We start from the raw sequence: 144,179 nt of genomic DNA, 5'->3' as shown, positions 1-144,179 counted from the left end.
GACATCGACGGTGATAGCGAATCTACCATACTGGCCAAGAAGGCCTTGGTTCCCTACGGCAATGGATTTGAGCACCAGTCCTCCAGTCAAGTTTCCAATAGTACCCCTCCTCCTGTCGCAAGGATCCCACATCCACCCAGATCCCCACAGGCTGGACCTTCACATCTGGCAACTGAAAGGAAAAGGTTCCAATCCCTGGGGTGCTCCGACAAAGTGATCGCAACCCTGCTCAAAGCGAGAAGGCCATCCACGAACAACATATACGATAAAGTATGGAACAAGTTCAGGGCCTTCATGCTTGATAGAAACTGTGACCCAGGTTCCCCTTCGTCATCTCAAATTCTTGAGTTCTTACAGGCAGGCCTGGACCTAGGCCTTGCGTTAGGTACATTGAAGGTAAAGGTATCAGCGATCTCAGCAGCAACCAGTAAAAGATGGGCGGAGGATCCATTGTTAATCCAATTCTTTAAGGCCGTCAGGAAGATCAGACCACCAACCAAACAATCTTTTCCCACTTGGGACCTTACGGTCATCCTGGAGTCCTTAGCCAATCCACCCTTTGCCCCTTCGAACTCAGCATCGCTCTGGAATCTAACTTTAAAATGAGCCTTTCTGATAGCCATAACCTCCGGCAGACGGGTGTCAGAGCTCCAAGCTTTGGGAGCAGATCAGGATCACATTATATTTTACCCAGATAGAGTGGAACTCAGAACAGTACGAGGGTTCATTCCCAAGGTCGCTTTATCCTTGAGCATGTCAGAACCCTGGGCACTCCCAACATTTTCTGAACAGGACTCTGTCGCTCTTCATGAATTAGACATCACCTCCACTCTGAAATGCTATCTGCAAGCCACAGCTTCATTCCGGGCTTCCATCAGACTGTTCATAATTCCCTGGGGAAAATACAAAGGAAAGGAGGCATCAGCCAGAACGATCGCCTCATGGATCGTCAAACTCATCCACAAGGTGTACAGGACAAAGGGACTAGAGACCCCTTCGGCGGTCAGGGCGCACTCCACAAGAGCGGTTTCTGCCTCTTGGGCGGCAATAGCGAATGTGTCGATCGAAACTATTTGTCGGGCAGCGACCTGGTCGTCCCAACACACATTCCTGAAACATTACAGGGTGGACCCAGGAGCTCTCTCCTCAGTGGAGTTTGGCAGACAGGCAGTCACTTCGGCCTTCGCCTCTTCTAAATAATAAATTCTTTAATAAACCTCTAAGCATTATCCCACCCGTCTCAGCTAGTTATTTGTCACAGGTATGCTGCCATGGAGGCACCAGGAAAACAGAAAATTGTACCATACTTACCGTAATTTTCTTTTCCTGGTGCCTATTGTTGTGAATTCATTAAGAAAAAAATAATAATAATACATTAATATTTACTGTCAGAGAGCCTGGTAACATTTAAATCAGCAAACCAAAGGACCACTTTCCCCTCCCATCAGAGTTAGGTGACCAATTTATATGACCCCTTGAAAAGCTGGGCTGCGACAAACAAAAGTCTCAAGCTGACTCAGACTGGAGCCAAGATAACTTTTTAGTCAAGGAAAGTTTAAATAAATAAACTTATTGTATTAGAGAGTGAACAGATATCCTAAAGTCAACCTCAATATGGACTCAGATGCCAATGAGACAATGACTGAGATACGAAGTGAGATCTATCCAACAGGGCAAATAAGACACCTCCATTAGAAAAGTAAACAATGGGAATGTATCCTAAATGTTAAACGTTCGTTTTGAGACACTGTAAGGAAACATTGAAAAATTGTGTATATTTTTACATCATGAATATACGTATATTAGAAGCAGGGATATGATATCTTACTACAGTACAAATGTCTGAAAACATGGTGTGAGAGGAAGATACAAATCAGACATATTTCAAAAATACTTCAAGTGATTAAAACTGTATGTGATATTTGTGGGTCAACAAGGAGATATTGTGGTTTGGTACCTAGTGATCTGGGGAAATTTGTCATGGAGAGATTGTATATGAAAATGTGATCATAAGTAGAAGTGTTTTAGCAACAAATTAGTATTATGAAAAAACATATAATCATTATTAGAATTGTATAAGAATTTAACCTAGGTTTAGAACAAATATTGATTGGATACCGGAATTATACATGTATCCATATAGATAATTATTGTATGTGATTTGTTTGATATATATCTAACCTGTGTCCTTTCTAAACGGACTAAAGATTAACAGATATACATTGATATACATATATATCACCAATTTATGCAAGTGATTATTGAAATTTATGTTAAAGCGTATTTTATATTATGCCATAATTCGTGAACACTCAAAATATATTCGTTAGAACATATATAAATAACGAGCGCACATTACAGAAATAGAAAAATATTAACTTAAAGAAATAAAACACCAAACACAGGTGAGACACCTGGTGGTGGAAGGTGCTATTACCTTAAAATCACGAGACTCCCGGGAAAGCTAACCATTACATGTTGCCGGCCAATGAGGAGGGAACACATACCCTCTGGGCAGGACTTAGTAAAATTTTATGATCTTTTTGTTTAAGAGGATATTTAAGAACTAAAAAGATGAATGAAGGAAAAAAGAAAAAAAGCTCGGAGGAGAGCTGGGGGAGAGAGTCAGGGGGAAGCTTAGGGACCCCCCCCTGAGAAGGGACACTGGAAGACATGCCTGAATGCACATTTTTACATTCATGAAGATCCCTGCTCCTTGGAACTCGGAGGTCACACAAGTAATTCCTCTGTAAGAGAATCCATGTTGAAGCCACGGCAGCCATCTTAAAATTCCTGGTAACCAACACTCCACACTAATAGCCATATTGGAAATGGGTAAATATATGTTTATCATCTCTTCTATGTTCTCTTAAATATTGATTTTTTTGAATGTTCTATTATTGAAAATATTTCTCCCGAATCAATAACCGCCTTTTAGATTTTTCTCTAAATGTATTTTTCATTACAAATTTCTTTTTGCATAGATGCAAATTTTATTGACAAACAAATGTCTAATTTATTTCACATTGTTAACCACTTACTTACCTGCAGTATAGTAACGGTTGGACGTGTGAAATACAGACATTCTGTTTAATGGTCAATTATCAAAAGGTTATTGATTCTACCGAGAAATGAAATGGTGATAATTGTGTCCAAGGTACTACTAAGCCCAGTCTAAGGGTGTTTCTATTAATTGTCAAAATGATCAAGTAATGCAATCTGTATTTTAATATTTCATGTAAAGATTTGTTTTCTGTCAACCAATAAATGTAGCTATTTTGTATGATCACTCGTCTCCGTGAATAAGTTTCATATATATAGACTGTGTCATATAGACTGATTCTGTATCTTAAAAATATCTTCGTTAAAAATTACTTAGTAAATATTGTGCGGGAAAATGTCCTTAAAAGCACAATATATAAAAATGGAGGCACTGCGTGAGATAACGTCGATATTTTGTACAGGATCAATCATAGTTACGGTGGTGACAGAAATAATATTTTGCATGAAATTATTAATTATTAACTAAAAAAAAAAAAAAAAAAAAAAATATATATATATATATATATATATATATATATATATATATATATATATATATATATATTTTGCCAAGAAAAATGTCTGGTCAAAGTGAATTTTATGTTGATGGGGATTGTCAAGAATCAGCCCTTAGTGGTAATATGAGTACTCAGACAGAATGGATACAAGTGCAGGAAATGTTGGATATAATGTCAAAAATTAACATGATAAATCATGCCGAACAAAGTTTGTCTAACGAGACTGGTCTAGAAGTATGCATTGAAGGCCTTATAAACCACGCCCGTCAATCAATAAAAGACGTGTGGAGCGTGGAAGGTCAAAGCGTTGAACTCACAGACAGCTCATCTGAGACAAAGGAAATAGAAAGGCCTGATCACATGCATTTTGAATTAAGCACTAACCTGGTGTATATTTATAGTGAGTTTAAACGTCAATATAGCCAACTAGAGAGTGATATCTTAGAATCCCAGTCCCATTTAATAGAAGGGGAATGTGAGCTCACAAAAAAGCTAAAGGAGATTAAAGACAAGGCAGATTATTTTGATGAGTCTATAGTGAAGATGGTGAAATATGAAACAGAACAGTTACATAATGATGTAATAATGCTGGACGAATATCACCAATTAAATAAAGAGTATAAACAATTAAGAGAGAAGGAGGGGTTTTTACAGGAAACCTTAATTAAAACAGAACAGATGCAAAATAATGTAATGATAATGCTGGAAGAGTGTCACCAATCAAATAAAGAGTGTAAACAATTAAGAGAGAAGGAGATTTTTCTGCAGGAAAACGAGTCTCCTGACGAAAGTTGCAGAGTAATAGGCTGTGGAAATTTAAAAAGTTGCCAAGTAATAGGCTGTGGAAATTTAAAAGAAGAAACAAATCAGCTTAGGTCAGGACAGGAATCCCTAATTAAGCAACCAGAAGAATTAAAAGAACAAGGGAAGTGTATGCCCCAGGATAACGCTCAGATGCTTAACCCTGAAAGTATAGAGTCTGATAATACTCCAATATCTGTCTCTCAACCTAAAATTTGGAAGTTACATAATGAAAAAGAAGTAGAAAAAAAGAAACAATATTCTACCCCAAGCCATCTGTAGTGCAAAGGGGGGTAAAAATTGAACCACCACATGAAGGTATGCCTAATCAGTTTTCTTTGGGATCAGAGAAAAATACAGGCACCCCTAAACAGGACGCCTCAGAAATAATAAAATTTTTAAAAGATGCTGTCCCGGTGTTTAAGGAAGAGGGATCCATGCACATTATTGACCAAATTGAAATCTATGAAAATGCTTTATCAGTTTTAGGCCTAAATGATGACCAATCTAAGATTCATTTCTTACCGTGGGTATTTGAACCCAAACTACGTCCATTCTGCGAAGATGTAATAAGTCTGTGGGGTACTGCCTGGCAAATAATTAAAAACATCTGTCACCTAGGATTTATCCCACATAAAAATGTTAACGCAGCTAGAGTGGATATACACAATATCACATGTACCAGTGATCAAAGCCCCACCGAAGTTATGGCTGTGCTCAAAGGTGCTGTCCACTTAGCAGAAAAGGAGCCAAGTTATAATAAACTTGGGTTTGAACCCATGTTCTTCGAGGCCCCGCCTACCCACATAAAAGTGAATTTGGCGAAAGACTACAAAGGGGGGTGTTCACTGGAGTCTTTGGTAAAAGAGAGTAACAATTTGTACTCTATCCTACAAACTGGTGAAAACAATGCAAGGCCTGAAAGCCCTATAATGAAACTTGTGGATGAATTTTATGTATCTCCTCAATCATTACAGCCCAAAACCAAGAGAAAGAGATACGCTGATATAGTCAGAGAGATGCTACCGAGTCTCCCCAGCAGGCGACCAATGTCCCCACCCATCAGAAGGGGGGAGCAGAGACCACCCTTTAGAGGGGGAGTTCAAAGACCACCTCAGGAGTCTCATCCAAAAGATCCAGACCCGAGGTTTAGGAGAAACTATAGGGTATATCTCCAACGGGTCAGATTTAAAACTAAGGGTAGACACCCTCACCTTTACTGGTGTAATGGACTTCGGGGGCCTACACAGGTAAATAGGAAGAAATTACAGGGTAAGACACCCCAAAATCCCCAGAACAATAGGGAACAACTAAGGCCCAGACAACTATCCCAGAATCAAGACAATGTTTCTGATGGGGATATGTCTGATAAAACTGAGCCAGTAGTCCCCAGAAAGTACAGATCCCACGACCCAAATTCTGATCAGCCTGTAAGCAATACGGAAACCAAAATAGACAAATTTATGTTACACGGTTTCATTGCTATACGGAACGTAAATAACACTTCTTCAAGGGGCAAATGCTGTGGCCAGCCCAAGGGCCACAGAGCCTTTTAAGCGCCTATGTTAAAATAAATCAGAGGAATGCCCTGAATAAAGATATAGGAAGCAGAGGTTCTAACACCATGTTTTTCCCCAGGTTACAGTAATGAAGATCCTGAAATCCCTAACGAGGGATTGTGGTTGTTAGATATTAATGATTCTCCTATTTTTCAGTGGTCACTTCATTCCTCTGACATAAACAGGTCGCTCCAAACAGCCCAATTTCAAGAAGTCCCGAAGACGGTAATTCCAGAGGAAGACCGAATCCTAAAGACATAAATATCAGGAGGCCTAAATGGTTTGATATTTTGGTAAAAGATGAGGAGTCACCCGTATAAGGTAGTTTGATTGCCTCAAATGAGTTGTATTGACACCCCAAAGGGGGGAGATTTTATCTGTTTTATTCCTCCCAAGTAGAAGGTTGACTATGATGTCAAATATTTTGTTACTGACAGTAAGTGTCACATGTCAAACTGAAATGTTTTTAATTGTTATTATTCCAGAACCGCTACAATTAAGCTAAAAAAAAAAATGGTTCTGAAGAACATAAGTCAGTCAGAATTGTCTGGTATCCACAGATATTAATAAATGGCCTCATGATAATGAGCCCTGGAGCTTGGTCTCCCATAGCCAATGTGTCATACATTGTCTTGATTTCCAGAGTGTTTAGTTAAAGGACTGATAACATAATGGGAAAGAGGAGGGCTCTGAGTAAGCCCAGGATACCAGCTTGACACTGAGATCTCAAACACAGATCATGTTAAAAAAAAACTTATATATCTTTTCTCATGGAATCCATTTTCATTTACAGGACTAAGATGTCCATGAGCCGGTCAACAGAACCGAGAGTCCAACATGTATGAACATCCAGAGAAGGAACCGTATGGGGGATCCAGGGACACCACTGATGGCCAGTCTACATGGACGGAAACCACCAGGACGGCCAAGACTAAAGGTGCCCGGAATGATCCATTTCCCGCCAAACAACGAATGACGGCCCTGAGATGCACACATCGATCACAAACCCATTTGTTTTTCAAAGAATTACACCCATCTGCAGGTGTCTATACCTCTTCAATATATATCTCCACAATCCGGATCCATCTTCACAACTCAACTTACAAGGCCCGAGCGAAGCCGTATTTCTTCAACCTGTTGCATTGGTGAAGTCTTTCAAACGACTTCCGGCATTTGAACACTTCACAAGGGGGGCTTTGTTGTGAACTCATTAAGAAAAAAATAATAATAATACATTAATATTTACTGTCAGAGAGCCTGGTAACATTTAAATCAGCAAACCAAAGGACCACTTTCCCCTCCCATCAGAGTTAGGTGACCAATTTATATGACCCCTTGAAAAGCTGGGCTGCGACAAACAAAAGTCTCAAGCTGACTCAGACTGGAGCCACGATAACTTTTTAGTCAAGGAAAGTTTAAATAAATAAACTTATTGTATTAGAGAGTGAACAGATATCCTAAAGTCAACCTCAATATGGACTCAGATGCCAATGAGACAATGACTGAGATACGAAGTGAGATCTATCCAACAGGGCAAATAAGACACCTCCATTAGAAAAGTAAACAATGGGAATGTATCCTAAATGTTAAACGTTCGTTTTGAGACACTGTAAGGAAACATTGAAAAATTGTGTATATTTTTACATCATGAATATACGTATATTAGAAGCAGGGATATGATATCTTACTACAGTACAAATGTCTGAAAACATGGTGTGAGAGGAAGATACAAATCAGACATATTTCAAAAATACTTCAAGTGATTAAAACTGTATGTGATATTTGTGGGTCAACAAGGAGATATTGTGGTTTGGTACCTAGTGATCTGGGGAAATTTGTCTTGGAGAGATTGTATATGAAAATGTGATCATAAGTAGAAGTGTTTTAGCAACAAATTAGTATTATGAAAAAACATATAATCATTATTAGAATTGTATAAGAATTTAACCTAGGTTTAGAACAAATATTGATTGGATACCGGAATTATACATGTATCCATATAGATAATTATTGTATGTGATTTGTTTGATATATATCTAACCTGTGTCCTTTCTAAACGGACTAAAGATTAACAGATATACATTGATATACATATATATCACCAATTTATGCAAGTGATTATTGAAATTTATGTTAAAGCGTATTTTATATTATGCCATAATTCGTGAACACTCGAAATATATTCGTTAGAACATATATAAATAACGAGCGCACATTACAGAAATAGAAAAATATTAACTTAAAGAAATAAAACACCAAACACAGGTGAGACACCTGGTGGTGGAAGGTGCTATTACCTTAAAATCATGAGACTCCCGGGAAAGCTAACCATTACATGTTGCCGGCCAATGAGGAGGGAACACATACCCTCTGGGCAGGACTTAGTAAAATTTTATGATCTTTTTGTTTAAGAGGATATTTAAGAACTAAAAAGATGAATGAAGGAAAAAAGAAAAAAAGCTCGGAGGAGAGCTGGGGGGAGAGAGTCAGGGGGAAGCTTAGGGACCCCCCCTGAGAAGGGACACTGGAAGACATGCCTGAATACACATTTTTACATTCATGAAGATCCCTGCTCCTTGGAACTCGGAGGTCACACAAGTAATTCCTCTGTAAGAGAATCCATGTTGAAGCCACGGCAGCCATCTTAAAATTCCTGGTAACCAACACTCCACACTAATAGCCATATTGGAAATGGGTAAATATATGTTTATCATCTCTTCTATGTTCTCTTAAATATTGATTTTTTTGAATGTTCTATTATTGAAAATATTTCTCCCGAATCAATAACCGCCTTTTAGATTTTTCTCTAAATGTATTTTTCATTACAAATTTCTTTTTGCATAGATGCAAATTTTATTGACAAACAAATGTCTAATTTATTTCACATTGTTAACCACTTACTTACCTGCAGTATAGTAACGGTTGGACGTGTGAAATACAGACATTCTGTTTAATGGTCAATTATCAAAAGGTTATTGATTCTACCGAGAAATGAAATGGTGATAATTGTGTCCAAGGTACTACTACGCCCAGTCTAAGGGTGTTTCTATTAATTGTCAAAATGATCAAGTAATGCAATCTGTATTTTAATATTTCATGTAAAGATTTGTTTTCTGTCAACCAATAAATGTAGCTATTTTGTATGATCACTCGTCTCCGTGAATAAGTTTCATATATATAGACTGTGTCATATAGACTGATTCTGTATCTTAAAAATATCTTCGTTAAAAATTACTTAGTAAATATTGTGCGGGAAAATGTCCTTAAAAGCACAATACTATCCATGGCAGCATACATTCCCACCCTCGGTATTCTATATTAACGAGAATGCAGGGGCTGTACTAACCTTTTCTTTTATAATATTCACTAGTCCTGAGGGAGGAGCCAAGGCGGAGCTTGTCACAGGTATGCTGCCATGGATAGGCACCAGGAAAAGAAAATTACGGTAAGTATGGTACAATTTTCTGTTTTTCTGCCTTCTTGCAACATCCTCAATAAGCTCCCAAAACCCTTCTTTTCCTCTTATTCCTGTTTGCTGGAACAAGCAGAGCAAAATAGTTGGGGTCATGTGCAGTGCTCTATGCACATTACAAATCCAAGAGGAGAGGGTGGTTTTGTTTCTTCATACAGTGGGGCCATGGAGAATGAACGTAGTCACCCTTTAACCGCTTGCCGATTGGCTCATGCTAATATACATCGGCAGAAGGGCACGTACAGGCAAATTAACGTACCTGCATGTTGCCCTTTGAGAATCGGTTTGCAGGTGCGCCCACCGTGACCTCCGTGAGTGTGATCGCGGGTCCCACGGACTTGATATCCATGGGGATACCCGCGATCGTCTCACAGAGAGGAAGAACAGGGAAATGCTAATGTGAACAAGCATTTCCCTGTTCTGCCTAGTGACAGGACACTGATCACAGTTCCTTGTAATCGGGAGCAGTGATCAGTGTCATGTCACACATAGCTCCTACCCCCCACAGTTTGAATTACTCCCTGGGACACACTTAACCCCTACAGCACCACTAGTGGTTAACCCCTTCATTGCCAGTCACATTTACACCGTAATCAATGCATTTTTAATTGCACTGATCGCTGTATAAATGTGAATGGTCCCAAAATTTCACCAAAAGTGTCCGATCTGTCTGCCATAATGTCACAGTCATGATAAAAATCGCTGATCGCCACCATTACTAGTAAAAAAAAAAGATTAATAAAAATGCCATAAAACTATCCCTTATTTTGTAGACGCTATAACTTTTGCGCAAACCAATCACTAAATGCTTATTGCGATTTTTTTACCAAAAATATGTCGAAGAATATGTATTGGCCTAAACTGAGGAAAAAAACATTATATATTTTTTGGGGATATTTATTATAGTAAAAAGTAAAATGAATGCGTTTTTTTCAAAATTGTCACTATTTTTTTGTTTATAGCGCAAAAAATTAAAACTGCAGAGGTGATCAAATACCACCAAAAGAAAGCTCTATTTGTGGGAAATAAAGGACATCAATTTTGTTTGGGAGCCACATCATGTAACCGCGCAATTGTCAGTTAAATCAAAGCAGTGCGGAAATGTAAAAAGTGCTCTGGTCTTTGGGTAGCCAAATGGTGCGGGGCTTAAGTGGTTAACAGGAAGTCGAATCCCAGCAGCAAAAAAAAGGAGGTGGCTGAGAGCAACAGAAGGTACTTTTTTAAGCTAAAAATACATATTTGAATACATTTCTTTTTTAACTAGAGATCAGTTTTACTTAAAGTGGAGTTCCACACACATAGTTCTATATTTTTTTTCAAAGGCATTTGTTCTGCTGTTATTAATGTCATTGTCTAAACGATATTTTCAAGAAAACTGCCACTGTATCCCCCCCCCCCCCTTTTTTTTTAACTAACCTTTGTGTTTTCTTTCTCTAGCGCATCCATCTTGCTTAAGGGCACGTGACGCCCACTAGGATTCTTTTCCAGGATAAGGTGCTGTTGGCTACCCAGCATGCACCTCCCGATCTCTCGCATGCGCATTAATCACTTAAGGACCGTCTCTTTTTGAGACTTGTTGTTTACAAGTTAAAATTATTTTTTTGCTAGAAAATAACTTAGAATCCCCAAACATTATATATATATTTTTTCAGACACCCTAGAAAATAAAATGGTGGTCATTGCAATACTTTATCACACACCGTATTTGCGCAGCGGTTTTACAAGCACAATTTTTGGGGAAAAAATAAAAATTTTTGAGTTAAAAACTAAGACATCAGTAAAGTTAGCCCAATTTTTTTCTATATTGTGAAAGATAATGTTGTGTCGAGTAAATTGATATCCAACATGTCACGCTTCAAAATTGAGCTGCTCGTGGAATGGCGACAAACTTTGGCACCTAAAATCTCCATTGGCGACGTTTAAAAATTTCTACAGGTTACCAGTTTTGAGTTACAGAGGAGATCTGGTGCTAGAATTATTGCTCTTGTACTAACGATTGTAGCAATACCTCACATGTGTGGTTTGAACACCGTTTTCATATGCGAGTGCGACTTACGTATGCGTTCACTTCTGTGCAGGAGCTTGGCAGCTTGGCTGTGCTTTAAAAATGTCTTATTTATTTTATCTTTTATTTTTTATTTTTACACTGTCCTTTAAAAAAAAAAATTTGGATAATTTTTATTCCTATTACAGGGAATGTAAACATCCCTTGTAATAGAAAAGAAGCATGACAGGACCTCTTAAATGTGAAATCTGGGGTCAAAAAAGACCTCAGATCTTATATTTACACTAAAATGCAATAAAAAAAAATGTAATTTAAAAATAAAATTCCCCTTTAAGAGCATTGGACAGATGTCACATTTGATGTTCCTTCTGCCCTCCAATGCTATGGAGCGGGGGCCATCTTTCCCTCACTTGGCATCCAGGCAGTGAGGGGAGTGAACGTGATCACCTCCACCGCTACCGGTGGGTCACGGTAAAAGTGATCAGAGACCACTTTTAACTGAAAGGTAACCACACGCCGTTCCTGAAAATACTGAGGTTATGGCAGCTAGCTGCTGCCATAACCCCGGTATTTATCATCACAGTACCGATGTACAGGTACGTTATTTACGTGAAGTGATTAAACGCAACGCAATGCCGAGGGGCGGCCATGCCCACTGACTCCTAGGAACCACGACACACATCTCCCAGGAGCCAGCGCGTTGCAGAAAAATTACGTACATCGCCGCGGAGGGAGGAAGCAGGAAGAGATAAAGAAAGCCTTCAAAATAAGGAAAGAGAAAAGAAAAACGCCCAATGCTGTTTTTATGGTCAGTTCAGAAGCGATTAAAAAGTGGGTGGAACTCTGCTTTAAGGCATATATTTTAGTAATGGTACTGAATAGTAAATTATAAGAACAGTCATTTGTTGCTGAGGTATGCATAAAACTGCCAAGGTTGACACTGCATTAATACTTTCACAGTAGATTTGTTTTTTTCAGCTCCTCTTCTTAAACGCCATACTTGTCTTGTAAAGAGATTTGTTTGAGGCTCCAAGGAGGTTTGCCAATATTATAAAATTGACCACTAGATGGCAGTCTTTTCTTTCAAAGTACTTTAGCGTCATATTAAAAATTAAAAAGAGAAATGCAAAATAGAAGACATATACACAAAGGATTGCTCAGTAATGCAAATTCACAAACCCTCTTGTCCTCAATGTTCTCTTGGAAGCTGGGATACAGTATACGAGGCCAATCTCTATTAGAGAGTTTTCCCTCAAGTCTGCCTTTCTCATGGCCATCGTGTCAGCAAAAAGAATCTCTGAAATTGGAGCTCTTGGTTATAAAGAACTGTTCTTAATGTTCTTTCTAGATAGGGTGGTACTATCTAGGGAACTTGGGAAATCTTGGATTTCTCTGTGGTCTAAATCTTAAAGCTCCTCGGAAAAGCTGACAGACAAGAGAGTGTCTGGCCTGGGACACCCTGGGGAAGGTCGATAATGCTGACACCTGCACCCTGAGGGATCTATCCCATAAGGTAAGGTCTAAACGTGTATGCGTGGATAAAAATAAATAATAAATGCAGATGTGTTGATGTATAGAATGACTTATGAGGCTAGGGGTGCCCCCAAAAAGTTTAAGAAAGTATGGTTCTGATGGGTTGACTCCAGTGATACATTGGAGGAAGAGAGAGAATAGGTTGTTTGATTGCATAGATTTAATCCTTCTTGAACTTAGACAGAGGGAAGAAGGTCTCTTTCCAGTAGGAGCAGAGGTAGGCTATTTTCATTCTACCTAAAATGGCACTGAAGGCGGACATCCCTTGGGATGGGAGTCTTTTTCTTAGGAGTATTCAATTAGTTTTAGGTTTAAAAAAAAGGAAAGCGCATACCTGGGAAAATGGCTGGGTTGGAAACAGATTTGGTTTAGATATGCCATGGTTGATATGTACAATGTTACTATTCTTAATGCATCTTGGTTGTTTGTTTTTCTCTCCATTTTTATGGATGTAACCCATGTCGGATGTATTGTTTGTAAAATACTTATGTGCCACCATGATATTGTCTAACCTTAAGAGCACTTACATTCCCACTGTTGGGTGATAAAAGGCTTGTAGAAAGCAGAATGCTGCCAGAAGCTCCAGAATATTCAACATGATTCTATTAGAGGGAAACTCCATCTGCCCTGAAATATTTCTGGGCAGCAATGAGAGCCCCATTCTGTGTTGCTAGCATCCGTTGTGATTGTGACCCAGGCAATGGGGGCAATGGAGTTGAGATTTTTCCATTGCAGCTACTAGAGAAGACTCTACCCCATAGTTGAGGTTATGTAGATAACCTTTTCCCTGCTCCCGGGCTCTACTGTTGGAGAAAACCTTTCTGAAAGGTCTCTACTCTGCCTATTTCACCATAGAAGCATCAAGATGACTTGAGCTCTGTGCTCCAGCAGCTAGTCTCTGTCCCGAGGTAGGAGAAAAAGGTTGTCCAGGTAATGGTGCAGGCATATGCCCCTTTGTTCTGATCAGGAGCACCACCGCCAATATGACCTTTGAAAAAAATGTGAGGCAATGTTGAACGCCCCCAGGTGAACTGGAGAGGGATCTGACCAACCACAAACCGATGAAACTCTTCCGCTATGGGCACATGAAAGTAAGCGTCCTTCAGGTCTATGGACATGAGCCAGTCATCTGGCTGAATTGCTTGTTGAATTTAATTTTTTTTCCTTTTTGATGAACATGTTCAGATGTGCAAGGTCTATAACAGGCTTCCACAAGTCTTTTTTCTTAAGGACCATGCAGAGGGGCTAGTTGATGCCTTGAAACTTCTCTCATTTTGGAACTGGCACGGCAGCATCCGGCTTGACCAGTTAAATGTAAGATAGTGTTTGTTTCTTCTCCTCGCAGTGCGGCAGAGCTCTGGAAACAAACCTGAGATGAGGAGGGCTCCTGAACAACCAAGTGTGTCCTGAAGAGACTGTTTTGACAATTTAATAGTCCTAGACAGAGACCAGCTGCTGTGGTGAAATGGGCACAGTGGAGACCTTCCAGAAAGGTTTCTAGAAGAGGAGCGACAGTGTTGGGACCTAGAAGGGTCTCCATCTTCACGTGCCATGTGTTGTCGGTTAGACCTGGAAGGGCTAACAAGAACAAAGCAAAAAAAAGAAAAAGGGAATTAAGACATGGGGTGCCAAGACAAGCCAGGAAGGTAAAGGGTTAAAAACACCCACTCATACCTGCTGCACAAGGGCTGGCCACAAGGGGGTGGTCACACACTCATGGTGAGGATAGTTGGGATGCACCAGGACACAGAAAGCAGCGGGGGGGGGGGGGGGGGTTAAATGGCAATCACATACCTCGGCCAGAGAACCACAATGCCTGAAAATACTGTCCACAGGGAATTCCATTTGTAACAGCTTTAACAGCTGTTTAAATTCCCCTTCTGTGCTGATGTCTCTGTAACCGTAGTGCGCATGCACTAAGACCCACCTACGTGCATGCAAAACTGCTGCCATCTTGTTGGAACCGTACATGCGCAAAGCCAAGCCCTTATTTCAGACGAAGATGTGCTTCCCTACGCATCAATTGGCCACTTATCTAAAATTAACCTTTATTATAAATCATAAAAGGTATGTAAATGACCATAACAGGTATCCCTATAGGGTGAGGACAATGCCACTATACAGGTGCATCTTGAGAAATTTGAATATCATTAAAAAGTTCATTCATTTCAGTAATTCAATTAAAAAAAGTGAAACTTTTATCGAGATGTGTTACACATATATACATATATTATAAGCATTTATATTTTTTGATTTTTGATTTTTGTTATGATTATGGCTTACAGTTAGTAAAAACCCAAAATTCAGTATCTCAGAAAATTAGAATATTACATAAGACCAATAAAAAAAAAAAAGTATTTTGCGGCGTGGCATGGAGGCGATCAGCCAATGGCACTGCTGAGGTGTTATTGAAGCCCAGGTTGCTTTGATAGTAGCCTTTAGCTCGTCTGCATTGTTGGGTCTGGTGCCCTTCATCTTCCTCTTGACAATAACCCACAGATTCTCTATGGGGTTTGCATCTCCATAAAACTGGTCAGTAGAAAGAGCATGAAGTGCTCTAGAATTTTCCTTGTAGAGGGCTGTGCTGACTTTGAACTTGATAAAACAATTCTAGAGCACTTCATGCTTTTCTCTGCTTACCAGCTTTACAGAGATGCTTTTATTTTCCAACAGGACTTGGCACCTGCCCACCCTGCCAAAAGTACCAATGCCTGTTCTAGTGATCATGGTATCACTGTGTTTGATTGACCAGCAAACTTGCCTGACCTAAACCCCATAGAGAATCTCTGGGGTATTGTCAAGAGGAAGACGTTAAACACCAGACCCAACAATGCAGAAGAGCTGAAGGCTGCTATTAAAGCAACCTGGGCTTCCGTAACACCTCAGCAGTGCCACAAGCTGATCGCATCCATGACATACCGTATTGATGCAGTAATTCATGCAAAAGGAGCCCGACCAAGTATTGAGTGCATACTATACTGTAAATGGACATACTTTTCAGTAAGTCAACATTTTAGTATTAAAAAAAAATGTTATTGGTCTTATGTAATATTCTAGTTTTCTGAGATACTAAATTTGGGGCTCTCACTAGCTGTAAGTCAAAATTAAAAAAACGGAATGCTTGAAATATGTCACTCTGTGTGTAATGCATCTATATAAAATATATGAATTTCACTTTTTGAATTGAATTACTGAAATAAATTAACTTTTTGATGATATTCAAATTTTTTGAGAATCACTTGTATATGAACCAAAGTTCGACCTCTGTGGTAATATTGACATCTACCAAGTTAATTGGTGAAGTTTCTCTTGATATACACATATAGACAATATGAGGGTTATTACCGTATATACTCGAGTATAGGCCGACCCGAGTATAAGCCGAGGCCCCCAATTTACCCCAAAAAAACTGGGAAACTTATTGACTCGTGTATAAGCCGAGGGTGAGACATCCCTGTGTCCCGTCCATCCCTGTGTCCATTCCTGTGTCCCGTCCGTCCCTGTGTCCCGTCCGTCCCTGTGTCCCGTCCGTCCCTGTGTCCATCCCTGTGTCCCGTCCGTCCCTGTGTCCCGTCCGTCCCTGTGTCCATCCCTGTGTCCCGTCCGTCCCTGTGTCCCGTCCGTCCCTGTGTCCCGTCCGTCGCTGTGTCCCGTCCGTCGCTGTGTCCCGTCCGTCGCTGTGTCCCTGTGTCCCGTCCGTCGCTGTGCTGTGCTGTCCGTCCATCCCTGCCTACCTGTGCCAATCTGCAGCCTCTGTGTGCCACGCTCTCCTCCTGGCAGACGGCGGCCATTCCTCTGTTCAAAAGCCGCGCCTCCCTCTCTGTGATAGGCGGAACACTCAATTTCCCAGCAGTCAGTGTTCCGCCTATCACGGACATCCTCTCATCCTCGTCTATAGTATGAGAATGAGCGGATGTCCGTGATAGGCGGAACACTGACTGCTGGGAAATTGAGTGTTCCGCCTATCACAGAGAGGGAGGCGCGGCTTTTGAATAGTAGAATGGCCGCCGTCTGTCTGCTCGACACGCTGATCGGGCAGGCAGACGGCGATGACTCGAGTATAAGCCGAGGGGGGCACTTTCAGCCTCAAAAAAGAGGCTAAAAATCTCGGCTTATACTCGAGTATATACGGTATATCCCCTTTACATTCAATATAAAGGCTCCGGGTTTTTTAGAGGAGATGTAAATTCTAGGTCTACTCACCAACACCAAACGGTATAAAGAGATGGGGTATATCTGTCTCTCCTATCCATCTATTAGCCACATATAAGAATGAGATGAACAAAAAAAAGATAAAGTATGTCTTCTGCCCTATGAAAATATCTATCTCTCGGATATGTAATAAGGGTACACTCATCCATGTGGACACAAATCACCACTAATGGGCGAGCCCCATATATCACCATAACCACAAAAAAGCTTCTCTGATAACCCAGACTGCATTGACACAAGGCACATTTCAACCCACAAAAAATCAAAAAGTAAGGAGGAAAGAGTGTGTCAGGACACAAATGTGAACCTTAAAGAAAATAAAGTTGGAAGGTGCTCCCAAAATAAAATTACCCAAGCAAAACATGTTTCACTCTTCAAATAGAGCTTCATCAGAGGTAAGAAAGTCAAAGAAAAATAAAGAAAATGAGCAACGAAGAGTTATATGGTGAAAAGAAAATGATGTCTTTTGTTTGTGTTCCCTTTACTGTATTCATAACCTGACCATCTAAGATGGCCACCGCACATGCTCATTACTGAGGGGAATCCTATCACCATCTTGTGGATGAAAATCAGAACTACAAGCCAAACACTTAATATTGATTTCTCCTATCCTATATATCATTGTCCTGTACAGATATACAATTCCTTCTGAGCAAAAAGAGATCAAAAGTGAGTTTAGATTATTTTTCTTTCCTAAATACCAATATTAATATTAAACAAGGCTATTAGAAAATAAATTCAAAGATTTTTTAATCACGTATGAAAGGTAGAAATGTAAAGTCTTCATGAAGGCCAGATGGAGCTTGAGAATTAAGATGTAAGATCCATTTCGCTCCAGTTTCAATAGATGTTTATTCAGGTCACCTTTTCTTGGGCCCAACTTAAATTGTTCTATGGCCCACAATTTTAATACCTCAGATCTAACACCGTGCTTTTAATGGACATGGCTAGCAATTGGTCTGTCTCTTTTTTGTGCAATTTCATTTACATGCTCCAATACTCTGCGTCTAAATTGTAGAATTGTCTTTCCAACATACAAAATGGGCATCTCATAACATAAATTATTCCCTCTGTTGGATTGAGAGAATTGAAGAATTAAATTGAACAATGATTATATTTTGATAATTTCTCCGTTTTTGGGGTTCTCAAATTCAGTGCTAATATAGGGGCGTGCCTTACAATGTCACATCTATGGCTTCCTAATTTCTTTTTCAGGTGGCTATGTGGGAATCACTTTTGTTTTGGGCAGTTCCTAAATTACTATGCACTCGCATGTCTCTAAGATTACCACCTCTTCTATATGTGATCAGCTTTTAGATAGATCTTTGTCATTATGTAGCATGTCCCAATATTTTTTAATGATGTTGAAGATTTCACCAGATTGATTTGAGTATATAATAGGCATACCTGCGTTATCATCTGTCTTGCCTCGTTTTTGTCCAACTAAATTATCCTTAGGGACAGTGCTCACATTTTCATAAGGCTTTCTTAAATCACTGACATTATAACCATGTCTGCTTATTCATTTTGAAAGGCTACATCAGTAGAGCAGTTTCTTTTAGCTCTCATAAATTGCCCAATGGGAATACTTTTTTTAAGGCATGTAGGGTGTTGGCTCTCCCAATGTAGCAAATTATTGGTAGGTTTCCGGTAGATGGTTGTATTAATGGTACCATAATCACTTCTCCCAATCTTAAAGAGGAAGTAAAGGCACTTAAAAAAAAAAAAATGCAACCTGCAAGGCAAAGGAATAATCAGCTAGTATTCATAGAATACTAGCTCATTATGAATAACTTACCTGAGAACGAAGCCCCCGAAGTGGTCCTCCTTATTCATCTTCACCACTGCCATGTATCCCGGAGTGACTTCCGGGTCTCGCTGCTCCGGCGCTGTGATTCGTCTGAGCTGCACATGCACACGGGAGCTGACACGAGCGGCATATCGCCATGATCTGCGGCCTGCTCAGTGCGCCTGTCTTTTTGCAAATATCTCCTAAACCGTATAGGTTCAGGAGATATTTCTTGGACCTACAGGTAAGCCTTAATCTAGGCTTACCTGTAGGTCAAAGTGGTTTGTAAGGGTTTACACCCACTTTAAGATCCAGCAAGTTGATACTATCATGGTTAACCTTAATGGTGAAAAACATACCAATATCATTATTTAAACATGCTACAAATTCCTCAATTCTCTCCCCTTGTCCCTGCTAAAGGCAAAAAATATCATCAATGGGAGGGATCACCCCATGATCAACATATGCCCCTCTTAATAACACACTGTGTTGAGGCGAATAAAGTAAAATCCTTTGCTGCTCTGAAACAAGACCTGAGTTCTTCAAAATGTTTTACACACTGGACTTACTGTCAAATACATAACTACATCCACACCTCCACAGACAGGCTAGAGTTAACTAGACAGACCAACCCCTTTGAAAACATCTGTCACTCTGGAACACCAATAGAAAAATCCATCTCTCTAATGTACACCTGGCTACAAGGGGATAGAAGTGGGGAAATCCAGGGAGCACGAGTACAGTGGAAAAAAGCTTTTGATACAAACCTTACCTACAAACAATGGCAACAAGCCTCAATCTTTGCACATAAATGTTTCATTGGCACCAAGTTGCAAGAAATGTCCTATAAAGTACTTACACATTGGCACTCTACACCTGTTAAGGTATAAAAGTGGTACCCACTGTCCTCGGATTCCTGTTGGAGATGTGAGCAAGACAAAGGCACAATGCTTCACATGTGGTGGGACTGTCCCACGCTGAGGCCTTTCTGGAATAAGGTGTGTGAGCTGATTAAATCCACTACAGACACAAAAATCCCTCTTACACCTGTTTGCTGCATTCTGCATATCGCGGATTGCTCTAAAAAACGCTATAAAAAATCCTTGATGAGGCACCTACTGAATGCAGCAAAAATTCTGATTCCACAGCATTGGAAGTCGAAAGAAGTTCCCTCCATACCAGAATGGTTTAACTCGATAGTAGATATATACCATATGGAGGAAACGGTTGCCATTTCCAAGGAATCTATTGAAAGATTTAACAAAACCTGGTCTCCATGGGTGGTATTTCGGTATTCTGACCAATACATGCAACTTGACATGGGCTGAGGTCTTTATGGCCTAAGGTTTTTGGGACAATGCCTTGTACGACCTTTAGTAGATTAAAACACGGATTGATTATTCTTTAATGTAAGAGATAAATATCTGTCTATAAATTTGAGGGATGCTTCATCCATTACGCTGACAACAGGGTCGCTAGGCTCTCTCACCGAAGGACCCTGTACCCGTCACCCTCTCCTCCCTTACTGTTTCCCTTTTCACCTTTCCATCTTTTAACCCCCCGGTTTTATTTTTGTTTCCTAATACGCAGCTTGATACACTGACTCAGGCCCAAAATATATGACTACGATAACTTACTTTGTTAGACTGCTTTGCCTTGGTCTTATTAGAGCATAGTTCTCATTATCTAAGTATTGTTGTGTTATTACTGTTCCTTTCTCCTCCATCTTAAAATGCATGCAGCTGTAAACTAAATGTGCTGAATGATTATATCTGTGGATAATTTGTATTTGTAAGCTGCTTTCACAATAAAATACTATTGAAACTAAAAAATATCATCAATGAAGCGTACCCATAGCAAAATGTGTACAATAAATTGTTCAAACTCTTCTGTGAACACTATGGTACGCTTCCCCTAGCCAAGAAACAGATTTGCATTTGTTGGTGCACAGGATGAACCCATTTCAGTGCCTGCAGGAGGAACAGAGAGTGGTGGCCTGAAACACAGATGCGCTCAAGCCACCACGAGAGGCCAAAAACTAGCACCAGGGAAAAAAGGCAAAGGTAAACATAAACACATAAGTGGCTGCCATGTTGTATAAAGGAGGACATGTACATCACCATGGTAACGGCACTCATGCGACCCGCTTGGAGCAAGGAGACTGCTGCATCCGACCAGGGCATTATATGGCCACCCACTAATAGCAGGGCTTTCTGGCCAGGCTACCACTTACTCTCCTTGTGTTTGACATATGTGATTATAGGAATGGTCAAAAATCAGCACATTACTATAGGTTTATTCCTGCCTGCCCTTATGTGAAGATCAAAAGTGTGCTTATGAACAAGTGACCCAGATGACAACAGTAGGTTTTTTAAATGAAGGAAGTGATATAAATGTGAAGATTACTCCTGCCTTCCAAGGATTGTGGGTTCAATTGCAACCAGTGACATGCATGGAGTTTGTATGTTTTGTTTCTATCAATTTCTTGTTGGTTTGGTGTTTGGGGTTCTTTCCAGAATCCATGGTAGCTTAATCAGCTTACCCCCAAACAGGATGAATGTGTGTGACTGTTGCTGTAAGGTGAATAGTTCTATGAATGCAATAAAATTATGTGTAGTATAGTGGAGATAAATAAACAAAGGAAATAAATATGTTTTTCCTTACTGAATGAGCTATAGTTCTTTTAAACTTCAGATGTGTTTATATTATGTTGCTATTTAAAACACAGGTAGCATTAATGGATTTGTACAAGCTGAATTTTGGTTAAACTTTATATGAAACATGTAACACTGACAGGTAGTTAAAAAAAATCTGTGTAAAGTTTTATCTCTACAAAAATGCAAATATACAGTTATATCTACAACTCCTTTATTTTATTTTTTATTTTTTTTAGTTCATTTTAAATTAGCAATTGAGGAATTGGGGACAAATTCAGCTAGGAAGATCTTTGGGGCAGGTTGGGCTTATAGGTCCTAAAGTGCTGACAAGGAGTTATGTATCTGTGCATATCTGCAGATCTCAGAGTAAGGACTTGTGTACACAGGACTTAGACAGGCCATAGACAGTGCAAATTTCTGTCGGGGAAGCTATCCCCGCCGGGAGAAGACAGTAATTATTGCTAATGGCTATGGCACCCGCTAGCAATAATCGCAAGTGAATCTGGCAGGCTGGTTGTACCAAAGCTGATCGATCAATCAACTTTGTAAATTCAGCCTGCCCTCACACAGTTCAAATATCGGCCTGTTTCTGTTGAACTGGCCGAGATTCAAGCCATCTATAGCTGGCCGGCCTTAGGGATAGAAGCAAGTAGATGCAGGAAGCTCTGACATGTGTCTGAGATTTTTCTGGGTTGCTTTTGACTTGCCTTTGTTTGTTTCATAAAGGCATATTAGAAGCAAAAAAAAAAATGTTTACGAACACAGCCCTGAGGAAGAATGCAACTATCAAAGTGTTCACAGGGCTACATCCTGCATGTTTATTTGGTACAGCCAGTACTGGGAGGTTAGTAATTTTACCCCAGGCATCGTATTAAAAAAACACTGTTAGTACGTCTCTCCAAATGCATAGTAGAGTGCAGGAGAGTTGTTACAAAGCATTTATCTGTAGTACACTGTTAGGCTAAGACCATCCATACATTGTGTATTGGAATTCATAATTTAGAAGCATAGGAGAGGTAATGATGCAATTGAAGCTTCAAATTGGTCACAGGAGAATAGTTTAAATCTTGTATATGAAGCTGCAACATTGCCGATCAGGCAGAATATGGTGTCATGATAATGGGTCTTGCACATGAATGCTGACCAATCGCCAAAGGAACAATTGGTTTGGCAAGGTAAAAGCCTGGGCTGATTACTACTTTACTTCATTGTAATAAAAAAAATGGCCATTTTTACCTGGAACCAGTCTAATCACCTCAGTGCCGATCCTGACTTCCCTGGGGCCCTAAGCAAAATTTTTCTAAGGGGACCTCTACCTGACCCGTGATGCCATGAGCTATGTAAATGATTTGCCATTGCCACACAGTCACACCTGACACTTCAGTGCTCCCATAACAATCCTTCCTCCTTTAAACAAAACAAGCAAAGAATAAGTACAACAATATAGAACAGAATGAGGTTCAAACAAATAATATTTATTGAATAGAGTATTTTCTATAATACCCACCCCTTCACTGTCCATGACCTGCCCCTGGCCTCGCCCCCCCCCCCCCCCCCCACAATTCGTACAAAGTATGAGAGTCTGAGCGAAAGCATCCCCTCAAGGCCCTATTAGAGACTACAAAGGAGTATAATGGAACTCTGGTCCTCATTGGACCCCCTCCTTTTACTATGACTCTCACCCCTGTACATTACACACTCCTGACCCCTGCACCCTGTAAAAGTACATACTCTTGACACCTGCACCCAGTACATTACATACTCCTGACCCCTGTACATTACACACCCCTGAACCCTGTACATTACATTATCCTGACCCCTGCATCCTGTACATTATCCACTCCTGAGTCCTACACCCTGTACATTACACACCCCTGAACCCTCTACATTACATACTCTGGCACCCTGTAAATTACATACTCCTGAGCCCTGTACATTATGTTATGTAAGTTATTATTTAAGCATCAGAGTCTGCACAGAGGCCCTCCTTACATCAGAATCCACACAGAGGTCCCCCTTACATCAGAGTCCACACAGAGGTCCCCCTTACATCAGAGTTCACACAGAGGTCCCCCTTACATCAGAGTCCACACAGAGGTTCCCTTTACATCAGACTCCGCACAGAGGTTCCCCTTAAATCAGAGTCCACACAGAGGTCCCCCTTACATCAGAGTCCGCACAGAGGCCCCTCATTATATCAGAGTCCACACAGAGGTCCCCCTTACATCAGAGTTCACACAGAGATCCCCCTTACATCAGAATCCACACAGAGGTCCCCCTTACATCAGAGTCCACACAGAGGTCCCCCTTACATCAGAGTTCACACAGAGATCCCCCTTACATCAGAATCCACACAGAGGTCCCCCTTACATCACAGTCCACACAGAGGTTCCCCTTACATCAGACTCCGCACAGAGGTCCCCCTTACATCAGAGTCCACACAGAGGTTCCCCTTACATCAGACTCCGCACAGAGGTTCCCCTTAAATCAGAGTCCACACAGAGGTCCCCCTTACATCAGAGTCCACACAGAGGTTCCCCTTACATCAGACTCCGCACAGAGGTTCCCCTTACATCAGAGTCCACACAGAGGTCCCCCTTACATCAGAGTTCACACAGAGGTCCCCCTTACATCAGAGTCCACACAGAGGTTCCCTTTACATCAGACTCCGCACAGAGGTTCCCCTTAAATCAGAGTCCACACAGAGGTCCCCCTTACATCAGAGTCCGCACAGAGGCCCCTCATTATATCAGAGTCCACACAGAGGTCCCCCTTACATCAGAGTTCACACAGAGATCCCCCTTACATCAGAATCCACACAGAGGTCCCCCTTACATCAGAGTCCACACAGAGGTCCCCCTTACATCAGAGTTCACACAGAGATCCCCCTTACATCAGAATCCACACAGAGGTCCCCCTTACATCAGAATCCACACAGAGGTCCCCCTTACATCAGAGTCCACACAGAGGTCCCCCTTACATCAGAGTTCACACAGAGGAACCCCCTTACATCACAGTCCACACAGAGGTTCCCCTTACATCAGACTCCGCACAGAGGTCCCCCTTACATCAGAATCCACACAGAGGTCCCCCTTACATCAGAGTCCACACAGAGGTTCCCCTTACATCAGACTCCGCACAGAGGTTCCCCTTAAATCAGAGTCCACACAGAGGTCCCCCTTACATCAGAGTCCACACAGAGGTTCCCCTTACATCAGACTCCGCACAGAGGTTCCCCTTACATCAGAGTCCGCACAGAGGCCCTCCTTACACAGAGGCCCTCCTTACACAGAGGCCCCTCCTTACATCAGAGTCCGCACAGAGGGCCCCCTTACATCAGAGTCCACACAGAGGTCCCCCTTACATCGGAGTTCACACAGAGGTCCCCCTTACATCAGAGTCCACACAGAGGTTCCCTTTACATCAGACTCCGCACAGAGGTTCCCCTTAAATCAGAGTCCACACAGAGGTCCCCCTTACATCAGAGTCCGCACAGAGGCCCCTCATTATATCAGAGTCCACACAGAGGTCCCCCTTACATCAGAGTTCACACAGAGATCCCCCTTACATCAGAATCCACACAGAGGTCCCCCTTACATCAGAGTCCACACAGAGGTCCCCCTTACATCAGAGTTCACACAGAGATCCCCCTTACATCAGAATCCACACAGAGGTCCCCCTTACATCAGAATCCACACAGAGGTCCCCCTTACATCAGAGTCCACACAGAGGTCCCCCTTACATCAGAGTTCACACAGAGGAACCCCCTTACATCACAGTCCACACAGAGGTTCCCCTTACATCAGACTCCGCACAGAGGTCCCCCTTACATCAGAATCCACACAGAGGTCCCCCTTACATCAGAGTCCACACAGAGGTTCCCCTTACATCAGACTCCGCACAGAGGTTCCCCTTAAATCAGAGTCCACACAGAGGTCCCCCTTACATCAGAGTCCACACAGAGGTTCCCCTTACATCAGACTCCGCACAGAGGTTCCCCTTACATCAGAGTCCGCACAGAGGCCCTCCTTACACAGAGGCCCTCCTTACACAGAGGCCCCTCCTTACATCAGAGTCCGCACAGAGGGCCCCCTTACATTAAAGTCCACACAGAGGTCCCCCTTAAACCAGAATCTGCACAAAGCCCCCCCTTACATCAGAGTCTGCCTAGAATTTCCACTTACACTGTAACGGGGAGCTCTGTGAACTCTAATGTAAAGGGGAATCCTGATTTAAGGGGGGATCTGATGTAAAGGGTGTTCTGGGAACCTTGATTTAAGGGGGAATGCTGTGACTCTGGTGTAAAGGGGGTCTCTGCTCACCAAAGCCTGCCCCCCCTCCCCTCTCTTATCAAAGTCCACAGAGCACCCCTTAAAATCATTTTATACACTGGGAGGCAGGAGAGAGGTGAACTTACCCCAGGATGGAGGCTGAGGTGCAGATTGCCTGCAGCTTTTATTTTCTGGGTTCAAAAATGCCCGGCAAGTGTGGGTGGGGCAGACCCAGGAGGAGGAAGAGCTGATGAGCCCTATCTCTTCTCCCGTACAGAGGAGGGGATGTCATTGTCAGCGCCGGTGTGCTCTGAGGCTGAGCTGTGTGTGAGAGACACACAGCTCAGCCATGTAGCCATCTACCTTGGAGGAGACACAGGTCATGGCCGCACAGCAGGAGGTGAGCAGCGGCCGTGACCGGTGTAAACCCTGTCCAGGCAGCAATGTTTGTCCCTGGGCTGGAACCAGAGTTCTAGCAGGCATATTCCTACCGCTCCGCTGCAGCTCTGCAAACACAGAATTTGGAAGCGGCGGTCGGTGGCTTTGCATAGTGTCACTGGTCCTTCATTACCCAGACATGAGTGCAGCCTTTTTACAAAGTATGAGAGTGGCCCGGGGGGGGGGAGATGCCCAGTCCGCCCCCTGGTCTTGGGGGACCCCCCACAGCGGCAGGGTCCTACGCAGCTTGTGTAGTCAGCGTATAGGGCAGATCGGCTCTGAATCACCTATACTCCAGTAACTATGCAGGATCATTCACTCGTGCAAAATTTCTGTTGCTGTCTGATTTTGGCTCTCAAATGTGGTTGAATCATGCATGCACGTCCAGCAAACATGGTCTTTTCTTTAATAGCTTTTGAATTGAGAGTAATTTAAATATTTCCAATACAAAAAAAATTACATCCTCAGAATAACTTTAATTCAGATGGTGAAATGTGGTATATATTGTTTTAACCACAACAATGTTAAGATGTAAAATTAATTTATCTTAAAATAAGCAATATATTGTACATTTTTGTGACAAGTTTATGTATTTGGAAGTTGTAGAGTTGGATTTGAACAGGTCCTTGGATTGTAGGGATAGCATTCTCCAATAGTAAGTATATACACTGTACAATATATACCCATTACTAGGAGCTCCCACTGAAGATTCAAACATAAGATAATATACCTTGAGGACATTTATCAATTCGGTCCCACACATAGGTGTGCACAGAGGGTGTGCCAGTTGTGCCTGGGCACACCCTAATCCTTACCTGTGGTGCCAATTTCCCCTCTACTGCCCAGGCCTACTGCCTGTTGCCCCCCCCCCCCCACCTGCAGTGCTGCCGGCTACCCTCCCTCTCTTCTCCCCCCGGCTTCTGCGGGGGGGGGGGATGTTTCAGAATGGAGAGCAGGGGAAGAGGCTAGTCAATATGTCATTCACTGGCCCCTTCCTTTTCCAAATGAACACATGGAACACACATTCACTGCTTTCATTAATAAATTCATTCATAAACTGTGCTTACTTTGCTTCAATTTGTGAATGAACAGGAATCCCCTTAGCACAGAGCACTGTTCGTCCATTCACTGTCCAGTGCAGCTGAGGCTGCAGTGAAAGGCATGTGTGTTTGAGCTTTGGGGTGCACACCCTAATGCAATAGGCTGTGCAGACCTATGATCCCATGGTATGCAATGCTAAACAGGATCAGTGAAAGAGCTTATGAGACATATTTGCTGTAAGATTGCAGTTTGATACATGTATTCCTCCCTCTGCTGCACTAATGTAGCACTGTGGCAAGATAAAACCTGCCCTTGACCATTTTGTAAATGTGTATGTGTTTTTTTGTAAAAATCTGTTACAGACTGATCTGTCCCCGTTGGCTTCCCGGGATTTCAGACACAGGGGTCATAAATACACTGTTGCATGTAGTTTTCTAAATGATAGGCAGCCTGATTTGCAATAGATGTGTACCTACATTTCATGATAATTTGCTTGATAAATGTCCCACACATAGCCAGTCACATATTTTTAGACAGGCTTTATCAAAAGCTCTAATTCACAAATAATACACATAGGGTAGAAGGGTCTTCTTTACATAAAACAAACTAATATAGTCACTACTGAAGAGTGGAGTATTTGGGAGGATTATGTTTAATTGCAAAGGTAATTTGTATTGATCACTACAGTGTCATTTCACCAACATTTGCTTGCATAGTGACAACAACTGGTACAAAGTTACAGTCACCTGACTTTTAACATGTAACCCAGATTTGGGTGGTCTAAGACAGAGCAGCTGTATTACATAGCATAAATGAAGTTGAAACGTAATAATATTACTTGTAGAAGGTGAATGGGAGCGGAATTTGAACCACTGCCATTCATATAGAATTTGAATCTTTACACATACAATCTTTTACATACAATAAAATTTGACATATACTGTTTTGTTAAATAAAAAAATTAAACACTGCATAATATACAAAAACATGTACAACAGAGCAAACACTTTGCTTAAAACAGTTCATATTTAAAGAACCATAGACTGTCTTCTTTAGGCATTCTCAGAGACAGGCATATATATGGATTAGTTTACTTTAAAAATAGCTATGATAGGTTAGGGAAAGACAGCTGAGATTGTGTGTGAATTCCAATTTACAGTGTATTCAGTCTCATTATCTAAGACGTAGCCATATTGCCACCACCTCCATCTTATATGATCAGTGTGGCACTGATTATAACATTGATTAGGTGGAAGGCCCCATGATATTGTGCGGGATAGGAAAGGTGGAGAGGTGCATGCGGGGCATTCAGCTGAGCTGACAATATGAAACTGATACTATTTCTGCATGTCACACTGCAGAAGAAGCACTATGGAGGGGTCACTCTTTGCTGCCTCTTTAAACTCTTCCAAGGTTATTTGGTCATCTCTGTCCTTGTCCATCTTTTTGAAGATTTTATCAACTCTCTGTTGTGGAGTTAGGCCATCTTGATTCATGCGCATCATAATCACAGTACCCACCATCTTATAGATCGCCTAAAAGAGAAAACAAAGATAACCACTTTTTATTAAAGCTGGACTCAAGGCCAGTGTAAAAGATACAGCTATGTATTCAAAAATAAAGGGTTGCTTTTACAGTACTTCTAAATGCAACCTGGGCAAGTACCTTCCTTTGACTTGGTATCAGCCTCTTACCATTACCCATACAGCAGTACTCAAGACCAGAGGAGGGAAGAACTGCCCTTGGAGCTAGCGCATTAACAATGTGGATGGGAAAAGAGAACAGAGGGATCATCACATTAGACATCTGTGGCACCTTTATTGTCTGATCAACAGGCTGGAGTGGAGAGAACATCTGCCTTATATGTACTGTATTTTATCTATGTATTTACTGTAGCTGTATGCCTGCAATTTAGTTTGGTTACACTTTATATTAAAATAGCAGGAAAAAGGACTGTGAGCTGCACATGTTTTTGCAGTTAATTTGTTAGCTACATTTGTTTTGACAGTTGTACCATTAGGTCTGCTGGTTCTGGCCAACTCAGTAGATTGTTTTAAAAAGGGCCTGGATTTTTTCCTAAATGCACATAATATAACTGGATTCTACATTTAGAGGTAAAGTTGATTCAGGAAATATTAAATTGCCTGTTGGGGGATCAGGAATTAATTGTATTCTCCGCTAGAGCAAATTGGATCATCCTTTACTGTTTTTTTTGTGCTGTCCTCTAGATCAACTGTGGGTATATGATTGTATATATGGAGTTTTTTTTGAGTTTTTGTCTATGTTGGTTGAACTGGGTTGACTTTTGTCTATTTTCAATCAGATTAACTATGTAACTGCAGTACGTCATCAAATACACCCAAAATATCACTCTGAAAGGTTTACAGGGACATAATGACATAGGCACATTTCCACATATTTGGTGGACATGCCCATGGCGCACATTCTTTAGTGGAACACCTATAGTATGCATTTCAAAATTTCACTGAAGACCTAGCGGAAACATTACTAATTAATTAGGATGAGCTCAGGCATGTTCGCAACTCCACATGCCTAAGCCCACCAGGAAGCTGACACTCTACAACGCTAATCACAGGTAGTGAGACATTTCCTGATCTGTGCAGCCGCTGATCAGGAAATGTCTCACTGCCTGTGATTAGCGCTGTGTAGTGTCAGTTTCCTGGTGGGCATGGGCACGTGGAGTTGCAAACACGCCTGAACTCATCCTTACTCCTTATGCGACCAGAGTTAATCATGCACTGCCAGTATAAACTAATAACATTCATCAAGCAGGCTATACCAAAAGCATGGAAATCTTCTAACTTGGATCCAAAATAAATCAGGCCAAAAGTATTGTGGATGATGTCCAATAGTAGAAGTCCACCCTAACACTAAAATCTCAAAATCGACATGCACCCACAATCTCAGACTAACCTATCTAGCCCTGTAAAGAAGAAATCGCTATCCAAACTTCCTTTTTTTGAAGCCTTTCTGGTTCAGGGTCCTGCTGAGGTGCCAGCTGTGGCCTCACTGTAGAGGTGGGTGCAGAGTAGGCCGCAGACAACAGAAGCCCTATAGTAACTCTATGCGTGACACCACTTCCCATTCATTTCCAAGCCAATGTTGGCTGTCTCCTCTGCAATAGGTTTACAGTGAGAAGATCTGGGAGAGACATGCCAGGAGTGGATATAGAGCCAGAGGGAGATACTGTGATGTCGCTGGGTTCAGAGACAAGCTGCTGCAGCCAGGAGGGTTGTCAGAGCTTGCATAGGATTGACTGGGACCAGTAGTTCATCAAGTTACAGCTAGCACAGAAAGTACTCTTTTCATTGCTATTGGTTTACTACACCAAAGGAGACTGCAAACCCCTGCCAGCAAATGGCGAATCCTGAACTGTTAGGGTTTATTCAGAGTGGGGCCTAACCATGTGCTAGCTGTGTCAGGAATCAAGCATTGCAGTAGAGAAAGCAGCATTGACTCATAAGTGATGTGCTGGAGGAGTTTGGAGCTTTAGGCTGGGTTCAAACCATTGCCGGATCCGTCGCACAGCAGGAGTCCGGTGCATGCTGGTTCACCCCTTCAGGTCCGATTTCAGCCCAAATTTTGGGCTGAATTCAAACCTGAAATAGACCAAAAAAGCCACACGTTTTTCCAGCAAATCGCATCGGACTTGCTGCAGGAATATGTGAACCGGCTCCATAGAGAGCCAGTCACATTCTCCTGCTATGCGATTTGGATGCGGGGAAAGCCGCATCCAATTCGCATAGGTGTGAACCCAGCCTTAGAGACTGCAAGTACAGATTCCAACTATCTTCTTCATCAGTTTGAATTAATTTATCTGGACATCCCATGTTCCCTTTTTTCCATCCAAGTTAAATCCCTCAATAAACAACAAAAACAAGCTGATGGACTGTTCATTGTCTAGCAAAGTGTGACTGGAAGAGAATGCAGGGCTGAGCAGGGTGACAGGTGGAACTACTACACTCAGCGACCCCACGGGGGTACCGATACAGTGGACTTCTACTTTAATGCACTGGACTTTCCATATTCCTTGTATTTACAGTGCCTTGTGAAAGTATTCGGCCCCCTTGAACTTTTCAACCTTTTGCCACATTTCAGGCTTCAGACATAAAGATATAAAATTTTAATCTTTTGTGAAGAATCACCAACAAGTGGGACACAATTGTGAAGTGGAACGAAATCTATTGGATATTTTAAACTTTTTTAGCAAATAAAAAACTGAAAAGTGGTGCCTTTACTTTCAGTGCAGCAAACTCACTCCAGAAGTTCAGCAAGGATCTCTGAATGATCCAATGTTGTCCTAAATGACTGATGGTGATAAATAGAATCCACCTGTGTGTAATCAAGTCTCTGTATAAATGCACCTGCTCTGTGATAGTCTCAGGGTTCTGTTGAAAGCGCAGAGAGCATCATGAAGACCAAGGAACACACCAGGCAGGTCCGTAATACTGTTGTGGAGAAGTTTAAAGCCGGATTTGGATACAAAAAGATTTCCCAAGCTTTAAACATCCCAAGGAGCACTGTGCAAGCGATCATTTTGAAATGGAAGGAGTATCAGACCACTGCAAATATACCAAGACCTGGCCGTCCCTCTAAACTTTCAGCTCAGACAAGGAGAAGACTGATCAGAGATGCAGCCAAGAGGCCCATGATCACTCTGGATGAACTGCAGAGAACTACAGCTGAGGTGGGAGAGTCTGTCCATAGGACAACAATCAGTCGTACACTGCACAAATCTGGCCTTTATGGAAGAGTGGCAAGAAGAAAGCCATTTCTCAAAGATATCCATAAAAAGTCTTGTTTAAAGTTTAAAGTCCATCCCAATTTGGACCCCCAACAACTCAAGGCACTCAGATCTCTACAGAGACATCCAGATTTAATAGTGAAGCCATCCGATAAAGGTGGGAACATCGTTTTAATGACTAATGACCAATATAAGAACATGTGTATGACCATCTTGATAAACAATACTTGGTATCGTCCAATTGAACAATCAGTCACTATATCCTTCCATCAGGAACTCAGGGACCTTTGCACTGAGGCCCATTATCTTGGCCTCATTGACAAAGACACCCTTGAGTTCCTGATACCTAGATCTCCTATTGTTCCGACATTTTATGCCCTCCCGAAAACGCACAAAAACCTTGAATGCCCCCCAGGGAGACCCATTGTCTCTAGTAGGGGCTCTTTAACAGACAATGCTAGCAAACTTGTTGATGCATACTTAATGCCACATGTACGCAGGTTACCATCGTACATTAAGGACACTACCGACCTACTACAACATCTTGATGGGATCCAGGTACCTCCGGACGCCCTCCTCGTGGCAATAGATATCGAGGCTTTATACTCGAGTATCCCCCACGAGTTGGGCGTCCGGACGACTGGATCCTTCTTGGACGAACAAGACCTTAACACATGGCCGTTCAATAAATTTATTTTGTCTTTATTACAATTTATCCTTACAAAAATTTTTTTCTTATTTGATACTCAGTACTATCTACAGATCCAAGGGGTCGCAATGGGCACATCATGTGCACCAGCGTATGCAAATTTATTTTTAGGAGGTTGGGAGAGATATGTCCACTCTTGTGACCAATTAAGCTCCTTCTTAGATGATGTTCTACTCTGGTATCGCTATCTAGATGACCTGTTCCTGGTTTGGACAGGCACTAGGGAAAATGTTTTACAATTTATACAAACCTTAGGTAACAATCAATTTAATCTAAAATTTACATTCCACTTAGATCTTGAAAAAATCTCCTTTTTGGACCTTCTAATTTTAAAACATCCTGATGGTACCTTATACACGGATCTTTACCGTAAACCCACAGCAGGAAATACGCTTCTCTATGCCACCAGTGCCCACCCAAAACCACTTATACGCAGCATACCCTATGCACAGTATCTGCGTTTACGCAGAAATTGTGCATTAGATTCAGATTTCAAACTAAAGGCCAATGCGCTGCGGGATCGTCTTCTGCTTAGAGGATACTCCAAAACCTGCCTTAGACAAGCTTTTAATAGAGTTAACCAACACTCCCGTAATACACTTTTACATCATCGCCCTAAGACTAATGAGAATGAATCTGTTAGATTCATAACCACATATTCGGCTCACCACTCTGACCTTCGCGACATTTTAAGCAAGAATTGGTACCTACTCACAGATCATCATATACTATCTAAATTGATCCGCCCGACTCCGGAGCTAGTCTTCCGTAGAGCATGATCCCTTAGAGACCATCTCACGAAAAGCCACTATACTGCACCATCATCACTGGGACAGAATCCCCGTGGTACCTTTAGATGTAATGAATGTCCCCGCTGCCCATGGATAAAGGAGGGCTACAAGTTTGGGCTACCTAACGGTGAAACATTATATTCACGTACTTTCTCTGATTGTAACACTAAAGGTATTATTTACATGATGACTTGCCGTTGCAGAGTATTCTACATCGGCAAAACAATCCGTGAGTTCAGACAGCGTATTGGTGACCACTTATATGACTCAGGTAATGAGAAGCTGACCACGATTGGGAGACACATTGGTCTTTACCACCGGTTCGACAACTCTGTCGTCCAATTTTTTGTATTGGAGGTGGTCCCTCCCAGCCCTAGGGGTGGTGATTGGGATCGGGCTATCCTCCAGAGGGAAACCCTCTGGATTGAGCGCCTGAATGCCACCCACCCCCCTGGACTGAATGAAACCATTTCATATAAATATTTTTTATAGATTCTATTATTGAGAATAAATATAAGAATTTATTTTTTCCTGTTCTCCTCCTGGATCGCCCCCTCCCCCCCCCCCTTGTTGATATCGTTGACAACCCCTAATTTGTAACAATGTAAAAGAAAATTTTTTCTTATTTTTTTTCATCCATTATATATATATATATTTATGGTGTAGAGCCCTCTGACCGATACGGATAAGGATGAAAGACAAGGATAACATAAACTCGCTTACTTGAAATGGACCTGAAAGTGTGCCCTGGTCTAACGTACGGTATACCAAAATAAGGGGGCATACCTTAAAATGAAATGAATATGAAATGGGTGACATGAGTACTCATATGAGGAGTGTGCTTAGAGTAAAGGCCTGATAAAGGGGCGGGTGGGCGGGTATCGCGCACCGGAACCGACGAGGAAGGATGGGCGAACGGCTGATTATATACCACCGGGCTCCACCCATAATTTCAGGCCACCATACTGGCCTTTCTATTTATGGTGTAGAGCCCTCTGACCGATACGGATAAGGATGAAAGACAAGGATAACATAAACTCGCTTACTTGAAATGGACCTGAAAGTGTGCCCTGGTCTAACGTACGGTATACCAAAATAAGGGGGCAAAACACTCAGGTAGGGGAAGCATTTTATTGAACCAAGACTGTTACTGGGTGAGTTTGACAAAGGCCTGGGCCATCTCAATCTGCGGATTGGGTACGTAACGGGCAAAACAGGAGGACTTCCATCTACCCAACTTTTTGATAACATGGACCGGGACCCCTTGGCGGGAGGCCGTTGAAGCTGCCCCGATGCGAAATGAATGTCCTGAGTAGTGCGCAGGATTGAGGTGAAGGATGCCCAGGAGTATCCTGACATGCTCCATGAACTGGGCTGCGTTGAGAGGTTTTGAGTGAAAGGGTAGAAGTGGGCCAGTCCCTGGTTGATCGGCCAAAAGGGTCAACAAGCGGGAGAGGACAGTAACCGGACACCAGCGGTTGTAGGTCCTATAGAAATGTATGTCCGTACCTGGGCCAAGCTGCTGTGTCTTGGAAACCGCTAAGTGCAAGATGAAATGGTCCTCGAACCTGACTAGATGGTGCTTGCACAGCATACGTGCCGAGGGGCTACTGCAGGTAAACTCGCCTGGCCGCAGGAAGCCGTAGAAGGCCAGATGTATGGCTGCTTGCAGGACGACACTGACATGGAGACCGAAAGGTGAAGAGGCCAGAATATCTGACATGTCCCTGAACACTTCGCCTGTGATAGGCAGCCGTTTGATGCTGGAAACTGGCCGACGTTTCTGAATGCCGCGCATGAGAGCCCGGACGGCATGAAAGGTAAATAAGGAGGGCTTGGTAGGGTCCTGGAGGGACGTGAAGTGTTGTACCCCGGCCAAGTACAACCGGATTGTGTTGAAGGACAATGCCAAGTCCGAATGGCAGTAGGAAAGGAAGGCAAGGACTTGTTTGACCCGGGAGGACTCTGTATTGTGAGATGATGCGAAGCGACTAAAGGCCCTCCAGGCCGACTGATAGGCCTTGCGGGTATTGTCTGAGAGGGAGTGATCAATGAGTTGAGTTGCTGCTGACAAGTGTGGGGCTAATCCAAGATCAGTTGAGACCAGTCCGGGATAGCTGCTGATGTTGGTTCGGCTCCGGGCACCTGATCAAAAAATGAAACAAAGTTAAAGCGGGAGAGGGCATCCGCCGCCTGATTAAATTTGCCGGGAACAAAGGAACAATGAAGGTTGAACTGAAACAATAATGAGAGCTGGGTCAGTCGCCGCAGGAAGGACATAATCTGTAGAGACCTGGACCTGCCTTTATTAACAATCTCCGCAGTGGCCAGGTTATCTGTAGAAAAGACCACCGTTTGGCCCGACCAGCTGCGGCCCCAGGTGTGTGCAGCGGCTACAATGGGATATAGCTCAAACAGGGAGGACGTCTCAGTGAAGCCAGGAATAGCCAGTATCTATGGAGGCCAGGGGGCTGCGAGCCAGAGGTTGCCAAAGATCGCCGCAAAGCCCGTGGAGGCCGCCGCGTCGGTCACCACCCGAGGTGAAAGGGCGGACACGGAGGGGACGAACAGGGACACTCCGTTCCAAGAAGATAGGAATTCCTCCCACATGGCTAGGTCTGCCATAGCCGCGGAATCCAGGCTGAGTACTTGCTCCGGGTCCTGAGAGTGGGATAACAAGGCTAACAGGCGTGACACGAACGAGCGCCCCTGGGGGATGATGCGCATAGCGAAATTAAGCATACCAAGAAGGGACTGAAGTTGTCTCTTGGTACAAGTTCTGGCATGAGTGAAGTCCCTCAGGACCGTCCTGATGCGGGTCAGTTTATCCGGGGGAAGGCTGGCCTGCATAGTGTTAGTGTCTAGGCTGACCCCGAGGAAGGTGATAGCCTGCGACGGACCCTCCACCTTGTGCTCAGCGATGGGGACATTAAGATTATTGAAGACTACCCTCAACTTACCCAGATCTCGTGGAGGAGAGCCGGGTGGCTCTATCAGCAGGAAGTCATCCAGATAATGAATGACTTCCTGACACTGGGCTACGTGTAACAAGATCCAAGCAAGAGCCTGCGCGAAGGTGTCGAAGAGCCAAGGACTACTCTTGGACCCGAACGTGAGTTTAGTGGCAAAGTAGTACCGCTGCCTCCACTTGATTCCATGCCAGCACCAGAGGGACGGATGGATGGGAAGAAGTTTAAAAGCGTTTGAGATGTCGGCCTTGGAAAGCCAGGTACCTGTGCCTGTTTTAAGAATGGCCTGGATGGCCATGTCTACCGATGCATATTTAAGGGAGAACTCCTCAGAGGGAATAAGAGAATTGAGGCTGGGAACCGTAGAGGAATGAGGCGCTGACAAATCATAAACCAATCTGAGTTTATTAGAGAACTTGCCCTTGACAAGCCCAATAGGGCTGACTCGCCAGGTGCTGAAAGGGGGCTGTACAAAAGGGCCGATGACAAAGTCCTGATCTAGCTCAGATTGCAGCAGTTGGTCGATGGCTTGTTCATCCGTGGCTGCTGACCGTAGGTTCTGGCATTCGTGCGTGAAGTGAGGGAGAGAGATAAGTCCAGTGTGAAAACCTTCCGTGAAGCCCTGGACGAGGAAGGCGGACAGTGAGGGGGTAGGGTGACTGGAAAGGTAGACACTAAGCCATGCAACATTGAGCCGGCTTAGTCAAGACCTTTTGAGCTGCTTGATCTCACACATGAGCCGGGGGTGAGCTCTATGACACTGGGTGCACACATGGAGCAGCCTACACTGACTGAAGTTACACGACCCACTGTTGTAGTTGTTGCAGATCGGAGCACCGCCCATGGTCTTAACTGGGCGCCCTAGCTTATCGGTCTGTGGCGGGCGAGCTGGTGCTTGCAGGCCCTGAGCGGTACCCGAGGTAGATGGACGGTCGAAGGGCGGGGCTGCCACTGAGGTAGCGCACCAGGCCGCAGTATGTGTTGCTGACTGGCAGATTGCACACAGAGGGGACCGTAGCCCCGCGAAGTGGCGGCAGAACAGTTTGGTGTCCATGGTGCTCCAGTCCGTAGGGGTCTGGAACTGGGAGAGCCTGGCGGCTGCTCTAGCGGAGAAGGAGCGGTGGTAGTCATAGAATGAAAACCCGCCGTACTTGTACCCCAGGTCAACTACCACATGGAGGTACCGATCCAGCTCCTCCCTTCTGCCAGGGGAGGCTGAGCAAATGATGTCCCTCATCATGCCGAAGGCCAAGGAAAACTCGGTGATAGAGAGTTTCCTGTCTAGTCTGGGATCCTTGGCTTTGAGGACCACTGACACGTCCCCCCAAGTATACGCCTTATTCTCTGCCAGCTCGTGAATCGAGATCAGAAGAGAAGCCAAATTGACGTCTTTGCCCTCTAAGATGTCCTTCCTGATGTTTGCTGACACCAAATGAGACGGGTACACTATTGGTGCACCTCCGGAGATACCTGCGGGAAGACTAACAACTGGCTGGGATGCTGGTACTGGCGGAGAAACAGAGGGGTGGGTCTCGAGGAGGGCCACTCGGCCCTGCAGATCTGACATCGAGGTTGTGAGGGACGACACCAGGGTGTGGAGCTGCGAGATAGAGGAGGCGATGGAGCCCAATGAGGCCTGCTGAGCCGAAGCCTCCACCACCTCGGGGGGAGGAAACAGGAGCCGGAAAAGCTCTGCCTTTCTGGCTGTTGCTGGAAAGGGCACACCCCTGCGTCTCAGCTCGGCTGTCAGCCTGGGAATGGTCCATGCTCTGAAGGCCCTTTGGCTGCCATTTTCTGAAACGGATGGGGACAATGGAGCCGTGAGGTCCTCGCTGTCAGCCTGGGACATGGTGACAGAACGTGGGTCTGATGAGGCTACAAGCCCTCTGATCCGGGTTTCTTCCTAATACGGACCTACAAGGGGTGACATGGATTATAACTGGTTGGAGACTCCTAAAGAAATACCTGTTTTAAAGAAGGATGCTTTGCTGAAGGGCGTTTTCCCACTAGATGATTATGCTTACCTAAGGAGGCACCGTCCGACCAGGTGCAGGCTGGACCTACTGAACTCGACTGACCTGAGGAGATGAAGGTGAAGTTTTTGTTTGAGACTCCCACCTGATGAAGGCTAGCTAACAGTGGAGGTGAGACTTCAGACATGAGATGAAAATGACACAAATGAAAGAAACAGATGAAATTTTCTCTTCTCTTCCCCCCTACCCCTTTTTATTATATATATATTTTTTCTTTTTTTTTTTTTTTTTATCGCGAAATGAGGCTGACGAGCAAGGGCCCCCCGATAAGAATCCAACATTGAAGAATCAACTGGACTAGAAGCGGGAAGCGATACGTGACCGTGAAATGAGTAAATCTGCCATGACAGAGATCCGAATCGCCATGCCACAAACTTGCGACCGAGCACGAAACGGAAACTGGAGCATGTACTGAAATGAGGCCATTCCTGGGGCACGCCGGGACGAATTGGTCCGTGAATGTGATTTATTCGTACCGGAACGTGATAGGTGAAATGAAATGAAACCCATGACAAAGACTGGAATCAGAAGACGAGCCCATGCACCTAACAGATGAATCCTGTCTTTGGAGCATGTACTGAAATGAGGCGTAGCAGCTGGGCACACCGGGACGAATCGGTGCATCCAATAAATGCAACAAGATTCGAATCGGAGCATAATAAGTGACAGAAATGATATCCCATGACAGAGACAGGAATCAACGACTGGACTGATGGTAGCAACAAAGAATCCGTCTCTGGCGCATGTACTGAAATGAGGCGTAGCAGCTGGGCACACCAGAATGAATCGGTGCATAAATAATATGCGACAGGATTCGAATTGGAGTGTAATAAGTGACAGAAATGATGTCCCATGACAGAGACAGGATTCAACGACTGAACTGTAGGTTTACCAAAGAATCCGTCTCTGGAGCATGTACCGAAATGAGGCGTAGCAGCTGGGCGCACCAGGACGAATCGGTGCATAGAGGAATGCGACAAGATTCGATTTGGAGCGTAATAAGTGACAGAAATGGTATGCCATGACAAAGAGCAGAATCAGGGACCGTGCGTGATCCTGCGAGTGATTCAGTCTCTGGAGCATGTACAGAAATGAGGCCGAACCCTGGGGCACTTCAAAGCGAATCGGTGCACCGGAGGTGCGACAGGATTCGCGCCGGAGCGCGACTAGTGACAGAAATGATTTTGAAACAGTAGAAATGACTGGGACTGAAATGAATGAAACGAGATGAAATGAGACACATAACACAATTGCATGAATGAAGAGACATATTCGAACTGGAGCAGACCAAGCGAAACGTGCGGACTGTTTGCCTTGTCGTAACAAGCAGTCGGCTGTGAGTCGAACGATTCGACCGTTACAAATAGAAATGCTCGGGCAGTCGAACGGTTTCGAATGCCGTACCTGCGAATGAATCGCCTGACGTGGCGTAATCGAACGTGTCGAACGATGATAACGACTACATCGAAAGTAGAATACAGTGACATGCGTACGAGGCCACCGAAAACATTCGATATGAAAGAACCGAGCGGCTCGTGAGTACAAGCATGATGACGGTACATCGAAAACATAATGAAAAGAGGGTGCCGAAGCCCTACCTGCGACAGCCGGCCCGAGGCGTAGCGACAAATTCGATGGGTACGACGACACTCCAACGGCGAAACCTACGGATGCTGATGGACAAGAGACGGTTTGTCAAAAAATTGGAGACGAATAACGCGGGAGCTGACGAACAGGCTCACTGCGTCTGGTCTGGATAGTCGGCCCTTGATATCTGACGTATCAGGTATCGCGCACCGGAACCGACGAGGAAGGATGGGCGAACGGCTGATTATATACCACCGGGCTCCACCCATAATTTCAGGCCACCATACTGGCCTTTCTATATATATATGTATATGAGTTATACAATTTGGTTATTATGTTGTTTATTATATTTTTTGCTTGATTATAATTGTATTATTGGAGTCTTTGTTACGTAGACTTTTTCGATATATTTTTCCGTTTTTTTTTTTATTTACTCTGTTTTGAGCCGTTCGTTTCCTTCCTCTTTCTCCCCCTGGCGGACATGTACACCTCCTGGCCAGGAGGGGCAGTTACCTTTGTTTCTTTCCCCTTTTGGCTTGCAGGTTCTAAGGGCTAGACATCAGTACATCTGTTGTCTTCCGCCCTTCCCTAGCACACTTCCTGTGTGACGCCTTCCTGGAGTCCACCTGTTCAGTGTGGAGGTGTTGACAGGGTGTTGATTGTCTGACATCACATCCTGTTGGGGATCCCATATAACAGCGATCTGGATTGACCGCTAGTTATGGGTCTGCACTCTATATGGTGGATTGAAATTTGCTACGCCTCAGTTTTACTCAGGACATCTGCAAACCAGGTATGTGATCACTTATTGGATCTATTAGGGTTTACCTCACTACCTATCCATATTGTATGTGGCTCCTTGATGTGTCCATTTATAATATACTTAATTTTTATACTTATTGCAGGAATATTTTGCCTGCCTTTGAACTGCTGAAACTGAGGAGCATTTATCCCCACTGACCAACCTTGCACAGTTGGGGAATATATTAGTCTCAATACCCTGCAATTACAGATAACATAAACCCTCAAGATGGCGATCCACACACTGCCAATTTCTTGATTGAGACATTTTCCTTGTCAGGTACAGCTATATAGTCTTGATTAACTTCACTTTCTTAATTTATGGTTATATAATACAATTTTTACATTATATGTGGTTTTAATTTTTTTTATTTATTTATTTTTTTATTTTTATTTTTTTCTCTATATCCGATTTTACCATGTTCCATCATGTGCACTATATCCCCCATGCCGCCGGGGTGAGAAAATTTGAGGGGACTCGGACGTCTGCTTTCCTTTTTTTTTTTTTTTTTTTTCTTTCCCCCTTTGTTCTTCGTAACAAATTCCCCTACAATCCCTTCTTTTTTGTAAATTTAATTGTATATTCCTTTTGATTTTGCTTATTTTGCAATATATATCTATATGACTGTATAAGTATATGAATAGGTATGAATTCTCTAATGTATATTTTAATTCTTAGACTACCTCCAGATGAAGCGGATAAAATTCCGCGAAACTAGTCGAGGAATCTCCAAAATGTACTCCTAGAACGGAACTCGATTATGAGTAACTGTACACAAGAAATCTGGGATACACTAGCTTTTTAAATATAATATGTTTCGCTGTATCAATATATTGTTTTTTGTTTGTGAAAAAATTATTTCCTTGTATTAAAATTTGTACTATTTTATTATATATTTTCTGAGTTTTATGTATCGAATTAAGTACCGGTATAGTCCAACATGCTTTTGGTATGATTGAATTTGGAATTGGTATAGGGAGCTCTTTATCACATCTCCCCTACCTTCACAATTTTCAATCTACCTCCTTTCCCCTTGTTTAAAGTTTGCCACAAGCCACCTGGGAGACACACCAAACATGTGGAAGAAGGTCCTCTGGTCAGATGAAACCAAAATCTAACTTTTTCCCCACAATGCAAAACGATATGTTTGGCGTAAAAGCAACACAGCTCATCACCCTCAACACACCATCCCCACTGTCAAACATGGTGGTGGCGGCATCATGGTTTGGGCCTGCTTTTCTTTAGCAGGGACAGGGAAGATGGTTAAAATTGAGGGGAAGATGGATGCAGCCAAATACAGGACCATTCTGGATGAAAACCTGTTGGAGTCTGCAAAAGACCTGAAACTGGGACGGAGATTTATCTTCCAACAAGACAATGATCCCAAACATACAGCAAAATCTACAAAGGAATGGTTCACAAATAAATGTATCCAGGTGTTAGAATGGCCAAGTTAAAGTCCAGACCTGAATCCAATCGAGAATCTGTGGAAAGAGCTGAAAACTGCTGTTCACAAACGCTCTCCATCCAACCTCACTGAGCTTGAGCTGTTTTGTAAGGAAGAATGGGCAAGAATTTCAGTCTCTCGATGTGCAAAACTGATAGAGACATACCCCAAGCGACTTGCAGCTGTAATCGCAGCAAAAGGTGGCTCTACAAGGTATTAACGGAAGGGGGCCGAATAATTTTGCACACCCCACTTTTCATTTTTTTATTAGTTAAAAAAGTTTCAAAAATCCAATAGATTTCATTCCACTTCACAATTGTGTCCCACTTGTTGGTGATTCTTCACAAAAAAAAAAATTTTTATATCTTTATGTTTGAAGCCTGAAATGTGGCAAAAGGTTGAAAAGTTCAAGGGGGGCCAAATACTTTCGCAAGGCACTGTACTTTTGGTAAAACCTCAAGAAATGATTGAACAAAAATGTCTTAATGGCTAGAAAAGTACTATACAACATATTGTTAAAATATTTGAATCATTTCTGTATCTAATTATCTCTTCACAATTACTATGCTCTCTTAACAGTCTAGCCCAAACATACCTCAATTATCTCCAGCATCTCCAGTCTGGTGATCTTTCCATCCCCATCTAAATCGTACATCTCAAAAGCCCAGTTTAGCTTTTGCTCAAAGCTTCCCCGTGATGTGACACTCAAAGCACAAATGAATTCCCGGAAATCAATGGTTCCATCCCCGTTCTTGTCAAAAGTACGAAAGGCATGCTGTGCAAACTTGGAAGCATCACCGTAAGGGAAAAACTGTAGGAATAAAATAACCAGACATAAAGAAGTTGTACATTTTATAGATTTTAAATAGTAAACTTGACATAGAGAGAAAGCATAGAAAATTTTTACAGAAAGTGAATATTTATCAACTGTAGAGATCAATCAAGTTTTTGTGGTTCTTTATATAATAATTGTAAGAAATGCCTGCTACAATCTGACTGCTATGAGCAATACATCCATTTGTCCCACTGCCCACATGTTTTTCACACTAGTCCATGTACAAATGAATGTAGTTCTTAATTAGTGCATTACAGTCAGGATATTAACATGTTAGTTAATGACTACTGTCTACTGTTGTGCAGCATCTTGCATTAAGTACACTTTTAGGACTGTTAATACAATTTTACTTTGTTATTACTAAAAAAGGCCACTTAGCACAAATGTTCCCTTTTATATTTTACCATGCTTACTTCTACCTCAGCGTGAACAATGTCTTTAGTAAGGCCTAGGAAACATGAAGGGAAACGGTATAACATTACAGCTGGGGTCAGTACATGGGTAATCAGGCACAGGATACACAAGTAACAAGCAAGTAACAAGCAACCGGAAGCTCAGAGATCTGTGACATAGCTCAGGCAATGTGGGCTACACTGAGCATGTCTTATATAGGCAAGCGAACTAGGAGGCAAGCCACAAAGTAATGGAAGGGAAGGAAATAAAAGCCCACAAAATAGTAGGTGACGCCCATAGATGAGCACAGCCAAACCACATATGTGAAAGAAATGCAGCAAGGAAGTAAGAATATATAGGCTGCATTCTGACTTGTGGCATTAAAAGCAGTTTGGCATTAAAAGAGATGTGCAGGTTTTCAAAAAAAAACTAACATTTATACTCACCTAGGTGGATGCAACATTGGTCCTATGCTACATCTTTCCCCTGCCGCCTCTAAGACTGAGAACTGAGTGATCAAACACTGCTGATTGCTCGGTTCTTGGTCTTCATGAGCAGAAAGCCAGGGACTGTCAGTCTCCAGCTCTCTGCTCTGCCCCTCTAGTGCTGACTGGAGGGCTGGGCTGTGGAGGAGGTGGGAGTGACTGGCTCGGGCTCTCAGCAGCATGCTGAGAGGCTGAGCCAGATGCTGGGTCAGAAATCTGAGCGCATCCAGACACTATTGTTGCGATCCCTGTAGAGCCTTGACTGGCTCTTTGACATCAACCAACAGTTGGTTTTAGCCCTCTGTTGGCTGAAAATGTGTCACAGGAGTGCAGAACTAAGTGCACTCCCATGACCAACAGGAGAAGTATGGCCAAAAGAGCTTTGGCCATACTTTTCCTTTTAAAGTATTACAGTTTTATTGCGTTCAAACAATAGAAAGAAACTGAAAATACAAGTCTTCTAAATACTTCAGGGTTATTCTGCATAGGAGGCTTAATATTTTCTAACAAATTTTTATCATAATGCTGGCCAATAAATAAATAAATATCACACCAACATGTATGGCGAAGCCCAAGACGTTTGACAGAATGACACACTTGACAGCAAAAACACAACTCAGTGCTCAAAGTTCTTGACTGAATGTGCAAACTGTTTGGTGGAAAAATGCATTAGTTTGAAAAGCATTCCTAATAAATGGATATTTAACAATACAGTTAAAATATGTTCATAAATGTTAACAACATGACCACTTATGTTGCAATGGGCAGGGTCTGCAAAACACCAAAAAAGTACCTTAATATATAGCTGCTGAAATTCATCTAAGTTGAGAATGCCGGATGGACAGTCCTTCAGGAACCCTTTATACCAGTGCTTCAACTCTTGCTCTGAGAATTCTGTGCTCTGCACTAAGTCCTGTAGCATCTCTGGGGCTAGCTTACTGTTTTGTTTTCCCATGTCTGAAAGAAAATTGAAGTAAATGTTAATATACAACCAAGAAAAACATGTTATAATTTGTATATGAATCCATTTTCCAGTGCAACAGAACAATTCCTTTCTCACCAAACATCCTTCTATTATTTTACACAACAGCATGATTGTTAGCTATTTTCTCTTGTAAATATTTATGGACATTAATGAAACTAGGCAGAGAGATGGTGTCAAACTAGGTACCCCCCCCCCCCCCCCCCAAAAAAAAAAATTTAACCACTTTCAGACCGGACCATTTTGCTGGTAAATGACCAGAGGTCTTTTTACAATTTGGCACTGCGCTGCTTTAACTGGTAATTGCGCGGTCATGCAATGTTGTACCCAAACAAAATTTGCGTCCTTTTCTTCCCACAAATAGAGCTTTCTTTTGATGGTATTTGATTGCCTCTGCGATTTTTATTTTTTGCGATATAAACGTAAAAAGACCGCAAATTTTGAAAAAAAATGATATTTTCTACTTTTTGTTATTAGAAAAATCCAATAAACTCAATTTTAGTCATACATTTAGGCCAAAATGTATTCAGCCACATGTCTTTGGTAAAAAAAAAGTCAATAATTGTATATTTATTGGTTTGCGCAAAAGTTGTCACATCTACAAACTAAGGTACGTTTTCTGGAATTTACGCAGCTTTTAGTTTACGACTGCCTATCTCATTTCTTGAGGTGCTAAAATGGCAGGGCAGTACAAAACCCCCCCAAATGACCCCATTTTGGAAAGTAGACCCCCTAAGGAAATTGATAAGTGGCATGTTGAGCCCATTGAATATTTTATTTTTTTGCCTCAAGCGATTGAATAATGACAAAAAAAAATTTTTTTCTTTTTTTTTACACAAAGTTGTCACTAAATGATATATTGCTCACGCATGCCATGGGCATATGTGAAATGACACCCCAAAATAAATTCTGCTGCTTCTCCTGAGTACGGGGATACCACATATGTGGGACTTTTTGGGAGCCTAGCCGCGTACGGGGCCCCGAAAACCAAGCACCGCCTTCAGGCTTTCTAAGGGCGTAAATTTTTGATTTCACTTCTCACTACCTATTACAGTTTTGAAGGCCATAAAATGCCAAGATGGCACAAAACCCCCACAAATGACCCCATTTTAGAAAGTAGACACCCCAAGCTATTTGCTGAGAGGCATGTTGAGTCCATGGAAAATTTTATATTTTGCCACAAGTTGCGGAGAAATTACAAACTTTAATTTTTTTTTATTTTTTTTTTCACAAAGTTGTCACTAAATGATATATTGCTCACACATGCTATGGGCATATGTGAAATGACACCCCAAAATAAATTCTGCTGCTTCTCCTGAGTACGGGGATACCACATGTGTGGGATTTTTTGGGAGCCTAGCCGTGTACGGGGCCCCCGAAAACCAAGAACCGCCTTCAGGTTTTCTAAGGGCGTAAATATTTGACTTCACTCCTCACTACCTATTACAGTTTTGAAGGCCATAAAATGCCAAGATGGCACAAAACCCCCACAAATGACCCCATTTTAGAAAGTAGACACCCCAAGCTATGTGCTGAGAGGCATGTTGAGTCCATGGAATATTTTATATTTTGCCACAAGTTGCGGGAAAATTACAAACTTTTTTTTTTTTTTTTTTCACAAAGTTGTCACTAAATGATATATTGCTCACGCATGCCATGGGCATATGTGAAATGACACCCCAAAATAAATTCTGCTGCTTCTCCTGAGTACGGGGATACCACATATGTGGGACTTTTTGGGAGCCTAGCCGCGTACGGGGCCCCGAAAACCAAGCACCGCCTTCAGGCTTTCTAAGGGCGTTACAGTTTTGAAGGCCATAAAATGCCAAGATGGCACAACCCCCCCCCCCCAAATGACCCCATTTTGGAAAGTAGACACCCCTAAATTTAGGGGTACACTAGTGAGACTAGGTAATAAATGGCGGGTGCCCTGAAACTCTAAAAAAATAACTAACCAACCAGCGTCACCTGTAACAGTTATATGGTGATCACTGGTGAAAGGGTTAACTAGGGGGCAATCAGGGGGCTTTATGCGGTAGTATATGGAGGTCCCTGGCGCTATAAAAAGCTGCGGCGAACCTAAATACCTACCTGCCTAACTAGCGTCACCTGTGACACTAATACAGCGATCAGAAAAATGATCGCTTATTAGGCTGGGTTCACACTGGAGCGATGTGGGAACACCACGAATGCGCGGCGGGTTCCCGCATCGCATGCCTCCCGGTGGCAGTTCACACTGCCCTATGCGAACTGCTGGGAGGGTCAGTGAAATGTTAATGACACCCCCAGATCAGTTCGCATATCGCAGTGCGATCTGCAAACTCGGATCGCATGGTGTGAACACCCATGCGATCCGATTCTGCTGCGGACCAAAAAAAGGTTCCCGTGCGAGTTTGCGGCGGGTGCGACACGAATTCAGCCATACTATCTGTATGGCTGAACTCGAATCGCACAGAGATCGGATGTGATTTGCACTGCAGTGCGGTGCGAATCACATCCGTTCTCATAAACCGCTGCAATGTGAACCCAGCCTTAGTGACACTGGCGACGGGGGGTGATCACGGGGTTAAACCTTTATTGGGGGGGTTAGGGGGGTACCTTAGAACTAAAGGGGGCTAACCCTAACTGCCCTAATAGTTATTACAGTCACAAATGACACCCGCTGGGTGATCAGGGGGTTAAACCTTTATTAGGTAATAAATGGCGGGTGCCCTGAAACTCTAAAAAAATAACTAACCAACCAGCGTCACCTGTAACAGTTATATGGTGATCACTGGTGAAAGGGTTAACTAGGGGGCAATCAGGGGGCTTTATGCGGTAGTATATGGGGGTCCCTGGCGCTATAAAAAGCTGCGGCGAACCTAAATACCTACCTGCCTAACTAGCGTCACCTGTGACACTAATACAGCGATCAGAAAAACGATCGCTTATTAGGCTGGGTTCACACTGGAGTGATGCGGGAACGCCACGAATCCGCGGCGGGTTCCCGCATCGCATGCCTCCCGGCGGCAGTTCACACTGCCCTATGCGAACTGCTGGGAGTGTCAGTGAAATGTTAATGACACCCCCAGATCAGTTCGCATATCGCAGTGCGATCTGCAAACTCGGATCGCATGGTGTGAACACCCATGCGATCCGATTCTGCTGCGGACCAAAAAAAGGGTCCCGTGCGAATTTGCGGCGGGTGCGGCGGGTGTGGCGGGTGCGGCGAATGGCTGAACTCGAATCGCACAGAGATCGGATGTGATTTGCACTGCAGTGCGGTGCGAATCACATTCGTTCTCATAAACCGCTGCAATGTGAACCCAGCCTTAGTGACACTGGCGACGGGGGGTGATCACGGGGTTAAACCTTTATTGGGGGGTTAGGGGGGTACATTAGAACTAAAGGGGGCTAACCCTAACTGCCCTAACAGTTATTACAGTCACAAATGACACCAATGCAAAAAAAAAAAATGACATTGGTGTCACTGTGACTGGGGGGCAGGGGTAATTGGGGGGGTGATTGGGGGGGTGTGAGTGTGCCTGGCATGTTCTACTGTGTAGTGTCGTGTTGGTGCAACTCATCGATCCTCTCTCCTCGGTGTCGGAACGAAAAATACCGACACGGAGGAGAGATTACATCACTTCCTCTCCTGTGTTTACATTACAGGAGAGGAAGTGATGTCACGGAGCATATTCATTTGTCGGGAGCGATCGCGAGGGGGTGGCCATGAATGAATGGCCGTCCCCTCGTCCGGGATCGCTCCCGAATGAATACCGACCGCCGCGGGCACCGGGCGGGGGCCCGATCAGGCCCCCGACCCGCGGGAAGGCAGGGACGTACATGTACGCCAATATGCCTGCCCGTGCCATTCTGTCGACGTACATCATCGTGCGGCGGTCGGCAAGTGGTTAATGGGCAAAAAATTGTAGAGGAGGGGAGGGGGAATGAGGCAGACAAGCAGAACTTATTGTGGGTGACGTTCTGCTTTAAGTGTAAGCCCTTGTACACACGGTCGGACATTCCAATGGACAATGTCCGATAGGACCGTGTTGTCGGATTATCCGACAGTGTGTGGGCTCCATCGGACTGTTTCCGTCGGAGTATCCGACGGACCAAGTTTTCCAGCTGGGCTATAAAATTTTCCGACAGCATGATCCGATCGGACTTTGTCCGATCATGTGTAGAGAATTCCGATCGGACAAAGTGCCACGTATGCTCAGATCAAATTCCTAGACCAAAGCTATTGGCTACTAGCCTGAACGTAGTCCCGTCCTAACGAAATAACGTCACATTTAGTACGATCGGATTTTCTAACAACTTTGTTCCGACTGTGTGTTTGCAACAGTTTCGGACAAAATCCGTCGGACAAAATCCGTCGGACAAAATCCAACGGATTTTGTTGTCGGAATGTCCGACCATGTGTACAAGGGCTAAGGGAGACAATGCCAATGAGCTTGAAGAACATGAAAATGGATTGCTGCCTTTTCTTAAAGCCTCAGTTTTGTTATTATTATTTTTTTTTTTAAATCAGCACAAGCATGACTGGTGGCTGCTTTCCTAGTCATGAATAAGCTCTAGCAGCGCAAAATGCATTTACTGTGTTTCCTTGCACTCACAGTGTCTACTGTTGCTGTATATGGTGTTTCAAAGTTTATCAATAAAGTGGATAAATAAATAAAGTGGATGCAGTTTTCAAGTTTGCAGCCTTTTGGATCCTAATTGCATTTGTTCCACATGGCTGGACGAGCGCTTCTTGCACTAGAATATACTGGTGGTTAAAATGACTTTGTAGCAGATCCACTTGGAGCAGCAGCATTCCCATTGCGGCTGCTGTCCTAGTTTAAATCCTTCATCCTTAATACAACTGCTGCACCCAACACAGACATGTAAGGGGGCTTGTGCTTGGCTGATTGTTAGCACAAAATCATCAAGATCCCAGCCAGCTTCTTCTTGGATAGAACAGGGACCCACCACTGGAAGTTCTTAGCCTTTGTCATATAGTGCCCAACTTCATATTGTGCCCATTGGCCATCCAATGTCATTAGGCTCTATGCATTCAGCTCATGACTCCCTGTATGCCGTTTCAGAGACGGGACTGCTGCAGCTGCTCCTCTAGTTTATGTACACTTCTCCCAGGACTTCCAGGAGAATAGCGCTCACTTCAGAGAACACTTGGCCTAAAAGACCTTTTGCAACCCACTCTTAGCCTCCATCAACCATAAAGAGTCAGGATAACTATAACTGGCTCTTCTGGTTGTAGGACTACAGTGGTGTGAAAAAGTGTTTGCCCCCTTCCTCATTTCCTGTTCCTTTGCATGTTTGTCACACTTAAGTGTTTCGGAACATCAAACCAATTTAAACAATAGTCAAGGACAACACAAGTAAACACAAAATGCAATTTGTAAATGAAGGTGTTTATTATTAAAGGTGAAAAAAAATCCAAACCATCATGGCTCTGTGTGAAAAAGTGATTGCCCCCTAAACCTAATAACTGGTTGGGCCACCCTTAGCAGCAACAACTGCAACCAAGCGTTTGCGATAACGTGCAATGAGGCTTTTACAGCGTCCTGGAGGAATTTTGGCCCACTCATCTTTGCAGAATTGTCCTAATTCAGTTACATTAGAGGGTTTTCGAGCATGAACGGGCTTTTTAAGGTCATACCACAACATCTCAATAGGATTCAGGTCAGGACTTTGGCTAGGCCACTCCAAAGTCTTCATTTTGTTTTTCTTCAGCCATTCGGTGGTGGACTTGCTGGTGTGTTTAGGATCATTGTCCTGCTGCAGAACCCAAGTTCGTTTCAGCTTGAGTACACGAACAGATGGTCGGACATTCTCCTTCAGGATCTCTTGGTAGACAGCAGAATTCATAGTTCCTTTTATCACGGCAAGTCTTCCAGGTCCTGAAGCAGCAAAACAGCCCCAGACCATCACACTACCACCACCATATTTTACTGTTGGTATAATGTTCTTTTTATGAAATGCAGTGTTCCTTCTACGCCAGATATACTTGGACACACACCTTCCAAAGAGTTCCACTTTTGTCTCATCGGTCCACAGAATGTTGTCCCAAAAGTCTTGGGGATCATCAAGATGTGTTGTGGAGAAATTGAGACGAGCTTTGATGTTCTTTTTGCTCAGCAGTGGTTTTCTCCTTGGAACTCTGCCATGCAGGCCATTTTTGCCCAGTCTTTTCCTGATGGTGGAGGCATGAACGCTGACCTTAACTGAGGCAAGTGAGGCCTGCAGTTCCTTGGACGTTGTTGTGGGGTCTTTTGTGACCTCTTGGATGAGTCGTCGCTGCGCTCTTGGGGTAATTTTGGGCGGCCGGCCACTCCTGGGAAGGTTCACCACTGTTCCATGTCTTCGCCATTTGTGGATAATGGCTCTCACTGTGGTTCGCTGGATTCCCAAAGCTTTGGAAATGGCTTTGTAACCCTTTCCAGACTGATAGATCTCAATTACTTTCTTTCTCAATTGTTCCTGAATTTCTTTGGGTCTCGGCATGATGTGTAGCTTTTAAGGATCTTCTGGTGGACCTTACTGTGTCAAGCAGCTCCTATTTAAGTGATGCCTTGATTGTGAACAGGTGTGGCAATAATCAGGCCTGGGTGTGGCTAGAGAAATTGAACTCAGGTGTGGACAACCACAGTATGTTATATTATATTTTATTATGTTATAGTATGTTTTAACAAGGGGGGCAATCACTTTTTCACACATGGCCATGATGGTTTGGATTTTTTTTCACCTTTAATAATAAACACCTTCATTTACAAATTGCATTTTGTGTTTACTTGTGTTGTCCTTGACTATTGTTTAAATTGGTTTGATGTTCCGAAACACTTAAGTGTGACAAACATGCGAAGGAACAGGAAATGAGGAAGGGGCAAACACTTTTTCACACCACTGTATCTCACCCTATCCTTCTGTCTTGTCCAGGACCTTTGCGTTAGCTGACTAAATCTGCATGCTGGTGGGGTGTTTGACTCCCATGCCCCAACTGCACAAAGCCTCCCAACCTGGCTTTTATATGGGATCTGCCCACATCTATGACATCACTACAGGTAGGCTTTATCCAAAAGGGAACCTTACACCTGCTAACATAATATGCTATCACCACACTATTCTGGGACAAAGCTACCTAGTGGCAAACTATCTAACTGCACCTGCTTACAGGCACCCATCAAGAGTGCCAACTATGCCCGTCTTGTCCGCCCACCTCCTCTATTCATAAAAAATATAGCTTCCATCAATGAAAAGTGCTCTATAAATGGAAGAGGTAGAACTTTCATTAATCTCCTCTTCTTACATTCATATAGTGCTTTACATTCATAAAAAGATATAGTACAGCTTTTATGAATGGAGGAGAGGGATGAAAATCCGGTGGCAGTTTAACTGTGAAAGCACCAGAAGATTACCACTGCAGGGGTGTGAAAGTGATATGGGGGGGGGGGGGGGCAGATGATGGAAGATCTCAACTAAAACAGCAGCTACCAGCACAAGGCACACTTCTCATTAAATGTAAGTACTGTTCTATGCGCTGATTATTAAAAAGAAATAAAAAAATATTGGGTATTCTGTCTCTGATTGTTGTGAAGCGATTTATCCCTTGTGAGACCTCTATGCCTGGCCTGTATAAGATATAATTACTGAGGACAATCCTCATCAGACATTTTGAACTCACCAAATACTGATTCCATCCACAAAGGTGCTTTTATTCTGAACATCCGGTTACAGCAGATTACAGAATACAAACAGATGAATAAATTGTGGTATTTATGTGGTCAAAGGAAGATATTGTCTGTAGCTTACTATGCAGAACACATGTGCCCTGCTACATGTGGCCTGTTAGCTGCATCCATGACAGAGGAATTACAATCTCAGGAAGGGTGGAGCATTACATACAAAAGAAGTGTGTCATAACAGAAGGGAACAAAAACTTAAGAAAACAAGTGAATTACCACAAAAGGTCACTAGATGGCAGCATGTAAACTAAATATAAACATCCATAGAAAATGGTTAAAGCGGGAGTAAACCCGCTGAAATTGTTTTTTTTTCAGACCTGCAAGGGAAAAGGCATAATGAGCTAGTATGCACCGCATACTAGCTCATTATGAAATACTTACCTGAGAACGGGCCCCTATATCTCCGACCATCCACGCCGAGGGAGCTGACATGTTCCCTCAGCGTGTCTTCCGGGTATAGAGGCTTCGGCGCTGTGAGTGGCCAGAGCCACGATAATGTCACTGCCGCGCATGCGCGCAGGAGATTTCTTTCCGGCAAAGTCCGGCGTCTGCCGGGCTTTCAGCCGAAAATCCCCTGTGTGCATGCGCCGCTGCAGTCAGCGCGCATTGCGAGGGGAATATCTCCTAAAACATACAGGTTTAGGAGATTTTTTTACCTACAGGTAAGGCTTATTATAGGCTTACCTGTAGATAGAAGTAAAAAAAAAAACAGTATACAACCGCTTTAAGGAACAATCTATATAAATTCTATGCCTCGTTGGGGCGGCACATTGGGCTTTAATGTTGATAACATTGACTTGGCATATTGTGACACCATCATCATCACATATTGATTGGATAAAAAAATGGAAGAGGGTATGGCCACAATTAGACAACCAGATTTTAGAGTGGAACTCATGTCAAACATAAAATATAAATGTAATGTGTATATTTGGTGTGGCACTACAGGACACCTCCCTCTATTTTCTTTTAAAATATCTGTGTGACACTACAAAACACCTCCCTCGTATGTGCTTAAAGTGATTGTAAACCCTTTACAACCACCTTTTGCTGCAGGTAAGCCTATAATAAGGCTTACCTGTAGCTACCCTGGATATCTCCTAAACCTTCACGGTTTAGGAGATATACCCTGTATCTGAATGTTCTGACGTTATCGGTACACGCACACTGAAGCAACTGCACGTATGTGGAAGTGACGTCTTTGCGTCTCCGGACAATCGCAGTACTGGAGCCCGTGATGCCGGGAAGTAACTCCGGGAGCGATGTCGCCGGCCGGAGCAGTGTATGGGGACCGCTGCGTGGGCTTCAATCTAAGGTGAGTATTTCATGATAAGCTAGTATGCAATGCATACTAGCTCATTATGCCTTTGTCTTGCAAGTTTTTTTTTATGTTAGTGGGTTTACAATCACTTTAATATGTAGCTAAAGTCAAAACATGTTTTTTTAGTTTTGGATAAAGAAGAGAGGGATTAGAGAACACCTGTCAGTTATTATTGCTTTATGTGTGCCCGTTTACCCTCTCTATTTGTCCTGTATTCAATTATCATTAAAAGTAAAAGAAAACCTCAAATTTTGGGCTATAAACTGAAAAGTAATAGAGAGGAAATCTTCTAATAAGGACACAAGCTCTGTTGACCTGGGGTCCCCAATAGATTCCCTTAATTTGCTGGGATTTCCTCTCACTTCCTGTTTTGGCTGTAGGACAGGAAGTGAAGTCCTCCCCAATTGGACAAAGATGGCAAAAATAAACCCCACAGGGGTTATAACCCTCCCTTACTCTAAAATGGAAAAAAAAAAATATATATATATATATATATATATATATATATATATATATATATATATATATATTGTATATAACTACCTTAGTGCATTTCACATACTTTCATTATGTGCTATAAAACACCTCCCAGTATTTTAAAATATCATACAATCAATAAATATAAATAATAATTCAATATAAATAATAGTGCAATCATTTAAAAAGCCCTCAAGCCAAAAGACGGCTACCTATGGCGTGAATCGTCGCGGCTCTTTACCATGTGACCAGCTGTGTCCAATCACAGCTAATCACAGTGTCCTGATTATCAGTGCAGCCCCAACAGTGCCCACAAATGCTGCTACTCTGTTTCCATCAGTGCTGCCAATCAGTGTTGCCTGTCAGTGCTCATCGGTGTTGCCTGTCATTGCCCACCAGCAATGCCTATCAGTGCTCCCTATCAGTGCCCATCATTGCCGCCTATCACTGCTCATCAGTGCCACATATTAGTGCAGCCTTTAAGTGGTTTAAGTGCTCTTGGAATAAAGTGCCGATTTCACACACCTCCTTGAGCTATACTCACCAAAGCTCCAGGAACCCTTATATAAATGGGTCAAATGTGCTCTGTTCACCACCACTGTTCCTCTCAGGGTTTATGCTCCTTCCCTGCTGGTACTGGACCTGTGTAATCTGTCCAGGGTACCGAGATAGTCCATTGCCCCCCCCCCCTCTATTTTTGCTTTGGAGACTTTTCGTGGGGAATAGTCTCCTTGCACCCATTTATTATTGCTATTTGAATGATAGTACTCCAATTCTCTACCCTTTAGTTAGTCATTTGGATGCCTTATTGCTAATCTATCCATCTATGTTAAGGGTAAGGGCCGTTCACATTGGTCTGACATGCGCTCCGACTTCGAGAGTACATGTCGCATGACATGTCAAAATCAATGGTTCCCTATGAGAGCCACTTTAACTGGTCCTACTTGTGTTGGTCCGACTTTGAAAATGTTTACTGCACTACTTTGGCCTGACTTGGGCACAATTTCAGCCCAATGATTTGAAGTCATCTTAACTGATCCGACTTGTGGCATGCGACTTGTGCTCTAAGGATTTTGAGGGGGAATCCTACTCCAAATTTTTTTTTTAAATTGGCGTGGAGCCACCCAAGATCATACCAAACAGTTCGTCAGGTATGAATTTCGAAGTGAAACCCCAAAATCCATACAAGACCCTTAACCAAGTATGCAGCAGGGCAGGTCAGGAAAGGGTGGGACGAGCAAACGTTCTCTTCCCTGGACCATACCAGGCCACATGCCCTCAACATGAGGAGGTGAGTGCTTTGGAGTGGGGGGCTCCGCCTCTTCTCCCTCCACTTCTTCTCTCAGTTCCTTCTCCGAGGCTGGTGGCCGCTGTTGTGTCAGGTCCGGTGTCTGTCAGTTCTTATATAGCCATGGGGCAAGGCTATCTGGGGACGTCAACTGGAGACCCCCGACCCCTGTTACAAGGGACGGGGTCTCTGAGTGATGTCCTCGGATGGCCACGCCCCATGGCTATATAAGAACTGGCAGACACCGCACGTGACACATCGGAGCCAGCGTCGGAGGAGGACTGGGTCAGCGGACAAAGAAGTCATCGGTGGAGGGAGAAGAACCAGGAGAAGAAGCGGATGGAGAAGAACTGGGAGAGGAATCGGAAAGAGAAGAACTGGAGGGAGAAGAATCGGAGAGAGAAGCCTAGAGGAAGAAGACATGGAGCTAAGACAGGGGACATTCTTCATTTTTAATAAAGGACGAAAACCATCTCTTATTTTGGTGAATGGGTAGGGGTACATACTCATTCACATGGGAGGGGGGGAGCGGATCTGGGAGCCCCCTTGTGGCCAGTGTAGGAGGGGGTCACTAGCTCACCCCCCACCCTTTTATGACCTGCCGGGCTGCATGCTCAGATAAGGGCCTGGTATGGATTTTGGGGAGGGGGGGAACCACACGCCTTATTTTTTTTGGCGTATGGTTTTTCCCTCAAAATCCATACCAGACTCTTGGGGGGGGGGGGTTGTTTTTCTACATCATACATGAGGAATGTATAAACCTATATAATATATATTTTTTTCTATTCGGTTGGTACTGACAAATCTGTGTGTATAATGTAAAATTTGACAAGTCCTGTACCTATAGAATATGTGTTATCTTTTTTTGTATGTTTATTGCTTTCTCTATTCTCATTGTAGATTTGTTTTTATGACTGTGAACTAGATCTCTGAACATACAAAAACCTTTGTGGGTCCTGAAGAAGCGGAATATCCATGAAAAGCATAAACCTAATTTTGAAGGACACAGATTGCTTACCTTTGTGATGTTTCTAATGTTTATATTGTTTTAAACTGTATTTAATAAAATTGTGCCTTTTATTTACTTATGTTTTGTTGAATCATACATAAGTGACACTAGGGGTATATTTAAAGTCCCAAAACCTCCCTAACCTTCCCTTTACTATACATATCGGGATGATACCCTAAGTCAATCCACTAGTGTATGTGTAAAATGTATACTCAATTTCACACTTACTTTTCTGCTTAATTTATTAATAAATTATGTATTACATGCTGTTTATACTCAGTCACTATGAGATTCATTTTTTATATTCTGCTAAATCCTGGTTACATAGTTAAATAGTTACATAGTCAGGTTGAAAAAAAGACACAAGTTCATCCAGTTCAACCATAAAAATAAATAAATAAAAAATAATATCATGCAATCCCATATACTCAAGCCTATACCCACAGTTGATCTAGAGGAAGGCGAAAAAACCTCAGCAAAGCATGATCCAATTTGCTACAGCGGGGGAAAAAATTCCTTCCTGATCCCCCGAGAGTCAATCGGATTTACCCTGGATCAACTTTACCTATAAATGTTAGTACCCAGTTATATTATGTACATTTAGGAAAGAATCCAGGCCTTTCTTAAAGCGATCTACTAAGCTGGCCAGAACCACCTATTGAGGAAGTCTATTCCACATTTTCACAGCTCTTACTGTGAAGAAACCTTTCCATATTTGGAGATGAAATCTCTTTTCCTCTAGATGTAAAGAGTACCCCCTTGTCCTCTGTGTTGACCGTAAAGTGAATAACTGAACACCAGGTTCACTAGATGGACCCCTTATATATTTGTACACGTTGTTCATATCCCCCTTTAATCTCCTCTTCTCAAGAGTGAATAAATTCCGTTCCTCTAATCTTTCCTCATAGTTGAGCTCTTCCATGCCTCTTATCAGTTTGGTTTCCCTTCTCTGCACTTTCTCCAGTTCCCTGATATCCTTTTTGAGAACTGGTGCCCAAAACTGAACTGCATATTCCAGATGAGGTCTTAATGATTTGTACAGGTGCAAAATGATATCTCTCTCTCTGGAGTCCATTACTCGCTTGAAACAAGAAAGGACTTTGCTCGCTTTGGAAACTGCAGCTTGGCATTGCATGCTATTATTGAGCTTATGATCTACCAAAACCCCCAGATTCTTCTCCACCATCAGTCCCCCCAGTTGTACTCGCCCTAGTATGTATGACGCATTCATATACTTGGCCCCCAAGTGCATAATTGCGGTTGGGTTGAGTTTCTATGCTGAGCATTTCCTCCCTATCACATCTGAGCAGCCCATATGGCTATAGAGTGACACATGTGGGTGTATACACAATGGTAAATGACAGCCCACTCCCTCCCTCCTCCTTCATGCCTATTATCAGCTAAACACAATGGGGGTGGCATATTACATGTAGATTAACCTGATGCCGACCAGCCACCGTCATTAAAAGGCGGCAGGATGGCACAGCCATGCAAACTGCCGTAGGTGTACGTCGGCCACTTTGGGAGGAGGCGCGAGCACCCGTGGCGCAGCGCTGGAGCCGATGCACGTGGCTAGCGGCTGCGATGTCCACCGGCCACACTCATTCGCTCCAAAGAGAGCCAGAACGGGGTCCTGTCAATGTAAACAGACAGATCCCCCTACTGGCAGGGGAGGAGAGAGCGATCTGCTGTTCCTAGTGATCAGGAACAGCAATCTTTCCTCCTCCAGTCAGTCCCATCCCCCCACAGTTAGAAATACCTCCCAAGGAACCCATTTAACCCCTTGATCGCCCACTGATGTTAACCCCTTCCCTGCCAGTGATATTTTCACAGTAATCAATGCATTTTTATAGCACTGATCGCTGTATAAATGTCAGTGGTCCCAAAAAAGTGTCAAAAGTGTCCTATCTGTCCGCCACAATGTTGCAGTCCTGCTAAAAATCGCTGATCACTGCCATTACTAGTATAAAAAATAATAATAATAATAATGCCATAGTTACATCCCCTATTAGAAGCTATAACTTTTGCGCAAACCAATCAATATATGCTTATTGCGATTTGTTTACCAAAAATATGTAGAAGAATACATATTAGCCTAAACTGATGAAGAAATTATTATTTTTTATTTGTTTTTTGGATATTTATTATAGAAAGAAGTAAAAAAATACTGCATATTTACTGTGGCAGGTCGGCTCTATTGAGCAAAATCACGTACCTGTATGTGAGTACGTGCAATAGCCACTGGGTGGCGCACGTGCGCCGCTGGAGGCACGATCGCACACTGATTGGACACAGGGAATGCCAATCAGCGGGTCCGGGATTGTTGTAAACAAGGCAGATCGCCATTCTGACAGGGAAGAAGATGGAGATCTTGTGTTCCTGCTAAGCAGGAACACCGATCTCTGTCTTCATCCAGTCAGAGCAACCCAACACAGTTAAAAAGCACCTTAGGAGCACACTTAAAGGAGAAATATTGCCAAAGCTTGTTTGGCTGTACTTCTCCTGTGGATCACCGGAGTGCCAGGTCCCTGGACCAACACTCAGCTCAGCCTCTCAGCAAGCCTCTGAGAGGCTGAGCCAGATGCTCCACCCCCTCCACAGCCCAGTGCTTCATTGAGCGAGGAAAGGGCTGTGACTGAGAGTCTTCAGCTCTTTGCTCACAGAGCTATGGGAACCAAGTGATCGGCGATGTTCAATCGCTTGGTTCTCAGTGTGGAGGTGCCGGGGCACCTAGGTAAGTATGATTCTGGGGAAAAAACATACTTCTCTTTTAACCCTTTGATGGCCCCTGATGTTAACCCCCTATCAGTGTCATTAGTACAGTAACAGTGCATAGTTTTAGCACCGATCACTGTATTCATTTTACTGGTCCCCAAAAAAGTGTCAAAGTGTCAAAAGTGTCAGTTAGGTGTCTGATTTGTCCATCTGAATGTCACAGTCCCGCTAGTAAAAAAAAATAAAAATAAAAATTCTTTAAAAAATATCCTGTCGTTTGTAGACGCTATACTTTTTGAGCAAACCAATCAATATATGCCTATTGGGATTTTTTATCAGAAATATGTAGTTGAATACATATTGGCCTAAGTTGGCTTAAGTTGATGAAGAAATTTGATTTTTTTTTTATGTTTTTATTTGATATGTTTTATAGCAGAAAGTAAAAAAAAAATTTTTTTTTTCAATTTTTTTTTGTTTATAGCGCAAAAAATAAAAACTACAGAGGTGATCAAATATCATCAAAAAAAAGCTCTATTTGTGGGAAAAAAAGGACTTCAATTTTATTTGGGTACAACGTCGCACAGCTGCGCAATTGTCAGTTAAAGTAACACAGGGCCGTATCACAAAAAAATGTCCTGGTCATTAAGGGGATAAACCCTTCTAGGGCTGAAGTGGTTAAAATGATTTCAGTGCCATCATCCACATACAGAATTAGAAGGGACAATGTTAATTAAACTTTGTGTGCTTAGTATCACTTTAAGTTGAGCATCACTGATAATTTTACAGGCTTTTCGTGAGTGCTTGTACAGTTTGTATGCAGTTTTTGAGTTTTTTTGCAGGCAGGGCCAGGGGAAGGCAGGAGCGGGTGCAGGGAAGCATTTATGTTTACAGATACAGTGTGTACAAGTGTGAGGGGGCTGAGTTTGTACAGGTTTGGGGGGCTGAGTGCATACAGGTGTGAGGGGGGCTGTGTGCGTATGGCTCTAAGGGGGCTGATTGTGTAGAGGTATTAGAGGGCTAAGTGTTTACAGGTGTGGGGGGCCTGAGTGCATACAGGTGTGAGGGGGCTGAGTGTGTACAGGTGTGAGGGGGGCTGTGTGCATATGGGTGTGAGGGGGCTGGATGTGTACAGGTGTGAGGGGCCTGAGTGCGTACAGGTGTGGGGGGGCTGAATGCGCACAGGTGTGTGGGGGGGGGGGGCTGAGTGCGCACAGGTGTAAGAGGGCTGAGTGTGTACACATGTGTGAGGGGCTGTGTGCATACAGGTGTGTGTACACATGGAGAGGGCTGAATGTTTACAGGTGCGAGGGGGCTGAGTGTGTACAGGTATGAGGGGGCTGAGTGCGTACAGGTGTAAGGGGTCTGTGTACATATGGATGTGAGGGGGCTGAATGGGTACAGGTGGGGGGGCTGAATGTTTACAGATCTGAGAGGGCTGAATGTTTACAGATGTGAGGGGGCTGAGTGTGTGAGGGTGTGAGGGGGGCTGAGGGTGTACAGGTGTGAAGGGGCATACAGTGGGGTGGCCAGTGGGCGGATTCAGTGGGATGGCCTATGGGCAGGCCCTGAGGAATGTTGGTGATCAGGCCAGGGGGGCTCAGGCCTAAAGCTGTGTAAGGGGCCTAAAAATTTCTGATAGCTACCCTGGTGGTGATTATGCCCACGATTCCTAATCGCCAAAAGTGAATGGGGCCTGAAAGTAGGTTTGCCACCTTCTCCCGGACAGTCCGGTTTTTGAATGATGTGTTCGGGTTTTCATCTGCCCTAGACCCGTCATCATTCACACGGACTGCACCGAGAGTGACATCTGATGTCTCCCCCCTCCCTGACGGCACAGCATGCTTTCAGTGTATCAAAACTCCTGCCTCCTCCTCCTTCTCCGCTCTGTATATACACAGAGGAGGAGGAGGAGCAGAGACGCGCTGATCTCAGGTCTGTAGAAAGTTTTTATCATGCTCTGTAGATGGGCAGGAGAGGGGAGAGAGCGGCTGGGAAGGAGGACAACTTAGAAAATATGTGGAATGATCGAGGGGTTAGAAGGATATGTGCTGGGGGGTATATATGTGCTGGGGGGCTTTGGTAGAGGGGAGACATGCTAGAAGAAGTGTGGGTTGGATTTGAAATCTGGCAACCCCTCCTAGCAGCTCTCTCCCTTCACAAAGCACCCCCAGCACATATCTAACCTTCTAAGCACCCCCCAGCACATATCCTACCCCTAAGCACCCCCCAGCACATATCCTACCCCCTAAGCACCCTCAGCACATATCCTAAGCCCTAAGCACCGCCCAGCACATATCCTACCCCCCAGCACATAGTCTACCCCCTAAGCACTCCCCAGCACATATCCTACCCCCCTAGCACATATCCTACCCCAGGGGTCAAGTCCTGGGGAAAAAAGTGTGGGAACTCCCACCCAAGATCTACTCCTCCACCAAAAAAAATTAAAAATGATACGCTCATATGCATGAACGCTTCAAAAGTGGTATTTTTCATCCAATTTTTCGTATTGTGTGTATGAAGCTTAACCACCTCAATACAGTGCAGTTACACTCCCTTCCTGACCAGACCAATTTTCAGCTTTCAGCGCTCTCACAGTTTGAATGACAATTACTCAGTCATCCAACACTGTATCCATATGAAACTTGCGTCCTTTTTTCCACACAAATAGAGCTTTCTTTTAGTGGTATTTAATCACTAGTGGGTTTTTTATCTTTTGTGCTATAAATAAAATAAAACGTAAATTTTGTGAAGAAAATGCCTTTTTCTTTGTTTCTGTCATAAATATTTGCTAATTAGTAATTTTTCTTCATAAATTTTGGCCAAAATTTATACTACTACATATCTTTGGTAAAAATAACCCACATTAGTGTATATTATTTGGTCTTTGTGAAAGTTATAGAGTCTACAAACTATGGTGCCAATCACTGAAAATTGATCACTTCTGATCAGGCCTTCAGTACATCAGGTGTACCTCATTTCTTGAGACACTAACAAGTCATGAAAGTACAAATACCCCCCAAATGACCCCTTTTTACAAAGTAGACATTCCAAGGTATTAAGTAAGTAGCATGGTGAGTTTTTTTAAGTTGTAATTTTTTCCCACAATTGTTTGCAAAATGAAGATTTTTTTTATAATTTTTTTTTTTTACAAAATTGTCATATTATCAGGTTATTTCTCACACACAGCATATGCATACAACAAATTACACCCCAAAATACATTCTACTACTCTTCCCAAGTACGGCGATACCACATGTTTAGGACTTTTACACAGCCTGGCCACATAGAGAGGCCGAACATTGAAGTAGTACATTCAGGCGTTCTAGGAGCATAAATGACACATCTCATTTCATTCCTACCCATCACACTTTTGAAGGTCCTGGACCACCAGGACAGTGAAATTACCCACAAAATGACCCCATTTTGGAAAGCAAACACCCCAACGTATATTCTATGAGACATGGGCTGCAAATAGGTACTCTGGTACTCTGATGGCCTGGTGACAGGTACTCGGGTACTCTGATGGCCTGGTGACAGGTACTCGGGTACTCTGATGGCCTGGTGACAGGTACTCGGGTACTCTGATGGCCTGGTGACAGGTACTCTGATGGCTTGGTGACTAGTATTTGGGTACTCTGAAGGGCGGTGACAAGTACTCATATGGACTGTGACAGGTACTCGGGTACTAAGATGAACTGTGACAGGTACTCAGGTACTCAGATGAACTGTGACAGGTACTCGGGTACTCAGATGAACTGTGACAGGTACTCGGGTACTCAGATGGACTGGGACAGGTACTCGGGTACTCAGATGGACTGAGACAGGTACTCGGGTACTCAGATGGACTGGAACAGGTACTCGGGTACTCAGATGGGCTGTGACAGGTACTCGGGTACTCAGATGGGCTGTGACAGGTACTCGGGTACTCGGATGAACCGTGACAGGAACTCGGGTACTTTGATGGGCTGTGACAGCTACTCGGGTACTCGGATGAACCGTGACAGGTACTCGGGTACTCGGATGAACCGTGACAGGTACTCGGGTACTCTGATGGACTGTGACAGATACTCAGGTACTCTGATGGACCGTGACAGATACTCAGTACTCTAATGGACTGTGACAGGTACTCGGGTACTCTAATGGACTGTGACAGGTACTCGGGTACCCTGATGGACCGTGACAGGTACTCGGGTACCCTGATGGACCGTGACAGGTACTCGGGTACTCTGATGGACCATGACAGGTACTCTGATGGGCCGTGACAGGTACTCGGGTACTATGATGTGCCGGGACAGGTACTTGGGTACTCTGATGTGCCTGGACAGGTACTCGGGTACTCTGATGGGCTGGGACAGGTACTCGGGTACTTTGATGGGCTGGGACCGGTACTCGGGTACTCTGATGAACTGTGACAGGTACTCGGGTACTCTGATGGACTGGGACAGGTACTCGGGTACTCTGATGGGCTGGGACAGGTACTGGGGTACTCTGATGAACTGTGACAGTTACTCTGGTACTCTGATGGGCTGGGACAGGTACTTGGGTACTCTGATGGGCTGTGACAGGTACTCGGGTACTCTGATGGGCTGTGACAGGTACTCAAATACTCTGATGGACTGTGACAGGAACTCTGATGGACTGTGATTGACAGGTACTATGAGGGGTGGTGACAGGTCCTCTTTATTGGGGGGGGGGGCGGAAATCAGTATGATTGGTGTACACTGTAGGCGGTAACAAGATGTTACCGCAATCTCCTCCTCACACACGATCGGTGTGTGAGGAGGAGAACCCGGTAACATCTCGTTACCACGGTTTGTTTACATTTTAGTGATCGGCTGTGAAAGGATCACAGCCGATCACGTGGGTAAACAGCCGGCCAATGGCTGTTTACCAGCGTCGGTGACGAGCAGTGTTCCCGGGGAACACGCCGCCACCGACGTGTACGCGCAGCGCGCTCACGATCGCGCGCATGCGCCGTGCACAGTCGGGATGTGATCATCTGTGATCGGCCGTGACTTCATCACGGCCGATCACGTGGTAAACAGCCATAACCAATGGCTGTTCACCCCCTTCGGTGGCGAGCGGTGTCTCCGTGACACGCAGCCATCGAAGAAACAGGGATGTGCACGCACGATCGCGCGCATTCCCTGTTTAAACGGGAGGCCGTCATATGACGGCCTCCCGCCACAATAGGTGCGCCGCCTGGCCGTCATTCGACAGCCGGCGGTCAGCATCTAGTTAACTGATAGTACATAAAAAAACAAAACAATCCTCAATAAACATAAATACGGTAATTCTCTGAATAATCAGCATTCATTCAATTGTGCTTCCATGCAAATGTGAACATCATGTTCTGATCTTTATTGGGGAATTTTATTTTGTATATAGAGTGTTTATGTGGTGAGTTTACACTTTTCATTGAACAGAGATTGGATAACACAGGGTTAAACGGAAAGGTCATAAATGAACTGCACATTATCTGGACAGAATGCTTGGGGAGATAGTGATGTGTTCCTGCTTAGGAGATGTATGTTAGCTTGGGGGGCTGCAAACTCTGCAGGGCTCCAACACACACTCGCTGCTATTCCAACCCTTCACATATTTCCACATTAACTTCCCTCCTGGCATTAAACTTTGCCAGGTATTGTGCTCGGCTTACCACCCCAAACTGATGTTCCTCCCTCAGCTCACCTCTCTCCCTGCATGTCCTGTGAGCAGAATAGCTGTGCTCCTCCTCTGGGTTCTCTCATCATATGGCACTGAAGATAGAGGAGGGGGGGATTCAGCGGGACAACGGGGCAAGTATGTAGGAGATTGGGGATGAGGAGACAGAAAATCAGGAGGGGCCGGCGGGGAGGAGCACATCATGAGAGGTCTGACTAAATACAATCTCTTAGCAGTAGGGACCTGATCTACCTGTCAGTTAGCTGTGATTGACAGGTAGATCAAAGTGGAAGCATTCATGGGGCCCCCCACTGGCAATGCCTGAATGGTCAGTCCACCCCTGGTGTGCGGCACTTACTATTGCGAGCTGTGTCAGCAGCTGCTGGTGTAGCACCTGCCACACAGCTCACATACTTCATAGTCTTGCAGGACACGGCTGCTAACGGGAACTGAGTTCTTGTTGTGGAAAAAGTACAGGAACTCCGTTCCCATGCGTTCCCGTAGGACTTGAGCCCTGTCCTACCCCTAAGCATCGCCAGCACATATCCTATGCCCTAAGAACCCCCCAGCACATATCCTACCCCCAGCACATATCCTACCCCCTAAGCACCCCCAGCACATATCCCTTCCCTTGAGCACCCCCAGCACATATCCTACCCCCTAAGCACCCTCCCAGCACATATCCTATTCCCTAAGCACCCCCCAGCACATATCCTACCCCCAGCATATATCCTACCCCCTAAGCACCCCCCCAGCACATATCCTATCCCCAGCACATATCCTACCCCCTAAGAACCCCCCAGCACATATCCTTTCCCTTAAAGTGGAGGGCCACCCTGAAAAAAAAAATATAAAAAATTACAAAAAAATCTAAAAAAAAAAAATGAAAAAAAAATTTTTTTTTTACTTACCAGAAATGCCTGTTGCTAGGCACATAATCCTAATCTTCCTCTTCCTCCTCCGCTGAGATCTTCTTTCTTCTCTCCTCATCGCGTTGTCTTCTGGGTAATGGGTCGCACTGTGTTCTGGGAACTGTGTGTCCCAGAACACAGCGTGTCCCATTCACAAAGCGCTGCTAAGTCAGGTTATTAAGTCAGCAGCTGCAGTGTTTGCAGCTGCTGACTTTTAATTATTTTTTTTTTAAACGGCCCTCCTCTTTAAGCACCCCCAGCACATATCCTATCCCCTAAGCACCCCTAGTACATATCCTACCCCATAAGCACCCCATCACATATCCTAGCCCCCCAGCACATATCCTACCCCCTAAGCACCCCCCAGAACATATCCTACCCCTAAGCACCCACAGCACATATCTTACAACCCCAGCACAAAGCCCCCTCAGCACATATCCAGATCCCTAAGCAACCCCCAGCATATATCCTTCCCCCCAGCACATATCTAACCTCCTAAGCTACCCCCAGCACATATCCAACTCCCTAAGCACCCCCCTGCACATATCCTACCACCCTTGCATTAGCCCTCTCCCCTCACAAACGCCCCACCAGCGCATATCTGCCCACCCCCAGCACATATCTGACCCTCCCCAAGCACCCTACAGCACATATTCGAGCCCCCTACCCTCCCCATTGCTCTAGCCCTCTACCATCTCAAAGCACCCCCAGTACATGTGTTACCCCCTACCCCCTTGCACTAGCCCTCTCCCCTCTCAAAGCACCCCCCAGCACATATCCGACCCCCCCAAGCAACCCCAGCACATATCTGACCCCCTACCCCCCTTGCACTACCCCTTTTAAAGCACCCCGCAGCACATATCCGACTCATCCCTCCACCCCGATCTTGCACTAGCTCTCTCCCCTCCTAAAGCGCCCACCAGCACATATCTGACTCCCCCTTGTCAGCTCTAGCTCTCTCCCCTCCCAAAGCATCCCATAGCACATATCTGATACCCCCCGCTAAAGAACCTCATGTTCTTTTTCAAGCTGCAATCTTTAAATGGCTTTATGCTCTGATGAGAACAGGCACAACTGAAAACTATGGGATGTAGAACATTTTGGCACATGAGCTCTGAGCTACAAAATACTCAAGTGTTAATGGGAACTAAAGATTTTTAAGAAGTTAGTATCACATTCACAAAACAGCTATTCCCATGTCTTCCTATGCTGAGGAAGGTACCTTTAATTTTGATGATACATTGGATAACGTGACCATTTATCCAGCCAGGCTGCAATTTGCCTAAAATAATACGGAATGCAGCTCACTGGTACATTGACCATATATGTGTATTGAATGATGTCCTTGGAAAGACACCTTTAACCACTTAAGCCCCGGACCAATTTGCAGCCAAAGGACCAGGCCCTTTTTGCGATCCGGCACTGAGTCACTTTAACTGACAATTGCGCAGTCGTGCGACTTGGCTCACAAACAAAATTAGCGTCCTTTTTTCCCCACAAATAGAGCTTTCTTTTGGTGGTATTTCATCACCTCTGCGGTTTTTATTTTTTGCGCTATAAACAAAAATAGAGCGACAATTTTGAAAAAAACGCATTATTTTTACATTTTGTTATAATAAATATCCCCCAAAAATATATAAAAAAACATTTTTTTCCCCTCAGTTTAGTCCGATACTATTCTTCTAAATATTTTTGGTAAAAAAATCGCAATAAGCGATTATTGATTGGTTTGCGCAAAAGTTATAGCGTTTACAAAATAGGGGATAGTTTGATCACCTCTACGGTTTTTATTTTTGCGCTATAAACAAAAATAGAGCGACGTGGCGCGCTCCTGACCCACGGCTGGGCACTTAAAGAATCACGTACCGGTACGTGATTGTGCCCAGCCGTGCCATTCTGCTGACGTATATCGGCGTGAGGCGGCCCTTAAGCAGTTAACCAAGCAAGCAGTGTTCAAAAAACCCACAGGTCAGAATTGTATCCTAGCTTTCAAGCACTAATGTCGTGTACACATGATCAGAATTTTGGTCGGAAAAAGCTCTGATGGTTTTCCTGACTCGGAATTGCATACACAAGAACGCATTTTTTTCAGATAGGAACTTTTTCCAACCGAAAAATTGAGCACATGCTCTCAATCTTTTGCTGGCCTAAATTCGGACAGCAAAAGTCCAATAGAGCATACACACAATCTCATTTTCGGACCAAAGGCTCTCATCAGTCTTTTGCTGGCCAAATTTCCGATCGTGTGTACGCGGCATAAGTGTTGTCTGAGTCAAATAATTTATTGTCAGTGTAGCTCTTTCTCTGGTGACATGATGATTTGCATGTTGTTTTTCAAGAGCTGCATTCATTGCCTGAAAGACAGAGAAGGCGGTGTTTTATGGTATATGTTGGCACTTTATAAATAAAAGATAATGGAGTCAGCATCCATGCTGCTGAGAATACATTCACTTCTGGTAATTAATTTCAAATATCTCTGGTGTATTTTAAATTAGTGGGATTCGTTTAAATTAATATGTCATCTACAGCATGCTAAATCCAATAAACCAACTAAAAACACATTTAGAATTAAAGTATAAATAAGTATCACTGATGACATTTGTTCTCTTCCTCACAAAGGTCCTGTGGGAACAGCTCAACTTTGGTAGAACCTTTTACTCTGAAACAAATATTTTTATTGCTCCTCATTGACCCAAGTTAGCCTTCTTGAATTTTTAATTACCTTTTAATTAATCCCTTTTAATTACCTTACTCCATAGTAACAGAATCTGATTATTAAATGTAGATTGCATTGCTAGCTCTTTGGCAGATGGCATGTTTTTCTTGTGTCTTTTTGATAGTTAAGGCGTAGGAAATAAAAAAAAATGAAGTGATGCAATAGCTATTTTTCTGTTCTGTGCATACTGCAATGCATACCATTTGTCACACACAATAGTGTGTTCATGAAATCCCTTTGCAAAGCAGTTTGTCTGGTTTCTTGCCGAATACAAGATTATGTGACTAAAATAAACCCAGAAAAGCCCAAGTTGATGTAGCACCCTGGTGTTCAGAAGCAGCACAGGGTTGAGACTGCAGGATTGGAGTCCAACCGAGAGTAACGTTCAGCCAGACGGGGAACCAGTTATGGTTAGAGGTAGAGGGTAAGCTGTCGCCCCTAAGGGACCATCCACCTTATTACCGAAGTCCATTGTGAGCAAGCTGGAGCCAGTACCAGAGCAGTCTTCTCACCAACTGTGGAAGGGGAAGACGTGGGAAAACTTCAGCAAGTGCCAAGCCAGGGACCCAGCGGGACAGCAGAGGTGACGCTTAAGGAGCATCTGTGAGTGCCAAGCTAGGGACTCAGCAGGGAAACGGGGGTGATGCTTGAGGAAGATAATGAGTAATGGAAGTGGAAGAGCTCAAGGTATCTAGTGGCGATTGGGTCTGAGAGTCTAATGAGAGACTGGAAGCTCAGTGAGTGAAGATCTACAGTGAGAGACTGTAGTGTGAAAGGAGAACTATTTTGTGTTACCAATAGTTAAGTACAATTACCCTTAGTGACTGTTACAAGATTTGTTGTGACAGCGGTCCTACACATACAGGAGTTCCACGCGAACCTACTCTTGACTGAAGTGTGCTCTACCAATTCTGATCCAGATACCTCCTCCGATGGGATCTCTGAACTGTTTTCAGACAATTTGTCATGGACTGGGAAATGGAGTGACAGTGAAGAGTAGCAATTATGTGACCTGAAGGAGGATGAAATTCCTTCTGGGCCAACTGCAAGTGTTAAGATTGAACTATCTGCTAATACAGCTTTAACTGTGTGTGTTGCTGAATCCTTTGAGGAGGATAGATGGGCAAGAGTTGTGCCAACTAAACCAACCCCTGTCACTAAGTTTGATTGCAAACCCAATGTCATTGCAGGATACCCAGTTCAATGTGCACCTAATGCATGGAGACCCTAAAACACTGCCCAGGCTGTCCAAGACAGTGCATAATCATTAAGAAAGTGGCTGAGGAATATGGCTACCTGTACCTTACATGCCGGCCCATCTAGAGGACAAGATCCCTCATAAGGAAACACTAGGGATGAGCCGAACACCCCCCTGTTCGGTTCGCACCAGAACCTGCGAACAGACCTAAACTTCGTGTGAACTTTAGAACCCTATTAAAGTCTATGGGACTCGAACGTTCACAATCTAAAGTGCTCATTTTAAAGGGTAATATGCAAGTTACTGTCCTAAAAAGTGTTTGGGGACCCGGGTCCTGCCCCAGGGGACATGGATCAATGCAAAAAAAAGTTTTAAAAACTGCCGTTTTTTCAGGAGCAGTGATTTTAATAATGATTAAAGTGAAACAATAAAAGTGTAATATTCCTTTAAATTTCGTAGCTGGGGGGTATCTATAGTATGCCTGTGAAGGGGCGCATGTTTCTGGTGCTTAGAACTGTCGCTGCACAAAGTGTCATTTGTGCAGGAAAAAAAGTCTTTTAAAATCACTTGCGGCTAAATTGTCGGGTCTCCGTAATACAGAGAACACTCAATGAGTGTTCTCTGTATTAGCCGACAATTCATTCATTCATTGATTAAAAAAAAAAAAAAGCGTGGGGGTTCCCCTAAATTCAATTACCAGGCCCTTCAGGTCTGACATGGATATTAAGGGGAACCCCGTGTCAAATTAAAAAAAAAATTGACGTGGGGGTCCCCCCAAATATCCATATCAGACCTGAAAACCCCGCATCAAATTAAAAAAAAAATTGACGTGGGGGTCCCCCTAAAAATCCATATCAGACCCTTTATCCGAGCACGCAACCTGGCAGGCCGCAGGAAAAGAGGGGGGGGACGAGAGAGCGGCCCCCCCTCCCTCCTGAACCGTACCAGGCCACATACCCTCAACATTGGGAGGATGCTTTGGGGGTCTGTGACCCCTCAAAGCACCTTGTCCCCATGTTGATAAGGACAAGGGCCTCATCCTCACAACCCTGGCCGTTGGTTGTGAGGGTCTGCGGGCGGGGGGCTTATCAGAATCTGGAAGCCCCCTTTAACAAGGGGACCCCCAGATCCCGGCCCCCCCCTGTTTGAAATGGTAAGGGGGTACAAAAGTACCCCTACCATTTCACAAAGAAAGTGTCAAAATGGTTAAATAAGACAAACACACTTTTGAAAAATTCCTTTATTAAAAATGAAAAAAAAAAAAAAAAAGTTTCCAGCGGTGCTAATCCACTCTTGCTATCCAGCGACGGATCTCTGGGGTCCAGCGATGGATGATCATATCCAGCGACGGGGGAATCTCTCAGTCCAGCGCTGTCCATACATCCTTCTTCTGTCTCCTCTCCGGAGACACTGCAGAGAGCACAGCGCTGACGTTTCTTATATTGGGAGCTGCAGAGGGAAGCCAGGGGTTCCCCAGTGACGTGTGGGTGACCCCGCCCCCTCTGATGTAACGCAGGTTTCCGTTACATCAGAGGGGGCGGGGTCACCCACACGTCACTGGGGAACCCCTGGCTTCCCTCTCCAGCGTCAGAGGGGCGGGGTCAGGTGACGGGTGGCCCCGCCCTCCCAATATAAGAAACGTCAGCGCTGTGCTCTCTGCAGTGTCTCCGGAGAGGAGACAGAAGAAGGATGTATGGACAGCGCTGGACTGAGAGATTCCCCCGTCGCTGGATATGATCATCCATCGCTGGACCCCAGAGATCCGTGGCTGGATAGCAAGAGTGGATTAGCACCGCTGGAATCTTTTTTTTTTTTTTTTTTCATTTTTAATAAAGGAATTTTTCAAAAGTGTGTTTGTCTTATTTAACCATTTTGACACTTTCTTTGTGAAATGGTAGGGGTACTTTTGTACCCCCTTACCATTTCAAACAGGGGGGGGGCCGGGATCTGGGGGTCCCCTTGTTAAAGGGGGCTTCCAGATTCTGATAAGCCCCCCGCCCGCAGACCCTCACAACCAACGGCCAGGGTTGTGAGGATGAGGCCCTTGTCCTTATCAACATGGGGACAAGGTGCTTTGAGGGGTCACAGACCCCCAAAGCATCCTCCCAATGTTGAGGGTATGTGGCCTGGTACGGTTCAGGAGGGAGGGGGGGCCGCTCTCTTGTCCCCCCCTCTTTTCCTGCGGCCTGCCAGGTTGCGTGCTCGGATAAAGGGTCTGATATGGATTTTTAGGGGGACCCCCACGTCAATTTTTTTTTAAAATTTGATGCGGGGTTCCCCTTAATATCCATATCAGACCTGAAGGGTCTGGTATGGATATTTGGGGGGACCCCCACGTCAATTTTTTTTTTAATTTGACACGGGGTTCCCCTTAATATCCATGTCAGACCTGAAGGGCCTGGTAATTGAATTTAGGGGAACCCCCACGCTTTTTTTTTTTTTTTAATCATTGAATGAATGAATTGTCGGCTAATACAGAGAACACTCATTGAGTGTTCTCTGTATTACGGAGACCCGACAATTTAGCCGCAAGTGATTTTAAAGGACTTTTTTTCCTGCACAAATGACACTTTGTGCAGCGACAGTTCTAAGCACCAGAAACATGCGCCCCTTCACAGGCATACTATAGATACCCCCCAGCTACGAAATTTAAAGGAATATTACACTTTTATTGTTTCACTTTAATCATTATTAAAATCACTGCTCCTGAAAAAACGGCCGTTTTTAAAACTTTTTTTTGCATTGATCCATGTCCCCTGGGGCAGGACCCGGGTCCCCAAACACTTTTTAGGACAGTAATCTGCATATTACCCTTTAAAATTAGCACTTTAGATTTCTCCCATAGACTTGTATAGGGTGTTCCGGCTTTTCGAATTTGCTGCGAACAGCCCAAATTGTTCACTGTTCGCTGAACAGGCGAACAGGCAATGTTCGAGTAGAACATGAGTTCGACTCGAACTCGAAGCTCATCCCTAGGAAACACAATAGGTTGATGAAGCTGTGCAATGTTTCCTTCGGATGCCTTTATGATTAGATTTCCTAAAGTTGGCACCCAAGATAGCTGAGAGATATACTTCGGTGCTACAAACTTGGGGCTATGGTCGCAAAATCAACTCAGATAATGTTACTATTTGACGGCTGAACAAGGACATCTATCACTGCATTACCACTGTAAATACAAGAGGGGAAACCCTGAAGTTACCAGATCCCAGGTATTACTGGTAAATTATATTGAATTGTGTTCCTTTACTGAAACCAAATCAATTAAAATTGTGTGCTTTGTGAAGTAAGGATGCTATGCTGGAAGCCACTCCAATTTCTTCGCAAAAATGTTGCTAGTGGGGACATTCCTGTTTGGCTGTACAGCTGGGACTGTGTTCTGCTGGCAGTGTCAGGGAGTGCCTATTTAAGTCACATTGGCTAGTGTTCCTAAATTGCTAATGTGCCTCTACCTGAAAAGTAACATGTTGATGGGATGTTCAGCATGCTTGTTTCTTCTACCAAGGAGGAAACCCTTTTTCTCAGTCTCCGGTTGTTGTGTGGACAGGCTGATAATTCACATGCAAGGTGATCTATTGATGGACTTCGCTTTTAGGAAGTGCAGTCCCTTGCACCATGGCATGGCCAATTGCTGTTTGACAGCAGCCATTCACTCTGTCCCTGGAGTTGTCCCTATGAATAAGGGAAACTGCCGGGAAATGTTGTTCCACCCTGAGTGAAGGATTTATGGACTTTGGGGCTCCAAAGACACTGGGGTGTTTAATCAGTTAGGTAGAATAAGCGGTGGCAAAGAGGGCAAGTTCTCACTTTGAAATGTAATAATGGACTGGAAAGTACACAAGGACTGTTTTCTGAATATGCTGGCCACCAGGTGGTGTGAGAGTGCCAGCCTGAGTGTGCCTTTATTCACATTATACAACAATTTTATAGGAATTGCTAAGTAAGTTTCTTTTAGGTCTGTTATGGAAAAGGGGTGTCACCCTCGGATGGGGTCCAGTTTCATCTGTACTCATGTTTAGATATATCATAGGGTGTATTTACACTGCTTTGCTTCTCTTGGAGGAGGGTAATTAATATTTACTCAACACTCACTTATGTATATATTGCACTGTGTTATTGTAGGGATGGAATTTATTTCTATGTTGTCCATTTCTCTCTTTCAGGTGTTCCTGCACCCATCGCGTTTTCCTTGGCTAAGGAGAGACAGTGCCTTCAGCTTTTATAACCAAGAAAATATTTTCTATATTTTGCAGGTGTACATAATAGATAGATAGTTAGGATATACTGTGACTACTGTTTTATATTTTCCCCTTGTACAGATTATCTGCTATTTATATATCCTTGTATGAAATGCCACTTGCCTATGTATATACACTGTTTTCTACTTTATGTGGTGCGCCCACATGTCTTGTTTTTTTGTTTTTTTTCTTCCCTTCTTGTTCCCCCCACCCATCCCAGTTTTGCCAGGACATCTACTCTCAGGCTTGAGAGTTAAATAATTTTCTTGCAACTCTGAGACGTTGTTTCGGTGGGGGAGGACTTAGCACCCTGGTGTTTAGACAGGGTTGCTAAGTAAATTTAGTTTGCCAGGCAGTAGTTGCCCTGGTTAATTGTTAGTAGAGCCACTGATTCCTCTCTAGTTCTGGACTTGCTGCTCCTTCTCTCTTCTGTCACTAGGTGGCTTATGCTGATGATATTAGATAGACAAGGGCTTAGCAAGGTCAGGTTATAAATGGATTGGGTGTCTCAGCCAATTGGCGCGGGGGGGGGGGGAGGGGGGTTCTTTAGTCCATTGGTCTGCTAGGAGAGCCTATTTATTTGTGTGGAGTCAGGTGATCGATGCTCTGTGCCACCTGGATGGCTGTCTGGGTGGACATGTGTTATGCTGCCCCAGGCTGCTAGGCTGGAAGCATGGGGCTTATCCCAGGGACATCTGGCTGCTAAGCTGTTTGAGAGCCTACCCAGAAGCCGGAGAAGAAGCGCAGGGTTGGGACTGCAGGATTGGAGTCCAAAGAGAGTAACATTCAGCCAGACGGGGAAGCAGTTGTGGTCAGAGGTAGAGGGGAAGCTGTTGCCACTAAGGGTCCATCCACCATGTTACCTAAGACCATTGTGTTTACGCTGGAACCAGTACCAGAGCAGTCTTTTCACCAACCAGGAGCGGTGAAGAAGTGGAAAAACTTCAGCAAGTTCCAAGCCAGGAACCCAGCGGGACAGCAGAGGTGACACTTGAGGAGCATTGGTGAGTGCCAAGCCAGGGACCTAGCGGGTCAGCAGGAGTGATGCTTGAGGAGTATCTCTAAGTGCCAAGCCAGGGACTCAGCAGGGAAGTGGGGGTAACGCTTGAGGAAGATACTGAGTAATGGAAGTGGAAGCGCTTAACGGATCCAATGGCGATTGGGTCTGAGAGTCTAATGAGAGAATGGGAGCTCAGTGAGTGAAGATCTACAGTGAGAGACTGTAGAGTGCAAGGAGAAATAGTCTGTGTTTCCAATAATTAAGTACAATTACCATTAGTGACTGTTACAAGATTTGTTTCCATAGGAGACTGCGGTCCTACCTATACAGGAGTGGGGTCCAGCTGCAGGCCTTCCACTGTATAAGCTGTCTACCTATAGAGGTCTCAAAGTCTGCCAATTATCATTGCATCTACTTAAGGGTGTCCTGGCCCTAATGCTCTCTCCCACAGTTCTTGTTCAAGAGACAATAAATCTTTTTGCATTTAAAAAGTATGTGGCGCTCATCACTTCAGCTTGTATTACACCCACCATGCCTTGTAACCCACTCTAGCAAGAAGGATGTCAGCTCTCCCTGACTCTGAAGATCACCATTAGGCCTCTAGAGGTCCGTGACCTCACTACATTAGTATAAGAGCAGACCTTCTTTTCATTAAAGAGGCACTGTCACTTTTCCCATTTGCAAGCTTTATTGACAAATCGCTGCTTCCTCACCATCTTTTTGACGCAGGAGTCCACCCTCAGTAAGCTTATGTGTTGGATGGTGTAGGTAGTTATGTATTCATTCAAAACCCATTAAATATATTTTTAAATGCAGCTAATTTACTAATTTAAGTACCTGAAACTGTCTTGTTATGGCCTTTTCCTAGTGCCTATAAAACAGCATTTAGACTGGTAGAGGCAAAACCAGTACACTGAGATAGCCAGAATTTTCTGTATTGTGCATGTGCATGCTGTAGTTTGCATGGGCTGACAGGAGGCGAAAGCAGAGTGAACATAGCATGCTGCTGCTCATTCACTGTTCAATCCGCAGGCTTAGTTTAGTAATGGATAAAGCTATGTTGTTGCTTCCACAAAGGTTAAAACAGATCTCTAGCCCCTCCCCTTTGTTTGTTTTTTCAAACCCTTGCCTACCTTCATGCTGGTTCAAAACATTTTGGATACTCACCTGCCCAGTGGATCCGCTATCGGTGTAAAGGAGCATTGGAGAGGAGGGAACTTGATTATGATTATGAGGTTGAAGTTACACTTTAAGGGAAAAAAAATTCCAAATGACATAAAAAATGACATGAAAAATATCCAAAAAGAATCACGTGATCCAATAAAAATGAACGATAAAAAGAGCAATATGGGGAGCAGGAAATGTTTTTCAAATAAAACCTTTAATGGTGGAATTTCACTATGAGAGGCATTGTGTCCTTACTTTTTGTTTATGGTGAACCCGCTCTGAGCTCCTAGCTGACCGGAACCTTCGAGAGAGAGTTGAAAACCCTGGAGATCTGAGGTGTACCGATCCTGAAGTGGGCAGCGACTATTCAGATGGTGATCCATGACCTGATGTATACGAATGGTGTGTGACGCACATAAGCCTGCATGACACATTTACTATACAGTAGTTTGTGTCCACCATTTTCGGTAAGGGTATCCACCGTTTTCTATAATATTTTCTGGCTGTGAAATGAAGGCTATACATAGTTCATACCAACGGAATATCTGGACTCACGTTTCACATTATTTTGTCATAGCTGGACTTTTTTATGCTCATATTGTTAGTTCACTGAAGCACATTTTCTGTATTCCTTACTAGACTGCACAACATGTGATATGTGTGCTGACCTTTTAAGTTTGATTTCACTACCAGATCATTTGGTGATTTATGTCTAGTTTTTTTCATTTTTTTACATTATAGCGCTACAAAGCTAATAAAGGGACTGGAGGACCTTAGTTAAGAGGAAAGGTTACGAGTACTGAACTTATTCTCGCTGCAGAAGAGATACTTGAGAGGGGATAAGATTTCAATGTACAAATACCGTACTGGTGACCCCACAATAGGGATAAAACTTTTCCACAAAAGGAATTTAAAAAGACATGCGACCACTCACTAAAATTCACTGGGGAGTATCGATAATTTCAAAAAACTATTATATAGGCACCTGAACGACCTGAACGATCACAACAAACCGGGATATACAATGCAATATTGACATAAAAGCACACACAGGTTGGACTTCATGGACTTTTTTCAACCTCACCTACTATGTAACTATGTACAAAAAAAGAAACATAAAAGGGCCCCAAATTTATGTCACACAATAATATCCTCAAACATTGTTTACCTAGTGTAGGTAGCATCACTCATAGTCAAAAAACTGCATATATATATATATATATATATATATATATATATATTAATTTGTTAAAAATGCAATAAACTCCCCAATGGGAGGTAATAGTTAAGACACATGAACATGACATATAGCCGAAGGCCACTGCATCAAATAGCCACTGGATATGGCAACACACAGCACAGGACAAAAAACAAAAAACAATGAATAAAACATACAAACAACCGCCCGGAAGCCAGATATTTATGCGCGGATGTCCATGCCACGACTAATACATTGTTTGCAAAAATATTTTTATAAAGAATATAAATATATGGCATGAACATCTTCGCAGAGGTCCCTGGAGGGCTCAAGCCTACAGGGTACGGATGGGAAAAACGGGATGGACTGATGGATACTGCCCTAGATTTCACAGCAAGTTGGAAGCTTAACATAGATGATTAGCTTAATTGCTGTGGTCAAGTCTGATTAGTTGGAATGCTATGCAAAAAAAGCATTTCAATAACACAATACTTGAGAAAAACAAATCAATGGGTCCCGTGAAAATAATTTGCCTAGAGAATGAACCAGTAAGACAAACAGTACCCTGACTGCACAGCTGATAAACCTACCCCTGAATACTCTTCCTTCATTTATCTCAAGGTGTGAGGGTTACCTGGAACTGTGTGAAACAATATCAATCATCCATCTCTAATAGATACTCTTTGTAGTGATATGCCTGAAGGGGGCACTGATTTTAACTGGTCCTTCCCCAACTAGTACAGAGGCTGCCCGTCCCTGCAAACACAAGTCTATTCACACTAGCTTCAATAATACAGTCTAGGAGATGTATTTTTGTAGTTTTGTGCTTGAAGAACTTCAATGGGGGGGGGGGGGGGGGGGGGGGCATGAGATACTCCAAAACGCTCGGCTATTAAAGATTAGAGGACAATCTTCTCTTTGAGCAATAGTGGGGGGGTTGAACAGTCTAACAGCTAAAGGCCATTGGGAAAGTCTTTTTGCCATCTGGTAACCTTGCACTGATGAACAACTGCCGTTACCCAGTGCAGCTTCCAGAACACTACACAGTCACAAAGATTAGTTTAGTGTCTTTATTCATAAGTCCCCAGGACAGCTGCCACCTTTCCAGCTTCCACTGGACATGGTCCAGTGAGTGAGACCAGATCCCTTGTAATTCAGTGCAAGAATAGACCGGAGGCCAAAGATAGACAAAACAACAAAACAGCCATAAGAACATCATGGTAAATCTCAGGGGAAGGGGGGAGAGTCACTGGGCTAGTACATCAAGAAAGTTAATGGGAGGGGAAAGGATGAACTACCACCTGCAAATGCATCCGTTAAGGGTGTACAGGTAGGGGGGACCCACATTTCGATCAATCCCAGAGCTCTGGAAGATTCTTAAAGGAAGAAATCAAACTCCCAGCCTGTAAATTTGTTTAGCCTGAGCAGACCAGGCTAAACAATTACTGCTCCCTTGATTACAGAAGGAGCCAAACCAAATGTACCTAACATCCTACGCTAGGAGGGTGTTACAGATATATGCAATCTTCTCAATGGTACAGGGTGCTACCCGTGTCTACAGTTTTTCCCAGTATGCTCTCCCTAGAGATATCTCCAGGACATGTTCCCTATATATTAAGTAAGGGATGCCCAACCAGTGGCCCGGGGGCCACATGTGGCCCGCGGAGCCCTCTGATGTGGCCCGCGACCTCCTTCTGTGGGATGGCAGATTCGCAAGCCCAGATCATGGGTTGCAGACCCTCCATCCCAGAGCATTTGTGTTAATGAAGCCGGCAATGCAAGCAGCTGTGGAGCAGAGCTGTATAAGCTGATCTTCCTGTATAGCGCCGTCTCTTGCCACAGGCGGAGTGATACCAAATGCACTCTGCCGGGGGCAGCAACAGCAAGCGATACCTGAATGGAAGACTGTTAATAAAGGTCAATTTATTACTAAAATTGCAGTGTATATATGGGCATATCTGCGCAGTGGTTACTGGGCTGCTTTCAAACTGATCCTCCGGTGCAGTGCACCTTCAGTTTACCTGCACTGAGGCATAGACTTCTGTTATTACCTGTGGGTTTGGTGAGCTTTCAAAATGTGCACCACACCTGCAGGATATAATAGAAGTCTATGGCAAAGTGTAGCTAACCCACAGGAAAGACACAGGTGCACTGCGCTGCATTAGTGTGAAAGGCCCCTTTTGCACAATCGTTCCACCTCAATCAAACCCTCCATTCACCTCTATGAAATGGAAGATGTAAACAGATTTGTGTCCTTACACCCACCTACCTTCAATCAATCCCCTTTTGTCAGGGTGGATCAGAGGACCCATAGAGTAGAGTGGGCTGTGTCCGTGTCCATGCTGCACGGACCTGTTATCCACCTGCTCTGCTCATTGTGGCCCACGACCGGTTACCAAGACGCTTAAGTGGCCCTCGCTCTTCAAAAGGTTGGGCACCTCTGTATTAAGTAGTGATTAATGACTCATACTCTGAATGGTCTATGGTTATTTGTGGGTTTAATGCTGATAAATGTAAATGTGTGCACTTGGGGGCTAAAAACATGCATGCATCATACATACTAGGAGGAGAAAAGCTAGGGGAGTCACTGATAGAGAAGGATCTGGGTGTTCTGGTAGATCATAGATTCAATATTAGCATGCAATGCCAAGCTGCAGTTTTTAAAGCAAGCTAAATTTCCTGTATTTAAAGCGGTATAGACTCCAAAGATAGAGAGAAGAGAGAGAGAGAGAGAGAGAGAGAGAGAGAGAGAGAGAGAGACATAATTTTGCCCAAGTACACAGCGTTAGTAAGTTGCCATCTGGAATATGAGGGGGAAAGTGTGGGGTGTCGGTGCCATAATACAAAAAAAAATTATTTATAGATTATATACCAATGCTGCAGCTAAAATTAGTGTAAACTGATAACAATGCAAAAAAAATATATATAAAGGACACAAAGGAAACAATACAAAAATCGAATTAATAATATACAATGTGTATCTGATTAATAAAGTGCACAATAAAATAAACCATCAAAAATGTCCCTAATAATCATATGTGAACAAATCTTCTTGTGAAAAATAAAGTGCGCGCGTGCTTCAATAAACAGATGGGAGCAGGTACTTTTGAAAAATAGCTTCCCTTTAAGACCCCTTTCACACCCCACCGTCCATAGCGTGGGCGGTAAAAATAGCGGTGTTTTACCGCCGGATTTGCGGCGCATTTCGGCCGCTAGCGGGCGCTTTTACCCCCGCTAGCGGCCGAGAAAGGGTTAAAACTGCCGGCAAAACACAGCAATAGCGGCGTTTTGCCGGCGGTATTACAGCGCTGCCCCATTGATTTCAATGGGGAGCAGCAATGGAGGAGCGGTAAACACACCGCTCCTTCATCGTTCCAAAGAAGCTGCTGGCAGGACTTTTCCCTGACGTCCTGCCAGCGCACCGCTGTAGTGTGAAAGCCCTCGGGCTTTCACACTACAGACAATGGTGCAGCTTTTTTAGAGCGAATTGCAGGTGCTATTTCTAACGCTATCGCGCCTGTAAAACGCCCTGGTGTGAAAGGAGTCTAAGTGCTGAATCTTGATATGTGATTTGCATGATGGAAATGTAGGTACTGCACAGTGAGGTGTTTCTAAAGGTGAAAATGGAGTGTGTTTGTGCTGGATGTGCACTTTAAGCAAGTTTATTGAAGAATGTGTGTCATCTGGAATATGCAGTTCAGATTTGGGTACTGGTTCATAAAAAGGATATTGGAGAATTGGAGAAAATGTAGAGAAGAGCAAACAAACTGATAAGAGGAATGGAGGAGCTCAGCTGTAAGGAAATATTAGCTGAACTGATTTTATTCTCTCCTGAGAAGAGGAGATTAAGAGGGATATGATCACCATGTATTTGTGTATTTATTTATGTTCTTTATTGGTTGAACTAGATAGATTTGGGTCTTTTTTTAACCTGACTATGTAATTTTGCATATTTTCAAAATGCCCCATCCTGAACAATTTCTGGTATGTGGTGAGAGAAATTAGATACAAAGTCACACTGTCTACATTCCTACTCCACTTCAACAAAAAATTATATACATTCATTGCCCCTAAGAACCTACCTCCAGCAAACATGTTGGTTATTCCCCAGTCAGATCGCACCTCCAGCACGCAGATTAGTAATTCCCCAGTCAGATCCCAGCACACAGATTAGTAATTCCCCAGTCAGATCCCCCCTCCAGCACACAGATTAGTAATTCCCCAATCAGATCCCACCTCCAGCACACAAATTAGTAATTCCCCAGTCAGATCCCACCTCCAGCACACAGATTAGTAATTCCCCAGTCAGATCCCCCCTCCAGCACACAGATTAGTAATTCCCCAATCAGATCCCACCTCCAGCACACAAATTAGTAATTCCCCAGTCAGATCCCACCTCCAGCACACAGATTAGTAATTCCCCAGTCAGATCCCCCCTCCAGCACACAGATTAGTAATTCCCCAATCAGATCCCACCTCCAGCACACAAATTAGTAATTCCCCAGTCAGATCCCACCTCCAGCACACAGATTAGTAATTCCCCAGTCAGATCCCACCTCCAGTGCTCAGATTAGTAATTCCCCAGTCAGATCCCACCTCCAGCACTCAGATTAGTAATTCCCCAGTCAGATCCCACCTCCAGCACACAGATTAGTAATTCCCCAGTCAGATCCCACCTCCAGCACACAGATTAGTAATTCCCCAAGCAGACCCCACCTCCAGCACACAGATTAGTAATTCCCCAAGCAGACCCCACCTCCAGCACACAGATTAGTAATTCCCCAAGCAGACCCCACCTCCAGCACATAGATTGGTCTTTCCCCAGTCAAATCCCACCTTCAGTACATATATTGGTCTTTCCCGAGTGGATGACCACATCCAGCACACATACACTCCAATTTCACCTTCATGCTGCGTACATACGATCAGACTATCTGGCAGACAAACCGCCGGAAAGTCCGCCAAATTTCCGAACGACCGGACCTAGCCACACACACACCAGACTTTTCCGGTGGACTAGTTTGATGAGGACAAGGGCCTCTTCCTGACAACCCTGGCTGTTGGTTGTCGGGGTCTGCGGGCGGGGGGCTTATTGGAATCTGAGAGTCGCCTTTAATAAGGGGGCCCCCAGATACCGGCCCCCCACCCTATGTGAATGAGTATGGGGTACATGGTACCCCTACCCATTCACCTGTGAAAAAAATGTAAATAAAACACAACACACAAGGGTTTAAAATAATTGATTGCACAGCTCCGGGGGTCTTCTTCCGTCTTGGGGGGGTCTTTTTGCTGGATTCCTCCTCTATCTTCTGCTCTTTTACTAGCAGAGGAGCCCGGCTTTCTTCTTTGTCGCCGCCAACCGGGGGCCTTCTTCTGACTTCGGGGGTCTTGTCCCCCTCTTCGGTTCTTCTTGCCGGGCCTCCGCTCCTTCTTTCAGCTCTGTTACTGGTGGTGGCCCAGTCTTCTGTCGCCGCTGTCGCCTCTGTCGTCGCCACCTTCTGTTCTCCTGTTCTTCTCTTCTTCTTCCTTGAGATGTTGACTCGTCGCTGTCTCTGGCCGTAATGACAGGAACGTGTTGCGCAGCGACTTATATAGGGACAATGGGCGGGTTCACCGGGTGATGTCCCCGCCCATTATGATATCACAGTCCCAGCATCCTCTGGGACTGTGACATCATAATGGGCGGGGACATCACCCGACCCATCTGGCCTCCTCGCCTTCTTCCAGCTCTTTTACAAGTGGTGGCCCGGTCTTCTATCACCGCCGCCTTCTCTTCTTCTTGTTCTTCTTCCTTGAGATGTTGACTCGACGCTCTCTCTGGCCGCAATGACAGGGACGCGGCATGCGGCGACTTATATAGGGACAACGCCAGGGTGATGTCCCCGCCCATTATGATGTCACAGTTCCATTGTCCCTATATAAGTCGCTGCATGCCGCGTCCCTGTCATTGCGGGCAGAGAGAGCGTTGAGTCAACATCTCAAGGAAGAAGAACAAGAAGAAGAGAAGGCGGCAGCGATAGAAGACCGGGCCACCGCTTGTAAAAGAGGTGGAAGAAGGCGCGGAGGCCTGGCAAGAAGAACCAAACAGGGGGACATGACCCCCGAAGAGGGGGACAAGACCCCCGAAGTCGGAAGAAGAACCCGGGCGGCGGCGGCGAAGAACAAAAGCCGAGCTCCCCTGGTAGTAAAAGAGCTAGCAAAAGAGCAGAAGATGGCGGAGGAGTCCGATGAGAAGACCCCCCAAGACGGAAGAAGACCCCCGGAGCTGTGCAATAAATTATTTTAAACCCTTGTGTGTTGTGTTTTACTTACATTTTTTTCACAGGTGAATGGGTAGGGGTACATTGTACCCCATACTCATTCACATAGGGTGGGGGGCTATTAAAGGGGGCTCCCGGATTCCGATAAGCCCCCCTCCCGCAGACCCCGACAACTAACGGCCAGGGTTGTTGGGAAGAGGCCCTTGTCCTCATCAACATGGGGACAAGGTGCTTTGGGGTGCTTTGGGGTGGGGGTCCTCCCCCTTTCCTGACCGGCCGGGTAGCATGCTCGGATAAGGGTCTGATATGGACCTGGGGGGGACCCCCACGCCATTTTTTTCGGCGTAGGGCTTCCCCTTTAAGTCCATACCAGGTGACGGGGCCAGCGACCTTGACATTGACCTCCTGCGCTAGTCCCGTCTACCTGGAGCTGCGCTCAAAATGAACGGACTTTCCTCCGTGCGGGAAAGTCCGTTCATTTCAAAAGTACGGAGGACTAGCACAAACACGGCCATATTGTCCACCAGAATGCGAGTCTGGAGGACAGTTTGAGTCAAACCTATTTTCTAAGTCCGCCGGACTTTTGGGTAAAAAAGGAGCCCACATACGGGCGGACTCTGGTCCGCCGGACTTTTCCGCCGGATAGTTTGATCGTGTGTATGCGGCATCAGAAACACCTCACTGTGCAGTATCTACATTTCCATCATGCAAATCACATATCAAGATTCAGCACTTAAAGTGAAGCTATTTTTCAAAAGTAATCCCTGCTCCCCTCCCTCTGTGCAAAGGGAAAGGTTCTGTACCACAGGTTGCAGGAAAGAAAATTGCTTGATTCCCCCATCAACACAGTCATTGCTATAATCAGCTTGTCCATACATGGTTTGAATCTCAGTCAGTCCCTGCTAATCCGGCCGAGAATCAAACGGTCTATAGCCGGCTTAATTTAATTTCTTTTCTCCTCTGGACCTGTGTGAGAATCACAGCTCCCATGCTTAGGATTTCCAATTAGCCATTTGTGTGTTTGTGAATGGGTGCCAAATGCACCACAGACAAAATTCAAAGCAGTTAAGCTGGCCATAAATAGATTTTTTTTTTTCTATTAGACAGCTAGCTGATCAAGAAAAAGCTAAACTGATTCCCCCATCCACACGCTTGTGGTGGATGAAGGAATCCTTCCCACTGCACCTATTGTATTCTGACAGCAGGACTCCTCTGTGGTCAGAATACACTGATCAGCACTGCAACCAATGGTTCGCAAGTGCTGATCAAATGAAAATATACCAACAGTTCAATTGTGAGAGGAGTCATTTATTAGATTGACTCCTCTTGAATGGGAATTGACATAGATGGATCAAAATTTGATGCACATGTGAACTAGATGACTGTTGAAGCATATAGATGTTATGATTTTATTCATTTTAGAGGTGTAACATAACATCACAAGAATGTTATAAAATATAAGTTAGTAGGTACAACATTAAGCAGGGAGGACTGCTAAGATTAATAGACTTTGTTTTAGCTCTAAACAAGAACAAATAAAATTAAAGCAGAATAACAATTCCTAAATCTTCTTAAACCTTTGTACTGAGGTACATGAGTGTTTGTCACTTTACTGCACATGTGGATTCAGCCTTTTGGTTGGTTTTGGTTAGAAAACAAATGTTATAACTGGTCAGCTTATTTTGAAGCAGATGTCCCTTCACCGACTGCCTATATATTCTGAGAGTATCCTATATATTTCCCCAAATGCTTTTACTTCCAGCACAGAAGTGTGAAATTCTGATTAACATGGCAATTCTGGAATTATATATGAAAAATGTGATAAAAGTAATGTAGCGCCCTTCTCCTGATGAGCAGACGCTATTTCTTTTTTTCTTCTCTAGGTTCTGGTTTCTGTACCAGTCCAGTTGGGTTGCACTGATTCCCACCTGACCGTAGGTGTCATTGTCACCGTCAGTGGGTGTGGAACAGCAGCAGGCTGGATGTATTGAATACTGCCTCTTGCTCGGAAATGGTTCAGTGGGTGTGGTTTCCCTGCTGTGCATTCTGGGAGAGGGTATTTAAGATACCAACACCATTTTTCTAGGTTCGTTTTGTTTTCTGGGGTCCGGGATCTCAACCCCAGGACCCTCCTGGCCTGGGGTCTGTGACACATGATCCTGCGCCTCAGAGCCTGCTGGCCCGAAGCTCTGCAACTGAGAGTGTAGGCCCAGGAATATCTTGAGGCCTACTGATCCAGGGGTGGTCCTGTGCTGTCTCGCCTGCTGGGAGAAGCCGAGGAAAGCTGAAGGATCCAGGTGAGGACTTTTCCAGTGGAGGACCGAGGGCAAGACTGATGTCTCTGGAGAAGCCTGGAAACTCAGTTTGAGGACGCATCCCGGATCAATAGCCTTACAGTATCGCCAGGTCGGCTGAAAGAATCTGGTACTGTATGGTAGTTCTTCTTAAAAACTCTCAAGAATCTCTAAGTTTCATTAACAAGTCTGTGGCAGAGACTTTGTTGTGCATCTACTTCCAAGAGCCGCTAAGTTTCATTAACAAGTCTGTGGCAGAGACTTTGTTTGGCATATCATTGGCTGCTAGGTCAAGTGAGAGGGGCCTATCTGGTGACTGCTGGATCCAGTCTGGAGCGGTTTGTCCTCTGGATCTGACTGATACCTCTAACCTGCAATTACTAGGTGCCTGAACTCCCCTTTATCCTCTAACCCTCTATTGAAGGACTGTGACTTGTGTCTTTCCTTGGTGTTAGCCCTAAATAAATCTTCAAAAAGGACCACGTGTCTGATATATCTTCATTTCAGGTACTTTCCACAGGACCCCCCTAGGATGAAGAGGCAAGCAGAATAGGTAACGGTAAGCCAGAATAAAACCAGCAGCTCCTTCGAGGGTTAGTGCTACAGTAATTTTTCATGATGCCCGTAGCAAATAATCAGCACCCAAGTGTTACTTCCACAAGTCAAGTCTGACAATGTCAATTGGTATCTATAGAAGCCTTTGAGACAAGTTCCTTTTCGAGTACTGAGCCCTCAGAGACGGCTTTACAATCATTCAGGCTGCTATAGCAATAGTTATACTCATGAAAACATCAGTGATAAGGCACTGAAAATTTTTCCAACGTATTTTAGCCATCCATACACTGTTTTGATGATGGCGATACTGGACATAAATTGATGCTTTTTCCCCAGGCATTGGTCAAAAGGTCTTTATCTTCACCTAGTTCCCACTAGGAAAACACACTACGGCAACAATTGTAGCATAGGGGAGAGTTGTAGAACCAGATGACAAATATGAAGACACATTCTGTTTGTATGTCAGTTTGCATTGCTGATATCATATTGCCATTACAGATATTTTGTATTGTATTACTATAGGCAGAATATTAGGTTGGTAACTTGGTGATATCACTTTCAGAATAAGTCAAGCATATTCCAGCAAATAATTTACTATAAATGATACAGCTGGCATTTTACTTGACATTTCTGTTTCAATGTGCACGCCTGATGAATGCGTGAACAGTGGGGAGAGGAGTGACCCCATCCCCTTAAGCCTTAGGCAGATGCATTACTAGGTAACAATGGTAACAATCGCATGTTGTGCATGTTGTGCTAACCCCAACACAAATTTAAAAACCTCATAAATGGTGTTATAGTGATAAACAGTTCATACGTCCAATGTAAAAAAAAATGTTCAAAGGAAAAAAGTGCATGGTGATCCATTGAATAAACAATATCCCCCGTGGTGATTGGCTGAAAAAAGTGCTTTGAAACTCCTAAACCAAAAAGCATCCAAAGATGCTTACCAGATAGCCATGATCTCCTTATAATGGGAAGGTCAAACAATACATCTGCCCCAAGGGCTATGTCAATCTTTAAGCCTGTATGCTCTGGGTGTTGGGATGGTGTCACTCGTCATATAAAGTACCTCAGGACACTCTCAATCCCAGGATCATATGCATACATATCAAAAGAAAAAGTGCCATATAGTGTGTACCAATAAAACCAATTTTAATAGTAAAAGAAAGGCTCTCACATTTAAAATGAAATAGATAAGCATTCAATAAATCAGTTCCGGCCAGTAAGCAAATTGGCTGTGCATGAACATCCAGTAGCGCAATGACGTCACAGCAAGCTCCGGCCTGCTCTATCCAAGAGTCTGTGGGCTATGGTAACTACTGTCAGTACAGTAGTTGGGATCTCTTCCTTGATGACATCACTGCGCTATGCATTGTTAGATTTTTGAAAAATATTGCTGGATGTTGGATAGTCACAGCACTACATCCCTATATTGAAGCACGTAGATAGGAGAAACATAATGGGATTTTTAGGGTCATCACTATGTAAATATTATGAACAAATTGGAAAACCTATATACAGTACATATGCACATACACATAATGCAACCAATCAGTTGAACCTACCAGAAAATCCAGAGTCTATAACTCAATGTTCTAACATATTCGTTCCAAAAAGGGGAAACTCCTAGTTGTCTAGTGTTGAAAAAAATTAAACTTCCAAAATGAGATGCACAAACTGGTAATAATCCTATATTGACAATAAATGAGAGAAAGAACAGTTCAGCAATATACAATCCACTCCACCCTCAATCAGAAAGGGAGAGGATTGAAACAATACCAAACCTTTTCTTTACCTTCACAAGATGGTACCAAACAATTCTCTTCCCTCCAGTATCAGGCCGCTGCAAAAATGGCAGGCTAAGGGGCCTTTTTATGCCCCCTCCACTCCCCTCTGGCATCCAATGACGCAGAGGGAAGCGCAGACACCTAGAATATCCACTGCGCAAGCTGCGCCTGCAGTGACATCATGTCTAGGCATGACGAAAACAGTGGCGCCATGTTAGAAAATCTGCCCAGAGCAGGGAGTGGCTTCAGGCTGCACAGCTCTTAGCCACTCAAATCTACCCAAACCCCTACGGAATTTAGGGCAAAGGGCAGAATCCTGCTATGGGGGCATGCTGAGCAAGTGGCCAATGGCGCCAGTGCCAAATCACCCACAAAGAAAAAAACGTATAAGGGGAATGATGGTGACGCCTTGGGGATCCATATGTTCACCTATCACCAAACAATGAAGCTCTTAACCACTTCACCCCCTGGAAGAATTTACTACCTTCCTGACCAGAGCACTTTTTGCGATTCGGCACTGCGTCGCTTTAACTGACAATTGCGCAGTCGTACGACATTGTAACCAAACAAAATTGATGTCCTTTTTTCCCCACAAATAGAGCTTTCTTTTGGTGTTATTTGATCGCTTCTGCGGTTTTTATTTTTTGCACTATAAACAAAAAAGAGTGCCAATTTTGAAAAAAACGCAATATTTTTTACTTTTTGCTATAATAAATATCCCCCAAAAATATATTAAAAAAATGTTTTTACTCAGTTTAGGCCAATATGTATTCTTCTACATATTTTTGGTAAAAGAAAATCACAATAAGCCCCTGTACACACGGTCGGAGATTCTGCCAACCAAATCCGACGGATTTTGTCCGTCGGATTTAGTCTGATGGATTGTGTCTGAAACTGTTGCATACACACGGTCGGACTAAGTTGTCGAAAAATCCGATCTTTCAGAACGTGATGACGTAATTTTGTTACGATGGGACTACATTCAGGTTAGTAGCCAATAGCTTTGATGTAGGAATTTGATCTGAGCATGCGTGCCACTTGGTCCGATCAAAATTCGCTACACATGATCAGAGTATGTCCGATTGAACCAGTTGGTCGGGAAATATTTCCAACATGTTGGAAAATTGGGTCAGACGGATATTCGGACGGAATCAGTCCGATGCATACCACACACAGTCGGATTAACCGACGACACGGTCCGATAGGACACATTCCGACGGATTCTCCGACCGTGTGTACAAGGGCTAAGCGTATATTGATTGGTTTGCCACAAATTTATAGCGTCTACAAAATATAATAGTTTTTTTTTGTAATGGCGGCGACCTGCGATTTTTATCAGGACTGCGACATTATGGCGGATAGATCGGTCTCTTTTGACACTATTTTGGAACCATTGTCATTTATATAGCGATCAGTGCTATAAAAATGCATTTATTACTGTGTAAATTACACTGACAGTGAAGGGGTTAACCACTAGGGGGGCGGTAAAGGGGTTAAATGTGTCGTAGGGAGTGATTCTAACTGTGGGGGGTCTACACCTTACATGTCAGCGATCACTGCTCTCGATGACAGAGATCAGTGATCTCTCTCCTGTCACTAGGCAGCACAGGGAAATGCTTTGTTTACAAAAGCATCTCCCCGTTCTACCTTTCCGTAACACGATCGTAGGCACCCCGCGGACATCGAGTCTGCGGGACCCGTGGTCATGGAGACCGCGGAGCGCACACGCACTTGCAGCAACGCCCTTTTGCCCACCAGTGCCATTCTGCCGACGTAAATCAGCGTGCACTGGTCGTCAAGTCATTAATATAGAATTATTAACAATCACAGTGGCTATTTAGTACTGAATCGGCCTGTCCAATGAGAGGTGATCTCATATGTAAACATATGAGATCATCTCTCATCGCCGGATCTCCCTCCTCACACAAAGACAGCGTGTGAGGAGGGAGAGATGAACGGCTGCAGCTGCAGCGTCAGTGTCAGTGAGAAGAACACACACACACAGTAAAACAAACACACAAAGTAAAACACACACACACAGTGAAACACACACACATGCCCACCTGTCCCCAGTGCCACCTATCAGTGCCATCTGTCCCCTGCACCACCTATCAGTGCCACCTGTCCCCAGTGCCACCTATCAGTGCCATCTGTCCCCAGGGCCACCTGTCAGTGCCATGTGTCCCCAGTGCCACCTATCAATGCCACCTGTCCCCAGTGCCACCTATCAGTGTCATCTGTCCCCAGTACCACCTATCCCCAGTGCCACGTGCCACCTATCCCCAGTGCCACGTGCCACCTGTCCCCAGTGCCACCTTTCAGTGTCACGTGTCATCAGTGCCACGTATCAGTGCCACCTGTCAGTGTCACATGTCATCAGTGCCACATATCAGTGCCATCTGTCATCAGTGTCGGGTGTCATCAGTGCCACGTATTAGTGCCACCTGTCATCAGTGCCACATATTCGTGCCATCTGTCATCAGTGCCACCTGTCATCAGTGCCACATCAGTGTCACGTGCCATCAGTGCCACATATTAGTTCCATCTGTCATCGGTGTCACGTGTCATCAGTGCCACGTATTAGTGCCATCTGTCATCGGTGTCACATCAGTGTCACATGCTATCAGTGCCACGTATCAGTGCCATCTGCCATCAGTGCCACGTCAGTGTCACATGCCATTGTCCTGGTGCTCCAGGGCCTTCAAAAGTGTAATAGGTAGTCAACAAGTTAGATGTGTAATTTATGCTACTAGAACATGTGACGGCGCTCCCTGCATGTTGGGGGTTTCTAAGTGGCCAGGCTGTGAAAAAGTCCCACACATGTGGTATCGTAATACTCAGGAGGAGAAACAGAATGTATTGTGGGGTGTCATTTGTGGTGTACATATGCCATGTGACTGAAATAACCTATTACAATGACAATTTTGTGGGGAAAAAAATAAAAAATAAAAAAATCTTAATTTTGCAAAGAATTGTGGGAAAAAATGACAACACCAAAAACCTCACTATGCCTCTTACTAAATACCTTGGAATGTCTACTTTCCAAAAAGGGGGCATTTGGGGGGTATTTTTACTTTCCTGGCTTGTTCAGATCGCAAGAAATTAGATAGGCCACCAGTAGGGATGAGCCGAACACCCCCCGGTTCGGTTCGCACCAGAACTTTCGAACGGACCCCAAATTCGTACGAACGTTAGAACCCCATTGAAGTCTATGGGACTCGAACGTTCGAAATTAAAAATGCTAATTTTAACGGCTAATATGCAAGACACTGTCCTAAAAAGGGTTTGGGGACAACAAAGTTTTAAAAATGGCCGTTTTTGCGGGAGCACTGATTTTAATGACGATTAAAGTGAAAAAAAAAGTGAAATATTCCTTTAAATATCGTGCTTGGGGGGTGTCTATGGTATGCCTGTGAAGCGCCACGTGTTTCCCGTGTTTAGAACAGTCCCTGCACAAAATGAAATTTAACGGAAATAATGTCATTTAAAACTGCTTGCGGTTTTAATGTTATATCTGGTTCCTGCAATATGGTTGAAAATCATTGAGAAAAATGGCATGGGTAGCCCTCCCTGCCCATTACCAGCCCCTTTGGGTCTTGTACGGATATTAAGGGGAACCCCGTACCCATATTAAAAAAAGGAAATGCAAACAAGACAGGGACTGTGTAGATTTGTTGTGTTAAGTTGAATCTGTTTGTAATTTTCAACTGGTACATTTTTAAAGTGTAGCTCCAGTCAAAAAAACTATTTTTAAGCTTTTTGTAAAACATAGGGAAGGGTTATCACCCCTGTATAATTTGTTTTGCCGTCTGTCTTTTTTCCTCTCACTTGCTGTTGTCTCCTTCCGTTTGCAGTAGGAGATGTTTGTAAGTTGGATGTTTGAAAGTAGGGGCCTGCCCTATATGCTCAGCAGAAATGGCGGAACAAGGTGTTGGTTTTGCCACAACATTGTAAGCCCTCAAAGTGACTCTTGGTGGGCGCTGGAGCGCCATGCTATGAACGATTATATCAAGAATTGTAATTACATGCCATTGTTGAACAGTGGTAGAAAAATTGACCTTTGGTGGTTGTGGTGCTGGTGCCACAACACTATAAGTCCTCACAGTTACTCTGGGTGGGCACAGGAACAGGCCCTCCTGTGAAATATTATATCAAGAATTGTAATTACATGTCCCTGTTAAACAGGGGCAGAAAAATTGGGCCTTAGGCACTGGTGCTGGTGCCACGACACTGCAAGCTCTCCCATATACTCTAATTTTAGTGCAGGAATTAGCCCTGCTGCAAAGCATTGCATCAAAAATTGTAATTAAATGCCCCTGTTAAACAGGGGCAGAAAAATTGGGCCTTAGGCACTGGTGCTGGGGCCATGACACTGCAACCTCTCCCATATACTCTAGTTTTAGTGCAGGAATTAGCCCTGCCGCAAAGGATTGCATCAAAAATTGTAATTAAACGCCCCTGTTAAACAGGGGCAGAAAAATTGGGCCTTAGGCACTGGTGCTGGTGCCACAACACCGCAACCTCTCCCATATACTCTAGTTTTAGTGCAGGAATTAGCCCTGCCGGAAAGAATTGCATCAAAAATTGTAATTAAACGCCCCTGTTAAACAGGGGCAGAAAAATTGGGTTATTGGCACTGGTGCTGGTGCCACGACACTGCAACCTCTCCCATATTCTCTAGTTTTAGTGCAGGAATTAGCCCTGCCGCAAAGCATTGCATCAAAAATTGTAATTAAACGTCCCTGTTAAACAGGGGCAGAAAAATTGGGACTTAGGCACTGGTGCTGGTGCCACGACACTGCAACCTCTCCCATATACTCTAGTTGTAGTGCAGGAATGAGCCCTGCTGCAAAGCATTGCATCAAAAATTGTAACTGAACGCCCCTGTTAAACAGGGGCAGAAAAATTGGGCTGGTGGCATCACCCAGAACCAAAATGTTCTTCCAACATATCAGCGGAGGAGGAAGAGGATAGACAATCAACATAACAGGACAGTCACTCAGCATCAGCAAAGGCAGTGTCAGGGCTCCGTCCGTTCCGTGCGAGCAGATCGCCGCTCGCGCATGCGCACTCGCGCCGCGGGTCGGCGCGTGCACGCATGCCGCCGGGCGCCTCAGGTGCACGCGTGTGCACGCGTGTGCACGCGTGTGCACGCTGTTCACGTGCATGCGCGGCGCGCGCACGTGTGCGCGCTAACGCGATTGGCGCCAGTGGCCCTTTTTAAAGGTACAGCTGCAGATGTTCTGTGCTGTTCGTCTGCAGTTAGTACCTGAAGCAACCCGTTTTCTGCCTAAGTCTACCTGATTATCTGACCCGGCTCCTGTCTGAATTCGCTGCTCTCTCCTGCCCCGACCCCGGCTTGCCTGACCCTGTCTCGGACTGACCACCGTTGCTGAACTTCTGCTTGTTAACGTTTCTTCTTTGCCTCTCCCCTGCTGGTTCCTGCTTGTTGTCGGTCCTGCTTATTCCCCTGCTCTGAGACCTTCCTGAACCTGCTGCTGCCTTTCAAGTCCGTGGACCGTCTACTCTGCCGCCACAGTCAGTTTGCCAACCATCATCTGCTGCCATCTGCTTCTGAGGTTCCTGCATCTGGAGGATCTCCGCCTCATCTGTATCCGCTGCTGCATCCGGCCAGACGCTCCTACCCCGCTGTGCTCTTGTCCCACTGTTCCCACTTCAGGGGGACTTGAACCAGAGCCGTAAGAGAGGTCTCCTTCCACCAAGTCAGGCTCACCACCCAGGTACCTAACAGTACGAACAGCCATGACTGAGCCTGCAGAAGGGGCCTCCGCCATGAAGGAGATCTGCTCGCATCTTGCGGCCCTCACCCAGGCCGTGAAATCTCTTCAGGACGGATACACCAGGTTGGAGGAACGTGTTCAGCACCTATCTAGTTCCGGTCCAACAGTCACGGTATCTCTGCCTCCTCCTACTCAACCAACCACTCACCCTGCTGTTATGATGCCTCCACCTGAACCAAGGGTACCTATCCCGGAGAGGTTTTCAGGGGACCGTTCCAAGTTTCGGGCCTTTCGCAACGCCTGCCAGTTGTATTTCGCCCTTCAGCCCAGAACTTTCTCTCTGGAAGCAACTAAAGTGGGATTCGTCATTTCCCTTCTGCAAGGAGAACCTCAGTCCTGGGCCCATCATCTCCTGGAGAACGATAACTCCCTCACCCAGACTCTCTCTTCTTTCTTCGAAGGAATGGCCCAGCTTTATGATGACCCTCAACGGACTGCCACTGCGGAATCTGCTTTATCTGCGCTTCAGCAAGGCCGCAGAACGGCCGAGGACTATGTTTCGGACTTCAGACGCTGGAGCGCAGACACCCAGTGGAACGAGTCAGCCCTGAGACATCAATTCCGTATGGGTCTGTCTGAAGGCCTTAAAGACGAACTGGCCCGTGATGGTACCCCGGACTCTCTGGAAGGCCTAATTGCTCTTGCCATTCAGATTGACCGGAGGCTTCGTGAGCGAAGGGCCGAACGCTCCTCTCAACCTCATAGACCGGCCTGGATGACTGCAAGAACCCCTACTCCGGCACCTTTCTTCACTTCTTCCCCTCAAGGGGGACCTGCCAGTGTTGCCCAAACCTCTGATGAACCCATGCAGCTCGGACTACTGCGGCCCACCCTGTCACCTGAAGAGCGAGCCCGGCGCCGGTAGTTGAACTTATGCTTGTATTGTGGTGGATCTGGACATTATGTGACCAACTGCCCTGTTAAGACACGTAAGTGCCTTTCTTCTGTGTCCAACAGTTCTGTAACCTTGCCAGCCAACACCTCCCACATTGCTCTTCTACTTTCATTACAGCTTCAGGAAAAGACAGTCTGCGTCAACGCTATCCTTGATTCCGGGGCCTGCAGTTGCTTCATCGACTCTGCCTTCACCGACCTGCATTCCATACCTCTTCGGAGGAAGACCCACGGACTTTCCATCTTCCTGGCAGACGGTTCTCAAATTAAATCCGGTCAGGTCACCCAGGAGACTCTTCCACTACCAGCTACCACTTCTAGCATACGGAACTACTAACTTTTGACGTTATTTCTTCACCACTGTTTCCGGTGATCCTGGGCATACCTTGGCTACAGGCCCATAATCCCACCTTTGACTGGTCCACCGGGGTGGTGAAGTTTCTATCCCCCTATTGTCTAGATCACTGCCTTCCTGGAGTTTCTGCTCAGCCTGGAACGCTTCTCTGTCTGGACTCTGACCTGGACTTGTGTCAGTCAGTACCTGAACCATATCACGAATTCCTGGACGTTTTCAGTAAGCGGGGGGCTGATTCCCTTCCTCTGCACCGTCCTTATGATTGTCCCATGGAGCTTCTTCCAGGAGCAGAGATCCCGTTCGCACGCATCTTTCCTCTGTCTGAGAAAGAACAAGAAGCCCTGAAGGACTACATTGCTGAAAACCTTAAGAAGGGGTTCATCCGCCATTCCACATCTCCTGCTGGTGCCGGAATATTCTTCGTCACCAAGAAGGATCAGTCACTTCGGCCCTGCGTGGATTACCTTGAGCTGAACAAGATTACGGTTAAAAAACGTTACCCTCTACCCTTGATACCTGAACTTTTCCAGAAGCTGAGATCGGCTACTATCTTTACCAAGTTGGACTTGAGGGGAGCATATAACCTGGTCCGTATACGGGCTGGCGACGAGTGGAAAACTGCCTTCCGAACTTGTTTTGGGCACTACGAGTATCTGGTTATGCCCTTTGGGCTCAGTAACGCCCCTGCCACCTTCCAGCATCTGATAAATGATGTTTTCCGGGACTTTCTGGACATTTTTGTCATTGTGTACTTGGATGATATCCTGATCTTCTCCGGGTCTCTAGAACAACATCGTGGGCACATCGGCAGAGTGTTGCTTCGGCTCCGGCAACACGGGTTATACGCTAAGGCCGAAAAATGCAAGTTCGAGCAGCAGAACATTCAATTCCCTGGCCTTGAAATTTCCCCAGCAGGCATCAGAATGGACCCGCAGAAGGTATCCGCTGTTCTCGATTGGCCGGCTCCCACTGACAAGAAGGGGATTCAGCGCTTTGTGGGCTTTGCAAATTTTTATAGAAAGTTCATTAAGGGGTTTTCTGCCATCATCTCCCCCATCACCCAGCTCACTAAGCAAAACGTGCGCTTCTATTGGGGCCCTGAGGCACAGGTAGCCTTTGAGAACTCAAGAACCTGTTCACTTCTGCTCCCATTCTCAGCCATCTTGACCCGTCTCGACCCTATATCTTGGAGGTCGATGCTTCCGAAGTAGCGGTGGGGGCAGTGGTTTCCCAGCGTTAGGGCAATAATGACCTGATGCACCCCGTAGGGTTCTTTTCCCGAAAACTTTCTCCTGCGGAGAGGAACTACGACGTGGGGGACCGGGAGTTGCTAGCCATCAAGTCTGCATTAGAGGAGTGGAGATATTTACTGGAGGGGGCGGTCCATCCCGTGCTAATTTACACTGATCATAAGAACCTTGAGTATCTCCATACCGCTAAACGTCTGAAGCCTCGGCAGGCCCGCTGGGCCCTCTTCTTCTCTCGGTTCTGCTTTCATATTACATATCGTCCTGGTTCAAAAAATGTGAAGCCGGATGCGCTTTCTCGCATGTTTGATGGTTCCAAGGATACCGCACCCCCAGACACCATTCTTCCTGCTAGCACCTTTTTGCTCGTCCAGCCAGATCTGCTGTCCCAGTTAAGAGGAGCTTCCCTTAAATCCCCTTGTCCTCCGGGGATTACATTGGCAACCAGAGAGGGCCTGCTATGGAAAGACAATCTAATCTTTGTCCCTGAGGATGTCCGAATGAGGATCCTGGGCTTTCTTCATGATCACCCCCTCGCAGGGCACTTTGGCTTCCGCAAGACACTTGAGCTCATGCAGCGTACTTTCTGGTGGCCAGGCATGAGGAAATTTTGCAAACAATACGTTAACTCCTGCCCCGTGTGTAGTCGAAGTAAAGTTTCCAGAAACCGGGCCTGGGGGCTGCTAAAACTGCTCCCTGCACCTGACCGACCCTGGCGGATGATCACCATGGACTTTATAGTCGAACTTCCTCCCTCTGAGAACTGTACAGCCATTTTTGTGGTTTGTGACCGCTTGTCCAAGATGGCCCATTTCCTACCCTTGAAGGGAACCCCCTCAGCATCCGAGACGGCCCATATCTTCATTAGGTAGATAATCAGACTTCACGGGGTGCCCGCTAATATCGTGTCAGACAGGGGGGTCCAGTTCACTTCTCGATTTTGGAGAGCCCTATGTGAGACCTTGAAGATAGAACTAGCCTTGTCCTCCGCTTACCATCCCCAGACCAATGGACAGACAGAGCGTACCAACCAGACTCTCGAACAATATATTAGGTGTTTTACGTCTTTTGTGCAGGACGATTGGGTATCCCTTTTGCCCTTGGCGGAGTTCGCCTATAACAACGCCAGTCATTCTGCCACGGGGCAGTCTCCGTTTTTTGCAAATTATGGTTTTCATTTGTCTTTTCTTCCTGATCTCCTTTCAGAATCCCATGTTCCAGCAGTCCAGGACACTGTGTCCTTTCTCCATCGCAACAACCGGATCCTACAAGAAGCCATAGCCAAGGCTCAGGCGCACAGTAAGAAGGTCTTCGATCAAAGGAGAAGAGGAGAACTGGTTCTTCAAATCGGGGATCAGGTATGGCTTTCTACTTCTAACCTGAAATTAGCCTGTCCTTCCAAGAAATTGGCACCCAAATTTTTGGGGCCGTTTCCAGTTAAGAGGAGGATTAAAGAAGTGTCTTATGAACTATCCTTACCTGACTCCATGAAAATACACCCGGTTTTCCATGTATCTCTGCTCAAACCTTCTGTACCTGATCCCTTTCCTGATAGAGGAACAAGACTGCCTGAGCCTGTTCTGGTTGATGGAAACGAAGAATATGAGGTGGAGGCCATTTTGGACTTCAGAAGACGGCAGGGACAAGGTCAGTTCTTTATTAAGTGGAGGGGGTATGGCCCGGAGAGTAATTCTTGGGAACCTGCTGTTAACCTGCATGCTGACAGATTAATTCGGGCCTTCTTTTCCGCACACCCGGAAAAGAGAGTTGCTAGGGGCACCCGGAGGTTGCCTCTTGTGGGGGGGCAATGTCAGGGCTCCGTCCGTTCCGTGCGAGCAGATCGCCGATCGCGCATGCTAACGCGATTGGCGCCAGTGGCCCTTTTTAAAGGTACAGCTGCAGATGTTCTGTGCTGTTCGTCTGCAGCTAGTACCTGAAGCAACCCGTTTTCTGCCTAAGTCTACCTGATTATCTGACCCGGCTCCTGTCTGAATTCGCTGCTCTCTCCTGCCCCGACCCCGGCTTGCCTGACCTTGTCTCGGACTGACCACCGTTGCTGAACTTCTGCTTGTTAACGTTTCTTCTTTGCCTCTCCCCTGCTGGTTCCTGCTTGTTGTCGGTCCTGCTTATTCCCCTGCTCTGAGACCTTCCTGAACCTGCTGCTGCCTTTCAAGTCCGTGGACCGTCTACTCTGCCGCCACAGTCAGCTTGCCAACCATCATCTGCTGCCATCTGCTTCTGAGGTTCCTGCATCTGGAGGATCTCCGCCTCATCTGTATCCGCTGCTGCATCCGGCCAGACGCTCCTACCCCGCTGTGCTCTTGTCCCACTGTTCCCACTTCAGGGGGACTTGAACCAGAGCCGTAAGAGAGGTCTCCTTCCACCAAGTCAGGCTCACCACCCAGGTACCTAACAGGCAGTCTTGAAGGGATGTGATATTTCAAAAAAAATGATTTGGTTACATCAGCTTTAGGTGCTTGGTAGCTGTGGGTGATCCAAGACTGATTCATCTTGATGAAGGTCAGTCGATCAACTGATTCGGTGGACAGGCGCACCCTGTGATCGGTAACAAAGCCACCAGCAGCACTGAAGGTGCGTTCCGAAAGAACGCTGGATTCAGGACAGGCCAGTACTCAATTGCATACTGTGCAAGCTCTGGCCAGTGATCCATCCTCAAGACCCAGTAAGCCAGAGGATTTTAGGTGGAAAAGGTGTCCAAGTCTGACCTTGCCCCTAGGTATTCCTGCACCATGTAAATCAGACGCTGGCGATGGTTGCTGGAACCGATCATACCTTGGGGCTGCGGACTAAAAAATTGCCTGAAAGCATCGGTCAGACGGCCACCTTCTCCACCACTCCTTCTGACCGATGCCTCAGCAACACGTTGTCCAGGACCAGGAGTTTATAACCTCCCAGTCTCTGGAAACGCGTTGCACAGACCTTTCTGCAAGGCCTCCCGGAGATGTCTCATCCCCTGCTCCCTCTGCGACGGCAAGATAAGGTTGGCAACCTTACCCTTGTACCGTGGATCAAGGAGAGTGGCCAGCCAGTAATGGTCCCTCTCCTTGATCCGAAGAATACGAGGATCCTTCCGCAGGCTTTGCAGGATCAGGGAGGCCATGCAGCGTAGGTTAGCTGAGGCATTCGGTCCGGAGTCCTCTGGGTCACTAAGGACAACATGATCCACAGTTACCTCCTCCCAGCCACGTACAAGTCCACGGGTTTCTTGGGACTGTAAATCATCCCTACAAGACTGCTGCTGCTGATGCTGAGTGCCAGCCTCCACCTCCATGCTGACACAATCATGCTCCTCCTCCTCCTCCTCATCCTCTTCCTGTGTGATGGGTGGCACAGCAGGAACACTGTCTGGATAAAGGGGGCCTTGAGAGGCAAGGAAGTCCTCCTCTTCCTGCCTCTGTTCTGCCTCAAGTGCCCTGTCCATTATTCCACGCAGCGTATGCTCCAAGAGGTGGACAAGAGGTACAGTGTCACTGATGCATGCACTGTCACTGCTCACCATCCTTGTGGCCTCCTCAAATGGTGACTGGACAGTGCATGCATCCCTGATCATGCCCCACTGGTGTGGTGAGAAAAAACCGAGCTCCCCTGACCCTGTCCTGGTGCCGTAGTCGCACAGGTACTCATTGATGGCCCTCTGCTGCATGTGCAGCTGCTGCAGCATGGCCAACGTTGAGTTCCACCTGGTGGGCATGTCACATATAAGGCGGTTCTTGGGCAGGTTCAACTCCTTTTGGAGCTCAGCCAGCCAAGCACAGGCATTAAATGATCAGCAGAAATGCACACAGACTTTCCTGGCCTGCTTCAGGACATCCTGTAAGCCTGGGTACCTGCCCAAGAACCGCTGCACCACCAGGTTAAGGACGTGAGCTACACAGGGCACATGGGTCAGTTGTCCCTGTCGGAAGGCGGAGAGGAGGTTGGTGCCATTGTCGCAAACCACCATTCCTGGCTTAAGCTGGCATGGCGTCAACCACCTCTCGGCCTGCCCATGCACAGCTGACAAAACATCCGCCCCAGTGTGGCTCCTGTCCCCCAAACAAACCAGCGCAAGCACGGCATGGCATCGTTTTGCCTGCGTACTTGCGTAGCCCCTGGAACGCCTACGGAGCACCGCTGGTTCTGAGGACAGAGCACTGGAAGAGGCCATGGAGGAAGAAGAAGAGGAGGGGGTGGAGGAGAGAGGTGTGTCACAACCAATAGTAGCATTTTGGAGGCGTGGTGGCGGAACAACCTCCAACACTACTGCACCTTGTCCTGCATCCTTCCCAGCTGCCAGAAGAGTGACCCAATGGGCCGTGAAAGACAGGTAACGCCCCTGTCCATGCCTGCTGGACCATGAGTCAGCGGTAATATGCACCTTACCGCTGACCGACCTGTCCAGCGAGGCAAGGACATTGCCTTCCACATGCCGGTAGAGAGCCGGAATCGCCTTCCGTGAGAAAAAGTGGTGTTTGGGGACCTGCCACTGAGGAACCGCACATTGTACAAACTCACGGTGCTAGCAATTTAGCCAAGCTAGCATTCAACCGCTGGGCATGTGGATGGCTGGGAGTGAACTTCTTTTGCCGGTCCAGCAGCTGGGGCAGGGGCATTTGCCTGCTATAATCGGACGTGGGTGTACTGCTAGCAGAGTGCCCGGAAGCACTTGGCTGTGACACACCTAATTCTACACCTTCATTCCTCTCAGAGCAGGTTTCAGAGAGGACTGAAGGTCTAGTGGGGTTGGAGATCCCAGCTGATGAGGAGCAAGGAGAGGTCCGCTTTGTTCTTTGGTGTGGGTCTTTGAGGTACGCTTGCCAACGAGCTGCATGGCAGGTCAAAATATGTCTGGTCAAGCATGTGGTGCCCAAGCGGCTGATGTTTTGGCCACGCGAGATACGCTTGAGACATATGTTGCAAATAGCAGCAGTGCGATCTGATGCACTCGTCTCAAAAAAGGCCCACACCAAAGAACTTTTAGAATAACGTGCAGAGGCAGCGCCCTGCACAGGCGGAGCTCTGCGGTGTGATTCAGTCGGTGTGCTGCCCCTAAGCTGGTCCCCGGAGGGAATGCCTCGTTGGAGATGTGCCTCCTCCTCCTCCTCCTCTCTCCTACCAGGCACCCACGTGCAGTCAGTGACCTCATCCTCCCCTCCCTCTTCATCACTGGAGCAAACCTGGCAGTATGCTGCAGCTTGTTGAACATGACTGCCAGATTGCTGTCCTTCTGGAGCATCCCCTCTCTCTGCGCTCATGCTACTGCCTTCCTCTAGCTGAGTATCATCATCAGAGCCTTCATAACACTGGGCATCCTCCTGTAGCATGTACCCAACACTGTGCTCAAACAGTTCGGGGGACTCCTCAGGAGGACATGGTGGGTCTAGGGAAGGAGTGACTGATGATGACATTGAGACGAGGGAAGAGGATGCGTTGGCAGCTGCTTTGCTAGTACCCTGAGCCTGGATGAGAGAGGATGAGGAGGACAAAGAGGGCGTGGTCATCCACTCTACCAAGTCTTTGGCATGATGCGGCTCAACACGTCCAGCTGCCGAAAATAAGGACAAGCGTGTCCCATGGCCACCTGCTGATAACGATGCACCGCGTCCACGACCAGCACTGTTATCTCTAGACACAGAGCCTGCTTACCCTCATTTATTGGCTCGTGCCTGTCTGCCTCTCCTTGTTGGCCTTCCAGACATGGTAATGGCCTGCAGGGAGATGGGAAAACCAGCAATTGGGTAGTGTATATTGTGCTGGAGGCACACAACACCCAATAACTCCTGCAGATGCCTGTATGATAGAACACCAGCAATAAAGGGTAGATACAGGTGTATATTGTGCTGTGCTGGAGGCACACAACACCCACTAACTCCTGCAGATGGCTGTATTAGAGAACACCAAAAATAAAGGGTAGATACAGGTGTATATTGTGCTGTGCTGGAGGCACACAACACCCACTAACTCCTGCAGATGGCTGTATTAGAGAACACCAACAATAAAGGGTAGATATAGGTGTATATTGTGCTGTGCTGAAGGCACACAACACCCACTAACTCCTGCAGATGGCTCTATTAGAGAACAGCAATAAAGGGTAGATACAGGTGTATACTGCTCTGGAAGCACACAACACCCACTAACTCCTGCAGATGGCTCTATTAGAGAACAGCAATAAAGGGTAGATACAGGTGTATACTGCGCTGGAAGCACACAACACCCACTAACTCCTGCAGATGGCTCAATTAGAGAACAGCAATAAAGGGTAGATACAGGTGTATACTGCGCTGGAGGCACACAACACCCACTAACTCCTGCAGACGCCGGAACACTACACAAGGCCGCTACGCTGGCGGCCTTATATAGTGTGGGGCATGTACTAAACAGCCTGAGCTATAATTGGCCACAGGCATCCTGCCTGTGGCCAATTATGGCTCTCCTCGCTGCCGGCGCTGTGATTGGCCAAGCATGCAGGGTCACAGTGCATGTTTGGCCAATCATGAGCCAGCAATGCACTGCGATGGCGCAGTGCATTGTGGGCCGCGAGCGCCACACGAATTTGGCGCGAACGGCCCACAGAGTTCTGGCTTCGCCGAACAGGCGAACAGCCGGTGTTCGAGTCGAACATGCGTTCGACTCAAACACCAAGCTCATCCATACTCCTCTCTATACAGTGCAGGGCTGGTCCCCGTAACCCACAAAACAGGCGGAAAAGCAAACCTTTCTTAGTCTAACAGCCAGAGCTCCTCTCACTCAGGTTCCTTTCTGAGTCTCAAAACCAGAGCCCTGCTGTGCTTCTTCCTGGATATTTAAAGTCCAGCTGACTATGGACTCCATTGGACCGAAACATCTGGACCGGAACCCAGCCTGCCACAGAGGCTGGAAAAACCGGCCCGGATTCCGATTCAGTTCCTTACAATGAAACAAATGCGAGGTGAAATATACCGTATTTATCGGGGTATAACACGCACCGGCGTATAACACGCACCCCAAGTTTAGGAGGCCATTTTAAGAAAAAAGTTTTAGGAGGGAAGTTTAAGGGAAAAAAAACTTACATTTAAATGCCCATCAATGCAGCCTTATCAGTGTGCATCTCCATCATTGCAGAATAATGTGTCATTTGCAGCTTGCCCACCATAATTTGCAGCTTGCCCAGCGCCTTTTGCAGCCTTGCCAGTGTAACTTGCAGCTTGCCCAGCGCTGTTTGCAGCTTTGCCCATGTTTCAATTTCCCGCCGCCGAGACAGACCGAGCGAGTGCTGCCGAGACAGACCGAGTGAGCGCCGCCGAAAAAGACCGAGCCGACTGCTCGGCTCCGCTCGCAGTCCCGCCTCCCTGCTGTTTCTAGAGCGAGCGGAGCCGAGCAGTCGGCTCAGCCTTTTTCCGCGGCGCTCGGTCTTTTTCGGGGGCGCTCAGTAATTTTCGGCGGCGCTCAGTATTTTTCGGCGGCGCTCAGTATTTTAGACTCATAGACAGTGGGGATCGGCGTATAACACGCACCCACGACTTTCCCCCGATTTTAAGGGGGAAAAGTGCGTGTTATACGCCGATAAATACGGTACCTATTGTCGTGTATCTCACCTTGCATACCGTCACAATCCCAAATAAAAAATAAAATAAAAAACTATTTTCTTCATCAGTTTATACCCATATGGATTCTACATATTTTTGGTAAAACAAATTGCAGTAAGAGTATATTGATTGGTTTGCGCAAAAATTATAGCGTCTACAAAATAGGGGATCAATTTATGGCATTTTTATTATATATTTTTATAGTGATCGGAGCTAAAAATAGCCAGGGATCACTCTATAAATGACACTGGCAGGTTAACACTAGGGGGTGATCAAGGGGTTAGGTGTGTCCTAGGAAGGTGTTTCTAACTGGGGGGGGGGGGGAGTGGACTGACTGGGAGTATAGAGAGATCTCTCTCTACTCTCCTGTCAGAATGGGGATCTGCTTTGTTTACACTGGCAGATCCCTGTTCTGGCTCTCTGTGGAGTTATCGCGGGTGGCCGGTGGACATCATGGCCACGCACATCGGCTCTGGCGATGCGCCGGGGGGGCATGCGCACCGGCTATAGCTATTGCACGGAGCGTTGTACCGGTACGTCGATTCGTGCAATAGAGTTGTCCTGCCACACAGGATCACAGAAGAGGAACTCGAGAAGAGGAAAATTTGGGCCGCTCTGTGTAAACCCCTGCAACAGAGCATGTTTGTATAAAGTAAAACATGTTTGTTATTTTTATAGGAAAAAAAATTAGACTTTAGTATCACTTTAAGAACAGGTTGATTGCTGTCTAATGAGTAGACTGATGCTTTTCTTGTGACGTCACAGTGCATTGCATTCACAATATGATGATGAAGTAGATCTTTTACTACGTCAGTACAGTGCCTTGAAAAAGTATTCATACCCCTTGAAATTTTCCACATTTTGTCATGTTAGAACCAAAAACTTAAATGTATTTATTGGGATTTTATGTGATAGACCAACACAAAGTGGCACATAATTGTGAAGTGATAAGAAAATGATAAATGGTTTTCACATTTTTTACAAATACATTTCTGAAAAGTGTGGCGTGCATTTGTATTTAGCCCTCTTTACTCTGATACCCATAACTTAAATCTAGTGGAACCAATTGCTTTCAGAGGTCACCTAATTAATAAATAGAGCCCACACTTGTGTAATTTAATCTTATGCCGCGTACACACAAGCGGATTGTATGGCGTACTTAGTCCGTCATACAATCCGATGGACAGTCCGTCGTACTTTCCACTGAACGGACTTGACCACACACGGATACACAAACAGTCCGTCGAAAGCTTGCGCGATGACGTGTACAGTGCGTACGACAGGACTAGAAAGTCCAAGACACAGCAAAGCACCCTACCGCCGTGTAAATCCTTTCTGGGCATGCGCCATTCTTAGTCCGTCGAACTAGCATACTGACGACCGTATTGTCCGCTGAAACCAAAGTACGACGGACAGAATTTCGAAAAAACCGAAATACTTAGTACTCCGGACTGCACGCTGAAAAAGTCAGCTGAAGCCCACACACGAGCGGATTGTCCGCTGAAATGTGTTTCGACGGACTAAGTACGCCATACAATCCGCCCATGTGTACGCGGCATCAGTATAAAAACAGATGTTCTGTGAAGCCCTCAGAGGTTTGTTAGCGAACCTTAGTGAACAAACAGCATCATGAAGGCAAGGAACACACCAGACAAGTCAGGGATAAAGTTGTGGAGAAGTGTAAAGCAGGGTTAGGTTATAAAAAAATATCCCAAGCTTTGAACATCGCATGGAGTACTGTTAAATCCATCATCCAAAAAGGGAAAGAGTATGGCACAACTGCAAAGCCACCAAGACACGGCCATCCACCTAAACTAACAGGCCAGTCAAGGAGAGTATCATTCAGAGAAGCAGCCAAGTGGCTCATGGTAACTCTGGAAGAGCTGCAGAAATCTACAGCTCAGGTGGGAGAATCTGTCCACAGGTCAACTATTAGTTGTACACTCCACAAATCTGGCCTGTATGAAAAAGTGGCAAGAAGAAAGCCATTGTTGAAGAAAGCCATAAGAAGTCACATTTGCAGTGTGCGAGAAGTGTGGGGGAAACAGTAAACATGTGGAAGAAGGTGCTCTGGTCAGAGGAGACCAAAATGTAACTTTCCTGGCCCTCCTCACGTCAGCACACAACGGGTTAACACTTCCTCCCCACAGGACCACCTCTTCCTAGCAAAATAAATGACAACCCCTCCTTAACATAAGTGTTCTTCTTTTTTGGTCATGCTCCAAGCCACTTGTTAATTGCAGTTGGTAATTTGTTTGCTGCAGTATATTTCCCCCTGACGACTCTACCCCTCCTTGTTTAGTCTCTCATGGAGTTGGAAGACCCTGAATGTTGGATGGTAAATCCTCCTAAAAACTGGGTGCCCTTTGTGCCAGGGTCAGAGGCAAAATGATACTGAAACAGCATTGATATTATGCTCTCCTGGTATTGTAAGTCTGAGAGCGGCTGTGAATGATGCCACAGGGGGTGGGAAGATGGGCAGCATGGGATGGTAACCACCAGTCGCCATGCAATGGTGTAAACGATCTTGGAGGTCTGCAGTTGAGAGGGCTTCTCTCCCTCTCTCTCTGCAGCCCTGCCAGGTAAAGATTTGTCTCAGACTCTAACTGTGTCTCCTGTCTGCCTCTGGATGTGCTGTCCTGGCTCCCCTGCTGTGCTGTGTACTTCTGTGGGTTTGACGGTCTGACTGGTTTTGTCTTAGACTCTGACTGTGTCTGCTGTCTGCCTCTGGAAGTGTTGCCTGAGCTCAAATGCTGCTGCTTCTGAAGTGAGTGGATGAAGGCAGATGGCTTTTAAAGAGACAGTGCACCTGTTTTTTGGTGAGAGGTAATATGTTTTTCTCCATATATTTTGGGCAAATATGAGCTTGCCACACCTGTTAGTGGCATAGAAGACTAGCAAAGTTAGGAGGGGGCAATGTGGGACATGTTTTATTTAAAGAGTGCTCAAGAAAATTATGCAAATTAAGGTGTTTTGCATTAATTTAGGAGCAGAAACCCTGAACCCAAATGCTCCAAAAAACATAAGATCCACCAACGATCATGACCAGCATCCAAAGGTGTCCTCCACAGGGAGGTGTCCATGCTCCCCAAGCACCCCATGTGGCACTGGCTCACATGCGTTAATGTCAGCATGATAGGAAATGCCTCGCCTAGCTCAGGGTGCATTCTGGGCCTGCATGCAGTCTGCAGTGGCAGAGAAATGACATTGCACAGGTTGCCTCACAAGGATGTGGTTGTGCAAAATTCTAAGCCTTATTAAGGTGTCTATAGCAGAAAGTTTGCTGCATATATCCATGCCACAAGCAACACAAATAAAGAGCCTAAAGTGCTTGTTGATGAAGGATGGCAGGGATCTCATCAATTTAGAGTAACAGGTTCTCTAAGCTTTATCTAAATAAGATGGCTGATTTATCTTTATGCACTGCACTTCCAGGGGTGGATGCTGTCCTCTAGCGTCTAGCACATCAAGTGTCTTTGCCTTTTTATAACTCGGTTGCCTTTAGAGATCCTATGGATGGGAAAATTGATAAGATGGCTGGAAAGTCTTCTGAAGGTGCGCTCAACCAGTCTCTTCCAGTTGGGGCTGGGGGAATTAGTAAAGTTGATGATTGTAGTCTCCTTCTGGAGGTTTTGGGTGACAATCATCAAAGACCAGTGGGTCCAGAAGACAGTTATGTGGGAGTACAATGGAGAATTCCAAAGTTGACCACTGAATCCATTTCATTTATGACCAACAGATCTCAGAAGAGAAAATGTTTTCAAAGATTAGATATAAGAATTTAAACTGCTATGAGGCCATCATGCCAGTGATGCTGAAAACATAGAATCATCTGGGGGCTTTTCTCCCCAGTTCTCTAGTATCTAAGGCAGGAGCCTTCTGACCTGTTTCAGTTTGAAGGAATCTAATGTGTACATACACACCAAGAGGTTCAAGATGGAGTCCATGCAGACAGTCACAGGTATGGTTCAGCAGGAGGACCAGTTAGTGTCAATCGACCTGCCGACTCATGCTTCCATGTACCAATCAATGCCAAGCACCAAAGGCATGTGAGATTTGTGGTGGCCAGATGTCACTTTCAGTGAAGGTGTCTGCCTTTTACAGAACTGGCACAGGCCCAGGAATCTTTTGAAGATCTTGTGGTGATACCTTTGGCCAGGTGGCATATAAGGGTGTTTAAATTTGCCTTCATTAATCTATGAGCTGGGCTGTCTATGGATCAGAAAATCTTTGTGCCTATACAAATTTAGCACTGAACTGGAATTTTGGAAATCGCCACTGTGCTTCTTCGGGGCATGCTTCTCAGCCCAGGAGATAGGATGATTCCGAAGCCAGATGCCCGTATCTGGGGCTGGGGAGTCCGCAATCTAAAGAATCAGGTGCAAGGCCGTTGGACCACGGTGGAATGCAGACATCCCAATCATCTTGAATGGAAGGAAGCGTTTTCTAGCATTGCAAGCCCTTCATGATCTTCTTCAAGGGGGCCTGAGTAAAGTTGATTGACAACAAGACAGTAGTGGACTATATTGCCTGCCAAGGGGACATTAAAAGTAATTTCCTGTTACATCTTGCATCTTGCTGGGCAGAGAACCACTTACAGCCAGTTAAGTTTGGTCTTCTTGCCAGGAAAGTAGCCAGTTAAGTTTGGTCTTCATGCCAGGAAAGTAGCCAGTTAAGTTTAGTCTTCTTGCCAGGAAAGCAAAATCAACTATTGGTTCGGTTAGGCAGAATATTTTTCACAAGTGCCTCAAACCAATATTGGCCCTATGGGGCTTTCCAGCAGTAGTTCTCAGGAAGACTCCACTGAACACACAGTTTCTGATATTTGCAACAGGATACCAATTCAAAGACTCCTTCATGCAAGATAGGTTCACAGTGCCATGGAATTTTCTGTTTGATCTCTGTCTCTCTCCAGTGTCCTTGAATATAAAGGTGCTTCTGAAAATGTGGACAGAACAAGTCCATGCCATACAGGTCCTTTCCACCTACTGAGAAGGGTTTGGCTTTTATTGCTCCCCGAGATGTCATCAGCACCACCAAACCTGTTTCTGGTCAAATTAAATATTTTATGGCAAGGTCAGTGACAGCACACCAATCCAATGGGACTACTTTTAAGCCTGGCTATGGAATAGGTTAGACTAGAGGTGCAGGGATTCTCATCCAAGGTTGTTCATACCTTGGTGACCAGAAGATCATCCACAAATGCTACATATGACAGGATATGAAAGAAGTTTGTTTAGTTTGCTCAGCAAAAGCTTTCTCTCCTGTGTTCCCTGCTCTAGCCTATATCCTGGACATTTTACAGTCAGCACTAAAGGTTTGTCTGGCATACAACTCCATTTAAGGTACAGATCTCTACCTTTTGCTCCAATGGTTTCATTTCCATTGAAGTACCTCACAGTAAACTAGTTCTTCTGACAGCAACTACTTCAGACAGAAAGAGGTTGGAGATTGCAACACTTTTTTTCATTTAGCCATCAAGTCCTCAAGAGTCATCCATTGTTGGGACATCAGGGTGATTAGATTGGCATGCAGTAAGTAGGCCTTTCTGCTCTGGAACAATTGCAAGTTCATTTGACTAGAGGTGTGGCAGCCTTTGGGGCAGGTATGCCAGGATTGCTTGGAAGATATATGTAAGATGGCTAGCTTGAAGGTCTTGTGCAGCCTTCATTCAAACTTACAAACTAAATGTTTATTTTCCTTTTTTAGCTTTAGCAGCTTTTCTTTGATTGTCAGTTTCTCTTTTCATTTGTTCTCTCCCACCCATTTATTCAGCTATGGTATATCCCATTGTGTGCTGACGTGAGGTGGGCCAGGAAAACGGAAAATTGTTATCAAATACTTACCATAATTTTAACTTCCTGGACTATCCTCACGTCATGCACAGGGCTCCCTCCCTCGTGGACTGTCACAGGTTAGATTATCGAACAATTATGTTGGGGGAGGGGTTGTCGTTTAATTTGCTAGGAAGAGGTAGTCCTGTGGGGCTCCAAAGGAGGTGTTAACCTGTTGTGTGCTGACATGAGGATGAGCCAGAAAAGGAAAATACGGTAAGTTTTTTAGCCTAAAAGCAAAATGCTATGTGTGGTGGAAAACTAACACTGCACATCACCCTGAACACACCATCCGTGAAACATGGTGGTGGCAGCATCATGTTGTGGGGATGCATTTCTTCAGAAGGGACAGGGAAGCTGGTCAGAGTTGATGGGAAGATGGATGAAGGCCATATACAAGGCAATCTTAGAAGAAAATCTGTTAGGCCCCATACACACGATCAGATTTTCTGACAACAAATGTCGGATGTGAGATTGTTGCCTGAAAGTCCGACCGTGTGTATGCTCCATCGAACATTTGTTGTCGGACTTTCTGTCAACAAATGTTGGCTAGCAGGTTCTCAAATTTTCTGCCAACAGACCTTTATGTCAGAATTTCTGATCATGTGTACACAAGTCCGATGCACAAAAGTTCACGCATGCTCAGAATCAAGGAAAAGGAGCCACACTGGCTATTGAATTTCCTTTTTCTTGGCTCTTCGTACGTCATGTATGCCACCACATTCCCACGTTCGTAATTGTTGGTCCACATTTGTGTGACCGTGTGTATGCAAGACAAGTTGGAGCCAACAACCTTCGAAGAAAAATCCACGGTTTTGTTAGTGGAAAGTCCGATCATGTGTACGAGGCATTAGAATCCATAAAAGACTTGAGACTGGGGCGGAGGTTCACCTTCCAGCAGGACACACAAAGCATATTTGTGTGTTAGAATTGCCCAGTCCTAAATCTAATCGAGAATCTGTGGCAAGACTTAAAAATTGCTGTTCACAGATGCTATCCATCCAATCTGACATTGTATGGATCTCTGAATCCAAGAGCTTGATCTATTTTGCAACGAAGAATGGGCAAAAATGTCACTCTCTAGATGTGCAAAGCTGGTAGGGACATACCCAAAAAGACTTGCAGCTGTAATTTCAGTGAAAGGTGGTTTTACAAAGTATTGACTCAGGGAGGCTGAATACAAATGCATACCACACTTTTCTGATATTTATTTGTAATATATTTCTCCACGAAAGTAAAGCCATATTACTGCATCCAAGAAGCTTCCAGAGCTTATTTGTAATACTCTGCACAATAGGTTATGGGTACCAGGCACCTAGCAAACCCAGCAGCACCCAGAGGCACTGGAAAGAATACTCAGTGAGTACAGCAAGTCAGTGAATACTGTATACAAGCTACTGAAACATGACAAGTGGTTCAGATTTGAAGTTTGCAATTGCAAAGCTAAACAATGCCAATTACCAGCTGTGGACGTTTAAACTGGAAGTTATCTTCTCAACCAATCTCAGAAAATCTCGGAAATCTTGGAACAATTTCATATGCAAGATGCAAAGGAAGTGAAAAATACTATGGAATCAGGATATCAAAAGAGCAATGAAGCAGAAAACTTGCTACCGAACAATGATATGTATCGCAGAGCAATTGGTAAGCTGCTATATGTTGCCACTGTAACAAGATCAGACATAGCTACAGCAGTGGGCATACTATGCAGGAAAGGTTAAGCTCACTGTCAGCATTACAGGAATGCAGGAAAAAGAGTGATGCAATACCTCAAAAGGAACAATGCAGATGAAGTTACGATTACCAGCAACATCTCACCCAAAACTGGTCAGATATGTGCATGCTGATTGGGCCGGGGACTGCACAGACCGCAAATCCACAAGTGGATTCATCTTCCAGTATGGAGAAGGAACCATAAGTTGGTCTAGTCAAAAGCAAGTAATTGCCACTCTATCTTCAAATGAAGTACATTGCAGCAACACATGCATGCCAATTCCCATTTTTGAAGACAACCAGGGATGTATAACTTACGCAATCAGAAAGGGTCAATCCTAGGACCAAACACATCTACGTCAAGTATCACCTACTGAGAGACAATCAAGAGAAAGGTGTTATTGACATTTAATACTGCCCGTCAGAGGCGATGACTGCTGATGCACTCACTAAGCCTTTATTTAAGAAATGTCATAGTTATTTCCAGAAGAAGCTGATTATAATTTGACAAAGCTCATGCTGTTGAGAAGGGGTGTTAGAAAAGGACAACAGCTTGTAATGTAAAGTTGTTAATAAACTGACAATATTGTATGCATTATGCCTATCTATACAGCAGGTGGCGCTGTGGTAGTATAGTGTATAGTTCATGTTTTCTATGATATAACAGGAAGCATTGTCTATCTCAGGCATGTACATATTCCTGCTTCCTATTCATGTTTTTTCCATGCTGAGAGACATCTAATATATTTCTCCATTAAAGTTAAGCTGTATTATTGCATCTAAGAAGCTTCCAAAAGCGGGATTCCGCTGCCGTTTTTTTTTTTTTTTTTACCTGTGTCACTGGTGGGCAATTCCTACGGTGTCTTTGCAGTCACGATTGGCGTCTTTTTAACCCCCGGCGTGACAATTTCATTGCTAATGAAAACTTTTAAAAAAGCAGTCTGGCAGTTTCCATTTTCACTGTGGGCGTTTGAAGCCCACAGGCATTTACTTCCTGGATGCGATGACGCTGAGCTCCCAGAATCCACCGCTCCATCTCGCACATGCTCATTGAGTGTCCTCTTTGTTTTCCTTCCTCTTGCCTCGTGTGCTATAGTGGTAATGGCAGATAGAGCTGCCTGCCCACTTTCAAAATGGCAATTTCGGACACGCCCTCGTCACGTGACCGGCGTCCTCCTTCCGAAATCTCACGAGATTTCGGCATGACTGTGCCCCCCACGGATTCCTGGGAAATAGCTAAAAAAGTTCCCAGGGACCATTGCGAGGCCGATAAACACGCCTACTCCCATGGGAGGAGAGCCCGGAAGTCGGCATAAACATTAAAAATAAAAGGTAAATACTGCATATTATTTTATTTCAATGGTCATAACTGCATCTATGTTCCAAAGCCATTTGAATAAGATGAACTTGCAATTTTCTGTACAAAACCACTTTAATTGCAATACTCTGCATAGTAATCTCTTCCCCCCCCCCCCCCTCCCAACTTTGTAATTTCAGCATGTGTAAGAGGGACCTTTTATTAATGGATAACTGTTTTATCAATGTATATAATATGTTTGGGCTGACAGGAGGGTCCTAATATCTGGTATTTACTTTGACATACATATATTGCGCCAGTACAATGAAAACCAATATTAAACAATCCAGGAGGCCTAGAAAGGTTACAAACAACTGGTCACTTTCCCCCCAACTATAACTGGCCTTCACAGCAATGCACACATGGAAGGTCGATGTATGTCAAACAAAACCAAAGAAAATTCCCAGCTCAACTCCAGCCAGCCTGCAACCAACCAAATTCTCCTGTCTAACAATTTGCATTAAAAACAAGGGTTTAGTTAGCACACATTTGCAAGTACTGGCACCACTCCACAGCACCCCAGTATTATTTGCAGTCCTAACTCTACTGTAAATTTATGAGAGCCTCCATAGTAGAAGGCCTAGAAATGTTGCCTGGCCAGAGGCCCTTGCTAGCTCTCAGCTCCTATGGTAATGTGGGCATATTATTACTTCTACTGGGCTATCACATAGAATATTACAACTATAGGGGGTATTAGTGCCAATTTCGATTGCCAGGGTATTAGCCTGTGCTATTGTTGTGCATTGTACATGCATTTAAGACCAATGTGTCATGAGTATACAATGCTATATTGCATATTTTAATAACAATAAAGCTGAAGTTTAGTTATGGCTTCTTTTGCATAGTTATATTGGTCCAACTTGGTGGAGGTTGTGATAAAACCGACCCACCTCTCCCAATCAGAGAATGCTTTGCATTAATTTAGAAAATGCACAGTATTCTCTGAATGGCATCCATGCCAAGTGAGCAACCCCCTGTGTTCACTATGCAGCAGGGTAGGGCATTGAACTCAGAAGCTAACGGCCATCACTGAGTAGCAGTGCCTACACAGTGATCACCATATTCTCCATGGATCAGTCAGGTATGCATACTTACTTGGTTTAAGCTGTAACAATGTAACTATGCAAAAAAGCCATACCTAAACGTCAGCATTAAAAAAAAAAAGCATTTGTTTTTTCATTTTTTTTTCTGCATTCACACACTGCAGTGGACTTCTATTTAATTTTCTCACAAAAAAACACGAAGATAGATTTGGCAATCCTCACTTTTGTCTTGGACCAGTGCTTTACAGACAGGGCTAGATTTACCATTAGGCACATGTCTATAGGTGGTAGAGGCATTTTTTTTTTCAGTCATCAGTAGGTACAGTCATCTTATATAAGGTTTTCACACATTTTGTGTGCCCATAGGCTCCAGTGGTAAAAATACAGCCTTGATTACAGATAATTCTCACAGCGTTTTTTTTTTATTATTATATTGTATAATTAATCATTGACAGACACATAGGGGTTCATTTACTTAAGCTGGATCGTGCAAAATCAGACTCACTTCCTCTTAGAAACCAACCAGCTTCTAATCCCTAAGCTTGTTCAATTAAGGTTTGGCAATAAAACCTGGAACCTGATTGGTTTCTATGCAGAGGTGAGTCTGATTTTGCACTCTTTAGCTTTAGTAAATGAACCCCAAAGTTAGGTTAAAAAAAACACAAGTACATCTAGCTCAACCAATTGAAAAAATAAATAAAGAGAAAACCTCCATATACACAACCCAATACCTACAGTTGATTCAGGGGAAGGCAAAAAAATAAATAAAAAATAACAACCTATGACGCATTGTCCAATTTGCTCCAGCGGGGAAAAAATATCCGTTCTGATCCCCCAGGAATCAATCTGATATTCAGTGGATCAATAATCTCTGACATTATTACCTATAAATGTGATATCCAATTATTTTGTGCATTTGGGAATGCATCCAGCTTTTTTTTAAGCAATCTACTTTGCTGGCCAAAACTAGTTCTCGAGGAAGTCTATTCCACATTATCACAGCTCTTAGTGTGAAGAAGCCTTTCCATATGTGAAGGTTAAATCTATTTTCCTTAAGGCGTAAAGAGTGCCCCTTTGTCCTCTGTAATGACCTGCAAGTGAATAACTCTACACTAAATTCACAATATGGACCATTTTTGTATTTATATATGGTAATCATGCCCCTTCTTAATCACAAAACACAGTGGAATCATACTACAACATAATTTAGTAACTTGCCAAATATTAATTTAGTGAACTGCCATATTACAGTGTTAAAAAGAAATCCTGGTGACAGACAGTTTTTGTTTTATTTGTTATAACTATTATTGGGTTGTACTACTACAGTTGCCAGCATATTTCCAGGGTATTGAATGTGGACATTAATGTTGACATTTTGGGAACTAAATGATCATATTAATTTACGTGTTAAAGAGGATGTAAATCTCTGACATGGAATATGAACAAACCACATCCCTCTATAGTGTGTACTTGTCTCAAATAAGAGCACTATGTTTCATTTCTGTCTGCTGCCTTGTTCCTCTACTATCATCATGAATCACTGCTGACAAATTTTCCTGACATCAAGAGAAAAAAGGCAACAGGGGAGGGATTTCCAGCTGACCTGTCTGCTGTGGGGGGGGGGGGGGAGAGTTGTCCCTTCCCTCCAATCAGCTATCGGAATTCTCCTCAGGGCTCTGCAAAGTCTAACTTCAGCTCTCCACCCCATTTTTTTCTGACAGCTCAGACAAGCTTTAAGAATTCTGAACTTTGAACAGATGTAGAGAAGACTGCAGATAAACAGGTATAACGTATGTAGGAGGATTTGTTTCATCTCTGTGTACCAACTGAGGCTAGTCACTTCACTTCTTCACAGTTATCTCAGTTTACCTTAGCACAGTCTGTAATATTAGTGTGTTGACAACTACATTTGTTTTGGTGTGTACAACCTTGCATTTGTTTACATGTGATTATCATTTTAATTGTACTAATAAGTAATATAAGAATGATCCTGCTTGCTCCCATTTGCATGTGGTGACGTATTTTTATGCCACTGTTGTATTTATTGGCATTGTTTTATTTATTTATTTTTTCACCATACTGCCGTTCTATTTCTTTCTCTCCTTCCATCTCTCCCTCTCAGAAACGCAGGATCAGCCCCATCTTCCGTCCTGTGTAAGTGTGAGCTGGTGCTGAGGAGGTTTCCATGACAACCCTCGCCTGGTACACACAGAGCTCCCAGAGTGCATTCTGAGGGTGTTTATATGCCTCACTTTCCCCTGCAAAGCGTTGTCACCCCCCTCACTGGTATTCACACTGAAAACCCACACAGTTCTTTGATAGGAGCCACCGTCTCCTATTTGTGTGTATACACAGCACAACCATTGAGTCCGTGTTCTCAGCAAAGTCAGTACCATTTATTATTCTATATACATTATCTACCTGTAGCTGACTAGACACACATGCCCGTCCTTGTGTATTATATATATATATATATATATATATATATATATATATATATATATGTCTGTGTGTGTGTGTGTATGTATAAAACGTTTTTCTGATATACCGCAGTAAAACAGCTGTAGCATTACCATTACCAGTGCTATAGTCTCTCGATATAAAGAAAAATGAATGACTGATGCCCAGCCAGTGATGAGACATCCTGTTTTCATCCCTCAACCATGAGAAGGTAGCATGCAAAATATTTTATGAAATGATAAATCATAAGCCAGTTACATTTTTTATGAATAGTAATCATATATTTATGGAGCGCAAAAAAAAAATGCAGACGCACTTGTCCAAAGCATCTCAGAGAAACCATATGGCACACTGCACAACCTCTATCATAGAAGACGATGTAGCTGCGGATATGCACTCACCTGACAAGTGAAAGCTAGCCTTGAGTTCTTTAGCGTCGCAGGCTCTCGCTTCTGTCCTCTGTTCTTGTGCCTGAGCTGTCTCTGATGGTCACGATGCAATGGTTTTGGGGGGCACTAAGCAGAATCTAGATCACGATGTTTCCCAGTCACTCAGTTTCTTAGACACACCCTATGTCGAGAACAGCTTCTGTCATTGGTGGGCTAATCGATCATTCAGGTAAGATGCCTTTTGTGGCTCAACAGTTTGCTCTTCCTTATAGGGGCTACTGGTGTTAGTGGCTAGGATGCAATTGTGTCTTTCTGCATGAGAAGTAGCAGGCTCCACACATTGAATTGTTTCTATGGAAACAGTATCCATTAGATAACTGTGCAGGGCTCTGATGGAATGATGCAACGGATATATACATGCCTATAAAAATACAGATACATCTGTTGTGTACATACAAGCGTATTTACTATGCACGTTTACTAGAGTAGAAGTAAAATGTGGTACACATCTTTCTTTTTTTTTTTTACATAGGGTACTACTAATTATGTATGCTGCACAAGCATTCAGCTATAACCCTTTTTTGTGATTTTTTTTTTTATTCCATGTTCCTGATTCCAGTCTGTTTTCGTGCTGTGTATAGTGATGTCATATTGCACCGGATATAGAATTATGGAAAACATAAAGTCCAGGCTCAGCCTTGTGAAAAACACAAAAAAACCTCCACAGCAACGACTTACATTAATGCAGTATTACATATAGAATTACCTTGCTAAGGCAGAAAACCCAAAGTTCTGGCTCAGCAAGCAAAGAAAGCAAGATGTTAAATAGGAAGATACATATATAAAACATGTATGACACATATAGTGCTTTCACACTATAGATGCCAGGCCATTTTTTTCCTATTTTATTTTGAAGTCTTTAAAAAAAATTTAATTTCATAAATAGTGGGGTGCAAATAGGATAGCAGAAAAATATAAAGATAGATCGATAGATAGATAGATAGATAGATAGATAGATAGATAGATAGATAGATAGATAGATAGATAGATAGATAATCAAGATCAAAAGAAAGAATGAATGAAATAGATAGATAGATAGATAGATAATCAAGATCAAAAGAAAGAATGAATGAAAGAGAGATCAAAAGAAAGAACGAATGAAAGGAAGATCAAAAGAAAGTAAGAAAAAAAGAGAACAAAAGAAAGATCAAATGAATGAAAGAAACAAAAGTCACTTCACAACTTTAAAAAGTAACAACAGTAATTTAAAGACCCCAGTATAGGTTGCAAATAGCTAAGACAAATTATACAGAGAAACAGAATAGTTCCCATATGTTAAAGCTCAATTAAACTTTTAGCTCAATAGATTTCTGGTGCAGAAAAACAAAAGATTCACACAGTCTTACTATTTGTATTTAGTTTATAAAGCAGCCTCAGCCTGAGTAGATAATCCTGTCTGCTGTCAGCATACAATATACACATGCACAAGCTATCTACCAAACAAGCTCATTACCCAATAAAAAAAAAAAAAATAATACATGGTAACCAAAATGCACCATTCCATATACAGTATCTCACAAAAGTGAGTACATCCCTCACATTTTTAAATATTTTATTATATCTTTACATGTGAGAACACTGAAGAAATGACACTTTGCTACAATGTAAAGTAGTGAGTGCACAGCTGATATAACAGTGTAAATTTGCTGTCCCCTCAAAATAACGCAACACACAGCCATTAATGTCTAAACCACTGGCAACAAAAGTGAGTACACCCCTAAGTGAAAATGTCCAAATTGTGTGGCCACCATTATTTTCCAGCACTGCCTTAACCCTCTAAGATAATGGTAAACAGGACAAACAGAGAGGGTGAATCTTCAGAATGAGGGCACAGACAGCAGTAAATGGGGTAAATGGCGTACCTTTCATCATAAGCCTTGTTGACTCCTCTCCACATGCAGCATTTATGGTTGTGGCCAAAAAGTTACATTTTGGTCTCATCGCTCCAAATTACTTTGTGCCAGAAGGTTTGAGGCTTGTCTCTGTGCTGTTTGGCGTATTGTAAGTGGGATACTTTGTGGCGACTCGACCATGCAATCCATCTTTCTTCAAGTGCTTCCTTATTGGGCATCTTGAAAAAGCCACACCACATGATCTAAGAGAGTCCTGTATTTCACTTGAAGTTATTTGTGGGTTTTTCCGTTCACCTTGAACAATTTTCCTGGCAGTTGTGGCTGAAATTTTAGTTGGTCTACCTGACCGTGGTTTGGTTTCAACAGAACCCCTCACTTTCCACTTCTTGATTAGAGTTTGAACACGGCTGATTGGTATTCTCAATTCTTTTGATATCTTTTTATACCCCTTTCCTGTTTTATACAATTTTCATTTCCCGTAGATCCTTTGACAATTCTTTTGCTTTCTCTATGACCCGGGAATCCAGAAACGTCAGTGCAGCACTGGATGAAAGATGCAAGGTTCTGTCATTAGTCCAGAAACTCCTAGACCTTTTATACACACACACTAATTACAAGCAAACAGATCAGGTGAGGATGGTTACCTTTCATAGTCATTCAAACAACTTTGTGTCAACGTGTGTGCATGTTATCAGGCCAAAATCATCAGGGTATGTAAACTTTTAATCAGGGTAATCTGGATAGTTTCTATTGTGATTATGATTTAAAAAGAGTAAATACAGTTGACTGATAATAAATGGCTTCAGCCAAACACTAACCATGAGTGAAAGAAACGTTTTTGTGTTATCATTCATATTCTCTGAAAAATGGCCAAGAAATCATAAATTCTGCGAGTGTATGTAAACTTATGAGCACAACTGTATATGTGCAGCACTAATAAATTAAAATAAGATATATGGCAGCCCTATTTAAAAAAGCACCTCTATCAATCTTATAATGGATGTCACAAGTAAACAAAATGACCTGAAAAGAATAAACAGTGCTCAGTGTTACACAATTGTCATGTAAACCTTTTACACTTTGAACATGTAAAAATATGTGAATATAAGTAGTGAGCACTTATAATACTCATATAAGAATGTCTACTATAAACACTCATAACATTCATAGAAATACATATAAAAATAAAGTGACACTCTTAACCAGTGAAGTGGTTAAACCATATTATCTATTGTATTAAATGTCCTCAGCACATATGGACAATGTATCATAATAACAATAAAGCAAATGTGTTTGGATGTGCAACATATAAAGAAAATTGTGAAAAAGTCCAAGATGGTGTGATATTACAAATCACAGAGGTAATGATCAGGAAAAGGGTGGTTGATTGTTCCAGAAATCACAAGCGAAGATCATCACTGTGAGAGATCACCACTGTGAGAGATATCGCCACCCAATCGGCATACGCCTAATGGATCTAAACAGGCAAGGGTGACTAAAAACCTGGTAAGAATATTTTTTCACGACCAGTTTCCGTAGCGAATCAAAGGAACAATCGCCTTCCACCATTAAACCAAACGCCTATAAAGAGCGACTATAGAGACCTTCTCCCACAAGAATAAATCTTTTCTTCTCTATAATTCTCAGATGATGTATTCATCAAAAGAAGAGACAAAACACCTCCACATAGTGTAAAACTGTATGGTTAAAGGAGTTTATTAAAAGTCAGAACACTTATATTTCAGCTGATGAAAAAGCGCATCTCAAGTTATCTTTCAGTAAAATAGTACAAAGGACACAATGGCTTAAACAGACCTCGACCTGACACATTTCATCTACTTAGACATCATCTGGGGTGTGAGGCTGTCACAATCATTGCGTAGAAATAAACAATTTGACCCCCAAACAGACTGTGACAAGGCTCGTGAAGTCAAATTTACTTCCTAGTGTAAACTAAGATGGCGTAGGTGCATATCAAGCCTTGGTTTGACACCGAGGTAAACACATTTATCAACCTCATCATCTTCGTGCTCCCTATACATAAATGAGAAGTTAGCTCATCAAGCCTCGCTTTGAGGTGTAAAGGAGCGATGTTTCAAGCCTCATTATCAATCTGGAGCACATATGTAAGGTCCCCACTCGATATGATTGAAGCCAAAACTAAAATATTTTTAGGGAGGTTAAATAACTCATACATGGCATAAGAAAGACTTAATAAATCCACAAAATGTGTTGTGTGGTTATAGATATATACTGATTGATTTATTCACAGCCGCTTGTCTGGAGCAGGTCCCAGTATTATACAAAAATGTATTCAAAATGTTAGTTAAAACTTCATTGAATATATACAGTATCTTACAAAAGTGAGTACGGAGTTGGTGCATGTTAGAGACCTTGCGCTCCTTCCTCTTCCATTTGAGGATGCCCCACAGATGTGTAATAGGGTTTAGGCCTGAAGACATGCTTGGTCAGTCCGTCACCTTTACCCTCAGCTTCTTTAGCAAGGCAGTGGTTGTCTTGGAGGTGTGTTTGGGGTCATTATCATAATGGAATACTGTCCTCTGGCCCAGTCTCCGAAGGGAGGGGATCATGCTCTACTTTAGTATGTCACAGTACATGTTGACATTTATGGTTCCCTCAATGAACTGTAGCTCCCCAGTGCTGCAGCACTCATGCAGCCCCAGACCATGACACTCCCACCACCATGCTTGACTGTAGGCAAGATACAATTATATTTGTACTTCTCACCTGGTTGCCACCACACCGCTGTATGGTCTTGGCCACCGTGCCGCAGCTCAGTTTCAGGGTCTTGGCAATCTTCTTATAGCCTAGGCCATCTTTATGTGGAGCAACAATTCTTTTTTTCCGATCCTCAGAGAGTTCTTTGCCATGAAGTGCCATGTTGAACTTCCAGTGACCGGTATGAGAGAGTGAGAGTGATAACACCAAATTTAACACACCTGCTCCTCATTCACACCTGAGACCTGTAACACTAACAAGTCACATGACAAAGGAGAGGGAAAATGGCTAATTGGGCCTAATTTGGACATTTCCACTTATGTGTGTACTCAGTTTTGTTGCAAGCAGTTTAGACATTAATGGCCGTGTGTTGAGTTATTTTGAGGGAACAGCAAATTTACACTGTTATACAAGCTGTACACTCACTATTTTATATTGTAACAAAGTGTAATTTCTTCAGTGATGTCACATGAAAATTTATAATAAAAAATTGACAAAAATGTGAGGGTTGTATTCACCTTTGTGAGATACTGTAGTATGTAAACTATGAAAAAAATACGTAAAAATTTAATTGTTAATCAAATAATAAGGTGACATTAATTTGGATTATGAATTCCATATTGAATGCACATAAAAGTAAACATAACACTTGATGTTCTATAACTCCAGCATGTAAACAATACAACTGAATTATATACTAACTTTAATACTAAAAAAAAATAATAATAGACTGAAAATATAAAATGAATAACAGATTGAAAATATAAAAAATTCATTTTTTTTATATTTTCAATCTATTATTCATTTTTTTTAAAGTATCAAAGTTAGTATATAATTCAGTTTTTTTGTTCACGTATCACAAAGGAAGGTGACCTACAACCAGGGCCTTGTGAGTACAGACTCCCTAAGGAATCCTAGAGACTGGTGTTGCTGAAGTCAGCTGCTGGGTGCTAGAAGTCAGCTGCTGGGTGTGGACTAAAGGGCACACCGGCTGGTGTCTTGAACAGCAGAGTCCATTCAACTTCTACTTCTGTACAGTCTGCTACACAGTTCAACTGAGTTAGCTGTCCTCATGTGTGAATAGTTTAATTGGAGTATCCTACTATCCCCCTTATCCTATCCAAGTTCCTAAACTAAATTAAAACTACAAAAAAAAAAAAAACACTACAATCCCTAGACTGGTCATTGGAGTCATGAGCGGAAATTGTGCACCTGGTTGTGGAAAATACTGTGTTCCTGGCTGCAGGGCTGAAATAAGGGAAGACTTGGGAAAATACTAGGAGGTAGTGCTACACTTAATATTGCACATGCCTGTGAAATGGCAACAAATAACAGTACCTAAAATTAGGTAACATAGGTGACATTTCAAAAGCCTCTACAGGTTAGTTTAGAGTTAATCGTGAATTATGAACTCTGGAATTATTACTCTCACTCCAACATTCGTGATAATAAGTCACATGTGTGATGCAGTCACTATTTACATATGCGTGCTGGATCTGAGAAATGTGTGCATTTGCGTGCATACGCAGGGGGACAGGGGGTGCTTTTAACGTTTTTTAATTGATTTCATTCTATTTCATTTAATTATTTTTTTTACAATTAACTTTATTGCTATCACAAAGAGGTGAACAAGCCCCCTTGTGAAAGCTTTGGGCAGTGACAGGTACTCTTTTATGGAGACATCGGAGGTATGTTAGACCTCCAATGCCTCCCCTGCCCTCCAAGTCAGCTGATCAAACACAGATCAGCAAAGGTGGAAGCTTATTGCATTGAGAGTGAAGCAGTCATAGGTGTGCGCTATTGTATTAGGGTGTGCACCTTAAATGTATTAAAACAAAGACAGTGTTAGTAGGGCAGTGGATGGTGTCAGTAGAGCAGTGGATTAGTCAGTAGGGCAGATGTTGGTGTCAGTAGGGCAGTGTCAGTAGTTCTTTATTTTTATTACTTTATTTAATAATTAATGGGGGACTTTGGTGAAATAGCAGGGAGAATCTGCGTCGCAAAGGGTGATTAGGGTGTGCCCAGGCACAACCTGCACACCCCCTGTGCAGGCCTGTGGATGCAGTCATTAACGCACAAGCTGCCCAAGCAGAAGCACAAGTCGCCCAAGCCTGAGCACAAGCAGAAGCCTTGCTAAAAGTTCTCGAGAAACAGTAAGCTACAGCTACGAGTAAGCTTATGCCCTGTACATAGTTGGATTTTCCAACGGAAAATGTTCAATGGGAGCTTGTTGTCAGAAATTCCAACTGTGTGTAGGCTCCATCGGACCATTTTCCATCGGAATGTCCATCACACAAAATTTGAGACCTGGCTCTCAAATTTTTCCGACAACAAAATCCATTCTTGTAAATTCCAATCGTGTATACACAATTCTGATGCACAAAGTTCCACTCATGCTCAGAATCAAGCAGAAAAACTGGCTATTGAACTTCACCTTTCTCGGCTCGTTGTACATGTTGTACGTCACCGCGTTCTTGACATTTGGAATTTCCGTCAAGATTTGTGTGGCAGTGTGTATGCGAGACAAGTTTGAGCCAACATCTGTTGGAAAAAAAACATGGAATTTGTTGTCAGAAAATCCTATCGTGTGTACAGGGCATAAGAGTTTTGGATCAAGCTGCAATGGTAGATGAAGAAATTGATCATCCTATTGTGACAGCCTTTGATGATTCTGCAAGATGGACACTGCAATTCATCCTAAGCCAGAATGTCAACAGAGTTGCACAGGATGCTTCAAATCCTGTACACCAGGGAGAGACAATCTTAATGAGGTGGAGATCTACCTGAATAGAGATGGCCTTGCGGTTCGCCCGGAGGTTGGTTCGCGGTGAATTTTGCGTGTTCGGGATTCGCCAAACCGGCGGACTTCTGGCGCTGTTCGTCTGGCGGACATACGCGTTTACATTGTGAAAGAACTTTGACCCATGATGACACATCCATCATGGGGTACAGGACAGCCAATTGAGACATTTCAGCACATGGACAATTGGACATTCCCCCTACCTTATAAATAGACCTGATCTGGCGGCCATTTTACATTCTGTCTTATGTCAGTGTAGGGAGAGGTTGCTGGGTGGAGTAGGGACAGACTGTAGTGACACAAATCACTAGCTATTAGGTCCACAAAAGTCCATTTAAGGACTGGTATAGGTATACAGTATATAGGGTTCTGGTGCACTGCTGCTGACTGCTGTGCTGGTGATTGCTGAGTGCACTGTTGACCGATTCTGCAGCTTTCTTTTGTCAGTGTAGGGACAGGACGCTGTGTGGAGCAGGGACAGTCAGTTTAATCACTAGCTATTACTATTAGGTCCTGTCAGGAACCATGAAACAGACAGAGACAGAAGTACAAACAAATCACACTTGTTTATTAATAAAAATAAAAAAAGATAAATAGGAAAAAGTGTAGTCAAGCAAGCCAGAGTCCAGTAGCCAGATCGGGTAGTCAGTCAGTCCAAAATTCATAAACCAGATCGGGTAATCAGCCAGTCCAGACGTCAGGGATCCAAGGAGAGCAATTGCAAGCAGGATGGAAGCCAGGAGGGATGTTAGCAAGCCAGTCTTGAAACAACAGCAGGAGATGATTCCTAGTGATGTGACCAAACGTGAAGGCAATGGAGAAATGAGCTGGAAGACTTTAAATAGGCAGGCCAGACGATCATCATTGGAAACAGCGGGTAACTGTGGAGAGAGAAGAGAGCTGGCAATTAGCCGACAGCTGAGCGGCCAGCCCAGAGGAGGAAGGGCTAAGCCAGGCCTGACAGGTCCACAAAGGTCCTTTTAAGGACTGTTATAGGTGTACAGTATATATGGTTCAGGTGCACTGCTGCTGACTGCTGTGCTGGTGATTGCTGAGTGAACTGCTGACCAATTCTGCAGCTTTCTTTTGTCAGTGTAGGGACAGGACGCTGTGTGGAGCAGGGACAGTCAGTTTAATCACTAGCTATTACTATTTGCCCTTGTACACACGGTCGGACATTCCGACAACCAAATCCGTCGGATTTTGTCCGATGGATTTTGTCCGAAACTGTTGCATACACACAGTCGGACAAAGTTGTCAGAAAATCCGATTGTACTTAAAGTGATGACGTTATTTTGTTAGGACGGGACTACGTTCAGGCTAGTAGCCAATAGCTTTGGTCTAGGAATTTGATCTGAGCATGCATGGCACTTTGTCGAATGGGAATTCTCTACACATGATCGGACAAAGTCTGATCGGATCATGTTGTCGGAAAATGTTATAGCTCAGCTGGAAAACTTGGTCCGTCATATACTCCAACGGAAACAGTCCGATGGAGCCCACACACTGTCGTATTATCCGACAACACGGTCCTATCGGACATTGTGCATTGGAATGTCCGACCGTGTGTACAAGGACTTAGGTCCACAAAGGTCCTTTTAAGGACTGGTATAGGTGTACAGTATATAGGGTTCTGGTGCACTGATGTGCTGCTGATTGCTGAGTGCACTGCTGACCGATTCTGCAGCTGTCTTTTATCAGTGTAGGGACTGAGGGACAGTCTGCAAATCACTAGCTACTAGGTCCACAAAGGTCCTTTTAAGGACTAGTATAGGTGTACTATTTGGTGTTCAGTATATAGGGGTGTAATACACGTATAAAATACTTGCACATATAGAAAGCATAGTATAGTACATTTACACTGTGCAGCATTGTGACTGCTGAGCGGTTCAGCAGCGATACTACAAAGAGTGATCAGTGCTCTCTATCTCTGTGCTGGTGTCAGTGCTCAGTCTCTATCTCAGTGCTGGTGTCAGTGAGGGAGATAGCAGCGGAGAAGCCAATCAGCAGGCAGTGCCAGCACCATGGCTGAGGATCAGCACTGGACTGGCACCTCCAGACCACCGCAGTGGAGCCCTGCATAGGTGGGGGTAAGGGCCGGGCAGAGGGAGGGGCTCAAGCACAGGTTGGCACACTGGGACACTGGCACAGGACTGCGCTGCCCTGACTGTGGCACTGATCATCTTCTGCACCCCCTTCATAGCCTGCCCTGACCTTGCCTCTCCTCCATGGCCTTCATGCGCTCCTGAATTGTCAAAATTTCACAGATAAAAAAAGAATGCTCGTCGTTGTCGATCCCAGATTCACTTAATACTTTTGTTATGTCAGTGTCCATGTGGTGGGACTATGTGTGCACAGCTAGTAAGTATTTTGTGGCTGAAAATATGACCTGTAGGTTTTTAAGGTTCGCCTGCCATTAAAGTCAATGGGGCCCGCCGCGAACTTTGCGGTTCGCAAACTTTTGGCCGCATTCGCGAAACGTCCCGTCGAAAGTTCGTCCATCACTATACCTGAACAACATGGGAGAAGTAAAAAATCAATGGGCACAGTGTCTCCTCCTCACACCTGATTTAAACCTCTAATTGCTGTACTACCATGTCGCAATCACATGCAGTGCACGGCAATCATGGGTTTAAATCACGTGAGGCTGAGGCAGCAGCCAAAGGTGTACACATGCTGCAGCAGGAATGAAACCCCTGTTGCTTTGGTGGGTGCTACCACCTGCCAATCATGAGCCATTCAACTAAATGGGGCCACACTGCAAGTGTCCCGCCTCTCCATAATTCTGCAGGGTCCAAGGGGTTAAAGAAGGTGGTGAGAAAGCAACACAACAGTGCCTTCGTTAACTCCCTTTTTGCTGTACTGCACAAAGTTGTAGGGCATTTGCACTTCAATGGGTCATGTTTGGCAGGTGCTACACCCACTAAACATGACAGGGTGTATAACTCCTGCTGTGGCTGCATCATGTGTACACCCCTGTCCACTAAAACTAAAGGGAGTGTGGTTGGGGTGGGGTTGGTAAAAACACCACCCCCCAGACTGAATTGAACCCTTACTGTTCTGAGCCCCCTATAAAGCGGCACTTTGCCATACGCTTCTATTCTATCCTGCTGGTGTGGTGCTCTTTCTAAAAGCACACCAAACCTCCTGCATTTAGGATTAAGGATGAGCTCAGGCGTGTTTGCTTGGTCCACATGCAGAGCCCGCCAGGAAGTCAGCGCAGCTCTGTGCTAATCACAGGCAGTGGGACATTGCCCCGATGCGCAGCTGCAGAGATCGGGCAGTGTCTCACTGCCTGTGATTAGCTCAGCGCTGAGCCGACTTTCTGGTGGGCTATGCACGTGGAGTATGCAAACCCGCCTGAGCTCATCCCTATTCAGGATGGGACAGGAGCCAGTGCTACAGATGAGGTATCAGCTTATGAAGCTCTTGCTCCCTACTATGGCTTCAACTTTACAGGTAGTCCATCTGCATTGCACTCTGTTTGATGCTCTGGAATGGTGGTTTAGCAAGCCCAGCCTGTTATCTACAAGTTACCTGTCTGCGATCTACTGGTAGATTGCGATATGCAGGTTGCTGACCCCTGCTGTACACTATCCCACAGTACTTTCACTAGAAGAAGAAGCTGCAGTAAACAACACAAGTTACCCTTGAAAGGCATACGGCACCTCCAGACCTCAAGCCTTCACCTGGCCTCAGCCCATCTGCTACTTCATTCTCTCCTCCAATACCCAAACATCAGGTATTAGTTACTTCCACTTCTAGTAATGGTAAAGAAGCACCTCTCATGACAAGGTTGGAAAGAACTGATATTGCTAAGTACATAACTTGCATGGAACTTATTAATACCATGTTCATGAATTTCAACAATTGCAACAGAATTACATAACTAGTAGATCACATTAGTAGTCAAGGACCTTTTCATTCCACCTATGTAGGAACTTGGTCTGTTAATTAAATAGTTACGCCCTCAATCATCAGACTGTGTTGAAAGACTTATGCCTTGTACACACAGTCGGAAATTCAGATGGAAAAGGTCCAACCAGATTATATTGTCGGAAAATCCGATCGTGTGTGGGCTCTATCTGACTTTTTCCATCGGAAATTCTGACGGAAAAAATTTGAGAGCAGGATCTCAAATTTTCCGACAAAAAAATCCGATCTGACTTTTTCCGATCATTTGTAGAGAATTCCAATTACGAGACCAAACCTATTGGCTACTAGCCTCAACGTAGTCCCGTCATAACGAACGAACGTCATCATGTTCCGGACGATCAGATTTTCCGACAACTTTGTTCGACCGTGTGTATGCAACACCAGTTTAGGACAAAATCCGTTGGAAAAAATCCGACAGATTTTGTTGTCGGAATGTCCGACTGTATTTACAAGGCATTAAAGTGTCAAAAAAGGCAAAACTTTATTTTTTTAATTTTGGATAGAGTAAGAGAGGATTATAACCCCTATCTGTTTTTTTGTCATCTGTGTACCAATAGGTGATTTCCCTTAATTTCCTGTCCCATAGCAAAACAGGAAGTGAAAGGGAATCCCTCCAAACTGAGAGAACTTCAAGCTGTCATCAGAACCAGTGTCCCCATTGGAAGATTTCCCCTCTATTTTTGCTCAGATGTGAAATTTTATTTTACTTGAGCAGTGTAGTCCAGATTTAACCACTTTACATAACTGTTAAGCCACTTATACTACAACCCCTATTCACTTACCCTCCTTAAAATGATGAGACCATACATTAAATGGAGTATAAATGGCCATAACAGCCTTTTTATTAATCAAACTAAATAAATAACTCCAATATATATATTTAATATATATAACATAATATAACAACCGTAAAACAAACATTGCTTTAACCCCAGTCTGTTGGTCACAGACAGCGCCCCATATTCCACCACATCTACCAGCAATACACTGCGGGATCTTTTCCAACACGATAGACCTCCAGCTGTAACCGCTCGGAGACAACCCCCTTCCCGCAGTGTAACCATTACCGTATTCCATCCACCTTTCTGCTGGAATACACCAGAGGGGCGCATACTACCGATGAGCCCCCCACCCCTTTTTATCACCTCTGTTTACTGCCACCATCAATGACCAACAGAAAACACAGCCACAGCCCGAAAGGATGAAACCTTACCCTTAAGGACCCCTCCACACCCGCAGGGCCCGTTGAATCCCATCCTGGAGCCCCATGGTCCAGAGATCAATCTCTACATCCGTGAGGTGAACTCCATCCTGCCATAAATATAGCCCCACATTAGTCTCCAGTTCTATGTGTCTTATTACCATGCCGCCATTCTTTACCACAAACCTCCCCACCACTTTATTCACTCGGATGCGGGCCTTATTAAGTCGCTCCACTAACCTTGCCTTACGCCATGCTGTCCGAGCAACAATGCCAAACCATAGCAGTAAAGTATGGGGGAAAAAAGTGTGCAAATGTACGAAATCTGCCTTAATGTCAGATATCAGCTCCCTTACCGTTCGTACACCCATATCGTTACCCCCAGCATGTATCACCAAAACATCTGGCGGCCTATCTAACCTCGCAAATCACTCAACTTCCAGTACTACCCTGCCCCACATCATCCCGGGCATCGCATATACGCCTCCCTCTGCGATATACCCAACTGTCTGCCATCTGGTCTTACGTCTCCTCTCCTGGCCCCCCAACAAACATAGGAGTGACCTAGGATCCAGATGAGGCGTATAGACCCTCCATCTAAAATGAAAAGACAAACAAAAATATGACATTAACAAGAACACGACAACCCCTGCAACAGCAAAGCATGTGAGGCCCCCTACCCCCCCCCCCCCTGCCAACTGAGGCTGTAAATAGGTTCGGAATCTCCTTGACTCCCACCTACCTATCCTACGCACTGCTGCTTCATCCAACCCACATCTGGCAGCTTCTGTGGATGCCCCGTTGTGGAAGCGTATGCTGCCCCATCCAATCCTGCTTCGTACAAAATCCCTTACCGCACCCACAGGACATACCGTGGACCCCGGCAAAGCGAACAATAACACATCTACCCCTTTTCCCGTCTGATTCGTTTTTGACCTCCGCAGAGGTACACACACCCTGTCCCCATATACCCGGACGTCCTGGTCCAAAAGCCCACCCGCCAACTGCCGTGATGGGCTTTCCAATTCCCCAAAACGAAATGCCCCATAAAACGCCCAGCGAAAAAGCCGCTGGAAAAATAAAAACTTCATAACTTGAATTATAAAGCAACCCCAACTGCCCACAGATAGCCAGCAGATTGGCGAAAGTAACCGGCCTACGGGTATCCTGTTTTTTGTGTCCCTACAATAGCCCTTTATTGCTTGTTTAACCTAAAAATCTTTAGTCCAATCCTCCCCACCCTGTAATTTAAAAAGGAATGTAAAACTTGCCAGCTTCCTCTCAATGAAAGACATCAATCCCCTGCTTTCCATGTCCCTGGACACAAAATACAAGACTAACAGTCTTACCCCAGCTTCCTGCACCAAACCCCACCATTTCTTCCATACCTTCGTTAAGCCGCCCATGTGGACTTGCTCACTGACTGCTGGATCCATCCTGCGATGACTCCAAGGCCAGTTCCCATATCCAGCCTGGGCAAGGAACTCCTTCCTTCTCTGCTGTCGGAGCCAGCTCCCTGAACCTGTCCCACTGAAAGCGAGACACGGAGTCAGCCAGAGTGTTGCCGATGCCTGGTATATGCACAGCATAGATAAAAATGTACCACAAGCACTGCAACACCAAATGCCGCAGCAGCCTTATGACCAGTTGAGACGATGCTGACAAGCGATTAACCACTTGAACCACTCCCAGACTGTCACAATTCAATCGCAGTTTCAGGTTCCGGCATGCCTCGCCCCACAGTTCCATGGCTAGCACCACCGGAAACAGTTCCAGTAATACCATGTTGCGAAGTAGCCCCGCTTACACCCAGGATTGAGGCCACGGTTCCACACTCCAATGCCCCTGGAAGAACGCCCCGTATCCCGTGGACACCGCAGCTTCTGTGACCAATTCCACATCGAAGTTACTCACCGGGCCGGACATCCTCACCGATCTGCCATTATAGGATGCCAAAAACTGATACCATACCTTCAGGTCTTTCCGGTGTTCCTTGGTAAGCCTAAAAATGAAATGGGTCCTGACCCCTGCTGTAGCTGCTGACAGCCACTGGCAGAAAACCCTACCCATAGGAATGATTCCATAGGCAAAATTCAGTTTCCCCAGCAATGACTGCAGAGCCCTCAACTGCACTTTTTTCATTCCATGGAGCTTTCTGATTTGCTACTGTAAGTCCTCCAACTTACCCCTAGGCAAACGGCATTCCATTGCCACTGAGTCAATTGCAATGCCTAAGAAACTAATTTCCTTCATCGGGCCTTCTGTCTATTCAGCTGCCAAAGGCACTCCAAACCTTTCTGCAATGTGTTGCAACATGGAGAGTAAAATCGCACACACAGCGGAGAAAGGGGGGCCTATACAGGGAAAGTCATCCAAGTAGTGGATGACAGTCCAGGCCCGACACGTCCCTAACCACCCACTCCAGGAAAGCACTAAATGCCTCAAACAGGGCACAGGAAATTGAGTAACCCATGGGCAAGCATCTGTCCACATAAAACTGCCCCATCCAACAGCATCCCAGCAACCGAAAGCTATCCGGATGAACTGGAAGCAGGTGGAACGCCAATTCTATGTCAGATTTTGCCGTCAGTGCCTCCTTTCCATAGGGCCTAATCCACCTGACTGCCGCATCAAATTAAGTGTATGACACAGTGCACGCGTCCGGGTCAATTAAATCATTTACCGAACCCCCTTTGGGAAAGGACAAGTGGTGAATAAGGCGGAACTTGTTTGGTTCCTTCTTGGGCACCACCCCCAGAGGACACACCACCAAATCCGGTAAAGGTTTTTCCGCAAACAGCCTCCCCATGTGGCCCAAGGCCACTTCTTTTTCCAATTTTTCCTCCACCACCGTTGGATGTTGCAATGCTGATTTCAGATTCCTTGCCATCGGAGGAACTACCACCAATGAGCATTAAAACCATCCTGAAAACCCGAGGCAAACAGTAATGCGACCTCCCTGTCCGGATACCTAATTAGGAAAGGCTGCATCTTTTCCTCCTTCACATCCCTTTTGTGAGCAGGCTCGCCGGTACGCTTCCCTCTCTTGAAGCACAGAGACAATGTATGGGCTCCCCCACACCCTGAACACTCGTGCTTGAATTTACAGGAGCCCCCAAACTTACAAGCTCCTTCGTTGAACTGCCAACATACCTCCCATTTTTTCCTGGCTGGCAGTCCTGAGGAATGTGTGCCCCCGCCCCCCCCTGAAGAAACTGAGTCAGGGCCCTCGCTGATGACATATGTCTCATCCACAGGCTGATGTCCTTATGATCCCACCAAAGTGACGGCCGCACTGCCCTGCGCTGCCTAAACTGCTTATCATATATTAGCCAGAACCCCCATATACCCTGTGTGCTTCCCCTATAGCGTCCATATAGCAGAATAGTGCCGAACAATGTTTGGGGTTCTTCTCCCCAATGACGCTTGCCATCATGGCCAACGGCTGTAACCAGTTGACAAGCGTCTGTGGGATCAACTTGTACCTCCTTTTTTCCTCATCGTCTTTCTTGGAGTCGATATCATCCCAGTCATCACCATCAAGTTGTTGGACATCTCGGAGCAAGCGGGCCCTGAGGTTCTCCATGGCTGGTAGTGAAACCCTAAGGAGAGATAAAGGAGTCAGAGAGTCGTCTACTATTTGGGAGATTGTTTTTATATTAAATTTAGTCCAGGCGTAAGGCTCTTGTAACTTGTGGATGTGAGCTAAATTGGGATTACACCATAGTGGACCATTTGGGGAAAGTGCTTGCTTGGGCTACTGTTCAAATTTCAGACCTACTCCCCACACCCGGAGAGTGGTGGTCATAAGCAGGTTAGTGCATAAGGAAAACGGGGTCCACAAAATAGTAAACATTTTAAGGCCTCTAGTGACTGGCTGTACCACGGCTACTTCAAGTAGCACTGCAGAGTTGGTAGTATCTGGGTTCAACCACCACACTGCGGCAACCAATTGAGTGGCCAAGTAGTATTTGTAAAAGTCTGGGAATGCCAGGCCGGGCGTATTAATGTGGTCCACCTATATCTTGGAGATTGAGGGCCCCAGATAAAGGATGGAAAAGAAGAAAGGTAACAGCGCTCTCTGCAGGGACAACTCAATCCATACACAAGGTCCACTCACAGGTGTTCCAACACACTCCAATGCAACAGTAGTAAGAAGAGCCGGCAAAAGTGTAATCCTTGAAGTGTCATTTATTGGTACATCAGAGTGACAATAAAAAATTTTTATTTATTGCTTTATTGTCACTCTGATGTACCAATAAACGACACTTCAAGGATTACAGTTTTGCTGGCTCTTCTTACTACCCCAGATAACGGAAGAGAACAATTAGTTGAGCCGGGTGAAAAAGGATTTTTTAATCCACTATGGAGAATGTCTAACTGCACCAACTTTGATAAAATGCTGCAATGCACATCACCGGAGCATAGTCATCTCCATATGTTTTTATTTTGGTTATTATTATTTTTTTTAATATAAGTGAGTTACTCCCTAACAGCCCGCATTACATCTGGTCCCTTCTGCTGCCTCAAGCCAAATATACTCACATATGCCACAAGACAATTGATGCATCCTCAGGGCGACCCGGATCCCAGAGCAGGAACAGCAGCTGCAGCAACTATGCTGGGCATACTTAATGGTCACCCTGATAGCAGGGCATCTGACCAATGCAAACACTCGCCAATGGCTGGGCCACCGCTTCGCCAGGCATCGATCCTCTGCATATGTGTGCCATAATATCATCCTGCTGATAGCTGGACTGCGGTGTCCTGACATCCGCACAGCTGTCCTGTATGAGACTCAGCCACCGATACTTTCAAAAGGTAGGAAAACTTCATACGAAATGGTCCTATGAGTGAGGACATAAAAGGAACGTGGCCTCTGGCTCAGCCTGCAAATTTATGGGAGTGGGGTCCTATGGGGTAGGAGTGAGGTCAGGGCTACCCAAACATATGCTGCCATGGAAGTATGTCAGGAAAAAAATGCAAATAAATGATCTTTCTTCATAAATTTAGGCCAAAGTGTATTCAGCTATATTTCTTTGGTGAAAATAATCCAAATCAGTGTTTATTATTTAGTCTGTAGGAAAGTTAAAGTCCGCAAACTATGATATATATATGTATATATATATATATATATGAAAAATCAATCAGTCCTGATTTACTAACTGCCTATGATTTTTTGAGGCCAGGGCAGTATAAATATCTCCCAAATTACCCCTTTTTTTAAAGTAGACAGTCCAAGGTATTTAGTAAAAGGCATAAGGAGTTTTGGAAGTTGTAATTTATTGTCTTTTTTTGGAAAATGAGGAAATCATTTTTTTTCACAATGTTTTTTTCCATACTGTCACCAGTGCAGTACAGTGTTGTCATATAACTGCTGTGGCAGGGACCAGGGACACTATGTGAAAAAACAATTTCTTGATCATACATCACGGGACACAGGAGCTTCATTACATAGTGGGTTATATAGGCACCTCTGGTGATTGGACACTGGTTGACCCCAATTAAGGAGAATTCCTCCCCTATATAACCCCTCCCATATGGGAGGCACCTCAGTTTTTTCGCCAGTGTCTATGGTGGTTGGTCACGTAAAACTTTAGCTCTGTGCAGGTCCCTGCAGGGGCCTAAGGGCTACAACAAACCGGATCCATACCTCGGGCCGATATTTGACTCCCAAGATGGTATGGTACCCGGGCCTCAACAGCTGAAGAAATTAGGTTTGGCCTGTAAGTCCTCTCCATTGGAAGACTGGGCTCTGGGAAAACCAGACTTGGTGTACTGTTTATACAGAGTGCACGAAAGTTTCTGGCAGAGTCTTTTACATGGTCCAGGTAGGAGGCTCTTCTGAGAAAGAGCCCCTGAAGGTTGGCTAACACTGCCCGCCGTGATGGGAGAAGGCTGGAATTTGATTGGTTCAGCAATTACTGCGGCGAGGACAGGTAAGGGAAGTTAATCCTATATATTATTATATGATGGATTTCTTCATTGTGAGTAGTTGTATGTCTTACCTGGTTTCCACCACTAGAGGGAGTAAGAGCAGCCTGATGCATATTTACATGCCTTTCAGTACACACGCTCAGTGAAGACTGGTTCTCCAGCTGTCTCACGTCTCCACTGCAATCCCTGCCACAACAAGGCAACAAAGGGGTCCCACGTAGTCTGGGGGTCCCACGCAGCTCCAGTGGAGTTCTCCTTTCCCCCCCTGGATCCCGCGGTCCTCGTGCAGGCGCGCCGGGCGCGTTCCAGGCCTAATGGAGGAGGGGGGAGTGTGGTTGTGAGCCGTGCACGTTGGTGTGCACGGCGCTGTACTGCGCAGGCGCCAGGCGGCAGTTTTAAAAAGAGCGTCAGGGGGCTGTAAGTGGAGACACAGGAGCTGTGGGCAGTAAGCCTCCGTGGGGATTGGATCCAGGCAAACCTTAGACACCTACTCAGCATCAGGTTGTGCAGTTTAAGCATATATATATATTGTGAGACTTTAAGCACAACAGTGATTGCACTTGTACTAGTACCTCTGCTTTGTAGCTTAGGACTATGTCTCCTCGTAAGAGGGTCTCAGGGGGAGGTAGCAAAGGCACTGGTAAATCACCGCCTAGGTCCAGGGGTTCTAAAAGTGCCTGTAAGTTACCATCCCCCCCTGCAAGACTGGAGCCAGCCTCTCAAGACGAGTCAGTGCCCCTGTCAGGTTTTGCAGCCTCTCCTAATGTCCCAGCCCCGGTTTATGTCACTGAGGACTCCCTACATTGGAGGGTTTTGAAGGGAGAATAATGAATTTTATTTCTGCTTCCCTGAAAGATAGCAGGAAAAGGGGTAGATCCCCTCCCTCTGCTGAAATTCCTCTCTCAGATGATTCTTCTGAAAATGAGGAGAGATCCCTGTCTGGGGACAGGGATCATGAGCAGTCGGTTGAATCAGAGGAAGAGGAGAGAGTCCCCTCCTCCCAGGCGCTCAGAAAGCAGGTGCAGTATTATACTGAATTGGTGCGTACCACATTCAGAATGCCCGCTGCTGAAGTCGATACGTCCTCTGTTTCTTCCCTGGGAGTCAGGAAAGCCCCACAGACTGCCTATTCCTTTCCAATCCATCCCTTAATGGATGAATTGTTGTATGAGGATTGGGGACATCCTGATAAACTGTTTGCTCCTCCTAAAAGGTTTTCTATGCATTATCCTCTGGATGAAAGTTTCACCAAGAAGTGGGGGGTCCCATCTGTTGATGCGGCTGTTTCTTGCGTGAATAAAAACCTGACTTGTCCCTTGGATAATGCGCAGCTATTTAAGGATCCAACTGATAAGAAGCTGGAAACCTTATTAAAAGCCTCCTTTTCCATGACTGGCGCTCTGGTGCAACCTACAGTCGCAGCCGTGGGGTTGTGTCAGTTCCTCAAGGAACAGGTTAAGCAGATGCTTGGGCTCCTTCCCAGTGAGGAAGTAGAAAATTATGCAGAACTGCCTCATATTCTGTGTTTCATGATTGATGCGATTTTGGATTCTGTCCAACAAGCATCACGTTTGTCACTCATGTTGGTACACATGCGAAGGGCCCTATGGCTAAAGAATTGGGCAGCTGAGCTGTCATGCAAGAAGCATTTGATTGGGTTCCCGTTTAAAGGGGAACGTTTGTTTGGAGAAGAATTAGACAAATTCGTCCAAAAAATTTCAGGGGGTAAATCTACTCTCCTTCCAGTCAAAAGGAGCAAGCGTCCTTCATTCAGGCGTGCTCTCTCTCCCGGAGCATCAAGCTCTAAGCAGTGGCGACAGCCTTCTCAACCCTCCTCTACAGGAAAGGCTCAAGGCCGAGCCCAGGGACAGAAAAAGACATGGGGGCGAAAGCCTGCCAAGCAGAGCCCAAAAGCTTCCTTGTGAAGGGGCGCCCCCGCTCAGCCGAGTGGGGGGAAGGCTCCTGCGATTTGCAGGAGCCTGGTGGGAAGGGATCCGGGACAAGTGGGTGATCTCTTCGGTATCTCTGGGCTACAGGCTAGAGTTTCAGGAGATTCCACCTTCTCGCTTTCTAAGGTCAAGGATCCCAGGGATCCAGTAAAGCAAAAACCGCTATTTCTGGCCTTAGATCACTTACTATCCCAGGGGGTGATAGTAGAAGTGGACCCAAAAGAACAGGGTTCAGGGTTTTACTCAAATCTCTTCACCGTTCCAAAGCCAAATGGAAGTGTCAGACCTATCCTAGGATCTGAACCGGTTTTACGCATCCGTTCCTTCTGAATGCAGTCAATCCGCACTGTGGTCTCCTCCCTGCAAGGGGGGGAATTTATGGCATCAATAGATATCAAAGATGTATATCTCCATGTGCCAATTTTTCCCGCACACCAAAAATGTCTAAGGTTCGCGGTAGAGCTGCGCCATTTTCAATTTGTGGCCTTGCCGTTCGGGCTTGCTACGGCCCCTCTGGTCTTCACAAAGATTCTGGACCCTCTCTTGGCAAACCTAAGAGCTCAGGGTATAGCCGTCATGGCTTATCTAGACGATTTGCTTCTCATGGAGAAAACAGCAGTGTTCCTGAACAACAGCGTCACCAGAATGCTAGAACACCTGGAATGCCTAGGTTGGGTCATAAACCTAGAAAAGTCGTCCCTACAGCCTGCTACCAGGTTGGAATACCTGGGCATGAACATCGACACCACTCAGGGCAAGGTGTTTCTTCCAAGGCCAAAGGCCTTGGTCATTGGGGATCTGGTGCGCCTAATTCTGGGCAGGAGATCTTCCCCCATTCGGTTGTGCATGAGACTGTTAGGAAAAATGGTCGCCTCCTTCGAGGCTGTCCCATTCGCCCAGTTCCACTCAAGGCCTCTGCAAAGATGCATCCTTGCGGCTTGGAACAGGAAGCCCCAAGCCTTGGATCTTCCTATGCGTCTATCCCCAGGGACACGCAAGAGTCTCGTCTGGTGGTTTCAAACCGAGAATTTGCTGAAGGGCAAAACTTTTCTTCCTCTTCCATGGAAGATTATCACAACAGATGCCAGCCTGACAGGCTGGGGAGCAGTGTTGGAGGAGACGTGCTCGCAGGGGAAATGGTCTGCAATCGAGAAGCTATTGCCCATAAACATCTTGGAGATCCGGGAAGTTTATATGGCTCTCATAAAGTGGTCTTACAGACTACGAGGTCTCCCGGTTCGGGTTCAGTCCGACAATGCCACAGCAGTGGCTTATATCAATCACCAGGGCGTTACCAGGAGTCTGGTGGCCCAAAAAGAGGTGAATCGCATACTTGTCTGGGCAGAAAAGCATGTTCCGTGTCTTTCTGCAGTCTTCATTCAAGGAGTGGAAAATTGGCAAGCGGATTTTCTGAGCCGCCAGCAGTTGTGCCCAGCAGAATGGGCTCTGCACCCCGACGTGTTTCGGAACATATGTCACAGGTGGGGTACTCCAGACGTAGATCTGTTTGCGTCCAGGTTCAAGAGGAAACGGGACAATTTTGTGTCAAGGACAAGAGATACACTTGCTCAGGGGTCAGATGCTCTGACAGTTCCCTGGGATCAGTACAATCTGATCTATGCCTTCCCCCCGAGCCCTCTTCTGTCACGGTTCCTGGGAAGAGTCAAGAGGGAGACAAAGTCGGTCCTTTTGGTGGCCCCGGCTTGGCCCAGGCGACCATGGTACGCGGAGATCATGAAGTTGGCAGTAGGCAGTCCATGGATCCTCCCTCTCCGGCCAGACCTGCTCTCACAGGGTCCAATCTACCATCCTGCTTTACACAGTCTGAATTTGATGGTTTGGCTGCTGAGACCCACATTCTGAGAGACCTTGGGCTTTCAGGGCCAGTCATTTCTACTCTGGTCAATGCCAGAAAGCCGGCCTCCAGGCTTATTTATTACAAAATCTGAAAGGCATATGTTTCCTGGTGTGAACTCAGGAAATGGCATCCTAGAAAGTAGGTCATTAGCAGGATCTTGGCCTTTCTCCAGTCAGGCTTAGAAATTAATTTCGCCATAAGCACTATCAAGGTGCAGATTTCGGCCCTGTCAGTGTTTTTTCAGAAGCCACTTGCATCACATTCCCTGGTGCGGGCTTTCATCCAGGGGGCTATGCGGATAAGGCCGCCAGTCAAACCTCCGGTATGCCCATGGGATCTGAATTTGGTTCTCTCGGCTTTGCAGGGGCAAAGATTTGAACCTTTGCATCTGGCTTCATTAGTTCTCCTGACTAAAAAATTGGTCTTCTTGGTAGCCATATCTACGGCTAGAAGAGTATCAGAGCTAGCAGCTCTTTCCAGCAAGGAGCCGTATCTAATTATTCATAAGGACCGGGTGGTCATGCGTCCCAACAGGTCCTTTCTACCTAAGGTGGTTTCGGGATTCCATTTGAATCAAGACGTAATCCTACCATCCTTTTTTCCGGACCCACAGTCCACAGAAGAAGAATCTTTGCACACTTTGGATGTGGTTAGAGCAATCAGTATATATCTTCAAGCAACTGCTCGAATAAGGAAAACTGATTGCTTGTTTATTTTACCGGAAGGCCCTAGGAAGGGCCAGGCGGCGTCAAAATCCACTCTCTCAAGGTGGATTAGACAGGTTATTTTTCAGGCCTATAATGTAAAAGGGAAGATTCCTCCTTTTCAAGTGAAAGCGCACTCAACGAGGGCTGTAAGTGCTTCTTGGGCAGTGCATCACCAGGCCTCCCTGGCTCAGATCTGTAAGGCTGCAACTTGGTAATCAGTCCACACATTCACCAGATTCTATCAAGTGGATGTCAGAGGGCAAGAGGATATCGCCTTCGAGCGCAGTGTACTGCAGGCTGCAGTTTAGGTCCTCCGATCCCTGGCGGTCTATGATTATGATCTGTGTCTCCCTCCCCTCAATCTGAGCATTGCTTTGGGACATCCCACTATGTAATGAAGCTTCTGTGTCCCGTGATGTATGATCAAGAAAATGGGATTTTTATATACAGCTTACCTGTAAAATCCTTTTCTTGGGAGTACATCATGGGACACAGGGCTCCCGCCCCTCTTGGGTTTTACGTGGTTTCTTATTGCTTTGCTACAAAACTGAGGTGCCTCCCATATGGGAGGGGTTATATAGGGGAGGAATTCTCCTTAATTGGGGTCAACCAGTGTCCAATCACCAGAGGTGCCTATATAACCCACTATGTAATGAAGCTCCTGTGTCCCGTGATGTACTCTCAAGAAAAGGATTTTACAGGTAAGCTGTATATAAAAATCCCATTTTTTTAACACACTGTGACCAGAGCAATACAGTGTTACCATAGTGACACTGTACTACTCTGGGGAAGTGTTCAGGATTTTTTTTTTGTTACACATTATACTTGTTTATACTAGTGAATTCAACTGGTATTAGCAATCATTTTACTGAATGAAACAGATTCATTCAGTGTGTATTGTTGGGATTAACTCGGATTAGTCAAAGCTAATCACATGGTACAGATGGGCTGTGATTGGCCCTGTACATACCATGTGATCACTGTGACCAGTCACAACTAGCAACAAAATTGTACACAAAGAATGGCATGAAATTAAGCCATCCATTGTTTACAATTGTCATGTGATCGCTATGATTGGTTGCAGTGATCACATGGTACTGGCAGTGGGCAGGTGGGGCACCAGCGAAGCGTGTTCCGGAGGACGGAAGGAGAAATGTCCTGCCTGGGCAGGAAGTGGTTAAAATTATCCACATCCATCAATCAGACAAAGTCCTTAATCTCACTTTAGAGAGATTACAGCAAACTTACTGCAGCCCTGAAGTAAAAAATCTTGCCTTATTCAAATTAATACTGAACTTTGCCAGATAGCCCACCAGGGACAACAAAAAGTTCCAGGAACTGAGTGATCTTCTAAAGCTTGAAATCTGCAAAGACCCACAACTACCAGGTCTTAGATACCTAGTCATTGCACATGGTGTAAACCCAGTTGTTCTAATGCCGCGTACACACGTAGCCGACTATCCGACGGACTTAGTCTGGCGGACTTCCTGTCAGACTGTCCGTCGGACATTCCGAACGAGCTACTTGCCCACACACGGCACTTTTTCAGCGGACTAATACGGCGTACTAAGTCCGCCGTACTATCCACCCTACTTTTGAAATGAACGGACTCGCCCACACACGCGGAGGAAAGTCCGCTCATTTTGAGCGCGTCTCCAGGTAGGCGGGGCCCGCGAAGGAGACGTCGCTGGCCCCGCCACCTGGTATGGACTTAAAGGGGAACCCCAACGCCAAAAAAAATCGGCGTGAGGGTCCCCCCAGGTCCACATCAGACCCTTGTCCGAGCACGCTACCCGGATGGCCAGGAAAGGGGGGGACGAGCGAGCGCCCCCCCCCCCCTCCGAGCCGTACCAGGCTGTGTGCCCTCAACATGGGGGGTGCCTTGGGGAAGGGGGGGGGGCGCGTGGCCCCCCACCCCAAAGCACCTTGTCCCCATGTTGATGAGGACAAGGGCCTCTTCCCGACAACCCTGGCCGTTGGTTGTCGGGGTCTGCGGGCGGGGGGCTTATCGGAATCCGGGAGCCCCCTTTAATAAGGGGGCCCCGTATACTGGCCCCCCACCCTATGTGAATGAGTATGGGGTACAATGTACCCCTACCCATTCATCTGTAATATAAAGTACAAAAAAAACACAACACAGGGTTAAAATAGTTTATTGCACAGCTCCGGGGGTCTTCCGTCTTCCCCTTTAAGTCCATACCAGGTGGCGGGGCCAGCGACGTCTCCTTCGCGGGCCCCGCCTACCTGGAGACCCGCTCGAAATGAGCAGACTTTCCTCCGGGCGGGAAAAGTCCGTTCATTTCAAAAGTACGGCGGACTGGCATGCACACGGCCGGATTGTCCGCTGAAATGCGAGTCCGGCGGGAAGATTGGAGTGCAAAACTACTTTCTAAGTCCGCCGTACTTTCGGGCCAAAAAAGTATGCCGGAGGCTACACACGTGGGGGATTGTCCGGCGGACTTGAGTTTGCCGGACTTTTCCACCCGATTGTTTGATCGTGTGTACGCGGCATAAAAGGGCCTTAGAATGTCCAAGAAAAATGTAGGTTCAAGGTATAAGGAAAAACAGCAGGTCTTCTTTCCTCCTTTCTCCTTCTCGAAGTTCATCAAGGACTTAACCACTTAACCAACACTAAGAATAATCAAAGCTTCTCAAATATTGAGAAAAGGCAAGGCAATAAATATATACGATATATTATATATCATTTTACACCTATTTTGCTACATCAGCATTCATTGAGAGAGAGCATTTTATACGCATTGTATGTCCATGACAATTTTTACATTGTACTGTACTGTTTTATCAGCTTTACACCTATCTATGCTATTTATATGCCATTTTTTAAATATATATTGAGACCATGGGGTTCATTTACTAAAGCTGGAGAGTGCAAAATTAGGTTCACTTCTGCAGAGAAACCAATCAGCTTGCAGGTTATATTGCCAAAGCTTCATTTAACAAACTGAGGTTAGAAGCTGATTGGCTACCAGGCACAGCTGCACCAGATTGTGAGTGCTCCAGTTTTAGTAAATCTCCCCAATGTTTACTTCTGGTATGCTTAATGGCAATCCATATTCACCTCACTCAAAGTCCCAGGGCAACTTTTCTGTGTTCTGTTCCACAAGTATTGAGATAAGTAGCAATTTACAGTATCTCACAAAAGTGAGTACACCCCTCACATTTTTGTCAATATTTTATTATTTCTTTTCATGTGACAACACTGAAGAAATTATACGTTGCTACAATGTAAAGTAGTGAGTGTACAACTTGTATAACAGGGTAAATTTGCTATCCCCTCAAAATAACTCAAAACACAGCCATTAATGTCTAAACCGCTGGCAACAAAAGTCAGTACACCCCTAAGTGAAAATGTCCAAATTGGGCCCAAAGTGTCAATATTTTGTGTGGCCACCATTATTTTCCAGTGCTGCCTTAACCTTCTTGGGCATGGAGTTCACCAGAGCTTCACAGGTTTCCACTGGTGTCCTCTTCCACTCCTCCATGGGGACGTGGATGTTAGAGACCTTGTGCTCCTCCACCTTTATTTGAGGATGCCCCACAGATGCTTAACCACTTGCTTACTGGGCACTTAAATCCCCCTCAGTCCCAGACCAATTTTCAGCTTTCAGCGCTGATGCACTTTGAATGACAATTGCGCGGGCATACAACACTGTACCCAAATTAAATTTTTATAATTTTTTTCCAACAAATAGAGCTTTCTTTTGGTGGTATTTAATTACAGCTGGGAGTTTTATTTTTTGCTAAACAAACAAAAAAAGATGCAAAAAAAAAAATCATGTTTAATAGTTTGTTA

The 144,179-nt window shown here is 44.6% G+C and overlaps 1 protein-coding gene across 1 annotated transcript; it reads right to left on the bottom strand.

Annotated features, from left to right (window-relative positions):
- Nucleotides 1-27,972: 27,972 nt before the first annotated feature.
- HPCAL4 (hippocalcin like 4) lies at nucleotides 27,973-117,636 on the bottom strand. The gene is made up of 4 exons (XM_077482089.1): nucleotides 117,338-117,636; nucleotides 44,948-45,111; nucleotides 43,037-43,252; nucleotides 27,973-28,873 (listed from the first exon to the last, which is right to left on the bottom strand). Exons 2-4 carry the CDS (start codon nucleotides 45,107-45,109, stop codon nucleotides 28,676-28,678), a joined length of 576 nt encoding a protein of 191 aa, XP_077338215.1. The 5' UTR covers nucleotides 45,110-45,111; nucleotides 117,338-117,636; the 3' UTR covers nucleotides 27,973-28,675.
- Nucleotides 117,637-144,179: the final 26,543 nt, after the last annotated feature.

Source organism: Lithobates pipiens, unplaced genomic scaffold (assembly GCF_037356315.1).
Source record: "Lithobates pipiens isolate NorthernLeopardFrog02 unplaced genomic scaffold, aLitPip1_a1.2 Scaffold_16, whole genome shotgun sequence".
NCBI classification, from domain to species: Eukaryota; Metazoa; Chordata; class Amphibia; order Anura; family Ranidae; genus Lithobates; species Lithobates pipiens.
Note: the sequence above shows the minus strand (reverse complement) of the source record. Positions and strands in the feature narration are given on the sequence as shown.

Bases quoted from the DNA above. Each gene is read 5' to 3' on its own strand.
- HPCAL4 (XM_077482089.1), bottom strand. From the start codon at position 45,109: ATGGGAAAACAAAACAGTAAGCTAGCCCCAGAGATGCTACAGGACTTA. The intron at 43,253-44,947 runs GTACTTTTTTGG...TTATTCCTACAG, and splicing joins TTCAGCAGCTATATATTAAG to TTTTTCCCTTACGGTGATGC. The intron at 28,874-43,036 runs GTATGTTTGGGC...TTTCTCTTTTAG, and splicing joins AGATGCTGGAGATAATTGAG to GCGATCTATAAGATGGTGGG.